Here is a 144,179-nt window from a genome sequence, read left to right on the forward strand (position 1 = left end):
CATCTCACCCGCGTCAGCCCCTTCGGTTGCGAGCACGGTCGTGTCATCCTCAGGAGTCAGCTCTTTCACCAGAGCATCCACATGACCATCCACCCACTTGGCGAGCTTGTCTTGGGTGGCCGCAGGCACGGGGGCTAGCACGGTGTTGAAGTCGAAGTGGGAGTTGAGGTTAGGAGGTTGCTGAAGATGCGCGAGAGCGCACGCCCAAGGAGGCCCCGACTCCTCTCCTCAATGAGCTGGCGGGCTTTTGCGGCCTGATCCTCCATGCGGGTGATGATATCGGTGAAGAAGCAGAGATGGTTGGCATAATCGCTCTCATGCGGGTGGCGAGCGCTCTCATCACAAATGGCACCCAAGGCATTGTTTGCTCTGATGCGCAGACCCTGGAGCATGGGGCCGTGTTCGCGCTCCAGCGTCCGGTGATGGCACTTTTCACTCGAAGCCTTCTCTAGGAGGGAGGCGGTGTCCTCGGCCTGCTTCCGGAGAGAGGATATATCAGCGCGAGTAGAGTCCAGAGCGGATTCAGAAGAAGCCAGGGCCTCCCGGGCAGCTCCCTCGCACTGCTTCACCGCCTGCAGCTCGGTCCTCAGGACGGAGGTCCGGCCCTCAAACTCAACCTTGAGCAGCTTCAGGTCCAGGCGGTGCCCCTCGGCTAGCTTAGCACATTGATAACCCACAAGTATAAGGGATCGCAACAGTTTTCGAGGGTAGAGTATTCAACCAAAATTTATTGATTTGACACAAGGGGAGCCAAAGAATATTCTCAAGTATTAGCAGTTGAGTTGTCAATTCAACTACACCTGGATAACTTAGTATCTGCAGCAAAGTATTTAGTAGAAAAGTAGTATGATAGTAATGGTAACAGTGGCAAAATAAAGATAGCAGTTTTGTAGTAATTGTAACAGTAGCAATGAAAAAGTAAATAAGCGAAGCACAATCTGTGAAAAGCTCGTAGGCATTGGATCAGTGATGGATAATTATGTCGGATGTGATTCCTCATGTAATAGTTATAACATAGGGCGATACAGATCTAGCTCCAGTTCATCAATATAATGTAGGCATGTATTCCAAATATAGTCATACGGGCTTATGGAAAAGAACTAGCATGACATCTTTTGTCCTACCCCCCCTCCCCCCCCCATGGCAGTGGGGTCCTAATGGAAACTAAGGGATATTAAGGCCTCCGTTTAATAGAGAACCGGACCAAAGCATTAGCACTTAGTGAATAAATGAACTCCTCAAACTACGGTCATCACCGAGAAGTATCCCGATTATTGTCACTTCGGGGTTGTCGGATCATAACACATAATGGGTGACTATAGACTTGCAAGATAGGATCAAGAACTCACATATATTCATGAAAACATAATAGATTCAGATCTGAAATCATGGCACTCAGGCCCTAGTGACAAGCATTAAGCATAGCAAAGTCATAGCAACATCAATCTCAGAACATAGTGGATACTAGGGATCAAACCCTAACAAAACTAACTTGATTACATGGTAAATCTCATCCAACCCATCACCGTCCAGCAAGCCTACGATGGAATTACTCACGCACGGCGGTGAGCATCATGAAATTGGTGATGGAGGATGGTTGATGATGACGACGGCGACGAATCCCACTCTCCGGAGCCCCGAACGGACTCCAGATCAGCCCTCCCGAGAGAGATTAGGGCTTGGCGATGGCTCTGTATCGTAAAACGCGATGAAACTTTCTCTCTGGTTTTTTTCTTCGTGAAACGGAATATATAGAGTTGGAGTTGAGGTCGGTGGAGCATCAGGGGGCCCACGAGACACGGGGCGCGCCCAAGGGGAGGGGGCGCGCCCCACCCTCGTGGAAAGGGTGTGGGCCCCCTGCCTTGATTCTTTCGTGAGTATTTTTTATATTTTCCAAAAGTTATCTCCGTGGATTTTCAGGTCAATTCGAGAACTTTTGTTTTCTGCACAATAAACAACACCATGGCAGTTCTGCTGAAAACAGCGTGAGTCCGGGTTAGTTTCATTCAAATCATGCAAGATAGAGTCCAAAACAAGGGCAAACGTGTTTGAAAAAGTAGATACGTTGTAGATGTATCAACTCCCCCAAGCTTAAACCTTTGCTTGTCCTCAAGCAATTCAGTTGATAAACTGAAAGTGATAAAGAAAAACTTCTACAAACTCTGTTTGCTCTTGTTGTTGTAAATATGTAAAGCCAGCATTCAAGTTTTCAGCAAAGATTATGAACTAACCATATTCACAATAACACTTAGGTCTCGTGTTTACTCATATCAATGGCATAATCAACTAGCGAGCAATAATAATAAATCTCGGATGACAACACTTTCTCGAAATAATCATAATATGATATAACAAGACGGTATCTCGCTAGCCCTTTCTGAGACCGCAAAACATAAATGCAGAGCACCTTTAAAGGTCAAGGACTGACTAAACATTGCAATTCATGGTAAAAGAGATCTAGTCAAGTCATAACCAATATAAACTAATAGTAATGCATGCAAATGACAGTGTGCTCTTCAGCGGGTGCTTTTTAATAAGAGGGTGATGACTCAACATAAAAGTAAATAGATAGGCCCTTCGCAGAGGGAAGCAGGGATTTGTAGAGGTGCCAGAGCTTGATTTTAAAATAGAGATGAATAACATTTTGAGCGGTATACTTTCACTGTCAACATACAACTATGAGATCTTGATATCTTCCATGATAGACACATTATAGGCGGTTCCCAAACAGAATGGTAAAGTTTATACTCCCCTGTTGACACACGAACACGTCACGTGTACCCTCGACGCCGGGGGTGGTGCACCGCAGCTCACGTCGAAGGAGACCCGACCGACAGCGCGATACGCAAGACAGTCGGCGGGCGCTTTTGTAGACCCGAAGCCCCACTTGCCCGGGAGGGACCCCGTCAGGGCTCGCGGCGGCTATGGGCTGCCCTAGGTCGATTCGCTCGCCCCTAGAGCCTCGTGGATCGCTGTCCTCCAATGCGAAGAACGAACGAAGGACGAGAAAGAAAGATACAAGGGCAGGGGATAAAGATAGATGAACACAAAAGTGTAATAGATTGATTGGTTCGATTGGTGTTGTTCAATCGGCCGTCACCCCCAACATATATAAGAGGCGGCTGGACTTCCCGTACAAGTAAAGGATTCATCTAGGCTTTGCTTACAAGAAAAATTACATCAATTCACGTCCTAGAGTCCTAGTTCTATTCCAACTCTGATTCAGTCTGAATCTGGCCCAAACTCTGTCTTCCTTCTTGCACGGGCCGCCGAGCTTGCATATGATCTCCGATCAAGATGGCCCAAATATCAAACTTGTGCGCCTCGATGATACGAACAACTCTCATGTTGATTACTTTTTCAAATAAGGCCATCTTGAATACTCTTCAAGATCATCTTTACCTTCCAGTCGGACTCGGTCTTGAAGTAGACTGGATTATCCGAGTCTCATAGTGAACTTGTAGGCCATATACTATCTTTGATGATGATGACTCCAAAACCAAAGTTTACCGTCTTGATGATACGCACAACTTCCGTGTTGATCACTTTTCCATCCGAGGTCATCTGGATTACCTTTCGGGCACATCTTCAGTTTCACTCGGATCCGAGCTCATCCACTCGGATATTAGAGTTTTTCGTCCGACTGGACCTTTTCACTCGGATGTTAGAGTCTTTCACTCGGAAGACAATCTTTCACTCGGATGACTATAATTTCACTCGGAAGACAATCTTTTACTCGATCGATAAGTTTTCACTCGACCTTTTACTCGATCGGTAGGTTTTCACTCGGAATATCTTTACCTGGAGGACAATTTCACTCGGATGACCATATTTCCACTCGGATGACTATATTTTCACTCGGAAAGGCAATCTCTTACTCGATCGGCAAGTTTTAATTCCGACGGTAATATCTTTACTCAGATGATAATAAGTTCACTCGGATGTCAAACTTTCACTCGACCGGTAAGTTTTACCTTGAAAAGTAAGCTTTCACTCGATCGGTAAGGTTTTACTCGAAAGGTAAGCTTTCACTCGACCGGTAAGTTTTCACTCGGATGTCAAACTTTCACTCGACCGGTAAGTTTTCCCTTAAAAAGTAAGCCTTCACTCGACCCGTAAGGTTTTACTCGAAAGGTAAGCTTTCACTCGACCGGTAAGTTTTCACTTGGACGTGAAACTTTCACTCGATCGGTAAGTTTTCCCTTGAAAAGTAAGCTTTCACTCGACCGGTAAGGTTTCACTCGAAAGGTAAGCTTACACTCGACCGGTAAGTTTTCACTCGGATGATAAGCTTTTCACTCGACCGAAAACATAGCCTGATCTTGATTTGTCTCCCCAGGTCTCATACGACCTCGGATTGAGAAGAATTATATATGAAAATCGATCGGCTTGACGAGACGAAACTTTCTCGTGTTGAAGGTTTTTCAATTCAAGGCCGTCTTGAAGACCGAATTGCTCACGCATTGCATCAGACACTCATCATGTGTCTGGTGTCAAGCGTAATATTTTGGTCTCTGGCCTGTCCAGACCGTATTGACTATAACTTTTGCATATGAACTCGGATTGAGATGATTTATATATGAAAATCGATCGCTTCGACGAGACGAAGACAACTCCTTCAGAGCACTCCTTCATCTGAGGCCATATTGAGGGCGTAATCGGCCAAAAAGCACTCAGAACATTAAATTTTGTCACTCGGAGTACAGCTTCGGGCCACTGAGATGAGGTCGGATGTCGATGACTTAAAAATCAAAGTTGTTCCACTCGGCGGCCTGAAATTTTCATGCTTAAAACTCTTTCACTTGAGGCCATCTTACTTGCCTTTTGTTCCTTGCCAAAATCCGGTGTCAACATCCCCCACCACCAACAAGCATCAATCCATGGCTTGCCCGAAACAACGGGTGCCTCCAACTAGCAACAATCTTGGGGGAGTTTTGTTTAATTATTTTGATTTGATTTGAGCAAGGGACTGGGCATCCCGGTGACCAGCCATTTTCTCGTGAATGAGGAGTGGAGTCCACTCCTCTTGAGAATAACCCACCTAACATGGAAGATACAGATAGCCCCAGTTGATACATGAGCTGTTCGAGCATACAAAATAGAATTTCATTTGAAGGTTTGGAGTTTGGCACATACAAATTTACTTGGAACGGCAGGTAGATACCGCATATCGGAAGGTATGGTGGACTCATATGGAATAGCTTTGGGGTTTATGGAGTTTGGATGCACAAGCAGTATTCCCGCTTAGTACAGGTGAAGGCTAGCAAAAGACTAGGAAGCGACCAACTAAGAGAGCGATAACAGTCATGAACATGCATTAAAATTAATCAACACCGAGTGCAAGCATGAGCAGGATATAATCCACCATGAACATAAATATCATGAAGGCTATGTTGATTTTGTTTCAACTACATGCATGAACATGTGCCAAGTCAAGTCACTCAAATCATTCAATGGAGGGTACCACCCTATCATACCACATCATAACCATTTTAATATCATGTTGGCACGCAAGGTAAACCATTATAAACTCATAGCTAATTAAGCATGGCATAAGCAACTATAATCTCTAATTGTCATTGCAAACATGTTTATTCATAATAGGCTGAATCAGGAACGATGAACAAATCATATTTACAAAAACAAGAGAGGTCGAGTTCATACCAGCTTCTCTTATCTCAATCAGTTTGTCATATATCGTCATTATTGCCTTTCACTTGCACGACCGAATGGTGTGTACAATAATAAAAGTGCACGTGCATTGGACTAAGCTGGAATCCGCAAGCACTCAATTCAAGGGAGAAGACAAGGTAATATGGGATCTTGATTAAATCTACAATCATGCATATGAGAGCCACTAGACATTTTCATTATGGTCTTCTCCTCTCAACCCCCAAAGAAAAGAAAAGAAATATAACTATTTACACGGGAAAGCTCCCAACAAGCAAAAGAAGAACGAGAAATCTTTTTCGGTTTTCTTTTAGTTACTACTACAAGCATGGGAACTAAACTAAATTTTTTTGGTTTTTCTTAAGGTTTATCAAACACACGAAGAAAGCTAGAAAAAGAAATTAAACTAGCATGGATAGTACAATGAAAAAGTATGAGCACCGACAACTAGAACGAGTGTGTGAACATGAATGTAATGTCAGTGAGAAATACGTACTCCCCCAAGCTTAGGCTTTTGGACTAAGTTGGTCTATGGCCACGGGTAGCCTGACTGATATCCAAAGTTGTAACTGGGGTCGTACTGAGATGCAGCAGCCATTGCCTCCTGAGCTGCAGCATGGCAACGAGCTGCCTCTATCCTCCTCTCGTACTCATTTGCCTCCTCCCTGGTGATAACATATCTTCCTTTTGCCTGATAATCAAAAAGGGCAGGAGCAGGGAGAGTAATATGGACAGTGCAACGTACGTCAAAGATTAGTCGATACTGGAGGAATTGTTCATTCCTCTCAAGAAAATGACGAGTAACCATGGCATTATAATCTAAATAAGCGGGAGGCAACTCCCTATCATTTTCATGCGGCGGTATACCAAGATAATTAGCCACACGGGTCGCATAAATCCCTCCAAACAACTCTCCAACTAAACCATTATTATGCAACCTACGTGCAACAATTGCCCCCAAGTTGTATTCCTTATCACCTAATACATCACTCTTGAGAACACAAAGATCACGAACACACATGTGACATGCTTCATCTTTACCGTTAATGCATCTACCAATGAAGAGAGCAAAATAATGTATAGCAGGAAAGTGAATGCTCCCTATGGCAGCTTGTGCTATCTCTCTAGATTCTCCCACAGTAATACTAGCAAGAAAGTCTTTATATTCAGATTTACGGGGTTCATTAACACTGCCCCACTGCGGAAGTTTACAAGCAGTAGTGAAATCTTCTAGGTCCATGGTATATGATTTATCATAAATATCAAACATGACAGTTGGAGAATTACGCGAAGATGTAAATTTAAACCTTCTCATGAATGAATCAGTCAAATAGTAGTACTGATGACACTTATCTTGCATGAAGTCCTCAAGATTGACATTACGCACATATGCATCAAATTCTCCTTGATGCCTGCTTTAATCATAAACTCCTCTGATGGCCATTCACAAGGCCGCACATCAGCTTCCCTCGGTGGTTTGTCATGCTGCTCACGTATTGCGAGCCTGGCTCCTTTCTTCCTTGAAGAACCACCTTGGTACATTTTCCTAGACATATTTCTTCCTCTGAAAAATTTCTGAAAATTTTAGTAACTCAAAATAAAAGTGAATCAAACTCAACAAAATTGATAGCAACTACTCCCACAAGTGCCTAGGGGCTATATCATGCATTAGAATTACTTGGGACCATATAAATTTGACATCCAAGCTCAAGAAAAAGGTCACCTAGGCAGCAAAAACTTGCAATGAATAAAGCACTAGAACAAAAACTAATTGGACCATTGGAGGAGTCGCATACCAAGGAACAATCTCCCAAAGCAGTTTTGTGAATGGAGCTTTGAGCAAGGAGATCGAAAATTGCAACAAAATGAGCTAGAATTCATGCTTGAGCTGGATGGTGATTTTCTTGGGAGGAAGAAGAAGTGTGTGGGTGCAGGAATAAGTGGAGGGGGGCCACCATGGGCCCACGAGGCAGGGGGTGCGCCCTATAGGGGTGGGCGCGCCCTCGACCCTCGTGGCCAGGTGCCAGCTCCCCCTGCTGTGTTCTCAGTGCCAGATATTCTCAAATATTCCAGAAAAAATCATATTAAATTTGCAGGGCATTTGGAGAACTTTTATTTTCGGGGTATTTTTTATTGCATGGATAATTCAGAAAACAGACAGAAAATACTATTTTTACTTTATTTAAACTAAATAACAGAAAGTAAAAGGAGGGTACAGAAGGTTGTGCCTTCTAACTTCATCCATCTCATGATCATCAAAAGGAATCCACTAACAAGGTTGATCAAGTCTTGTTAACAAACTCATTCCGAATAACATGGAACCGGAGAAATTTCGAATAACACTAGGTTACCTCAACGGGGATATGCACATCCCCAATAATAAGAATATCATACTTCTTTTTGACAGTAGGAAGAGGAAATTCAAAACCTCCAATAATGATAGCTGGAATTTTTCCAATAGAATTGATGCTATGAACTTGAGGTTGTTTCCTCGGAAAGTATACCGTATGCTCATTACCATTAACATGAAAAGTGACATTGCCTTTCTTGCAATCAATAACAGCCCCTGCAGTATTCAGAAAGGGTCTACCGAGGATAATTGACATACTGTCGTCCTCGAGAATATCAAGAATAACGAAGTCCGTTAAGATAGTGACGTTTGCAACCACAACAGGCACATCCTCACAAATACCGACAGGTATAGCAGTTGATTTATCATCCATTTGCAAAGATATTTCAGTAGGTGTCAACTTACTCAATTCAAGTCTACGATATAAAGAGAGAGGCATAACACTAACACCGGCTCCAAGATCACATAAAGCAGTTTTAACATAGTTTCTTTTAATGGAGCATGGTATAGTGGGTACTCCCGGATCTCCAAATTTCTTAGGTATTCCACCTTTAAAAGTGTAATTAGCAAGCATGGTGGAAATTTTAGCTTCTGGTATCTTTCTTTTATTTTTAATAATATCTTTCATATATTTAGCATAAGGATTCACTTTAAGCATATCAGTTAAGCGCATACGTAAGAAGATAGGTCTAATCATTTCAGCAAAGCGCTCAAAATCCTCATCATCCTTTTTCTTGGATGGCTTAGGAGGAAAAGGCATGGGTTTCTGAACCCATGGTTCTCTTTTTCTTTACCGTGCTTCCTAGCAACAAAATCTCTCTTATCATAGCGTTGATTCTTTGATTGTGGGTTATCAAGATCAACAACAGGTTCAATCTCTACATCATTATTATTGCTAGGTTGAGCATAAACATGAACATCATCATTAACATTATCACTGGGTTCATGTTCGTCACCAGATTGTGTTTCAGCATCAGAAATAGAAATATCATTGGGATTCTCATGTGTGTCTACAACAGGTTCACTAGAAGCATGCAAAGTCCTATCATTTTTCTTTTTCTTCTTTTTAGAAGGACTAGGTGCATCTAAATTATTTCTCTAAGAATCTTGCTCAACTTTCTTAGGGTGGCCTTCAGGATACAAAGGTTCCTGAGTCATTTTACTAGTTCTAGTAGCCACTCTAACAGCAAAATCATGTTTATTATGTTATTCATCGAGCAAATCACTTTGCGCTTTAAGTACTTGTTCTGCTTGAGTGGTAACCATAGAAGCATATTTACTAATGAGTTTAAGTTCACCTTTAACTCTAGCCATATAATCACTCAAGCGTCCAATCATGTAAGAATTACTCTTTAATTCTCTACCAACGTAAGCATTAAAATTTTCTTGTCTAGCCATAAAATCATCAAATTCATCCAAGCATTGGCTAGGAAACATAGTAGACGGGATTTCAACTTTATCATATCTATAGAGAGAATTTACCTTTACTACCTGTGTCGGGTTATCAAGACCATGTGTTTCTTCAATAGGTGGTACATTAAGACCATGTATTTCTTCAACATGAGGTAAATTCTTAACATCTTTAGCTTTAATACCTTTTTCTTTCATAGATTTCTTTGCCTCTTGCATATCTTCAGGACTGAGAAATAGAACACCTCTTTTCTTCGGAGTTGGTTTAGGAGTTGGCTCAATTGGCTCGGGAATTGGCTCAGGAAGAGTCCAATTATTTTCATTAGTCAACATATTATTCAATAGTAGTTTAGCTGATCAACTGCTCTTTCCCTGAAAACACAACCAACACAACTATCCAAGTGGTCCTTGGAAGCATCAGTTAGTCCATTATAAAAGATATCAAGTATTTCATTTTTCTCAAGAGGATGATCAGGCAAAGCATTAAGTAACCGGAGAAGCCTCCCCCAAGCTTGTGGGAGACTCTCTTCTTCAATTTGCACAAAATTATATATTGCCCTCAAAGCAGCTTGTTTCTTATGAGCAAGGAAATATTTAGCAGAGAAGTAATAGATCATATCCTGGGGACTACACACACAACCAGGATCAAGAGAATTAAACAAAGTTTTAGTATCACCCTTTAATGAGAATGGAAATATCTTAAGGATATAATAGTAGCATCATTAGTGAACAGGATGGCTATATCATCCAATTTAGTAAGATGTGCCACAACAGTTTCAGATTCATAGCCATAAAAAGGATCAGATTCTACCAAAGTAATTATCTCAGGATCGACAGAGAACTCATAATCCTTATCAGTAACAAAGATAGGTGAAGTAGCAAAAGTAGGGTCATATTTCATTCTAGCATTCAGAAATTTCTATTTCAGTTTAGCTAATAACTTCTTAAGATCAGATCTATCATTGCAAGCAAGAATATCTCTAGTAGTTTCTTCATCCATAACATAACCCTCTGGAACAAAAGGCAATTCATACTTAGGGGGAGAACCTTCATCATCACTATCTTCTATGATTCCATTTTCAATAATTTCATTCTCTCTAACCCCAGCAAGTTGTTCATCAAGAAATTCACCTAATGGCACAGTAGTATCAAGCATAGAAGTAGTTTCATCATAAGTATCATGTATAGTACAAGTGGCATCATCAATAACATGCGACATATCAGAATTAATAGCAGAAGCAGGTTTAGGTGTCGCAAGCTTACTCATAACAGAAGGAGAATCTAGTGCAGAGCTAGATAGCAGTTCCTTACCTCCCCTCGTAGTTGAGGGATAAATCTTAGTTCTTTCATCTTTCAAGTTCCTAATAGTGATCCGCAGATATAAATCCCAAGTGACTCAAAGAATAGAGCTATGCTGCCCGACAACGGTGCCAAAAATAGTCTTGATAACCCAGAAGTATAGGGGATCACGACAGTTTTCGAGGGTAAAGTATTCAACCCAAATTTATTGATTCGACACAAGGGAGCCAAAGAATATTCTCAAGTATTAGCAGTTGAGTTGTCAATTCAACCACACTTGGATAACTTAGTATCTGCAGCAAAGTATTTAGTAGCAAAGTAGTATGGAAGTAACGGTAACAGTAGCAAAACTAATAGTAGCAGTTTTGTAGTAATTGTAACAGTAGCAACGGTAAAGTAAATAAGCAAAGCACAATATGTGAAAAGCTCATAGGCATTGGATCAGTGATGGATAATTATGTCGGATGCGATTCCTCATGTAATAGTTATAACATAGGGTGACACAGAACTAGCTCCAATTCATCAGTGTAATGTAGGCATGTATTCCGGATATAGTCATACGTGCTTATGGAAAAGAACTTGCATGGCATATTTTGTCCTACCCTCTGATACGTCTCCAACGTATCTATAATTTTTGATTGTTCCATGCTATTATATTACCCGTTTTGGATGTTTATGGGCTTTACTTTACACTTTTATATCATTTTTGGGACTAACCTACTAATCGGAGGCCTAGCCCGAATTGCTGTTTTTTTGCCTATTTCAGTGTTTCGAAGAAAAGGAATATCAAACGGAGTCCAAACAGAATGAAACCTTTGGGAGCGATCTTTTTGGAACAAACGCAATCCATGGGACTTGGAGTGGACGTCAAGCAACAAACGAGGCGGACACGAGGGTGCCCGGCGTGCCCCTTGGGGGTGGGCGTCCCCCCACCCTCGTGGGCCCCTTGAGCGTCAACCGACCTACTTCTTCCTCCTATATATATCCACGTACCCCGAAAACATCCGGGAGCACCACGAAAAACTATTTCCACCGCTGCAACCTTCTGTATCCGCGAGATCCCATCTTGGAGCCTTCGCCGGTGCTCCACCGGAGGGGGAATCGACCATGGAGGGCCTCTACATCATCTCCAAGGCCTCTCTGATGAGTTGTGAGTAGTTTACCACAGACCTTCGGGACCATATTTATTAGCTAGATGGCTTCTTCTCTCTCTTTGAATCTCTATACCAAGTTATCCTGGATCTTCTTGGAGATCTATTCGATGTAACTCTTTTTGCGGTGTGTTTGTCAATATCCAATGAATTGTGGGTTTATGATCAAGTTTATCCATGAGAAATATTTGAATCTCCTCTGAATTCTTTTATGTGTGATTAAGTTATCTTTGCAAGTCTCTTCGGATTATAAGTTCGGTTTGGCCCACTAGATCGATCTTTCTTGCAATGGGAGAAGTGCTTAGCTTTGGGTTCAATCTGGTGGTGTCCTTTCCTAGTGACAGCAGGGGCAACAAGGCACGTATTGTATTGTTTCCATCAAGGATAAAAAGATGGGGTTTATATCATATTGCATGAGTTTATCCCTCTACATCATGTCATCTTTCTTAGTGCGTTACTCTGTTCTTCATGAACTTAATACTCTAGATGCAGGAAGGAGTCGGTCGATGTGTGGAGTAATAGTAGTAGATGCAGAATCATTTCGATCTACTTGTCACAGACGTGATGCCTATATACATGATCATGCCTAGATAATCTCATAACTATGCGCTTTTCTATCAATTGCTCGACAATAATTTGTTCGCCCACCGTAATACTTATGCCATCTTGAGAGAAGCCACTAGTGAAACCTATGACCCCCGGGTCTATCTTTTATCATATAAGTTTTTCAACTATCTTTTATTTGCATCTTTTACTTTCCAATCTATATCCTAAAAATACCAAAACTATTTATCTTATCATATTATCTCTATCAGATCTCACTTTCGCAAGTGGCCGTGAAGGGATTGACAACCCCTTTATTGCGTTGGTTGCGAGGTTCTTGTTTGTTTGTGTAGGTGCGTGGGACTTTTGAGGAGCCTCCTATTGGATTGATACCTTGGTTCTCAAAAACTGAGGGAAATACTTACTCTACTTTGCCGCATCACCCTTTCCTCTTCAAGGAAAACCAACGCAGTGCTCAAGAGGTAGCACCCTCCTGTGGCAGCGGGGTCCTAATGGAAACTAAGGGATATTAAGGCCTCCTTTTAATAGAGTACCGGACCAAAGCATTAACACATAGTGAATACATGAACTCATCAAATTACGTTCATCCCTGAGAAGTATCCCGATTATTGTCACTTGCAAGATAGGATCAAGAACTCACATATATTCATGAAAACATAATAGATTCCAATCTGAAATCATGGCACTCGGGGCCTAGTGACAAGCATTAAGCATAGCAAAGTCATAGCAACATCAATCTCAGAACATAGTGGATACTAGGGATCACACCCTAAAAAAACTAACTCGATTACATGGTAAATCTCATCCAACCCATCACCGTCCAGCAAGCCTATGATGGAATTACTCACGCACGGCAGTGAGCATCATGAAATTGGTGATGGAGGATGGTTGATGATGACGACGGCGACGAATCCCCCTCTCCGGAGCCCTGAACGGCCTCCAGACCAGCCCTCCCGAGAGAGATTAGGGCTTGGCGGTGGCTCCGTATCATAAAACACGATGAAACTTTCTCTCTGTTTTTTTTTCTCCGTGAAAGCAAATATATGGAGTTGGAGTTGAGGTCGGAGGACGTCCAGGGGGCCCACGAGGCAGGGGGGCGCGCCCCCACCCTCGTGGACAGGGTGTGGGCCCCTTGATGTTGATTCTTTCACCAGTATTTTTTATTAATTTTGAAAAGTTGCTCCGTGGATTTTCAGGTCGTTCCGAGAACTTTTATTTCTGCACAAAAATAACACCATGGCAGTTTTGCTGAAAACAACGTCAGTCCGGGTTAGTTCCATTCAAATCATGCAAGTTAGAGTCCAAAACAAGGGCAAAAGTGTTTGGAAAAGTAGATACGACGGAGAGGTGTCAATCTGATCTTAAGAATTATTAGCTAAGCTGAAACAAAAGTCTCTGAATTCTAGAATGAAATACGACCCTGCTTTTTCTACTTCACCTATCTGTGTTACTGATAAGGGTTATGATTTCTCTGTCGATCTTGAGGTAATTACTTTGGTTGAATCTGATCCTTTTTATGGCTATGAATCTGAAACTGTTGTGTCACATCTTACTAAGTTAAATGATATAGCCACCCTATTTGCTAATGATGAGAAAACTCGTTACTACTATATCCTTAAATTATTAAAGGGTGATGGTAAAACATTTAACTCTCTTGATCCTGGTTGTGTGCGTAGTCCCCAGGATATGATTTATTACTTATCTGCTAAATGTTTCCCCGCTCATAAGAAACAAGCTGCCCTAAGGGAAATATATAATTTTGTGAAAATCGAAGAAGAGAGTCACCCACAAGCTTGGGGGAGGCTTCTCCGATTACTTAATGCTTTGCATGATCATCCTCTCAAGAAAAATGAAATACTTGATATCTTTTATAATGGACTAACCGATGCTTCCAGAGACCACCTGGAAAATTGTGCTGGTTGTGTTTTCAGGGAAATAACTATTGATCAAGCTGAATTGCTATTGAATAATATGTTGACTAATGAAAACAATTCGACACTTCCTGAACCAACTCCTAAGACAACTCTGAAGAAAAGGGGTATTCTATTTCTTAGTCCTGAAGATATGCAAGAGGCAAAGAAATCTATGAAAGAAAAATGTATCAAAGCTGAAGATGTTAAGAATTTACCTCCTGTTGAAGATATGCATGTCCTTAATTTACCACCTATTGAAGAAATACATGGTCTTGATAACCCGACACAGGTAGTAAAGGTAAATTCTCTCTATAGATATGATAAAGCTGAAATCCCATCTACTAAGTATGCTAGCCAATGCTTGGATGAGTTTGATGACTTTATGGCTAAACAAGAAAACTTCAATGCTTATGTTGGTAGACAATTGAAACGTAATGCTTATATGATTGAACACTTGAGTGATTATATGTCTAGAGTTAAAGGTGAACTTAAACTTATTAGTAAACATGCTTCTATGGTTACCACTGAGGTAGAACAAGAACTTAAAGCTCAAAATGATTTTCTCAATGAATTAAATGATAATGATGTTAGAGTTATGACCAGAGGGGGTAACCACCTGGCCTCGAGGGTCTAGGGCGCGCCCACCCCTAGGCGCGCCCCCTGCCTCGTGGGCCCCTGGTGCCCCCCCTCCACTTATTCCAGCACCCACACACTCCTTCTTCCTCCCAAAAAAATCACCAACCAGCTCAAGCACGAGTTCTAGCTCATCTTGCTGCCATTTTCGATCTCCTATGGTCAAAGCTTCATTCACGAAACTATTTTGGGGGATTATTATTCGGTATGTGACTTCTCCAATGGTCCAATTAGTTTTTGTTCTAGTGCTTTATTCATTGAAAATTTTTGTTCCTTAGGTGACCCTATTCTTGAACTTGCATGTCAAATTTATTTGGTCCCAAGTAGTTCTAATGCATGATATAGTCTCTAGGCTCTTGTGAGAGTAGTTGCTATCAATTTTGTTGAGTTTGGTTCACATTTATTATGAGTTACTAAAATGTTTAGAAATTTTTCTGAGGAAGAAATATGTTTAGGAAAATGTACCAAGGTGGTTCTTCAAGGAAGCAAGGACCCAGGCCCGCAATACGTGAGCCGGACGATGAAACACCGAGGGAAGCTCAAGTGCGGCCTTGTGAATGGCCGTTAGAGGAGTTTATGGTCCAAGCAGGAATTAAGGAGGAATTTGACGCATATGTGCATAATGCGAAACTGGAGGGCTTCATGCTAGATAAGTGCCTTCAGTACTACCACTTAACTAATTCCTTTGTGAGAAGGTTCAAATTTACATGTTCACGCAATTCTCACACTGTTTTATTTGATCTTTATGATAAATCATATACCATGGACCTAGAAGATTTTAATACTGCTTGTAAACTCCCGCAGTGGGGCAATGTTAGTGAACCTCATAAATGAATATAAAGACTTTCTTGCTAGTTGATGTCTACTACGCAACCTTCTACTTGTAGACATTGTTGGGCCTCCAAGTGTAGAGGTTTGTAGGACAGTAGCAAATTTCCCTCAAGTGGATGACCTAAGGTTTATCAATCCGTGGGAGGCATAGGATGAAGATGGTCTCTCTCGAGCAACCTTGCAACCAAATAACAAAGAGTCTCTTGTGTCCCCAACACACCCAATACAATGGTGAATTGTATAGGTGCACTAGTTCGGCGAAGAGATGGTGATACAAGTGCAATATGGATGGTAGATATGAGTATTTGCAATCTGAAATTATAAAAACAGCAAGGTAGCAAGCAATAAAAGTGAGCGAAAACAGTATTGCAATGCTTCGAAACAAGGCCTAAGGTTCATACTTTCACTAGTGCAAGTTCTCTCAACAATAATAACATAATTGGATCCTATAACTATCCCTCAACATGCAACAAAGAGTCACTCCAAAGTCACTAATAGCAGAGAACAAACGAAGAGATTATTGTAGGGTACAAAACCACCTCAAAGTTATCCTTTCTGATCGATCTATTCAAGAGTCCGTGGTAAAATAACACGAAGCTATCCTTTCCGTTTGATCTATCCTAGAGTTCGTACTAGAATAACACCTTAAGACACAAATCAACCGAAACCCTAATGTCACCTAGATACTCCAATGTCACCTCAAGTATCCGTGGGCATGATTATACAATATGCATCACACAATCTCAGATTCATCTATTCAACCAACACAAAGTACTTAAAAGAGTGCCCCAAAGTTTCTACCAAAGAGTCAAGACGAAAACGTGTGCCAACCCCTATGAATAAGTTCACAAGGCCACTGAACCCGCAAGTTGATCACCAAAACGTACATCAAGTAGATCACGTGAATACCCCATTGTCACCACAGATAAGCAGATGCAAGAGATACATCAAGTGTTCTCAAATCCTTAAAGACTCAATCTGATAAGATAACTTGAAAGGGAAAACTCAATCCACTACAAGAGAGTAGAGGGGGAGAAACATCATAAGATCCAACTATAATAGTAAAGCTCGCGATACATCAAGATCGTGCCGAATCAAGAACACGAGAGAGAGAGAGATCAAACACATAGCTACTGGTACATACCCTCAGCCCCAAGGGTGAACTAGTCCCTCCTCGTCATGGTGAGCGCCGGGATGATGAAGATGGCCACCGGTGATGGATTCCCCCTCCGGCAGGGTGCCGGAACGGGCTCCTGAGAGGTTTTTGGTGGCTACAGAGGCTTGTAGCGGCGGAACTCCCGATCTAGGTTATTTTCTAGGGGTTTCAGTATTTATAGGACTTTTTGGTGTAGGTCTCACATCAGGGGGGTCTTCGGGGTGGGAACGCCCCCCACCCGTGTGAGCAGCCCAGGACTCTGCTGGCCCAACTCTTTCACTCCAAGGGCTTCTTTTGGTCCACAAAAAATCATCAAAAATTGGCACGTCAATTGGACTCCGTTTGGTATTCCTTTTCTGTAAAACTGGAAAACAAGGAGAAAACAGAAACTGGCACTGGGTTCTAGGTTGATAGGTTAGTCCCAAAAATCATAGAAAATAGCATATAAATGCATATAAAACATCCTAGATGGATAATATAATAGCATGGAACAATCAAAAATTATAGATACATTGGAGACGTATCACTAGTGTCACTATGGGGAAATCTAGAGAAATAACACAAGCTACCATAGGGAGCATTCATTTTCCTGCTATACATTATTTTGCTCTCTTTATAGGTAGATGCATAAATGGCAAGGACGAGGCATGTCACATGTGTGTTCCAGATCTTAGTGTTCTCAAGAGTGCTGTGCTAGGAGATAAACAATATAACTTGGGGGCCATTGTTGCACGTAGGTTGCATAATAATAGTTTAAATGGATACTTGTTTGGTGGGATTTATGCAACCCATGTGGCTCATTTTCTTGAGATACCCATACATGAAAATGATATGGAGTTGCCTCCTACTTATCTAGATTATAGTGCCATGGTTAGCCATCAGTTTCTTGAGAGGAATGAACAGTTCCTCTAGTACCGACTAATCTTTGACAGATGGCGTACTGTCCATGTTGCTCTCCCTGCTCCCACTTTCTTTGACTTTCACACAAAAAGTAGATACTTTATAACCAGGGAGGAGGCAAACGAGTATGAGAGGAGGACGGAGGCCGCCCATCTCCAAGCTGTAGCTCGTCAGGTAGTAGCTGTTGCATCTCAGTACAACCCCGACTACGACTTTGGATATTCGCCAGGCCAGCAGTGGCCGTAGACCAACTTAGGCCAAAAGCCTAAGCTTGGGGGAATACGTATTTTTCACCAACATTACATTCATGTTCTCACACTCACTCTAGTTGTCGGTGCTCATACTTTTTCATTTTAAGATCCATGCTAGTTTATTTTCTTTTTTTTCTCTCGCTTTCTTCTTGTGTGTTTGAATAACCTTAAGAAAACAAAAAAAAATTAGTTATAGCTTTTAGCTAGTTTACTTTCCATGCTTGTAGTAGTAGGAATTAAAAGAAAACTCAAAAAGAGTTCTCGTTCTTCTTTTGCTTGTTGGGAACTTTCCCGTGTAAACAGTTTTATTTCTTTTCTTTTCTTTGAGGGTCGAGAGGAGAAGACCATGATGAAAATGTTGAGTGGCTCTCATATGCATTATTGTTGATTTAACCAAGAGACCATATTGCCTTGTCTTCTCCCTTGAATTGAATGCTTGCAGATTCCAGCTTAGTCCAATGCACGTGCACTATTATTATTATCCACACCGTTCGGTCGTGCAAGTGAAAGGCAAAAATGATGATATATGATGAAATGATTGAGATGAGAGAAGCTAGTATGAACTCGACCTATCTTGTTTATGTAAATATGATTAGTTCATCGTTCCTGATTCAGCCTATTATGAATGAAACATGTTTGCAATGACAATTAGAGATTATAGTTGTTTATGCCATGCTTAGTTAGCTAGGAGTTTATAATGGTTTACTTTGCGTGCCAACATGCTATTAAAATGGTTGTGATGTGGCATGATAGGGTGGTATCCTCCTTTCAACGATTCAAGTGACTTGACTTGGCACATGTTCACGCATGTAGTTGAAACTAAATCAACATATCCTCCATGATATTTATGTTCATGGTGGATTATATCCTACTCATGCTTGCAATCAATGTCTATTAATTTTAATGCATGTTCATGACTGTTGTCGCTCTCTAGTTGGTCGCTTCCCAGTCTTTTTCTAGCCTTCACTTGTACTAAGCGGGAATACTGCTTGTGCATCCGCTTCCATAAACCCCAAAGTTATTCCATATGAGTCCACCATACCTTCCTATATGCGGTATCTACCTGCCATTCCAAGTAAATTTGTATGTGCCAAACTCTAAACCTTCAAATGAAATTCTGTTTTGTATGCTCGAATAGCTCATGTATCAACTAGGGCTATCTATATATTCCATGCTAGGTGGGTTATTCTCACGAGGAGTGAACTTCGCTCCTCACTCACGAGAAAATGGCCGGTAACCGGGATGCCCGGTCCCATGCTCAACTCAAAATAATTGCAAACAAAACTCCCCCAGGATTGTTGTTAGTTGGAGGCACCCATTGTTTCGGGCAAGCCATGGATTGATGCTTGTTGGTGGTGGGGGAGTATAAACTTTACCATTCTGTTTGGGAACCCCCTATAATGTGTGTAGCATGGAAGATATCGAGATCTCTCGGTTGTTATGTTGACAATGAAAGTATACCACTCAAAATATTATTTTTCTCTATTTCAAACTCGAGCTCTAGCACCTCTAGAAATCCCCGCTTGCCTCTGTGAAGGGCCTGTCTATTTAGTTTTATGTTGAGTCATCACCCTCTTATTAAAAGCACCAGTTGGAGAGCACCGCTGTCATTTGCATCCATTACTATTAATTTATATTGAGTATGACTGGATCTCTTTTACCATGAATTACAATGTCTAGTCAGTCCTTGATCTTCAGGGGTGCTCTGCATTCATGTTTTGCGGTCTCAGAAAGGGCTAGCGAGATACCATCTTGTTATGTCTTATTATGTTTGCTTTGAGAAAGTGTTGTCATCCGAGATTTATTATTATTGCTCGCTAGTTGATTATGCTATTGATATGAGTAAACATGAGACCTAAGTGTTATTGTGAATATGGTTAGTTCATAATCTTTGCTGAAAAATTGAATGCTGGCTTTACATATTTACAACAACAAGAGCAACTAGAGTTTGTAAAAGTTTTTCTTTATCACTTTCAGTCTGTCAACTTAATTGCTTGAGGACAAGCAAAGGTTTAAGCTTGGGGGAGTTGATACGTATCCATCGTATCTACTTTTCCAAACACTTTTTCCCTTGTTTTGGACTCTAACTTGCATGATTTGAATGGAACTAACCCAGACTGACGTTGTTTTCAGCGGAATTGCCATGGTGTTATTTTTGTTCAGAAATAAAAGTTCTCGGAATGACCTAAAACTCCACGGAGAATATTTTTGGAATTAATAAAAAATACTAGCGAAAGAATCAAGGCCAGGGGGCACACACCTTGTCCATGAGGGTGGGGGGCGCGCCCTACCCCCTGGGCGTGCCACCCTACCTCGTGGGCCCCTGGTGCTCCACCGAGCTCAACTCCAACTATATATATTCACGTTCGGGGAGAAAAAAATCAGAGAGAAGGATTCATCGCGTTTTACGATATGGAGCCACCGCCAACCCTAATCTCTCTCGGGAGGGCTAATCTGGAGTCCATTCGGGGCTCCGGAGAGGGGAATCCGTCACCTCGTCATCATCAACCATCCTCCATCACCAATTTCATGATGCTCACCGCCGTGCGTGAGTAATTGCATCGTAGGCTTGCTGGACGGTGATGGGTTGGATGAGATTTACCATGTAATCGAGTTAGTTTTGTTAGGGTTTGATCCCTAGTATCCATTATGTTCTAAGATTGATGTTGCTATGACTTTGCTATGATTAATGCTTGTCACTAGGGCCCGAGTGCCATGATTTCAGATCTGAACCTATTATGTTTTCATGAATATATGTGAGTTCTTGATCCTATCTTGCAAGTCAATAGTCACCTACTATGTGTTATGATCTGGTAACCCAGAAGTGACAATAATCGAGACCACTCCCGGTGATGACCGTAGTTTGAGGAGTTCATGTATTCACTAAGTGTTAATGCTTTGGTCCGGTACTCTATTAAAAGGAGGCCTTAATATCCCTTAGTTTCCAATAGGACCCCGCTGCCACGGGAGGGTAGGACAAAAAATGTCATGCAAGTTCTTTTCCATTAGCATGTATGACTATATTTGGAATACATGCCTACATTACATTGATGAACTGGAGCTAGTTCTGTGTCACCCTATGTTATAACTGTTGCATGAGGAATCGCATCCGACATAATTATCCATCACTGATCCAATGCCTACGAACTTTTCACATATTGCTCTTTGCTTAGTTACTTTACCGTTGCCACTATTACAATTACTACAAAACTGCTACTGTTACTTTTGCTACCGTTACCGTTACTTCCATACTACTTTGCTGCAGATATTAAGTTATCCAGGTGTGGTTGAATTGACAACTCAACTGCTAATACTTGACAATATTCTTTGGCTCCCCTTGTGTCGAATCAATAAATTTGGGTTGAATACTCTACCCTCGAAAACTGTTGCGATCCCCTATACTTGTGGGTTATCACACACTTAGGTGGAGAAGAATTGAATATCTCCCAGGTTGCAAGGCCGCAGAACCACTCCAAAAATAAAACTAGGGCAAAAACCAAATGAATCAAAGGAAAAAAGAAAAGGGCAAAAAACGAGGGTGTTACAAAATTCATGAATCTGAAAATTGTGATGAAGTGTTAAAAGAAGAAATTTATAAAGTGGTTCATGATTGCTCATTGAATGAAAAGCATGATTGCGATGATGTTATTATAAATTCTATTAATGTCAACTGTGCTAATAATATGCAAAACCTCAAGCTTGGCGATGCTAATTTTGCTACGTCCACTACTTATTGCAATGATCATCATTGGGGTGATTCTTCTTATGATCTTGAAAATTTATGTAAGCCTCATGATGAATATGACATTGATAATAATGTTTGCAATTATATTGAAAGTGGGTTTGGAAGAGTGTCAACTTTAGCTAAAAATAATCTCACATATTTGGTGAGTGTTCAATCTTACAAATTTTTTGATAAATGTGGGTTTGGAGAGGTCATGACTTTAATTGATGTTAATCCCACTGTCTTGGAAGATTATAAGACTTTTATGCATGTGGATCATGAAGAGAAAATTTTATATGATAGTTATATTGTTGAATTTGAATATGATCCTACATGTAATAATTATGAGAGAGGAAAATATGGTCATAGAAATTTTCATGTTACAACATTACCTCTCTTCATGTTGAAATTGCTATTGTTTCTTCCTCCTTCCTTGCATATGCTAGATATTTCTTATCTTGACAATTTGTTTGTTTACAAAATGCCTATTCATAGGAAGTATGTTAGAATTAAATGTCTTTTTCACATGTGTTATGATTCTCTCTTTGTGTTACAGTTATTATCTTCATGTGAGCATCAATAAAATCTCAAGCCTATCATGATGGCAATAAAGAAAGAGCTTGTTGGGAGGCAACCCAATGAATAAAATAAATTTTTCACTTTTTGTGTCTGTTGTTTTGTGTTTGTACAATTATGATACTGTTATAATTGTGTTTTTTATGTTTTAATTAGTGTTTGTGGCAAGTAAAGCCTTTAGGATCATGTTGTGTGATAGTTGATTTGATCCTGTTGAAAAACAGAAACTTTTACACCCAGTTCTGGAATTAAAAAAATTCACAGAAACATGCTTTTGCTTTGAGTTTTTTTACACGTGATTGATAGACAAATTGCGCATGTTTTCCTATTTTTTTAGAATATTTGGAGTTACAGAAGTATGGTCAAAGTTCAGATTACTACAAACTATTCTGTTTTTGACAGATTCTATTTTTTTTACATTGTGTGCTTATTTTCATGAATCTATGGATTGTATCAGGGGAGTATAAGCCATGGTAAAGTTAGAATATAGTAGGTATAATGCAATAATAAAATATGAATGTGTTTGCAACAATACTTAAAGTGGTGATTTGCTTTATTGTACTAAGGGATCTCACAAAGGTTTTTGTTAAGTTTTGTGTGATTGAATTTTTCAAGTTTTGGGTGAGATCATGATGGATGAAGGAATAAGGAGTGAAAATAGCCTAAGCTTGGGGATGCCCATGGCACCCAAAGGTAATATTCAAGGAGAACCAATCAACTAAGCTTTGGGATGCCCCGGAAGGCATCCCCTCTTTCTTCTAATGATCATCGGTAATTTTACTTGGATCCATATTTTTATTCATCACATATCATGAGTTTGGCTTGGAGCGTCTTGTATTATATGAGTCTTTGCTTGTTTTGCTTTTTGGTTTGTCACAATAATCCTTGTTGGACACACCTATTTGAGAGAGCCATAATGATCCTATGATTTGTTAGAATTGCTCTATGTGCTTCACTTAAATGTTTTGAGCTATGGAATTGCTCTAGTACTTCATTTATACCTTTTTTAGCATGGTGATGCCTTAATTTTGAAGAAATACTCTCATTCTTCACTTAGATCAATTCAAGAGTTAGTAATTTTTTTGAAGAAATCCTCTCATGCTTCACTTATATTATTTTGAGAGATGAGAAAAAATATTTATGTTCTTGTTCTTCACTTAAATTTGTTTGAGAGCTTGTTATTATTAATGGTAATATATGAAATTAGTCCCAAAGTGATAGATATTCAAGGGGGATATAATAAAAACTTTCATGAAGACCATTGGATATTATAAACTTGATTCCTTGTAATAGTTTTGAGATATGGAGATAGTAATATGTGAGTCATGTTGGTGAGTAATTATGCTCTAGTAAGAATATTGGTGTTAAGTTTGTGATTCCCTATGCAAGCATGAAAGTCAATAGTTATGCAAAAAGTTACATCCTACTTGTGGTGCATTATTCAATGTTAGTTATGTTTAATGCTTGTTTATGATCGTTTTTGTTTTTTGGTTGGTTGCTTCTCAATCTATTTGCTAGCCCTTCCTTGTACTAAGCGAGAATACTGCTTGTGCATCCAAAATACTTAAACCAAGTTGTGCAAATGAGTCCACCATATCTACGTATATGTGGTATTCCCAAGCCGTTCCAAGTAAATTTGTATGTGCCAACTCTAATTTTCAAAATGAATTTCCTTTTTGTGAGCCCGTACCGCTTATGAAGCGGCAGGGGGTGGCCAATATTTTCCATGCTAGATATATTATTCTCAAGATGAGTTTTCATTCACTTGTCATTCCACGAAAGTGTGGCAGGTAATAGGGATGCCCAGTCCGGAAATGAAAAATAATAATGTTTATGTGGTAAAATGATAAATTCCTTGGAAAGTGTTGGTATGGAAGGCACGCGTGGATACGGCTAGCCATGGATTGTGAATGAATGGTGGAAAAAGGAATAAACTTTATTTTATGTTTGGGAACCCCCTATGATTTATCTAGCATGGAAAATATTGGAAATTCTCATTCGTTTTTGTTGAAGGGAAAAGCATGCCACTAAAAATATTTTATCTCTCAATTTAAGCTTTGAGCTCTAGCACCTCTACAAATCTCTGCTTCCCTCTGCGAAGGGCCTATCCGTTTACTTCATGAATTTGTTTTTATTGAGCCTCCATCCTCTCTTACAAAAAGCACGAACTAGGGAATACTATGATCATACTTGTGCATTGGATATAGCTAATATTTGAGTGTGTTTCATGAATGGATCAATGATTGAGCATAATGGGCTAGGGATAGCTTTCTTTAGTGTTGATATTTTGAAAGACATGGTTGCTTGTTGATATGCTTGAGTATTGATGTCCTCATGTCAATTATAGACTATTGCTTTGAGTCATATAATGTCCAAATGTCCATGCTACAAAAGAAAATAATATGTGATGAAAATGTTAGGCAGCATTCCACATCAAAAATTCTATTTTTATCATTTACCTACTCGAGGACGAGCAGGAATTAAGCTTGGGGATGCTGATACGTCTCCAACTTATATATAATTTTTTATTGTTCCATGCTGTTATATTATCATTGTTGGATATTTTATATTCATTTACTAGCAACTTTATATCATTTTTGGGACTAACCAATTTACATAGTGCCAAGTGCCAGTTGTTGGTTTTTGCTTGTTTTTTACTTCGCAGAAAATCAAAACCAAACGAAGTCCAAATGCCACAAAACATTTTGGAGAATTTTTTCTGCCCAGAAGACACCAAGGAGGCTCAAGAAGTGCACCAGAGGGGCCCTGTGGGGCCACTAGGCACCAGGACACGTCAGGGCCCCCGAGCGCGCCCTGGTGGGTAGTGGGGCCCACAGGCACCCCATCCCCAAAACCCTAGGGGAGTCAACGAAACACAGTTCCAGCCCTCGCAAGTTCTAGAACCACAAGATCCAATCTAGAGGCCTTCTTCGGCACTCTGCCGGAGGGGGCAATGATCACGGAGGGGTTCTTCATCATCACCCTTGCCCCTTCGATGATGCATGAGTAGTTTAACACAGACCTACGGGTCTGTAGGTAGTAGCTAGATGGCTTCTTCTCTCTTTTTGATCTTCAATACAAGGTTCTCCTCGATGTTCTTGGAGATCTATTTGATGTAATGACTTTTTGCGGTGTGTTTGTTGGGATCAATGAATTGCGAGTTTATGATCAGATCTATCCATGAAATTATTCGAGTCTTTGCTGAACTCTTTTATGCATGATTGTTATAGCCTCGTATTTCTTTTGCGAAAGTTTAGTTTGGTTTGGCCAACTAGATTGATTTTTCTTGCAATGGGAAGAGGTGCTTTGTGATGGGTTCGATCTTGCGGTGCTCAATCTCAGTGACAGAAGGAGACATGACACGCGTGTATCATTGCCATTAAGGATAAAAGATAGGGTCTATTCCTACATTCATAGATCTTGTCTACATCATGTCAATGTTCTTATTGCATTACTCTGTTTTTCCATGAACTTAATACACTAGATGCATGCTGGATAGTGGTCAATGTGTGGAGTAATAGTAGAGATGTAGGCAGGAGTCAGTCTACTAATCTTGGACGTGATGCCTATATACATGATCATTGCCTTGGATGTCATCATAATTATTTTCTCTTCTGTCAATTTCCCAACAGTAATTTGTTTACCCACCGTATGCTAAATCTACAGCCCCCGGGTCTATTTCCTATCATATTAAAACCAAAAAATACCTTGCTACACCTTTTCTTTATTTTTATTTTCTGTTTTTGCTAGATCTATTTATCAAATCTCATACAACTCAATATATCTCAATACCGAGGAGGCATTGACAACCCCTCTTACGCGTTGGGTTGCAAGTATTTTTTTATTTGTGTGCAGGTGTTGTTTACATAGTGTTGCTTGGTTATCCTACTGGATTGATAACCTTGGTTTCATAACTGAGGGAAATACTTACCGTTGCTGTGTTGCATCACCTCTCCTCTTCGAGGAGTTACCAACGCAGATACAAGCAATTAGAGTCAGTCTACTTGTCACGGACGTGATGCCTATATACATAATCATTGCCATGAATGCATCATAACTATGCACTTTTCTATCAATTGCCCAACAATAATTTGTTTACCAACCATATGCTATTGTTTCGAGAGAGATGCCTCTTGTGAAAACTATGGCCCCCGGGTCTACTTTAATCATATTTATTAAAAAAATACCTTGCTGCAATTTATTTACTTTTATTGTGTTTTTCAATTTACCTATGTACATATACAAGATTTGATCCTTGCAAGTAACGAGTTCAAGGGGATTGACAACCCTCTTGCCTGCATTGGTTGCAAGTATTTGCTTTTGTGTGTGCAGGTGTTGTTCACTAGGATTTGCGTGGTTTGATAAACCTTGGTTCTCATTGAGGTAAATACTTATCTCTACTGTACTACTGCTTCACCCTTCCTCTTCAGGGAAAATCCCAACGTAGCTCACAAGTAGCAGCGATTCAGTGGAAAACTCATATGCACGTGTGGAATGATAAATGGCAAATAATAGGTTCCTAGTCTCACCTTTAAGACTAGATCAAGTGTTGTTGGTGATCATGTTCTCTGGATCTTATGATCTTGTTGAGTGTAACGTTAGTCCTAAAACAACACTGAGAGTATGACGTTAGAAGAATGATCATATTGAATCGCCCCAAACTTGTTTGTTATACTTTGAGATAATATCATCTGAGATCAATTGTTATAACATAGAGTGTTAGCATGTGGTTTTAGTTCCCCAGACCATGATAGTATCATAGTCACATCCTACTGTACGGTGGACTTTGGGGTTTTTCAAACACCATATGTAACACGGTGATCATAACGACAACTTACGGGTTCATTAGAAAGTTTGACAAGGGACTAGATAGCTCGAGAGTGGGGTTTGCTGCTCTGAGAATGGAGAGATATTCTTAGTGATCTCTTGGTGTGATGGAATCCATCATTGTCTGGCCAGACATAGGTGTCCATGTCACACGGATGCCAAAACACTTCAACCAGAAAGAAGAACAAAACCCGTTACGACAAGAATGATATAGTGAACATGTGCATGACTAAATAGGATAACGGCACACCTCGTGCTTTTTAAAGTATCGCGAAGCAAAGGGAACATCACATGATAACCAAAGGTTCACTCGAGTATCATTCGTGTATTCATAGGGATCGATATGGATGTCCATGGTTCCGCTATCGGTCATTGAACGAAGGAGTTTCGTTCATGTCTATGATTTACCAAACCTATAGGGTCACAAGCTTAAGATAATCACATTCTGGTGAGAATTAGTGGGATGAGATTATAGAGGATTTATTTGTGGAAATGTTTCATTAATATTCGGAATAGTTTCGAGAGGAATCAGATGGGTTTCGGGGTCAACCGGAAGCGTTTCAGGTTTATCGGACAATATCGTGTATTACCGATAAATAATATATAGGTGAAAAATGTTTCCGAAGATGTTAAATTAATAATAAAAGGCTCTAGTAATTTTTATAAGACTTTTGTATTTAATTTAATATCAACGGGCCTTAAAAAGCCAAGTAGTGGAGGGAGAATTGAGCCACCAAGGCCCATGTAGGGGAGGTGACTTGGGGTAGGAATCCTCCTCCCCCTAGGGTCGGCGCAAGGAGGGAGGATCCTCCTCCTTGTGTGGCGCCTCCTCCCTCCTAACCTATATACACTAGAGGTTTTGGTGGTATTTGACATACAAGTTTTGGAGCCTCCTCTAGTTCATCTAGTTCTAGTTCTAGTTGATCTAATTAGAGCTAGACCTAGTTCCTCTAATCCTCATAATTAGAAGCCAGGTGTGGTTCTAATATCTCCCCTATAATTCTCAGGCGATGATTAGATCTGGATGGCCAAGCGCTGCCGAATCATGAAGACCGTACGCTTGCAATCAAGTATAGGGGTCGTGCTTTCAGTCTTCCGTTCGAGGGATCATTCGAGAGCGATTTGCAGGATTGTCATCAATGGTTCGAGGGACTCCAAGTATGATCTATACTGACTCGTCTACTTTCGCTGCACTCCGGAGTCGGTAACGATCGTGATCCAAAACCGTTTATGCATCTTCATATTGTTCATGGCTGATCATAGGGTGATTTTTTGTTTGCAACTACATTTCCCAATAGTGGCATCATGAGCGGTTATATGAGTAGATTTAGCTTTTGATCTAGATCACATGTGGATGTGATTGTTTGATATTCTTGCTATGCTTCCCTTGAGTGTTGCTTTGGTTCAGTTCATTGACGGCATGATGTCGCTTGTACAAGGTTCTCACAATCAATCGGCTCTGGCTGTCAATGATCTGCTAATAGTTCCTTGGGTTTCATCATAGTCAAGAATAGTGAATCGTCACATACACAAGAGGGCGGTGAAGATGAACGATCTTCTAGGGGGTCATGCATAATAGACAAAGTTTAGTGTGGGGATAGATAGGTTTAATTAAGTCTCTTCCCTCACACGCCCCGAAAGTTAATCTAGCAACAAGAACTATCGCCTTATTGGTGTGCTTCGGTAGCTAGTGTTATCCGAAAACCCTAGAAGCCATGTAATTAAAATTTTCCAAACCGATTAGAGGACGTCTAACTTCGTTTTGCAGGATTGCATATGATATGGTATAGCCTTCATCATGGTAATGGGTTTGTGTATGAGATGGTTATATGTTGTAATGTTAAGTAGCCTGCGCTCATGATATATCTCCATCGTATCTACTTTTCCTAACGCTTTTGCTCTTGTTTTGGACTCTAATTTGCATGATTTGGATGAAAAACCCAGACCGACGATGTTTTCAGCAGAACTACCATGGTGTTGTTTTTGTACAGAAATAAAAGTTCTCGGAATTGGATGAAATTTTTTGGAGAATTATTTCAGAATAAATAAAAAATACTGGAACCAAGGCCCACCAGAGGGGGTTCCCTGGATGCCCACAAGACACCAGGGCGCGCCACCCCCCTCTGGCGCACCATGGTGGGTGGTGGGGCGCGTGGGGCTACGCCGACCCTAATCCCGACGATATATCTGTATTTGGTTGTTAGGTTGGTTGCAGTGAGCATTTTTTCAGTTATCGAGCATATGCCGTGTTTATATGTATTTGGTTCTTAGGTTGGTTGCAGTGAGCATTTGTCTAGTTATCGAGCAGATGTCTTGTTTATCTATATTTGGTTGTTTGGTTGGTTGCAGTGAGCATTTGTCCAGTTTTCAAGCAGATGCCTTGTTTATCTGTATTTGCTTGTTAGGTTGGTTGAAGTGAGCATTTGTCCAGTTTTCAAGCATATGCCCTGTTTATCTATATTTGCTTGTTAGGTTGGTTGCAGTGAGACTCTGTCCAGTTTTCAATGGCTATATTTGGTTGTTATACTAATCATTTATGCCCTTGTTTATTTCAGTCATCCACAATGTGATGTTCATTATGGGTCGGAACGGTGCTGCTCGACTGCATCAATACCAGTTTGAACGGCTATATTTGGTTCTAGTTATGCCTGGTGTAGTTAACACATGCCCTTTATTTCAGTTTTACACATTTATTCAGTGTGATGTTTAAGCATTACCTACGTTCTATTCATTTTCAACAGTTTGAATTGCAATATTTGATGGTTGTTAAGCCTATTGTCGATAACATTGCCTTCCATTTTATATTTGCTTTAACAGCATGCTGAAACCAACACATTCAAGCTATCACTTGGGGATGATGTTGTTTACCTTTGCTATATTTGTTCGATGTTAAGGTTGCTGTACTTATCATGCCTTTCTACTACTTATGCAGGACAACAATGGGAGTGGCCACCATTTTCCGCCGAGGTTAGTTTCATCCCTCAGTTTGTAATCCCCCTATTGTTCCATAATGTAGTGCATATAGATCCAGGTCCGGACACTTGTTAGCTTGTAATATTGACTTGTTGCTTGTAGGTACATATGCCCTTGGCAAGGATCCACGCATCGACCCTTTTTGTGTATGGGGCAATGAGATATTCATGAACAAGCATCAAGTGAGGAAACTGATAAGGATTATTAGCAAAAAGATATGAATGGTGGAAAGCAAATTATTTGTTCATGCTCTATCCAACACAACAGTGAGTTGTAGGATGGTAACTACAAACTCTGTAGCCTTCTCTTTTTACTGCCCATAATGAGTTGTTCGACAACAATGTCTGAATCTTTTTTGTTCGCAGTGGTTCCCGAAGTAGTTCACTCAAGATTACCTCGTAAAGTACATGATTGGTGGACACGCAATGAAGGTTAAAGTATTTCATGTAGACTACAATGAGCATTGAGAAGTCGTAATGAAAACAGTGAAGGATGGATAGAGAGCCATCACAAGGGGTTGGCCTAGAGTCGTGTGCGCATTATGCATGGAGGAGCGCACAATATGGGCATTCCGCTTCACCTTCTCCAGCAACCAGAATGTATTTCGCCTCTCACTTTACAGTCTTTATTCCAACTGTGGTTCATCATTCTTTACTTGGTGCTTCTGTAGTTCTTCAGTATATGTACCTGTGCATCGAATTATGCATTCATTGTTGAACCTATATTTGTAATAAACATGGTTGGATATGAAATAAGTGATTGCCTACTTTCAAATTCAAAACATGTGATTTTTAAATTATGGATTAATTAGGGATTGCACTCCGCATGATTTGCAAAAGCAAAATGTCTGCGATAGACGTGGAGATCAGACACGTTTCTAGGATCCAGTACATGTGCGATCAATCTCCATTACGCACACGATCAACCAAGAAAAAATGTGTGCGATTAACAACAACATCGCACACAGTTCTTTCTTATTAAATGTTTGCGATAGTCACCTTATCACACACGCTTCAAAAATATGGAATGTTTGTGATGTTGTGTGCATCGCAAACATTTGGTCATAGAAGAACGCATGCGATAGGTCAATCATCCGACACGGGAGGACAGATGAATCGTGTGGGATGTATTCAAGCTTCACATACATGTTTATAGTGACAACTGTGCGCGCTCTTACATCGAATTGCACATAGTCGAGGAAAAAAGTAAATGTGTGTGATTGTCTACTTCTACAATCGTGAACCATTTGTGATGGGTCGCGCATCATAACCATAGCACCACAGAAACCGACTGCAACGGCAATGCGAGCACAAACGAGTAGGGAGTATTGTATATGCATCAGTTCCCTATCCCTGATGGTTTCTAGGGTTGTGTGGGAAGGACCACCCTATCGCAGTCACTCACTTGGCGACGGTTCCGAACACCGTCGCGGAAAGGGGTTAAAAACCGTTTGTGTAGCACCTTGTTGTACCAGTGCGTAAAGATTAAGTGAAGTATGTTATCTCTACATTAAGTGCATATTAAGTTTGTGCCCATATGGTTCCTATAGCATGTTATTTTGATGCTTGCAATATGCCTAATTGTTGTTCTGGGTTGATTGTTATTTAAACTTGTCTTGTGTGTATGTGTTGATCTGTTGCTCTGTTTTGATCATGTCCTATATGAAACTTTCTTAGATTTGCATGTACTTTCATAATGTCTTATTGCACCCATGCCTTGGAGTGTTTGTGATTGTGTTTTGCTTGTATTTGCATCAATGCCATGTTAAACTTGTTTAGCTCATATCTTCTAGACTGTAGCTCCGAATTAAATGATCTACATATTTAACTTGACTAGAAAAATGTGTAGATCATCATGTACATTGGTTTTAACATTTGCCTAACATAATAATAAATCAGATAATAAATTTGAAGCATAGGGATTAGCACTATCCGAGGTTCGTTTAAACATAATACAGGTGGGCTAGTGCTGATGGTGTTGGTCCAAAACAGAGTCGTGTGCGGCTTCCCCCGGGGCAACTCGGGTCTTAGTTGTCGTACTTGCGCTCATCCAGTCGTGCCCTGAGAACGAGATACGCGGCTCTTATCGGGATTGTCGGCACATCTAGCAGTTTTGCTGGTTTAGTTTTTACCTTTGACGAGAGGCAGGGCCATCGGAATTCCTTATCGTAAGCATCGTGTTCTTCAAGGTGTGAGGATGTTCCATCAGATGCACGTGGTAATTTATAGTGGACCACTTGGAGCACCCCTGCAGGGTTAAATCTTTTCAGAAGCCGTGCCCGTGGTTATGTGCCGACTTGGAAATTTATAATATCCGGTTGTAGAGAACTTGACACCAGATCAGAATTAAAATACACCAACCGCGTGTGTAACCGTGATCGTCTCTTTTCGAGCAAGTTCGGGAAGAGAACACGATGGTGTTATGTTTGAATCCTAAGTAGTTCAGGATCACTTATTGATCATTACTAGTTTGCGACCGTTATGCGTAGTTACTCTTCTTACTCTTGTACTCGTAGGTTAGCCACCATACAATACTTAGTGGATGCTGCAACCTCACCACTTAACCATTCCATACCCATTAAGCTTTGCTAGTCTTGATACCCATGGTAATGGGATTGCTGATTCCTCGTGGCTCATAGATTACTACAACAATAGTTGCAGGTATAGGTAATGTGATGACCTGACGTGAGAGCGATGCTTGCTTGTTTTGGAGCTCTTCTTCTTTTTCGTCGATCTTGGGATAGGTTCTTGGTCGGCACCCTGGGCTAGCAGGGTTGATGTCGTTCTATTTTTTTCATTTGATTTCATATGTAGTCGGATGCTGCTCTTTTGTATGTTGTTTGATGTGTTCATGTGGCATCTGTATGCCTTTGTACGTATCCCCAAGTGTGTTGTATATGGTATGATGTAATGATATCCACCTTGCAAAGCGTATTCAATATGCGGCTCTATCCTTGGTGGGACCTTTGAGTTCCTCTCGGATAGGATCGCATATTGGGCATGACAGACCGTAGGCGGAGAAGAGCGGTGCTGCCGATGCATACGGGATTGTTCCACTCAATCCAGTAACGCAGATGAAGGAGGCGACGACAGGGAGTCTATTGGACATCTTCTAAGCCGACGAGGCGCACAGTGGCCGCGACAACGACGACAACCATGGTGAGCATCGCTCGAGTGACCTCCAAATCAAGAACAGATGATGGGGAAGAAAGAACTGATGGCTAGGGTTTGGAGGGGCATCACGAGGGTGATCTTATCCAACCCCCAGGTGCACCAGATGGTCGACAGCTGCACCATCCACGCGTGGACGGGCTGCCAGAGGCCACGCCATGGTGCTGCCTCCTCCTCTGGCGAGAGAAAGGAGAAACGGTGGCCAGATGGGCTGGGCCTAGAACAGGGGAAGTTAGAGGCCACGTGCACAGGAGTTTTTCCCCATTTCTTTTTATTTCTTTGTTTTTATTTAATCCTTCTCTATTTTCTAATTAAAGTAGCTACTAAATGGTTTTTGTTAGATGTGATACTTTGCACATAAATCAAGCTCAACATTGTGGTGTTGCACAAAAGTTTTAGAGCATTTGAATTTTTTTAGATATTTTTAATAATTGAAAAGGTCAAATATTTTGCTGCTAAGCCACTTAATTAATTTCGAGGGGCATTTTGGGAATTCAAATGAGGTTAGTTTGAACATGATAATTACTTATGGATTTTATGGGACATTACCAACATTTTTGTTTTACTATTTGAAGGAATAATAATTTCACTTGCAATTTAATTTTGAATTTGAATTTGAGTTTTTTAAACAAGTGGTAACTTGCATAGTAATCACGATGACATGGCCACCATTAGGGGGAGATTACTGTAGCAAGATTCTCAGGGTATTATAGTTCACATACTCAACTATCATTTAGTCTTCTATGCTTGCTGACACTCACTATATATATATATATATGTATATATATATATAGACACACACACACACATATATATATATATACATACATACATACATACATACATATATATATATATATATATATATATATATATATATATATATATATATATATATAAGATAGGGGCTTATGTTTCACCTCCCAACTCATTTATCTCGAGGGTAATGTTAACAATAATAACTCATGATCACCCATATCTAACTGGATATATATGCCTAGATCTTTCCCCACCACCTGTTGCTTACAAAAAAGCAAAAGAAAAAGGAATAGTGAGAACACTATTGACCCTTGCATGAAAAGTAAATACATAAACGTAAAAGACAGGCCCTTCGTAGAGGGAAGCAGAGGTTGTCATGCGCCTTTTGTTTTTGGATGTGCAAGCTCTTAATGCAAAGGAAAGTCACTTTATATTACCCCTTGTGTTAGCAACCTTTATTATGCAGCCCGTCGCTTTTATTTCTTTACCATCACAAGATCGTACAAAGCTTATTTTCCCTTAAAATAAAAGATCATACATATTTAGAAGCAATTTTTATATCTTTATGCATTGATGACAACTTACTTAAAGGATCTTATTCAATTGATAGGTAGATGTGGTGGACTCTCATGACATGAAACTTGGTTTAAGGATTTTTGGATGCACAAGTAGTATCTCTACTTGGTGCATATTTTTGGCTAGCAAAGATATTGACCAAGCACCACATGTTGGAGGATCTATAACTTCTATGTGAATATAAGAAAACGTTACTCATTATGTTGCCATCCTTGTCCAAAATCAACAATTTGACATAAAATACTTAATGGGGAATCACAATCATAAAGGATGTCCAAGATAGTATATTCATATGTGAATTGTCTCTTCCCTTATTAATTCTTTCACGAATTGCATCATTGACTAATGCTATGTTTGTTAACTTCCAATAAATTTTACCACTTATACTTTTATTCATGTGAAGTTGTTACTTTCCATGACATTAGCATATGATATTTTCATTATTTTCATTTCTAAGATTGAAACATAAAAGTAAAGAAGCAAAACTCAAACAACTTTTTATTATATAACTCTCTCGATTACATATATAGTAGATCATGGAACTAGCACTCAAAAATAGATCATACTAAACTTTTTTCCAGCTAAATCACGAAATGGCTAAGGGTCAAACTAAAATAGGTGAATATAATAAAAGTGATGGTGATATGATACTGGGGAACCTCCCCCAAGCTTGGCACAATCCAAGAGGAGTGCCCATACTGGTGTACTCAAGTTTCTTTCTTCGGTGATGATGGTGGTGATGAAGTAGTGGGCTTGTCCTTTAGATTTAGAAAATACTCCAGTTTATGATTGATGCTTTGAAGGGGAATGTTTTTCTCTTCCAACAAAATAACTTCACGAATGAGAGATGTATTCTGAGTGCAAATTGTTTCAAAGACCCTTGGGGTTTCAACTCCAGATGGGGAGAGATGATCATAGAAGCGTTCAAGGACATCGCCCTTCTATGTGGTCTCCTCCATGGGAATGGCTTGCCCTCCCTCTTGGGCATGGATTCCCACAACTTCTTCGACCTTGTCCTCCTTGCTAGTGTCCTCCTCTCCTGACGGCCACTCCTAATAAACCTCGATGTAGGGGAATTTCCTCGGCGATGGTTGCACAATTCGGTGCATGGTACAGAGCCTTTGGGGAGGCATGAGGATCTTGATGTGTCAGAAAAATAGCATGAAGCAAGAACAGAGGAGATTTCTGCGATACGATGGTCAACACGTTCGGGAGTATATATAAAGAATTTTTATCTTGAAAAACAAGTCTTCTAGAAGAAAACGGAGTTGGGAAGTGATAACCCACAAGTGTAGGGGATCGCAACAGCTTTCGAGGGTAAAGTATTCAACCCAAATTTATTGATTCGACACAAGGGGAGCCAAAGAATATTATTGAGTATTAGTAGTTGAGTTGTCAATTCAACCACACCTGGATAACTTAGTATCTGCAGCAAAGTATTTAGTAGCAAAGTAGTATGATAATAAAGGTAATGGTAGCAAAAGTAATGTTTTTGGGTTTTGTAGTGATTGTAACAATAGCAACGGAAAAGTAAATAAGCGAAGCACAAGATGTGAAAAGCTCGTAGGCAATGGATCAGTGATGGATAATTATGTCGGATGCGATTCCTCATGTAATAGCTATAACATAGGGTACCTTCAAAAAAAGCTATAACATAGGGTGACACAGAACTAGCTCCAATTCATCAATGTAATGTAGGCATGTATTCCGTAAATAGTCATACATGCTTATGGAAAAGAACTTGCATGAAATCTTTTGTCCTGCCCTCCCATGGCAGCGGGGTCCTAGCGGAAACTAAGGGATATTAAGGCCTCCTTTTAATAGAGAACCGGAACAAAGCATTAGCACATAGTGAATACATGAACTCCTCAAACTATGGTCATCACCGAGAAGTATCCCGATTATTGTCAGTTCGGGGTTGTCGGATCATAACACATAATAGGTGACTATAGACTTGCAAGATAGGATGAAGAACACACATATATTCATGAAAACATAATAGGTTCAGATCTTAAATCATGGCACTCAGGCCCTAGTGACAAGCATTAAGCATAGCAAAGTCATAGCAACATCAATCTCAGAACATAGTGGATACTAGGGATCAAACCCTAACAAAACTAACTTGATTAAATGGTAAATCTCATCCAACCCATCACCATCCAGCAAGCCTATGATGGAATTACTCACGCACGGCGGTGAGCATCATGAAATTGGTGATGGAGGATGGTTGATGATGACGACGGCGACGAATCCCCCTCTCCGGAGCCCCGAACGGACTCCAGATCAGCCCTCCCGAGAGAGATTAGGGCTTGGCGGCGCCTCCGTATCGTAAAACGTGATGAAACTTTCTCTCTGATTTTTCTCTCTGCGAGACGGAATATATGGAGTTGGAGTTGAGGTCGGCGGAGCCTCAGGGGGCCCACGAGACAGGGGGGCGCCCAGGGGGGAGGGCGTGCCCTCACCCTCGGGGACTGGGTGTGGGCCCCCTGGTCTTGATTCTTTCTCCAGTAATTTTTATATTTTCCAAAAAGTGCATTCGTGAATTTTCAGGACATTTCGAGAACTTTTGTTTTCTACACATAAAACAACATCATGGCAGTTCTGCTGAAAACAGCGTCAGTCCGGGTTAGTTTCATTCAAATCATGCAAGTTAGAGCCCAAAACAGGGGCAAAAGTGTTTGGAAAAGTGGATACGTTGGAGACATATCAACTCCCCCAAGCTTAAACCTTTGCTTGTCCTCAAGCAATTCAGTTGATAAATTGAAAGTGATAAAGAAAAACTTTTACAAACTCTGTTTTCTCTTGTTGTTGTAAACATGCAAAGCCAGCATTCAGGTTTCAGCAAATATTATGAACTAACCATACTCACAATAACACTTAGGTCTCACAATTACTCATATCAATAGCATAATCAGCTAGCGAGCCATAATAATAGAACTCGGATGACAACACTTTCTCAAAACAATCATAACATGATATAACAAAATGGTATCTCGCAAGCCCTTTCTGAGAGCGCAAAACATAAATGTAGAGCACCTTTAAAGATCATGGACTAACTAAACATTGTAATTCATGGTAAAAGAGATCCAGTCAAGTCATACCCAATATAAACTAATAAAAATGAATGCAAATGACAGTGTGCTCTCCAGCGGGTGCTTTTTAATAAGAAGGGTGATGACTCAACATAAAAGTAAATAGATAGGCCCTTCGCAGAGGGAAACAGGGATTCATAGAGGTGCCAGAGCTCGGTTTTAAAATAGAGAGGAATAACATTTTGAGCGGCATACTTTCGCTGTCAACGCAACAACTATGAGATGGTTGTATCTTCCATACTACATGCATTATAGGCAGTTCCCAAAAAGAATGGTAAAGGTTTATACTCCCCAACCACCAACAAGCATCAATCCATGGCTTGCTCGAAACAACGAGTGCCTCCAACTAACAACAGCCCTGGGGGAGTTTTGTTTAATTATTTTGATTTGCTTTGATCTTTTTGGATCATGGGAATGGGCATCCCGGTTACCGGCCCTTTCTCGTGAATGAGGGGCGGAGTCCACTCTTGAGAATAACCCACCTAGCATGGAAGATATAGGCAGCCCTAGTTGAAACATGAGCTGGTCGAGCATACAAAACAGAATTTCATTTAAAGGTTTAGAGTTTGGCACATACAAATTTACTTGGAACGGCAGGTAGATACCGCATATAGGAAGGTATGGTGGACTCATATGGAACAACTTTGGGGTTTAAGGAGTTTGGATGCACAAGCAGTATTCCCGCTTAGTACAGGTGAAGGCTAGCAGAAGACTGGCAAGCGATCAACTGAGAGAGCGACAACAGTCATAAACATGCATTAAAATTAATTCACACCAAGTACAAACATGAGTAGGATATAATCCACCATGAACATAAATATCATGAAGGCTATGTTGATTTGTTTCAACTACATGCGTGAACATGTGCCAAGTCGAGTCACTCAATTCATTCAAAGGAGGATACCATCCCATCATAACACATCATAATCATTCTAATAGCATGTTGGCATGCAAGGTAAACCATTATAACTCATAGCTAATCAAGCATGGCACAAGCAACTATAATCTATAAATGTCATTGCAAATATGTTTACCTCATAATAAGCAGAATCAGGAACGATGAACTCATCATATTTACAAAAACAAGAGAGGTCGAGTTCATACCAGCTTTTCTTATCCCGGTAAGTCCATCATATATCGTCATTATTGCCTTTCACTTGCACAACCGAACGATGTGTATAATAATAATAGTGCACGTGCATTGGACTAAGCTGGAATCTGCAAGCATTCAACTCAAAAGAGAAGACAAGATAATATGGGCTCTAAGTTAAATAAACAATCATGCATATGAGAGCCACTAAGCATTTTCAATATGGTCTTCTCGACCCCCAAAGGAAAGAAAACAAAATAAAACTATTTACACGGGAAAGCTCCCAACAAGTAAAAGAAGAATGAGAAATCTTTTTGGGTTTTCATTTTAATTCTACTACAAGCATGGAAATTAAACTAACTAATTTTTTTGGTTTTTCTTAAGGTTTATCAAACACACACGAAGAAAGCGAAAAAGAAAATTAAACTAACATGGATAATACAATGAAAGAGTATGAGCACCGACGACTAGTGTGTGAATATGAATGTAAAGTCGGTGAGAAATACGTACTCCCCCAAGCTTAGGCTTTTGGCCTAAGTTGGTCTAATACCAAGGACCGCCTGGCTGATATCCGTAGTTGTAGCTGGGATCGTACTGAGATGCAGTAGCAACCGCCTCCTAAGCTACGACATGTTGGCGAGCTGCCGCCGCTCTCCCCTCATGTTCAGCTGCTTCAACCCTGTTAACAACATATCTTCCTTTTGCCTGATAATCAAAAAGGAGAGGAGCAGGAAGAGTAACATGGACGACGTTGCGTCTGTTATAGATTAGTCGATAATGGAGGAATTGTTCATTCCTCCTAAGAAAATGATGATTGACCATAGTGTCATAATCTAAATAAGCAGGAGGTATGATCACATCCCCCTCTCGTGGGGCTATACCAAGATAATTAACCACATGGGTTGCATACATTCCTCCAAATAAATCTCCAGCTCTACCATTATTCTGCAACCTACGTGCAACTATTGCCCCCAAGTTATAACCTTTATAACCTAACACAACACTCTTGAGGACATAGAGATCAGGGACACACATATGACATGCTTCATCTTTACCGTTAATGCATCTACCAATGAAGAGAGCAAAATCATGTATAGTAGGAAAATGAATGCTCCCTATGGTAGCTTGTGCTATGTCCCTAGATTCTCCCACGGTAATACTAACAAGGAAGTCTCTAAATTCATATTTGTGAGGATCATTAATATTACCCCACTACGGAAGTTTGCAAGCAGTTGTAAAATCCTCTAAGTCCATGGTATAAGATGTATCATAAATATCAAATAGGACACTAGGAGAATTACGCGTACAGTTATATTTAAACCTCCGCACAAAGGAATCAGTCAATTGATAGTACTGAGGACACTTATCTTGAAGTCCTCCAGCTCAGCATTACGCACATACGCGTCAAATTCCTCCTTAAAGCCTGCTATGACCATAAAATCATCGGATGGCCACTCACAAGCTCGTACATCAGCGTCACTCGGTAATTCAACATCTTGCTCATGTATAGCAATCCTGGGTCCTTTCTTTATCGAGGAACCACCTTGGTACATTCTCCTAGACATAATTCTTTTCTGAAAAAATTCTAAAATTTTAGTAACTTCAAAATAAAAGTGAATAAAACTAAACAAGATTGGTAGCAACTGCCCTACAAGTGCCTAGAGCCTATATCATGCATTAGAATTGCTTGGGACCTCATAAATTTAACATGCAAGCTCAAGAATATGGTCACCTATGCAGCAAAAAATTGCAATGAATAAAGCACTAGAACGAAAACTAATTGGACCAATGGATGAGTCACATACCAAGCAACAATCTCCCAAAGCAGTTTCGTGAATAGAGCTTTGAGCAAGGAAATCGAAAATCGCAGCAAAATGAGCTAGAACTTGTGCTTGAGCTGGATGGGGATTTTTTTAGGTAGAATATGGAGTGTGTGGGTGCTGGCATAAGTGGAGGGGGGCCACCAGGGGCCCACGAGACAGGGGGGCATGCCCAGGGTAGGTGGGTGCACCCTCCACTTTCGTGGCCTGGTGCTTGCCCCTCCTGCAGTGATTTCAGTGCCTAAAATCCTCAAATATTCCATAAAAAGTCATACTAAATTTGCAGGGCATTTGGAGCACTTTTATTTTTGGGATATTTTTTAATGCACGGATAATTCAGAAAATAGACAGATAATACTATTTTTGCTTTATTTATTCTAAATAACAGAAAGTAAAAAGAGGGTACAGAAGGTTTTGCCTTCTAGTTCCATCCATCTCATGATCATCAAAATGAATCCACTAACAAGGTTGATCAAGTCTTGTTAACAAACTCATTCCAAATAACACGGAACCGAAGAAATTTCGAATAACACTAAGTTACCTCAACGGGGATATGAACATACCCAACAATAAGAATATCATACTTTTTCTTGACAGTAGGAAGAGGAAATTCAAAACATCCAATAATGATAGTTGGAACTTTTCCAATAGAATTGATGCAATGAACTTGAGATTGTTTCCTTGGAAAGTGTACCGTATGCTCATTACCATTAACATGAAAAGTGACATTCCCTTTGTTGCAATCAATAATAGCCCCTGCAGTATTCAAAAAAGGTCTACTAAGGATAATCGACATACTATCGTCCTCGAGATTATCAAGAATAACAAAGTCCGTTAAGATGGTGACATTTGCAACCACAACAGGCACATCCTCACAAATACCAACATGTATAGCAGTTGATTTATTGGCCATTTGCAAAGATATTTCAGTAGGTGTCAACTTATTCAATTCAAGTCTATGATATAAAGAGAGAGGCATAACACTAACACCGGCTCCAAGATCACATAGAGAAGTTCTAACATAATTTCTTTTAATGGAGCATGGTATAGTTGGTACCCCAGGGTCTCCAAATTTCTTTGGTATTCCACCCTTAAAAGTGTAATTAGCAAGCATGGTGGAAATTTTAGCTTCCGGTATCTTTCTTTTATTTGTGATGATATCCTTCATATATTTAGCATAAGGATTTACTTGGAGCATATCAGTTAAGCGCATACGTAAGAAAATAGGTCTAATCATTTCAGCAAAGCGCTCAAAATCCTCATCATCCTTTGTCTTGGATGGTTTAGGAGGAAAGGGCATGGGTTTCTGAACCCATTGTCGGGGATATACCCCGCGGCGTAACCCGGCCGGAAGTATAACCCGGCCGGACTGGACGACTCACTGGTAACCCACCCGGAGCTTGGCGATTCATGGGTAACCCGCCCGATCTTGGCAGTTCATTAGTAACCCGACGGGCGGGTCAAATGGATGACGAGGCCCAAGGCCCAGAAGGTCGGTTCACGTTTAATGGTGGGCTGGTTTATGAGGAAAGCGTAAGGACTATTCTCCTACAAAGGAAGCAAGACTAGGACTCCACTTGTAATAGAGTAATCCTAATCCAACTAGGACTAGTCATGTAAACCGCCCCTTTAACATATATAAGGAGGGGCAGGGCTCCCCAAAGAGGGACAAGCAACAAGAAATAATCTCTAGGGCTAGACACAATTAGGAGAGCCGGTTTACGCCGACTCCCCCATGAGCATAATGAGACCTAGCCTCAAACAACATGTAGGGCTATTACCGGATGATGTTTCCCGGGGCCCGAAGCTGTCTAAATCCTTGTCTTGTGTTGCGTCTCTTGGTTCCGCTCAACCCCTCTCAAGCTACCACATAGATGCGTTGGCCTCATGATTAAGTCCTCACACTAAGGACATCTGACGTGTTAATTCCATGATAGTTGGCGCCCACCGTGGGGCTCGCGCACGGTGGTGTTAAGTTCTTTGAGGGATTTCTTCCAGGGATCGAGAAGTTCCTGATTTTTCAGATGAAGAAGAGCCGGGTTGAAAAGATCTGTGTCAATTTCAAAGTTTATAATCTATGAGGTCTGAGGAAATTAAAATCTGTATGCACCGTCGCATGCAAGCAGATGATCCATCGTGGCCGGATCACTTTTTCCTTCGTCACTGCGAAACAGCCAAGTGCAAAGGGGGTTTTCATCTGCACATATCAAAGTCATCAAAATACGGTTGCTTTGTTTGATTCGCTGAGTCCCCGCCGCTACATATAAGAGTCGCCGAGACCGATAAGCGAACAGTTGTCCGAAGATTTCCTTTTTCCGTCGAGATTGAAGCGAATCGGCTGCACCGAACACTTACGTATTTTGGTGTCTTCTGACTACTGCTACTCCCGAGGATAAGGTGACAAAAACAAACACATCAGCAGGAGTTGTCGGCATCAATCAGAAGATAAGGTGTTGAAAGGAAAGAGCACCAGGAGTTGATCCCGTGAAAGGAAAGGACAAGTTTTTGGCTTTGGTGCGTCGCACTGCTGCTCCACGCTCGAGTCAAAAGCTCTAAGTCCCGAAGCAGTTTCTGCTACTAGTCCACGTGAGTATACAAAAGTAAAATGGGCAAAGGTAAAGCAGTTTTTTAATACACGAAGACTGAAGACTTCAGCTAGCATTCGGATGTATGAAGAAAGATCAAATCAGTTTTTTTAATATCCCTTTACTATACGACGGAGCAACATCTCAAAGGCGCAAGTCTCTACGGCTCCACCACCGGCCGCCATCGTTGCTTCCGCGGCTGCTGCCAGCGTCTTGACGCCCGTTTCTGTGCGTCGCGGCCTCCCGAGCTGCTAAGTCGCCGGCTTCGCCTCGAGCCGCTGGTTGCCGTCGTCGCCTCCAAGTGACCTCGCCTCGCTCCGCTTCCACCGAGGCCGAAGCTCTGCATTCACCTTTGAGCTAGCCCGCCGTGGCGAGTCGCCAGGTCGCTTCCACTGGGCCTCAACTCAAGTTGCCAAGCTGCCCCTACAGTGAAATTGCCTTGGCTGCTTTCACCGCTTCCGATGAGCACTGACGAGCACTAATGAGCATCTCCCGCTGCTCCCTCCGTTGGTGTTGCTACTGCCTTGGGCGTCACTAGTTCCGTGTCGTGCCGAGCTATTGAGGGACGCCCAAGTTCAATGCATTGCTTGAGGGTCGTGGCTTACTTAAAAACTAGATGGATGCATGGTGATTTGTTTGGATGTGAAGGCCATCATTTGATCAAATTGCTATGCAGTCACTTTGTCCAAAAGACACATCAACATCATCATGCACCAGCATCCGCGCCCGCTTATTGTTGAACAGGGTGTGCAAGCCGCCGCCCCTGCGGTCTGATCTACCTTAACACGCTGGTGCCGTGCTCGCTCTTATGAACCGCCTGACGGACGCGCACAAACCACCGCCCACGCTGTTCGGTTTACATCCGCCCGCACTTGTGGCCGATTCTCCCGTCCGCACCGGCTTACAAATGCTGCGGCCAGCTTGTCTGTGGTTGATTTTTCACCATGGTGATCATCAACTCCACGACAGATAAATTCCGGCTTAACATATCAGGTGATATCTATCTAAGTCTATTTTTGACACATTGTTTTTTGTCAAAAGAACAATTACTTTGGACCGTATATTTTGATACGCAGGACAATTGCAGTTTATACCATGGGTACGGAGCACGTACTTGCAACATTGCGCCCGGTGTTCGTCCGTGCCTCATTTCCCGGTACATGGACGCGCAAGCTGCCACCCTTGCGGCCCGGACTACTTCAACTCATCGAAACCGTCCCTGTGATTGACTCGCCCGTCCGCCCTCGCTGCCGGTTCACGTGTCCGCGCCAGCTTACAACGCTGTGGCCAACTCGTTGTCCGCGCCAGCTTACAAACGTCGCGACCGACTCACCCGTCCGCATCGGTTTACCATGCTGTGGCCGGTTCACCTGTGAGTGACTTCAACTTCACCTAGCAATCATCAATTTCATGGCGGATTATTTCCGGCCTAGCACATCAGGACAATTGTTCACTACATCAAAATGACGTGGTTAACTCGCCCATCCGTGCTGGTTTACAAGACCGCAGCCGGTTCATCTGTTTGATCCACCTCTGATGTTGAGGTCATCTTTTCCGGCTATGAAATTTAGTAGAGGGGATTTCAACTTTATCATATCTATAGAGAGAATTTACCTTTACTACCTATGTCGGGTTATCAAGACAATGTGGTTCTTCGACAGGCAATATATTAAGACCATGTATTTCTTCAATAGGTGGTAAATTCTTAACATCTTCAGCTTTAATACCTTTTTTATTTCATTGATTTATTTGCCTCTTGCATATCTTCAGGACTGAGAAATAAAACACCTCTCTCTTCGGAGTGGGTTTAGGAATAGGCTCAGGAGTTGGCTCAATTGGTTCAGGAATTGCCTCAGGAATTGGCTCAGGAAGAGTCCAATTATTTTCATTAGTCAACATATTATTCAATAGTAATTTGGCTTCGTCGACTGTTCTTTCCCTGAAAACACAACCAGCACAACTATCCAAGTAGTCCTTGGAAGCATTAGTTAGTCCATTATAAAAGATATCAAGTATTTCATTTTTTGTTAAGAGGATGATCAGGCAAAGCATTAAGTAATCAGAGAAGCCTCCCCCAAGCTTGTGGGAGACTCTCTTCTTTGATTTGCACAAAATTATATATTTCCCGCAAGGCAGCTTGTTTCTTATGAGCAGGGAAATATTTAGCAGAGAAGTAATAAATCATATCATGGGGACTACGCACACAACCAGGAGCAAGAGAATTATACCAAGTCTTAGCATCACCCTTCAATGAGAACGGAAATATCTTAAGGATATAATAGTAGCAAGATTTATCATCATGAGTAAATAGGGTGGCTATATCATTCAACTTGGTAAGATGTGCCACAACAGTTTCAGATTCAAGGCCATAAAAAGGATCAGATAACTAAAGTACTAATCTCAGGATCAACAGAGAATTCATAATCCTTATCAGTAACACAGATAGGTGAGGTAGCAAAAGCAGGGTCAGGTTTCATCCTAGAATTAAGAGACTGTTGCTTCCATTTAGCTAATAATCTTTTAAGATCATATCTATCATTGCAAGCAAAGATAGCTCTAGCAGCTTCTTCATTCATAACATAACCCTCAGGAACAACAGGCAATTCATAATCATTGGGAGAACTTTCATCATCACTATCATCAATAATAACATCCTCAATAATTTCATTCTCTCTAGACCTAGCAAGTTGTTCATCAAGAAATTCACCTAATGGCAAAGTAGTATCACGCACAGAAGTAGTTTCATCATAAGTATCATGCATAGCAGAAGTGGCATCATCAATAACATGCGACATATCAGAGTTCATAGCAGTAACAGGTTTAGGTGTCGCAAGCTTACTCAAAACAAAAGGAGAATCTAGTGCAGAGCTAGATGGCAGTTGCTTACCTCCCCTCGTGGTTGAGGGGAAAATCTTGGTTTTTGCATCTTTCAAGTTCTTCATAGTGATCAACAGATATTAATACCAAGTGACTCAGAGAATAGAGCTATGCTCCCCGACAACGGCACCAGAAATTAGTCTTGATAACCCACAAGTGTAGGGGATCGCAACAGCTTTCGAGGGTGAAGTATTCAAACCAAATTTATTGATTCGACACAAGGGGAGACAAAGAATATTATTGAGTATTAGCAGTTGAGTTGTCAATTCAATCACACCTGGATAACTTAGTATCTGTAGCAAAGTATTTAGTGACAAAGTAGTATGATAATAAAGGTAACGGTAGCAAAAGTAATGTTTTTGGGTTTTGTAGTGATTGTAACAATAGCAACGGAAAAGTAAATAAGCGAAGCACAAGATGTGAAAAGCTCATAGGCAATGGATCAGGGATGGATAATTATGTCGGATGCGATTCCTCATGTAATAGTTATAACATAGGGTGACACAGAACTAGCTCCAGTTCATCAATGTAATGTAGGCATGTATTCCGAATATAGTCATACGTGCTTATGGAAAAGAAACTTGCATGACATCTTTTGTCCTACCCCCTGATACGTCTCCAATGTATCTATAATTTTTGATTGTTCTATGCTATTATATTATCTATTTTGAATGATTATGGGCTTTATTTTACACTTTTATATTACTTTTGGGACTAACCTATTAACCGGAGGCCCAACCCATATTGTTGTTTTATTGCCTGTTTCAGCATTTCGAAGAAAAGGAATATCAAACGGAGTCCAAATGACGTGCCAATTTTGAGAATTTTTTATGGACCAAAAGAAGACCACGGAGCATCGGAGTTGGGCAGAAGAGCTCCGGGCTGCCCACGAGATAGGGGGGCGCGCCCCTAGGGGGGCGCCCCCCTGTCTCGTGGACGGCCAGGAGACCCCCCTGACATGAAACCAACGCCAATAATCCCTATAAATACTGAAACTTTCGGGAATTAACCTAGATCGGGAGTTCCGCCGCTGCAAGCCTCTGTAGCCACCAAAAACCTCTTGGGAGCCCTTCCCGGCACCCTGTCGGAGGGGGGATCCTTCACCGGTGGCCATCTTCATCATCCCGGCGCTCTCCATGACGAGGAGGGAGTAGTTCACCCTCGGGGCTGAGGGTATGTACCAGTAGCTATGTGTTTGATCTCTCTCTGTCGTGTTCTCTCTCATGTTCCCTCTATGGCACGATCTTGATGTATCCCGAGCTTTGCTATTGTAGTTCGATCTTATGATGTTTCTCCCCTCTACTCTCTTGTGATGAATTGAGTTTTCCCCTTTGAAGTTATCTTATCTGATTGAGTCTTTTATGAGAACACTTGATGTATGTCTTGCCGTGCTTATCTGTGGTGACAATGTGATATCATGTGCCTCCTGATGTATGTTTTGGTGACCAACTTGCGGGTTCCGCCCATGAACCTATGCATAGGGGTTGGCACACGTTCTTGACTCTCCGGTAGAAACTTTGGGGCACTCTTTGAAGTACTTTGTGTTGGTTGGATGAATCTGAGATTGTGTGATGCATATCGTATAATCATGCCCACGAATACTTGAGGTGACAATGGAGTATCTAGGTGACATTAGGGTTTTGGTTGATTTGTGTCTTAAGGTGTTATTCTGGTACGAACTCTTGAATAGATTGATCCGAAAGAATAACTTTGAGGTGGTTTCGTACCCTACCATAATCTCTATGTTTGTTCTCCGCTATTAGTTGCTTTGGAGTGACTCTTTGTTGCATGTTGAGGGCTTTTCATATGATCTATCTATGTTATTATTGTTGAGAGAACTTGCACTAGTGAAAGTATGAACCCTAGGCCTTGTTTCCTATCATTGCAATACCGTTTACGCTCACTTTTACCACTTGTTACCTTGCTGTTTTTATAATTTCAGATTACAAAAACTTATATCTACCATCTATATTGCACTTGTATCACCATCTCTTCGCCGAACTAGTGCACCTATACAATTTACCATTGAATTGGGTGTGTTGGGGACACAAGAGACTCTTTGTTATTTGGTTGCAGGTTTGTTTGAGAGAGACCATCTTCATCCTACACCTCCTATGGATTGATAAACCTTAGGTCATCCACTTGAGGGAAATTTGCTACTGTCCTACAAACCTATGCACTTGCAGGCCCAACAACGTCTACAAGAAGAAGGTTGTGTAGTAGACATCACCCCCCCATGGCAACGGGGTCCTAATGGAAACTAAGGGATATTAAGGCCTCCTTTTAATAAAGAACTGGACCAAAGCATTAGCACTTAGTGAATACATGAACTCCTCAAACTATGGTCATCACCGAGAAGTATCCCGATTGTTGTCACTTCGGGGTTGTCGGATCATAACACATAATAGGTGACTATAGACTTGAAATATAGGATCAATAAATCACATATATTCATGAAAACATAATAGGTTCTGATCTGAAATCATGGCACTCAGCCCCTAGTGACAAGCATTAAGCATAGCAAAGTCATAGCAACATCAATCTCAGAACATAGTGGATACTAGGTCAAACCCTAACAAAACTAACTTGATTACGTGGTAAATCTCATCCACCCATAACCGTCCAGCAAGCCTACGATGGAATTACTCATGCACGGTGGTAAGCATCATGAAATTGGTGATGGAGGATGGTTGATGACGACGACGGCGACGAACCCCCCTCTCTGGAGCCCCGAACGGACTCCAGATCAGCCCTCCCGAGAGAGATTAGGGCTTGGCGGCGGCTCCATATCGTAAAACGCGATGAAACTTTCTCTCTGATTTTTTTCTTTGCGAGATGAAATATATGGAGTTGGAGTTGAGGTCGGCGGAGCCTCATGGGGCCCACGAGACAGGGGGGCGCGCCCAGGGGGAGGGCGTGCCCCCCACCCTCGTGGACAGGGTGTGGGCCCTCTGGTCTTGATTCTTTCTCCAGTATTTTTTATATTTTCCAAGAAGTGCCTCCGTGGATTTTCAGGACATTCTGAGAACTTTTGTTTTCTACACATAAAACAACATCATGTCAGTTCTGCTAAAAACAGCGTCAGTCCAGGTTAGTTTCATTCAAATCATGCAAGTTAGAGTCCAAAACAAGGGAAAAAGTGTTTGGAAAAGTAGATACATTGGAGACATATCAGGAAGGCACGCGAGGAGCCCACGAGCCACCAGGGCACACCCTGGTGCCTCGTGTGCACCTCGTGGGTCCCCTCAACTATTTCTTATTTTAGTATTTTTTCTAATATTCAAACTCACAGAAATTATTTTTATGGAATTTTTGGAGTCGGTTTACTTACCGTATCACATAACTATTCCTTTTAGGGGTTCTGGAGTATTCTGGAAGGTCTCTCTTATGTGTTACTCCGGTGTCATAGTTTGAATAATGTTAGTTTTAACATTAATAGGTGTACCTGAGATATAATGCTTAATTCTTTGTCCATTAACCACCCTCGGATTAGTGCCTTCAGAGTTACTGATTGGAACGATAAACTTCTTCGATGATATAAGGTCCTTCCCATTTGGAGAGTAGTTTTCATGCAAGGAATCTAAAATGAGAGTTGTACAATAGAATATACTCACCCACTTTGAATTCCCGTTTTTGAATTCTTTTATCATGCCATCTTTTAACTTTTTCTTTAAACAGTTTGGCATTTTCATTTGCTTGGGTTCTCCACTCATCTAACAAGCTAATATCAAATAACCTCTTCTCACCGGCAAGCTTGGAATCATAATGAAGTTCTTTAATTGCCCAATATTCTTTATGTTCTAGCTGAAGAGGTAAATGACATTCTTTTCCATAGACCATTTTATAAGTGGACATACACATAGGATTTTTATAAGCGGTTCTATAAGCCCATAATGCATCTTTAAGTTGCTTAGACCAATTCTTTCTAGATCTATTAATGGTCTTTTGCAAAATTAACTTTATTTCTCTATTGCTCAATTCAACTTGACCACTGGATTGAGGATGATAGGGAGATGCAATTCTATGTTTAACATCACATTTAGCAAGCAATTTATGGAAAGCACCATGAATAAAATGTGAACCACCGTCAGTCATTAAATATCTAGGGACTTCAAACCTTGGGAAAATAACTTCTTTAAGCATTTTAATAAAGTGTTATGATCAGCACTACTAGTTTGAATAGCTTCTACTCACTTAGTAATGTAATCAACAACGACTAGAATATGTGTATACCCATTAGAGGAAGGAAAATGTCCCATATAATCAAATCCCCAAACATCAAATGGTTCAATAACAAGTGAATAATTCATAGGCATTTCCTGATGCCTACTAATATCACCAATCCTTTCACATTCATCACAAGATAAGACAAACTTACGTGCACCCTTGAAGAGAGTAGACCAATAAAAACTGGATTGTAATACCTTATGTGCAGTTCTGTCTCTAGCATGGTGTCCCCCGTAAGCCTCAGAATGAACGTACTTACGATTTGTTCCTATTCATGCTCAGGTATACAATGCCTAATAATACTACATGCAAACACAACTGCTAAAAATTCTTTCTCAGTAGTAGCATAATTTCTTTGAGCACTACCTAGAGTTTTACTAGCATAATGGATAAAATTTATTTTTTATCAACTCTTTGTCCTAGAACAACACCAACAACATAATCACTAGCATCACACATAATTTCAAATTGTAAGTTCCAATGAGGTGGTTGAACAATAGGTGCAGAGGCCAAGGCTTTCTTAAGTGTTTCAAAGGCTTCTACACAATCATCATCAAAAATAAATGGAACATCTTTTCTCAAGAGATTAGTAAGAGGCCTAGAAATTTTAGAGAAGTCTTTAATGAATCTCCTATAGAAACTAACATGACCAAGGAAACTACTTATACCTTTAATATCTTTAGGACATGGCATTTTCTCAATTGCATCAACTTTAGCTTTGTCTACTTCAATACCTCGTTCAGAAATTTTATGCCCCAAGACAATACCTTCATTCACCATAAAGTGGCACTTCTCCCAATTCAAGACAAGATTAGTTTGTTCACATCTCTGCAAAACTCGATCAAGGTTGCTCAAGCAATCATCAAAAGAAGTCCCGTAAACGAAAAAATCATCCATGAAAACCTCAAGAATCTTTTCATAAAATTAGAGAATATAGTAGTCATACATCTTTTGAAAGGTACTAGGTGCATTGCATAAACCAAAAGGCATACATCATAAGCATAAGTTCCAAAGGGGCAAGTAAAAGTAGTTTTCTTTTGATCTTCTTGTGACACAGGTATTTGAGAGAAACTAGAATATCCATCAAGAAAACAAAAGTGTGTGTGTGGTTAGATAGTCCTTCTAACATTTGATCTATAAAAGGCAAGGGGTAATGATCTTTTCTAGTAGCTTTGTTTAATTTCCTAAAATCAATTACCATCCTATAGCCAGTTACAATTCTTTGTGGAATGAGTTCATTTTTATCATTAGAAACAATAGTTATACCTCCTGTGTTAGGGACACAATGAACATGACTTACCCATCTACTATCAGCTATGGGATATATTATACCTCCTTTAGAAGCTTTAATATTATAGTACTTACCACATCCTTCGTCTTAGGATTTAACCATGGCTAATGATCAACAATCGGCTTAGCGTCGGGCTCCATATTAATCTTGTGCTAACATAGAGTGGGACTAATGCCCTTAAGATCATCAAGAGTATATCCAATAGTGGCATAGTGCTTCCTCGGAGTTTTTAGTAATCTCTTTTCTTCATGCTCTGAAAGGTTAGCACTAATAATAACATGATATATCCTCTTTTCATCGAGATAAGCATATTTCAATGTATCAGGCAATTGTTTCAATTCAAACACGGGATCACCTTTAGGTGGAGGACCTCCAAGAGTTTCAACAAGAAAATTGTGTTTAAGGATAGCTGGTTGATCGAAGAACATATTATCTATTTTATTTCTTTCATTCTTGTGCATATCATTTTCATGGTCTAACAAATATTGTTCTAACAGATCAGTAGGAGGTACATCAATAGAAGCAAGACCAATAATTTCATCCTTACTAGGAAATTCTTTATCATGAGGTTGTCTACAGAACTTAGAGAAAATAAACTCATGGGATACATCGCCAAAGTTAAAACTAACAGTTTCTTTATTGCAATCAATCTTAGCATTAACTGTATTCAAGAAAGGTCTACCAAATATAATGGGACAACAATCATCTTTTGGAGAACCAAGAACTAGAAAATCAGTAGGTTATTTTATTTTTCTACATAAGACTTCAACATCTCTATCAATCCCAAGTGGTGAAATAGTATCTCTATTCGCAAGTTTAATAGTAACATCAATGTCTTCTATCTCAATAGGCGTGATATCCTTCATAATCTCTTGATATAAAGTAAATGGGATAGCACTCACACTGGCACCCAAATCACATAAGCCATGGAAACAATGATCTCCTATTTTGATAGAGACAACACGCATGCCAACAACAGCTTTATTCTTGTCTTTAGTATCAGGCTTAGCAATTCTAGTAGCTTCATCATAGAAGTAAATAACATGCCCATCAACATTGTTGACCAAGAGATCTTTAACAATAAAAACATTAGGTTTAACTTTAATTTATTCATAGGGTCTATGTGTTGTAATATTAGTTTTGTTAACCACGGTTGAAAACTTAGTATGTTCCTTAATCCTAACAGGAAAAGGTGGTTTCTCAATATAAGCAGTAGGCACAAGATCAACATTGTAAATAATAATTTCAGCTTTAGTGGGTTCCTCAATATTTTGTTTAATAGGGGGATTATATTTGAACCACTTCTCCTTAGGGAGATCAACATGAGTAGCAAATGATTCACAGAAGGAAGCTACTATCTCAGAGTCAAGTCCATATTTAGTGCTAAACTTATGAAAAGCATCGGTATCCATAAAATATTTAACATGATCAAACTTAGGTATTATACCTGACTCTTTACCTTTGTCAAGTTCCCAATCTTCAGAGTTGCGTTTAATTCTTTCATAAGACCCCATCTAAATTTGATAGTTTTCTTCATAAAGGAACCAGTAGAAGAAGAATCGAGCATGGTTTGATCATTATGAGAAAGTCGAGCATAAAAGTTCTGTAAGATAATTTCTCTTGAGAGCTCGTGATTGGGCCATGTGTACATCATGTACTTAAGCCTCCCCAAAGCTTGAGTGATGATTTATCCTTCACGAGGCCAAAAATTATATATATAATTTCGATCACGATGAACCAAATGCATAGGATAAAACTTTTGATAAAATCCAATTTCAATCGGTTCCAATTCCACGTTCCAATATCATCGCATAGCCTATACCATGTCAACGCCTTTCCCCCAAATATAAAGGGAAAACCTTCTTCTTAACTCCATCTTCGGATAAACCTGCAAGCTTAAATAACCCACAAACTTCATCCACATAGATTAGGTGCATATTGGGATGTATTGTTCCATCTCCTACATAAGGATTAGCTAGAAGTTTCTCTATCATACCCAAAGGAATCTCATAATAAATATTTTCAGTAGGTGTAGTAGGTTGAGGAGAAAATCTTTGTGCTTCTGTTCGAGGTGAAGATACTCGAACAAACCCCTAAAAGGATTGTTCTCCATAGTAAAAAGTGAGAGTAAGTTTCAGCACATAGTATAAATGTTTCCTTACCAATTCCACTCACCAAAGGCGCTTCACTTCCCAGCAATAGCGCCAAAAAAGATTCTTGATGCCCACATGTATAGGGGATCAATCATAGTTCTTTCGATAAGTAAGAGTGTCGAACCCAATGAGGAGCAGAAGGAAATGACAAGCGGTTTTCAGCAAGATATTTTCTGCAAGCACTAAAATTATTGGTAACAGGTAGTTTGATATCAAGATAATTTGTAACGAGCAACAAGTAACAATTGTAAGAAGGGTTCAACAAGGTATCCCAATCCTTTTTGTAGCAAAGGACAGGCCAGAACGGTCTCTTATAACAAGCAAAGCATTCTAGAGGACACACGGAAATTTCATCTAGTCACTTCCATCATGTTTGTTTGATTCGTGTTCGTTACTTTGATAATTTGATATGTGGATGGACTGGTGCTTGGGTGTTTTTCTTACTTGATCAAGCCTGCCAGTTATGATTAACCCCTCTCACAAGCGTCCGTCGTCCGCTACTACGAAAGAAGAATTAAGATAAATCCAACCATAGCATGAAACATATGGATCCTAATCACCCCCTTACAGAATAGCGCATAAACTAGGGTTTAAGCTTTTGTCACTCTAGCAACCCATCATCTAATTACTACTCCACAATGCCTTCCCTTAGGCCCCAAAGATGGTGAAGTGTCATGTAGTCTACGTTCACATGACACCACCAAAGGAAGCAACAACATACATATCATCAAAATATCAAATGAATACCAAATTCACATGATTATACATGACAAGACTTCTCCCATGTCCTCAAGAACAAAGGTAACTTCATATTAATGTTCAAGATTAGAGGGGTATGGATTGCATTAAGGATCTGAACATTTAACCTTTCACCAAATAAACTAACTAGCATCAACTACAAGATATAATCAACACTACTAGCAACCCACAGGTACCAATATGAGGTTTTGATACAAAGATTGAATACAAGAGATGAACTAGGGCTTGAAATGATATGGTGTTGGTGAAGATGTTGATGAAGATTGGTCCTCCCATGATGAGAGGGTTTTTGGTGATGACGATGGCTTCAATTTCCCCCTCCCGGAGGGAAGTATCCCCGATGGAATCGCTCCGCCAGAGAGCAAAAGTGCTCCTGCGCAGGTTCTGCCTCGAGATTGCGGTGTTCCGCCCCGAAAGTTCTGCACTTATTTTTCAAGAGAAAATGGGCTTATATAGCAGAAGATGGAAACCGAAGGCTGGCCATGGGCCCCACAAGCCACCAAGGCGCACCCGGGGGGTGGGCGTGCCCTGGTGCCCTCTGGTATTTCTTTTCACCAATAATTTTTATTTATTCAAAAAATACTCTCCATGAAATTTCAGCTCGGTATCTCTAGCATGGCTCTTTTAGGTCCAGAATTCCAGCTGCCAACAATCTCCCTCTTCATATAAATCTTGCAAGTTAAGAGAGAAAAGACATTAGAATGGCACCACAAAGTATTATATTGATCAAAAACATTATAAATAAAAGTAGGAAAACATGATGCAAAATGGATATATCATAGTACTTTGCTTTGAGGGCTAATAAACTTTTGCAATAATTATGTGAGTTCTTAAAAGCACAAGTGCTCCCAGGGTGCTTTTGGTAATTGTCAACATATCTCTTGTTGGACTAATGATTTTATCTAGTACATTTCAGACAAGTTTAACAGTAGCGTGGCAAGGACAAGAGGACGTGGAACCCCTTCAAAATGCTAAGGACAAATATTTGCAAAAAATCAAGACTCTTCATTTTATTTTAAGTGATCCAAGATCACATTGAGTCCGTAGGAAAGCCAACACTATTAAAAGGGGATAAGGTGTTACTTAATGGCTTGCTTGCTCCAATGCTTAGTGATATTGCTCCAAATCCCTCAACCACTTTCTCCATCCAAATATGTCCAAAACCTATAGTCGAACTCGGCCCCACTGATTCTTTCTATCTGGCGCCATCGAGTTCATATGACATGGCCACTGCCAGAAACCCTAACAGTTCGGTCACACCGATACGGATCTCGGTCTCACAGAGATGGCCTTGCAAACTCTCTATTGTGTGTTGTAGTTATTTCGGTATCACCGAAATGTGCAATCGGTCTCACTGAGTTTGCTTGACAAACTCTCTGTTTGCTCTTTGCTAAATTGGGTCTCACCGAGTTTATGCGATCGACGCCACCGAGATGATTTTTTGCCCTTGGCCCTAGCACATCGATCTCATCGAGTTGTTCCAATTGGTCCCACCGAGATTCCTAACGTTCACATTTTGAACTAATCGGTCTCACTGAGTTTAGCTATTCGGTCTCACTGAGTTGGGTCAAATGTTGTAACGGTTGGATTTTGTCTGGAGGCTATATATACCCCTCCACCCCCTTCTCCATAGGTGACAGAGCCATCAGAATGTGCCTACACTTCCACTATTCATTTCTGAGAGAGAACCACCTACTCATGTGTTGAGATCAAGACATTCCATTCCTACCACAAGAATCTTGATTTCTAGCCTTCCCCAAGTTGCTTTCCACTCAAATCATCTTTCGACCATAGCCAAATCCATGAGAGAGAGTTGAGTGTTGGGGAGACTATCATTTGAAGCACAAGAGCAAGGAGTTCATCATCAACAAACCATCTATTACCTTTTGGAGAGTGGTGTCTCCTAGATTGGTTTGGTGTCGCTTGGGAGCCTCCGACATGTTGTGGAGTTGAACCAAGAAGTTTGTAAGGGCAAGGAGATCACCTACTTCGTGAAGATCTACCCGAGTGAGGCAAGTCCTTCATGGGCGATGGCCATGGTGGGATAGACAAGGTTGCTTCTTCATGGACCCTTAGTGGGTGGAGCCCTACATGGACTCACGCAGTCACTACCCTTCGTGGGTTGATGTTTACATCAACATGGACGTACGAGAGCACCACCTATCAGACCCACGCCAAAAATCTCCGTGTCTCCATTGCATTTGCAAACTCCAATCCCATCCCTTTACTTTCTTGCAACTTGCATGCTTTACTCTTTCCGCTGCATATACTCTTGGCATGCTTGCTTGAAATGTATTGTGAATGCCTTAACTTGAGATAAAACTCAACCTTAACTTGAAGAAATTAAAATTTGCCAACTTTGTTTGTTAAGGGTCTAATCACCCCCCCTCTAGACCCCTCTTCTCAATCCTTTCAATTGATATCAGAGCTTCGGTCTCCATTGCTTTGGTTTAATCGCTATTGGAGGAAGATGGATGAGTCTATGTTAGGGAGAATTAGACGGAGAGTGCCTAATCTTGATGAGGAGTTTTATGCTTCTTGGAAAAATGAAATGTTTGTGATTTTCAATGGATATGATTTGAACAAGTACATTACTAGCCCTTATGTGCCTCCTATTGATCCTCTGCATCCAACCCCCGATGAGTATCTTGACATGGTTTGCAATCTTAGAACTATTGACCTTATCATTAGAGGATTCTCTAGAAATTTTCTTGTATGCTTGCCTACCTTTGAATGTGCTTATACTATACGGAAACATCTTGAGGAGTGCTTTCCAAATTATTCCTTGAAAAATCTTGATGAGATTCTTTAGAAGTCTATTGCTTTTCAAAATATGAACCCTGGTGATCCTAAGTTGGATGAATCTCTATTTGAGCTCCTTGACCTTTTTCGTGCCAAAGGAAATGTTGGAGTCATTAATAGCATCATTTCAAAAACTATTAGAATTCATAAACATGCACATTGTCATGGTCATAAATCTAATGAATCACTTTCTCTAGGTGATGATCATTTACATGATGATGTTGAGCATGGATATTATGATGAAGATGAAGATAGTGACTTCGACCTTGAGGAGTCGATGAGACATTTGGGTCACATGGCTAATCTTCGTGACTAATATGGCTGGAAGAAAAAGTGGATTCTTGATAGTGGGTGTACTGATCACATGACCAGAGATAAAGACATGTTTCGTGAGCTTGCTAAGAATGACGATCTGCGTGAGTATGTCACTTTTGAAGATAACTCCAAGGGTAAGGTACTTAGCCTTGGTGAGGTGGCCATTTCTGATGATAGCTCTATCCAAAATGCCATGCTCGTTGAGTCTCTTGGTTACAATCTATTTTCTGTATCTAGACTATCCGATTTTGGTTTCAGTGTCCTATTTACTGAAGTAGATTGCCAATTGTTTCAAAGAGATAATCATAATATGGTCTTTACCAGTATTCATAGAGGTGATCTATACATTGTTGACTTTACTAAGAGAGCCACTCACACTTGTTTCATTGCTAAATCATCTAATGGATGCTTATGGCATAGACGATTAGGCCATGTTGGCATGCGAAATCTTGATAAGCTTATTAAAGGTGATCATATCCTTGGTGTTAAAGATGTTATATTTGACAAGCATAGACTTTGCAGCGCTTGTCAAGCAGGAAAACAAGTTGGAGGAAGTCATCCCATGAAGAACATCATGACCACGAGAAGACCACTTTAGCTACTTCACATGGATCTTTTCGGTCCCAATGCTTATAAGAGCCTTGGTGGTAACTCATTCAGTTTGGTCATTGTTGATGATTTTTCAAGATTTACATGGGTGTTCTTTCTTGATGACAAATCGCGGGTCGAAAAGATCTTCAAGAACTTCGCCAAGAAGGCCCAAAACCAATTTGAAGTGAAGATCAAGAAGGTTCAAAGTGACAATGGAACGGAGTTCAAGAACACAAATGTGGATACCTTTCTTGACGAAGAGGGGATTTCACATGAGTTCTCGGCTACGTACATGCCCCAACAAAATGGAGTTGTTGATAGGAAGAACCGGACACTTATCAAGATGGCGAGAACAATGCTTGACGAATGCAAGACACGAAGACACTTTTGGGCGGAAGCGGTTGAGATAGCTTGTCATGCCACAAATCGACTATATCTTCACAAGCTTGTTGGCAAGACGGCATACGAGATACTCACCGAGAACAAACCCCAAGTTGGATACTTTTTGAGTATTCGGCTCCAAGTGTTACATTCTTAATAAGCATCCCCGTTCGAAATTTGCACCTAAATCTCATGAGGGTTTCCTACTCGGTTATGGCTCAAACTCTCACACTTACCATGTCTACAAAAACTTCACCCGGAAGGTTGAAGAGACAGTAGATGTGAAGTTTGATGAATCTAATGGCTCGCAAGTAGAGCAATTGCCAATTGATGTAGGAGGCAAAGATCCATCGGAAGCAATTCAAGACTTGTCTATTGGCAAGATTTGACCAACGGAGGTGAAGGAGAGTACTTCGTCCATACAAGTGGAAGCCTCAACTTCACATCAAGGTGAACTACAATTGACTTGGAGGCATCCACAAGTGGAACTCGTCAAGACAAAGGAAATGAGGAAGTACAACAAGATGATCCACCTCGACCTCCTTCTCCACCTTGACAAGAGAACAACAATGCCAACAACAATGAAGAAGAAGAGATGATGAGGATCAGGATGTTCCACCTCAACCCAAGCAAAAGCTTCCACGAGTTAGAGCAAGAATCTCAAGAGATCATCCCGTCGAACAAATCTTTGATGATATCTAAACCGGGAGAATTACTTTCTCTAAAACTCGTTTAGCTAACTTTTGTGAACATTACTCATTCATTTCTAGCATTGAACCTATGAAGGTTGAAGAATCCCTTGAGGATCCGGATTGGATAAACGCTATGCATGAAGAGCTACACAACTTCGAGAGGAATCAAGTATGGACATTGGTAGAAAATCCGACAATGAGCATAATATCATTGTAACCAAATGGGTGTTTCAGAATAGATGAGGAGGCACAAGTTGTACACAACAAGGCTTGTATCGTCGCTCAAGGCAACACTCAGATCGAAGGTATGGACTATGGTGAGACATATGCCCCCATTGCTAGACGTGAGTCCATTCACATCTTACTTGCTTATGCCAATCATCATGATATCACTTTATATCAAATGGACACTAAAAGTGCTTTTCTAAATGGTGAAATTGAGGAGGAAGTTTATGCTAAACAACCTCCCGGCTTTGTTAATCCCAAGAAACCCGATCATGTCTACAAACTCCACAAAGCTCTTTATGGTCCTAAACAAGCTCCTAGAGCATGGTATAAATGCTTGACTAAATTTCTCATTGAAAAAGGCTTTGAAATTTGGAAAATTGATTCTACACTTTTTACTAAACGGGTTGATGGTGAATTATTTGTCTGCCAAATTCATGTGGATGATATCATATTGGGTTCTACTAACCCTCATTTTAGTGAAAAGTTTGGAAGGCTAATGTCAAAGAAGTTTGAGATGTCTATGATAAGCGAACTCAAATTTTTCCTTGGATTGCAAATAAAGCAAACTAAGGAGGGTAATTTTGTCTCACAAACAAAGTACACCAATGATATTTTCAAGAAGTTCAACATGCAAGAAAGCACAGGTATGAGAACCCCCATGCCCACTAGTGGACATCTTGACTTGACGATGGATGGCAAACCGGTTGACCAAAAGGTTTACCGCTCTATGATTGGTTCATTGTTATATATATATATATATATATATATATATATATATATATATGTGCCTGCTACCTCTTGAGCACTGTGTTGGATTTCCCCGAAGAGGAGAGGATGATGCAGCAAAGTAGCGTAAGTATTTCCCTCGGTTTTTTAGAACCAAGGTATCAATCCAGTAGGAGACCACGCAAGTCCCTCGTACCTACACAAACGATAGCTACTCGCAACCAACGCGATTAGGGGTTGTCAATCCCTTCACGGTCAGTTACGAGGGTGAGATCTGATAGAGATGATAAATAATATTTTTGGTATTTTTGATATAGAGATGCAAAGCAAAAAGTAAAAAGCAAAGTAAAAACAAAGCAAATAATAAAGTGATGGAGATTGATATGATGAGAATAGACCCGGGGGCCATAGATTTCACTAGTGGCTTCTCTCAAGAGCATAGATATTCTACGGTGGGTGAACAAATTACTGTTGAGAAATTGACAGAATTGAGCATAATTATGAGTATATCTAGGTATGATCATGTATATAGGCATCACGTCCGAGACAAGTAGATCGAAACGATTCTGCATCTACTACTATTACTCCACTCATCGACCGCTATCCAGCATGCATCTAGAGTATTAAGTTAAAAACAGAGTAACGCCTTAAGCAAGATGACATGTCGTAGAGGGATAAATTCATGCAATATGATAAAAACCCCATCTTGTTATCCTCAATGGCAACAATACAATACGTGCCTTGCAACCCTTTCTGTCACTGGGTAAGGACACCGCAATATCGAACCCAAAGCTAAGCACTTCTCCCATTGCAAGAACTACCAATCTAGTTGGCCAAACCAAACGGATAATTCGAAGAGACTTGCAAAGATAACTCAATCATACATAAAAGAATTCAGAGAATATTCAAATATTATTCATAGATAAGCTGGATCATAAACCCACAATTCATCAGTCTCAACAAACACACCGCAAAAATAAGATTACATCGAATAGATCTCCACAAGAGAGGGGGGAACATTGTATTGAGATCCATAAAGAGAGAAGAAGCCATCTAGCTACTAGCTATGGACCCGAAGGTCTGAAGTAAACTACTCACACATCATCGGAGAGGCTATGGTGTTGATATAGAAGCCCTCCGTGGTAGATGCCCCCTCCGGTGGAGCTCCGGAACAGGCCCCAAGATGGGATCTCATGGATACAGAAAGTTGCGGTGGTGGAATTAGGTTTTTGGCTCCGTGTTTGATCTGTCGGGGGTACGTAGGTATATATAGGAGGAAGGAGTACGTCGATGGAGCAACAGGGGGCCCACGAGGTACGGGGGGCGTGCCCTAGGGGGGGGCGCCCCTCACCCTTGTGACCGCCTCTGTTGTTCCTTAGAACAGGGTCCAAGTCTATTGGATCATGTTCGGTGAGAAAATCACGTTCCCGAAGGTTTTATTCCATTTGGACTCCGTTTGATATTCCGTTTCTTCGAAACACTGAAATAGGCAAAAAAACAGCAATTCTGGGTTGGGCGTCCGGTTAATAGGTTAGTCCCAAAAATAATATAAAAGTGGAAAACAAAGCCCAATATAGTCCAAAACAGTAGATAAAGTAGCATGGAGCAATCAAAAATTATAGATACGTTGGAGACGTATCAAGCATCCCCAAGCTTAATTCTTGCTCGTCCTCGAGTAGGTAAATGATAAAAAAGAATATTTGATGCGGAGTGATACTTTGGCATAATTTCAATGTAAATCTTCTTAATTGTGGCATGAATATTCAGGTCCGAAAGATTCAAGACAAAAGTTCATGTTGACATAAAAGTAATAATACTTCAAGTATACTAATCAAAGCAATCATGTCTTCTCAAAATAGCATGGCTAAATAAAGTTATCCCTACAAAATCATATAGTCTGGCTGTTGCTCTATCTTCATCACACAAAGTATTAATCATGCACAACCCCGATGACAAGCCAAGCAATTGTTTCATACTTTAGTAATCTCAAACTTTTTCAACTTTCATGCAATACATGAGCTTGAGCCATGGACATAGCATTATAGGTGGAATAGAATGGTGGTTCTGGAGAAGACAAAAAAAAGGAGAAGATAGTCTCACATAAACTAGGCGTATCAACGGGCTATGGAGATGCCCATCAATAGATATCAATGTGAGTGAGTAGGGATTGCCATGCAACGGATGCACTAGAGCTATAAGTATATGAAAGCTCAACAAAAGAAACTAAGTGGGTGTGCATCCAACTTGCTTGCTCACGAAGACCTAGGGCACTTTTGAGGAAGCCCATCATTGGAATATACAGGCCAAGTTCTTATAATGAAAAATTCCCACTAGTATATGAAAGTGACAACATATGAGACTCTCTATCATGAAGATCATGGTGCTACTTTGAAGCACAAGTGTGGTAAAAGGATAGTAGCATTGTCCTTTCTCTCTTTTTCTCTCATTTTTTTTTATTTGGGCCTTTTCTCTTTTTTTATGGCCTCTTTTTTTTATATTTTTTTCATCCGGAGTCTCATCCCGACTTATGGGGGAATCATAGTCTCCATCATCCTTTCCTCACTGTGACAATGCTCTAATAATGATGATCATCACACTTTTATTTTTCTTACAACTCAACAATTACAACTCGATACTTAGAACAAAATATGACTCTATATGAATGCCTCCGGTGGTGTACCGGGATATGCAATGAATCAAGAGCGACATGTATGAAAATTGTGAAGGTGGCCTTGCCACAAATACAATGTCAACTACATGTTCATGCAAAAAGTAATATGACAATGATGGAGCGTGTCATAATAAACGGAACGGTGGATAGTTGCATGGCAATATATCTCGGAATGGCTATGGAAATGCCATAATAGGTAGGTATGGTGGCTGTTTTGAGGAAGGTATATGGTGGGTGTATGATACCGGCGAAAAGTGCGCGGTATTAGAAAGGCTAGCAAAGGCGGAAAGGTGAGAGTGCGTATAATCCATGGACTCAACATTAATCAAAAGAACTCATGCACTTGTTGCAAAAATTTAGAAGTCATCAAAAACCAAAGCACTACGCGCATGCTCCTAGGGGGATAGGTTGGTAGGAAAAGACCATCGCTCGTCCCCGACCGCCACTCATAAGGAAGACAATCAATAAATAAAATTGTGCTCCAACTTCATCACAAAGCGGTTCACCATACGTGCATGCTACGGGAATCACAAACTTCAACACAAGCATTCTTTAAATTCATAATCACCCAACTAGCATCACTTTGATATTATCACCTCCATATCTCAAAACAATTATCAAGCATCAAACTTATCTTAGTATTCAACGCACTCAAAAGAAAGTTTCACATATCTTGAATACCAAGTATATTATCATTAAGCAAATTACCATGCTATTAACGACTCTCAAAATAATCTAAGTGAAGCATGAGAGATCAATAGTTTCTTTAAAACAAATCCACCACCGTGCTCTAAAAGATCTAAGTGAAGTACTAGAGCAAAAATTATCACGCTCAAAATATATAAGTGAAGCACTAGAGCAAAACTATCAAGCTCAAAAGATATAAGTGAAGCACATAGAGTATTCTAGCAAATTCCAAATCATGTATGGCTCTCTCAAAAGGTGTGTACAGCAAGGATGATTGTGGTAAACTAACAAGCAAAGACGCAAATAATACAAGACGCTCCAAGCAAAACACATATCATGTGGTGAATAAAAATATAGCTCCAAGTAAATTACCGATGGAAGTGGACGAAAGAGGGGATGCCTTCCGGGGCATCCCCAAGCTTTGACTTTTTGGTGTCCTTGGATTATCTTGGGGGTGCCATGGGCATCCCCAAGCTTAGGCTCTTGCCACTCCTTGTTCCATAATCCATCAAAAGAATTCACCCAAAACTTGAAAACTTCACAACACAAAACTCAATAGGAATCTCGTGAGCTCCGTTAGAGAAATAGAACAAAAGACTACTTCAAGGTACTGTAATGAACTCATTCTTTATTTATATTGGTGTTAAAACTACTGTATTCCAACTTCTCCATGGATTATAAACTATTTTACTATTCATAGATTCATCAAAATAAGCAAACAACACACGCAAAACCGAATATGTCAAAAACAGAACAGTCTGTAGCAATCTGTAACTAACACAAACTTCTGGAACTCTTAAAATTCTACCAAAATAGGAAATACTGGTCAATTTGTATAATGATCAGAAGAAAAAAGAATCAATGCAAAATCACGTTTATGTGATTTATTGAATTTTTTCTCGTGAGCGCAAAGTTTCTGTTTTTCAGCAGAATCAAATCAACTATCATCGTAGGTTATCCTATAGATTATACTTGGCACAAACACTAATTAAAACATAAAACCACATCTAACCAGAGGCTAGATGGATTATTTATTCCTAAACAGAAGCAAAAACAAAAAATAAAAAATAAAATTGGGTTGCCTCCCAACAAGCGCTATCGTTTAACGCCCCTAGCTAGGCATAAAAGCAAGGATAGATTTAGGTTTTGCCATCTTTGGTAGGCAATCCATAAGTGGCTCTCATGATAGATTCATATGGTAATTTTATTTTCTTTCTAGGGAAGTGTTACATGCCCTTTCTTAAGGGAAATTGGAATCTAATATTCCCTTCCTTCATATCAATAATCGCACCAATCGTTCTAAGGAAAGGTCTACCAAGAATAATAGGACATGAAGGATTGCAATCTATATCAAGAACAATAAAATCCACGTTCACATAATTCCTATTTGCAACAGTAAGAACATCATTAATTCTTCCCATAGGCTTTTTAATAGTGGAATCCGCAAGATGCAAGTTTAGAGAGCAATCATCAAAGTCACGGAAATCTAGCAAATTACATAAAGTTTTGGGAATAGTAGAGACACTAGCACCCAAATCACACAAAGCATGAAACTCATAATCTTTAATTTTAATTTTAATAGTAGGTTCCCACTCATCATAGAGTTTTCTAGGGATAGAGACTTTCAACTCAAGTTTTTCTTCATAAGATTGCATCAAGGCATCAACAATATGTTCGGTAAAGGCCTTATTTTGACTATAAGCATGAGGAGAATCTAGCATGGATTGCAACAAGGAAATACAACCAATCAAAGAGCAATTTTCATAATTAAATTCCTTGAGATCCAAAATAGTGGGTTTAGCAACATCTAGGTTTTTATTTCTTTCAATCCCACTTTCATCAATTTCATCATCAAGATCTAGAAACTCCGAATTCTTAGAACGCCTTCTAGGTAAGGGAAGATCATATTCAGTTTCATCAAGATTCATATTGCAAAACAAAGATTTAATGGGGGATACATCAATAACTTTTAGATCTTCATCTTGATTTTCATAGGAATTGGAAGAACACGCTTTAATAAAGGCATCTTTGGAAGCACGCATCCTAGCGGTTCTTTCCTTGCACTCATCAATGGAAATTCTCATAGCTTTGAGAGACTCATTGATATCATGCTTAGGAGGAATAGATCTAAGCTTTAAAGAATCAATTTCAAGAGAAATTCTATCAACGTTCCTAGCCAAATCATCAACTTTAAGCAATTTCTCTTCAAGCAAAGCATTGAAATTCTTTTGTGAATTCATAAACTCTTTAACACTACTCTCAAATTCAGAGGGTATCTTATTAAAATTTCCATAAGAGTTGTAGTAGGAATTTCCATAATTATTAGAAGGATTACTAGGATAAGGCCTAGGATTAAAATTCCCTCTATACACGTTATTTCCAAAACTATTCCTACCAACAAAACTCACATCAGTAGATTCATTATTATTCTCAATCAAAGTGGACAAAGGCATATCATTGGGATCAAGAGAAGTATTTTTAGTAGCAAACATCTTCATAAGTTCATCCATTTTTTCACTCAAAACATTGATTTCTTCTATAGCATGCACTTTTTTACTAGAAGATCTTTCGGTGTGCCATTGAGAATAATTAGCCATAATATTATCAAGCAATTTTGTAGCATATCCTAACGTAATTTCCATAAACGTGCCTCCCGCGGCCGAATCTAAAAGATTTCTAGAAGCAAAATTCAATCCGGCATAAAAATTTTTGTATGATCATCCATAAGTTCAAACCATGAGTAGGGCAATTGCAAAGCATCAATTTCATTCTTTCCCAAGATTGGGCAACATGCTCATGATCAAGTTGTTTAAAATTCATAATATCGTTCCTAAGAGTGATGATCTTAGCGGGAGGAAAATACTTAGAGATAAAAGCATCTTTGCACTTGTTCCAAGAATCAATACTATTTTTAGGCAAAGACGAAAACCAAACTTTAGCACGATCTCTAAGTGAAAACGGAAATAACTTCAATTTGACAATATTGTTATCCGTATCTTTCTTCTTTTGCATATCACACAAATCAACAAAATTGTTTAGATGAGTAGCGGCATCTTCACTAGGAAGGCCGGCGAATTGATCTTTCATAACAAGATTCAGCAAAGCGGTATTGATTTCACAAGACTCATCATTATTAAGAGGAGCAATCGGAGTACTAAGGAAATCATTATTATTGGTATTCGAGAAGTCACACAATTTGGTATTATCTTGCGCCATGGCAACAAGTAATCCAACACACAAGCAAACAGAAAGGCAACGGGAAAAGGCAAAAGGGAAAGAGAGGAGGAGATTGGGAAAGAGAGGGCGAATAAAACGGCAAGGGTGAAGTGGGGGAGAGGAAAACGAGAGGCAAATAATGTAATGCGAGAGATAGGGATTGTGATGGGTACTTGGTATGGTTGACTTGCTTGCGTGAGCCTCCCCGGCAACGGCGCCAGAAATTCTTCTTGCTACCTCTTGAGCACTGCGTTGGATTTCCCCGAAGAGGAGAGGATGATGCAGCAAAGTAGCGTAAGTATTTCCCTCAGTTTTTGAGAACCAAGGTATCAATCCAGTAGGAGACCACACACAAGTCCCTCGTACCTACACAAAACGATAGCTACTCGCAACCAACGCGATTAGGGGTTGTCAATCCCTTCACGGTCACTTACGAGGGTGAGATCTGATAGAGATGATAAATAATATTTTTGGTATTTTTGATATAGAGATGCAAAGTGAAAAGTAAAAAGCAAAGTAGAAACAAAGCAAATAATAAAGTGATGGAGATTGATATGATGAGAATAGACCCGGGGGCCATAGGTTTCACTAGTGGCTTCTCTCAAGAGCATAGATATTCTACGGTGGGTGAACAAATTACTGTTGAGCAATTGACAGAATTGAGCATAATTATGAGCATATCTAGGTATGATCATGTATATAGGCATCACGTCCGAGACAAGTAGATCGAAACGATTCTGCATCTACTACTATTACTCCACTCATCGACCGCTATCCAGCATGCATCTAGAGTATTAAGTTAAAAACAGAGTAACGCCTTAAGCAAGATGACATGATGTAGAGGGATAAATTCATGCAATATGATAAAAAAACATCTTGTTATCCTCAATGGCAACAATACAATACGTGCCTTGCAACCCTTTCTGTCACTGGGTAAGGACACCGCAAGATCGAACCCAAAGCTAAGCACTTCTCCCATTGCAAGAACTACCAATCTAGTTGGCCAAACCAAACGGATAATTCGAAGAGACTTGCAAAGATAACTCAATCATACATAAAAGAATTTAGAGAAGATTCAAATATTATTCATAGCTAAGCTGGATCATAAACCCACAATTCATCGGTCTCAACAAACACACCGCAAAAAGAAGATTACATCGAATAGATCGCCACAAGAGAGGGGGAGAACATTGTATTGAGATCCAAAAAGAGAGAAGAATCCATCTAGCTACTAGCTATGGACCCGAAGGTCTGAAGTAATCTACTCACACTTCCTCGGAGAGGCTATGGTGTTGATGTAGAAACCCTCCGTGGTAGATGCCCCCTCCGACGGAGCTCCGGAACAGGCCCCAAGATGGGCTCTCGTGGATACAGACAGTTGCGGCGGTGGAATTAGGTTTTTGGCTCCGTATTTGATGTATCGGGGGTACGTAGGTATATATTGGAGGAAGGAGTACGCCGGTGGAGCAATAGGGGGGCCACGAGGTAGGTGAGCGCGCCCTAGGGGGGGCGCCCCCCACCCTTGTGACCGCCGCTGTTGTTCCTTGGAGCAGGGTCCAACTCTCCTGGATCATGTTCGATGAGAAAATCACGTTCCCGAAGGTTTTATTCCATTTGGACTCCATTTGATATTCCGTTTCTTCGAAACACTGAAATAGGCAAAAAAACAGCAATTCTGGGCTGGGCCTCCGGTTAATAGGTTAGTCCCAAAAATAATATAAAAGTGGAAAATAAAGCCCAATATAGTCCAAAATAGTAGATAAAGTAGCATGGAGCAATCAAAAATTATAGATAGGTTGGAGACGTATTAGTGCCTCTCGTCCCGATATTATGCTAAGTGTGTGTATGTGTGCATGATATCAAGCGACCCTAAAGAATGTCATCTTAAGGCCGTGAAAAGGATAGTGAGATATTTAATCCATACACCAAACTTTGGCATTCGGTATCCTAAGAGGTCATCTTTTGATCTTGTTGGCTACTCCGACTCAGACTATGCTGGTGACAAGGTTGATAGAAAGTGCACTTTGGGTACTTGTCAATTTCTTGGTAGATCCCTTGTGTCTTGGTCCTCCAAGAAACAAAACTCGGTATCCTTAGCCATCGTCGAAGAGGAATACATTGCCGCCGGATTATGTTGTGCTCAATTACATTGGATGACCCAAACTCTTAAAGGTTATGGGGTACATGTGAAACATGTTCCATTTTTTTGTGACAATGAGAGTTCTATTAAGATTTCTCATAATCACATGCAACATTCTCGAACTAAGTATATTGAAGTTCGTCATCATTTTACTCGTGACCATGTTGCAAAAGGAGACATCAATCTTAAGCATGTTCGTATTGATAAGCAATTTGCAGATATATTCACTAAACCACTTATGAAAAAGTATTTTGCCATTTGAGAGGTGAATTAAATATCACTGACGCCTCAAATTTGGAGTAGAGATTCCTTTGGATACATGCAAGGCATGAGCCTTGGTGACTAATCCTTCATATTTTTCTTATGATGATGATCATTTGTCTTGGATATATATATTTGCACCCTTGCATGTTATCTAACCCATGTAGGTACTTGGATGAGCCTAAATCTATGAGATTGCAAGTCACTCACATTTTGAGCAATTTCGACATCACTAAGTTCCTATGGTTTGGTTGTTGAAATCGAGGAAGCATGAACTCACTCAACATATCCTTTGACTATTTCAATTGATATCAAGTTTCATGATTGTCAACTTGGATACACAAGTACTTTTCCTTGCAAAACTAACCCATGTAGGAAGATGAACTTCAACTACAAAGTATGCTCCCAATTACATCAACCCTGGGCATCCGATACAAGTTCAACTACATGATCAAGATCTATACCACAACCCAAGGTATGTCATTCCACCTTAGAGAAGTTTTACTCCAAGTCATGAAGTAAAGCAACTCAACAAGGTGTAAATACATCAAAATGCTTAAATGGAAATGGTAACCCCATTTTGAGCTTAAATGATGAGTATGACGTATGATCAAGTGATCTCACTTGACTCCTAAGTCAATATACTCTAACATAGGTGACCTTGTCGCCGACCATTTCTAGATGAAGTTCTCTAGTGTTCTTGTACCCTTTGCATTTCCTTTGCATGTTTTCTTGCTAGAGTGTTTCCCTTCTAAAACCAAAAACAACTTCATCTAGATCTCTTTTTGTTTCTCTCTGTTTTTACTTGTCATTGTTCTGAGTATCTTCTATTAATTCATTGCAAATTCTTATGACAATTCCTTGAAAATCTTTATGAGATTTCATTTGCCAAGTGAGCTGAGATGACAAGATTTTCCTCTGCGTTGAACTCGGACTCACCGATCCAAGCCTATCGGCTAGACCGAAATACAAGGATTTCTTGTACACAGTTCATCGATACAACCGACATGGACTGACTCAGTCTAACCGATAAGTACCCTCAGTGGCTCTGCTATTTTAGAGTTACCGATGGAAACAGATCGGTTTCACCGATTTCACTGCTGAGAAAACATTTTGCCATTTTATGTTGACCATTTTCTTCAGCTCCACTCAATGATTCTTATCCTCTACTAGCATCCTAATCTACATGCTGCTTTGTAGTGTCTCTCAAGGACCACACCTACTTGGCTCATATTCTTGAAGTATCCCTTCTTGGAAATTGATGTCAAAGGGGGAGAGAGAGCACATCAAAGCTTATCAAATCAACAAGATCACTCATAGCTCTTCTAAAAGATGCATATCAACAAGAGGAGAGATGTCACATGTCTTCAAGAGGGGAAAGACATGTTAGTATGATTGATTTTAGTTTGACCAATTTTCTCTTCTTTGCTATGTTTTTGCCCTGATTTTGTCTCACCCTACCTTGTCCCATTATCCAATGATAGATTTAGGGGGAGAAAGAGCCTTGGTTAACTTAAGGGGAGAAAAATCTGGAACTTATTGCAAATCTTTAAATCTTTGGGGACATGTCTATATCTAAATGAAGTACTCATTACATGTCATCCTAGTCTTGGTATTCTTGTGGATCTTGAAATTATTTTGTTTGGAGTATTCTTGTGTTATCTAACCTTGTTTTCTCAAGTCTACTCCTTCAAAAGTCAGCTCAAAACCACAAGGTAAGTATGTGCATCACACTCATGTGCATGATGATCTCTTGTTGTTGCACATACTGTTTACAAGAGGGATTCATAAACATGAAGGTACATCTCTCAACCATATCATTTGCTCTGATGCATATAGCCAAGATACATGTAACACATTCTTTACTCTGTCATGCTATGCACTCACATGTTCTCCCATCTTATCTTTATATGACTGCATACATGTAGGGTGAGCTTATGTTTGTTACATGTCTTTCCAAAGCTTCATTTGCTATCCTTTATATCATCTACTTAAAGCTTTGATGTATGTTGTCATCAATTACCAAAAAGGGGGAGATTGAGAGCACAAGTGCTCCCTGGGTGATTTTGGTAATTAATGTCAACATATCTCTTGTTGGACTAGTGATTTTATCTAGTATATTTTAGAAAAGTTCAACAATGGCGTGCTAAGGACAAGAGGACGTGGAACCCATTCAAAATGCTAAGGACAAATATTGGCAAAATCTCAAGACTCTTCATTTTATTTTAAGTGATCCAAGATCACATTGAGTCAATAGGAAAGCCAATACTATTAAAAGGGGATGAGGTGTTGCTTAATGTCTTGCTTGCTCAAATGCTTAGTGATATTGTTCCAAAGCCCTCAACCACTTTCTCCATCCAAATATGTCCAAGACCTAAAGTCAAACTCGGCCCCACCGATTCTTTCTATCCGACGCCACCGAGTTCATATGACATAGCCACTGCCAGAAACCCTAATAGTTCGATCACACCGATACGAATCTCGGTCTCACCGAGATGGCATTGCAAACTCTCTATTGTCTGTTGTAGTTATTTCGGTCTCACCTAAATGTGCAATCGGTCTCACTGAGTTTTCTTGACAGACTCTCTGTTTGCTCTTTGCTAAATTCGGTCTCATCGAGTTTATGCGATCAGCGCCACCGAGATGATGTTTTGCCCTTAGCCCTAGAACATCAGTCTCACCGAGTTGTTCCAGTTGGTCCCACCGAGATTCCTAACATTCACATTTTGAACTAATCGGTCTCACTGAGTTTAGCTATTCGGTCTCACTGAGTTAGGTCAAATGTGTGTAACGGTTGGATTTTGTGTGGAGGCTATATATACCCCTCCACCCCCTTCTCCATAGGTGAGAGAGCCATAAGAATGTGCCTACACTTCCACTACTCATTTTCTGAGAAAGAACCACCTACTCATGTGTTGAGATCAAGACATTCCATTCCTACCACAAGAATCTTGATTTCTAGCCTTCCCCAAGTTGCTTTCCACTCAAACCATCTTTACACCATAGCAAAATCTCAGAGAGAGAGAGAGAGAGAGTTGAGTGTTAGGGAGACTATCATTCGAAGCACAAGAGCAAGGAGTTCATCATCAAGACACCATCTATTACCTTTTGGAGAGGGGTGTCTCCTAGATTGGTTAGGTGTCGCTTGGGAGCCTACGACATGTTGTGGAGTTGAACCAAGAAGTTTGCAAGGGCAAGGAGATCGCCTACTTCATGAAGATCTACCCAAGTGAGGCAAGTCCTTTGTGGTGATGGCCATGGTGGGATAGACAAGGTTGCTTCTTTGTGGACCCTTCGTGGGTGGAGCCCTCCGTGGGCTCGCGGAGCCATTACCCTTCGTGGCTTGAAGTCTCCATCACCGTGGACGTACGATAGCACCACCTATCGTAACCATGCCGAAAATCTCTGTGCCTCCATTGCATTTGCAAACTCCAATCCCATCCCTTTACTTTCTTGCAACTTGCATGCTTTACTCTTTCCGCTGCATATACTCTTACCATGCTTGCTTCAAATGTATTGTGAATGACTTAACTTGAGATAAAGCTCAACCTTAACTTGAAGAAATTAAAGTCTGCCAACTTTGCTTGTTAAGGGTTTAATCACCCCCCCTCTAGACCCCTCTTCTCGATCCTTTCAGTCCTTTATGACTAATGTGAGTCCATGGATTATATGCACTCTCACCTTTCCGCAATTTTCTAGCCTCTTCGGTACCGTGCATTGCCCTTTCTCACCTCGAGATGTGGTGCAAACTTCGCCGGTGCATCCAAACCCCGTGATATGATACTCTCTATCACACATAAGCCTCCTTATATCTTCCTCAGAATAGCCACCATACCTACCTATTATGGCATTTCCATAGCCATTCCGAGATATATTGCCATGCAACTTCCACCGTTCCATTTTTATGGCACACATCATCATTGTCATATTGCTTTGCATGATCATATAGCTGACACAGCATTTCTAGCTCAGCCGTCGTTCATCATTTTTATACATGTTACGCTAGATCATTGCACATCCTGGTACACCACCAGAGGCATTCATATAGAGTCATATTTTGTTCTAGCATCGAGTTGTAATTTTGAGTTGTAAGTAAATAGAAGTGTGATGATCATCATTTCATTATTAGAGCATTGTCCCAAGTGAGGAAAGGATGATGGAGAGTATGATTCCCCCACAAGTCAGGATGAGGAACCGGACGATAAAAAAGAGGCCAAGAAGAGCCCAACAAAAAGAGAAAAAAATGAGAGAAAAAGAGAGAAGGGGCAATGTTACTATCCTTTCCACACTTGTGCTTTAAAGTAGCACCATGTTTTTCATATAGAGAGTCTCCAATGCTTTCATGTTCATATAACTAGTGGGAATTTTTTTTATTATAGAACTTGGCTTGTATACTCCAATGATGGGCTTCCTCAAATGCCCGAGGTCATCATGAGCTAGAAAGTTGGATGCACACCCACTTAGGTTTCTTTTTGAGCTTTTCATACACTTATAGCTCTTAGTGCATCTGTTGCATGGCAATCCCTACTCCTTGCATTGACATCAATTTATGGGCATCTCCATAGCCCGTTGATTAGCCTCGTCGATGTGAGACTTTCTCCTTTTTTGTCTTCTCCATATTATCTCTATCACCATACTCCATTCCACCCATAGTTCTATATCCATGGCTTACGCTCATGTATTGCGTGAGGGTTGAAAAAGCTGAAGCGCGTTAAAAAGCATGAACCAATTGCTCGGCTTGTCATTGGGTTGTGCATGATAAATACTTTGTGTTAAGAATATGGAGCATGACAAGGCTATATGATTTTGTAGGAATAACTTTCTTTGCCATTGATATTTTCAAAGGCATGATTGTTTGTTGGTATGCCTGAGTATTGATGTTTTTATGTCAAATTATAGAATATTGCTTTGAATCATACAGATCTTAATATTCATGCCACAAAAGAGAGATTACATGATGAATATGATAGGTAACATTCCACATCAAAATTTTTGTTTTTATCATCTACCTACTTGAGGATGAATATGATAGGTAACATTCCACATCCAACATATGCATAACTTTTTTATTTTTCCATGCTATTATAGTATCAATTTTGGATGTTTATTATCCAATTATATATCCTTTTTTGGGACTAACCTATTAACCTAGTGCCCAGTGCCAGTTGCTATTTTTTGGCTTGTTTTGGCTTTTCAGGAAATCAATATCAAAAAGAGTCCAAACGGAGAAAAAACTTAGGATTAATTTTTTTCTGGACCAAAAGGGACCCTAGAAGGTTCGAGAGAAGACCTGACGAGCCACGAGGGAGCAACATGCTCGGGAGGCCGCGCCTCCCAGGCTCGTGGGCCCCTCATGGCACCTCTTGACCTAATTCCGCCTCTATAAATTCTCAAATATTCCACATACATCAGAGAGCCATCCAAAAATACTTTTCTGCCGCCGCAAGTTTCTGTTCTCGCGAGAACCCATCTGGAGACCTTTTTTGGTACTCTGACGGAGGGGGGAATCGATCATGGAGGGCCTCTACATCAACCTTGCTGCCCCTCTGATGATGTGTGAGTAGTTTACCACAGACCTACGGGTCCATAGCTAGTAGCTAGATGACTCCCTCTCTCCCTCTCTCTCTCTCTCTCTCTCTCTCTCTCTCTCTCTCTCTCTCTCTCTCTCTAATCTTCAATACAATGTTCTCCTCAGTGTTCTTGGAGAACTATTCGATGTAATCCTTTTTTGCGGCGTGTTTGTTGGGATCCGATGAATTATGAGTTTATGATCAGATTATCCATGAATATTATTTGAGTCTTCTCTGAACTCTTTTATGCATGATTGTTACAACTTTGTATTTCTTTCTCATCTATTCGTTTGGTTTGGCCAACTAGATTGATCTATACATGCTGGGTGAAAACCCTGTCTGGCTTCGGTCAGACCAATGGAGGTGGCGCCTGCGGACGTCTTTATCTTCCTGAAGTCTCCGGTGTGGTTGCTCCTTGGCCTTCGTCTTCTCCGGATGAAAACCATGATCTTTGGATTGAACAGTTTCAACTCTCAACTTCACCTTTTCACGGTATCTTCACCGGGAAGGGCTCTGGCGGCTCCGTAGTGTTGCTTCCTGTCATTTTGCAGTCTACTTCGAGTCACTCGGTGTGTTGTTGGTGTAGCCCATTGGCACCTATGTATCTGGCCTTGGATGCGTGTGGGTTTTGGGGTGTTGTCTTGCGTTTGGGTCGGTTCGAATGTTGCTTGTTGCTTTATATGTAAAGCGGGGCAAAAGTCTTTTTCGGTGAAGCTCACTTGCACCATTCCAGTTCATTTCATTTGAATGACTAGTTAGAAGTTTAAACGTTGTAAAACAATTCATTCATGTACATATGGGTATCACATATGTATTAGTAATTTTTTGTGACAAAATATGATATTTTGCATTTTTCAAAAAAAAATAGTACGAAATGAGTGGCTAAATGAGACATGTTTTGTGCACCGAACTTGTTCCTTTTCCACATGGCACAAGGATGCATCTTTGGACCAAATTTTGCAAGAAACTAAAATACTCCAATAGTATGCATCTCATCTTTTTTCAAGAGGTTTGACAATGTAAATTTAATTTTATTAGGATAGGATAGGAGCACATCCTACATTCTGAGTTCATGCGGAGTCACCGTGACTTGACTAAACCCTTGTATGGCTACCTGGACGCCGATAAGTGCCACACGTGTGGGTGTTAGGGAGTCTGTCCACACATTTTGTGTGGGCGAACTGCTGAAGCCCACAAACCGGCCCCTCCCGTGTGGTAAAACAGCCGTGTGGGCGACCGGGTGAATGCCCACACACCAGCCCAGTCCTATGTGGCACTAAAAACATGCCAAGATTAATGCGCTCACAAACGGATGCGGATCCATGCGTGTGGGCGAGATGCAAGCGCCCACATGTGTGGGCGTTAGTGTTTCTTTTGAAAAATTCTGTATGGAAAAATCAAAAGAAATATGACCAAGAGTGAGAGTGGTTCAAAGCTGACTGTGAGCTGCCTAATTGGAATTTCGCCTAAACCAGACCATGGCTCTCTGTGCTTACTGGTGGAAACAAATTAAACAAACCAGTCCGAGGTTCTTTACTGTCATGCCGGCGATCGTTCTTACACACATCATGCGTTACCTACCACCCTGCATATCCACACATAACACATGCCTACTGGCTGCTGTATTTTTCTCTTCCGAAAAGAAGGATATCACATCGGTCTCTGTATCAATTGGTGCACACTGCTGGCTTCTGTGTCATGTTAACAACTCAGGGATACAGTACAACACACGGGGCGTACACTATCGCATACTAGGAGTCACTGAGTTCCACAGCACTTTATTGATGTTTTCACATGCGCACAGATGGCATCGCAGTCGCAGCTCGCTTTTCTTGAAACCAGAAGCTGCAGCTAGCTTCAGTTTGCAGTGACGGCCATCTTCATCCCGAGCCCGCAGTGGCTGCTGAGGCTGCAGATGAAGTAGTTCGTCCCGGGGACGAGCGGGACGTGGTCGCTCCCCGAGGTGTAGGTGTGCGTCGCGCCGGAGCCCCGGCAGCTGTTGTAGCCGCCGGCGTCCACCGCCACCACGTTGTGCACGGCCGGGTTGTAGCTGAACACTGCCCCGTAGATCAGAGACACGCACCACATGAGACGAGGTAATAATACGGAGCAACGGGGAGGGGCAATCGACTTGGTCACTCACCGAGGACGTCCCCTGCGCGGAAGCTCTTGCCGATGGGCCAGCTGCCGGAGGCGAACGACCAGTCGACGTTGTAGGTGGCGGCGCCGGCGGTGTCGGCGCCGAGGAGGAGGCACAGCACTAGCAAGCCGAGGGCGAAGCCCTGCGCCGCACTGCCTCTTCCCTGAGCCATAGCCATCACCCTCCTGCTGCTTCTCTGCGTCTCTCTGTGTGGTGTGTGGGGGACAGGTTGAGTGAGGGAGCAGAGTGACTGTAGTTATAGTTCCGTTGGGTTTTGCTGTGCACGAGAGCGTAGGGCGGCATTTATAGAGGCGGAAATGGCAAAGCCGGCTACCTGGATCTAATCACAAGTCCATAGACGGCAGAACATTACTGTAGTTATACCAAAATGGAGTAGTAGTTGTACCGAATGGCGTGGGTGGTAGCGCACGCCGTCCATGGATCCACAAAAGCTGGGAAATGCTAACTGAGCTTAGGTATAGCTTTTTGGACATGCATCTTGTCCTGCTGCATGTGTAAAGAAAGATTACATTCTCAGCCAATTCCTTCTCTTGGGATAATGATGCTCCCTCTAATCGGTATTACTTGTTACTCAAACGGATGTATGTAGCACTGAAATACATCTAGATACATTTATTTTTATTTGAGCGACAAAATAATATGCTTCGAAGAGAGTAAAAAAAATCGTAGAAAAATCTCAATCCACTAAGATTTATCCTAATTTTGTTCTAGCAATGCACACACCAATGACTCCTTTCCTTCTCAAAACACAACAAACCCTATTGAAACGCCTTAAATGAAGAGCTAAATTTTGTGGAATGTTCCATTACCTCATTTAACTTCAAATTCTTCTTTGTTGCAGGGCATCTAACTTTTTTTTGGAGGAATGTGACATTTAACTTCAAATTCAAGTGTGTAGGCTATAGGGATAACAATAAGCCAAACTTTCTAACAAAATTGAGAAGTCAGTTTTGATTTCAAGAAAGGAGAGGGACGAGTGGACGTGGAACGCCAAGGCATGCGACATCGCCCCACCTGTAAACTCATACTGTCAGATCTCATGTATGGCGGCTTCAGAATTAGTGTTTCGCCAGAGGTGTTTTATGCGCTTTGTTGTGTCGCTTCTGCGGATGAACTGCGACATCTTCATGCATATACGCTCGGACGACCTATCTCACTCAACTGTAGCCATGGACAGTAGATTCGGCGCCCTAGCCTTTTTACGACGAACTTACTCTAGAAAATGGGGAATAGATTTTTTCCATATAAAATATGCTCGATTCGACCTTGGAACTTCAATGATGCAACCAAAGTTATGTACTTACATTTTCCTTTTTGCGGGGGAACGGCCGCCAGATTTCACCAACTAGACCCACGATGTCAGCGACCCTGAAGGCCCTGAAGCGGATCCAACCCACGGTGCACGGCCCAAGCGTGCACGCGTGGCCAACAGGCGGTTGCTGGGCCCGGAGTGGGTGACAGCGGCCCAGGCCCGCACAGCTACTACTTAACCCTCAACCTCCAGCAGCTCCACGCATCCAGTGGATCACCGAACGAAACGGCGGCGGCTACTTTCCCCTTCCCTCGAACCCTAGCTCCTGTATCGCCATTCTTGTAACCAAATCACGCCTGTATTCGAGAGATAGTGCTATTAATCCATACACTCTGAGAGAGATCCTATCATCTGGTACCAGAGACCATACTCCACCCTCTCCGCTTCGTTCTGGCGCGTCTCGTCGAGACCAGAAGCCTGCATCAAGCCCGGGCGCATCTCGAAGCCATGGATCCGAGTGTTTCTTCGTTCCTCACCAAGCTGGAGGCCAAGATCGAAGCCTCCATGGACGCGCAAACCAAGGCCCAGCAGGCAACATCCGCCAAGATCGACGAGGTACTCAAGTGGCGGCCCGATCTGGAGCGTCGGGTGGCGGATCTGAGCGATGTGGTGGCGGCGCTCCAACTCGCTCAGCCCGCGGCGCCCAAGGAAGGCGAGGAACCACCCACGACGCAAGATCGACAGCAACAACCGCCTGCGACGCACGGTGTTCACATCGGACCCGTGTCTGGCGCGGCGACCCTTCCACGAGGGCCCAATGGCCACGGCGTCTTCAACCTAACACGGGGGTCGTCGGCAGTGTCGTTCCAGACGCCGCCGCCGCTCCCGACAAGCGGTCAGTCCGATTCTCTCTTGTCTCCGTCTATGATCTCCCCGTTTGCTCATGCGAGCCAGATGCTCGCTGGATTGGGCCAAGCACACCCGTCTATTTCATTCCGCAGTTCACGGGTGAGAACCCGAATCTCTGGAAAACCCTGTGCGAGCAGTATTTTTCCATGTTCGGCATTCACACCGCGTTTTGGGTCCCGATGGCGGCGCTCAATTTTTCTAGAACTACGTTAGTTTGGCTGCAGACGATCCAGAAGCGCCTGTCGGAGTTTGATTGGGAAGCATTTACATCTTTGTGTGCACCCGTTTTGGGCGAGATCGCCATCAGATGTTGATTCACCAGTTCTATACTGTGCGACAGACTGCTTCAATAGCTGATTATATCGAGAAATTTGAGATGATTATTAATCATTTGAGTTCATATTCTGATTCTATACATCCTTACTATTTTTTTACTCGTTTCGTGGAGGGATTGAGGACGGACATCCGGGCAGTGGTACTGGTCCAGAGGCCTCCCGATCTGGACACGGCGTGCTCTTTGGCGCTCTTGCAAGAGGAGGTGCTGGGCGGCAATTTCGGCTCCCTGCCCAGACCGCCTGAAGCAGCAGCCAAAGCAGCGGTCCCGTTGCCCCTGTCGCCACCTCCAAGCCGCCCCGTAACCACCGCGGGGGTGACTGATCGACGCGGCACAGACGTTGCACGCATTGAATCTACCAAGCTCAAGGCGATGCGGGATTATCGTCGCGCCTGCGGCCTGTGTTTCAATCATGGCGAGAAGTGGGGGCACGAGCACGTCTGCCCCACTTCAGTCCAACTGCACGTAGTCGATGAACTCCTGGACATCTTCGACATTGACAACACCATCGACATGCAGCTGCCTCCACCTGAAGACACAGTCATGGCCATATCCCTCTCAGCCGTGTCCGGAGGGGTGTCTGCCAAAGCGTTCCAATTGCGTGCATGGATCCAAGGCCGTGAAGTTCTCATGTTGGTGGACTCCAGCATCACTAATGTAACGCCCCGGTTTCGATGCGCCAGGTGTCCGCCAGATATTCGCCGTAGTTGCCATGTCATTTGCTTGAGTGTTGCATTTTATCATGTCATCATGTGCATCGCATTGCATACATGTTTGTCTCATGCATCCGAGCATTTTCCCCGTTGTCCGTTTTGCAATCCGGCACTCCGATGTCCTCCGGCGTTCCCCTTTTGTCTCCTGTTGTGAGTGGGTATTAAACTTTTTCGGAATGGCCCGAGGTTTGCCAAGCGGCCTTGGTATAGCATCGGTAGACCGCCTGTCAAGTTTCGTGCCATTTGGAGGTCGTTTGGTACTCCAACGATTAACCGCGTAGCCCGAAGCCCCTTTTGTCTTGCAGCCCAACACCCCCTCCAAAGTGGCCCAAAACCCAGCAAACCCCCCTCCATGCTCTCGGTCGTTCGATCACGATCGCGTGGCCGAAAACCGCTTCTCATTTGGACTCTCCTAACTCCCTCTAGCTATAAATATGCCCTCCCCTTCCATTTTTCGCGGATGAAACCCTAGAAACTCCCCCTCCGCGCAGCCGGACATGTCCCGCGCCCAATCCGAAGCTGTCGCGTGTCCTCCGCTGCCGTCCTCGCCTTCCTCTCTCTTCCTCTCTCTCTCCCCCTTGCTAACTGCCATGTCGGCCTCGTCCTTCGCAGGAGCTCGCCGGCGCCCGCCTCGGATCTCGTCGCCGGAGCCCGGCTACCTCGCCTGAGGCCAGATCTGGCGTCCCCGCGCCCAAGCCCTTCCATTCCCGCCGGTCTCCCCCGGATCTGGCGAACGTCCCTGTTGCCGCCGACCACGACCTCCTCGCCGGCGTCGTGCTCCGCCTCCTGCTTGAGACCGTGCGCCCGAGCACGTTGACCGCGTGGGCCACGTGGGCCCCGCAAGCCGCTCCAGCCCTGGCAAGCGTTGCCTCTCCCCCAGCCCAGTCGGCCCCTTCCCATGACCTGGGCCGAAGCCCAGTGGTGTGCCACCTCAATCCCGCGCCCTATGCGTCGTTTAGCATCATAGCGCTCACTCTTTTTTTCCTAAAAATTGCCAAGTCCCTGATTTGTTGCATATTTTCATGATATGTTCATCGCATCACATCTCCATGCATACTGCTCCGTTTTGTGCATGTAATATGTCAAATTGTTCGTCTCAACGAGTACTTCATTTCATTCCATTGCGTCATGTTCATTTGAGCTCATCGTGATGCCTGAATCATCGTTGCAAGAGTGCTTCATAATCTTGGCTGCTGTCTGTTAACAGAACATGCTCTTTTGTCATTTTTGCCATGATTGATGTGTGCATCCTATGAGGTTGATGTCTACATGTGTTTTGATCTATGCTATGTCTTCTTTACAGAGCTGCTTACCATGTATTTTTGTGATCAATATGGTGACTAGCACAAGTATGCAAACTAGGCATCGTGATGTTATTGATTTTAGTCCCTGTTCCGTTGTTATTTTGATGCCATGTAAACTTGATGCTACAGAGAGATCCATGCATATTTTGAGATATTTCAGTAAGGGTGTTTTGGACATATGGTTATGCTCTATCCATTCATGCCCCTGTTTGCAATTATGGAGTAGTCTAGCATGTCATTTCGTGCTCTACTTTTGCTACAAAATGTTTCCTGGCAGATTGTTTACATGTTATTCAATTTTGCCAAGGTTATTGTGTTGATGCTGGAACGCGTCACACGAAGACGTCGATGTGTACCCGCGGCGCCGAGGGAGATGCTCCGCAACTCACATCGCGGGAGGCCGACTTCCAGTGCGATACGCAAGACAGCAAGCCGGCGCTTTTGGGACCAGACGCCCCGCTCGCCCGGGAGGGACCCCGTCAGGGCTCGCGGCGACGATTGGCTGCTCGAGGTCGGCCTTACCGCCCGTAGATCCTCGTGGATTCGCAACCTCCAATCTTGAAGAACGACGAAGAACGAGAAGAAAGATACAAGAGGAGAGATAAAAGTAGATGAACACGAAAAAGTATTAGATGTGTTTGTTCGATTGGTGTTGTTCAATCGGCTGTCACCCCTTAGGTATATAAGAGGCGGCTGGACTTCCCGTGCAAGGAAAAGGCTTGGATTCACGTCCAAAACCCTAGTCAAATTCGGATTGGTTTTGTCCGAACTTTCCAAAACTGTTCGGTTTAAACTGGCTGCATCTTGCGGGTCTTTTTTGTGATGGTAAATGGTCTCGGATGGAAACGTGCCCAAAAGAAGTCTTGACCATTTCGACGATACGAACAACTTTTATGTTGAATGTTTCTTGATCAGAGGTCATATTGAGGGTCAAATCGGTCACGCAAAATAGGCTATCCATCGCGCTACCCATCAGACAGGGTGTCTGGTGGGGCGCGCCAGTTTTTGCCTCCTGACAGGGCTGTATTCCGATGGCTCTAACTTTTGCATACGAACTCGGATTGAAACGATTTTTATATCAAAATCGATCGTTTTGACGAGACGAAGAAAATCCGTGTAAATAATGTTTCCATTTGAGGTCGTCTTGGGGGCTTAATCAGCCAAACTGCACTCTGAATATAAGATCTTAGTACTTTGAGCATAGTTTCGGCCTTCGAGATGAAATCGGACTGCGATGACCCAAACTTCAAAGATGTTCATATCGACAATACAGAACTCTTTCATGAAGATCACTTCTCCATTTGAGGCCATCTTAAATAAGTTATTGACCGTGCCAAAATCTGGTGTCAACACATGCCCCCCTGTTTTTCGGCAAAGTTTGTGTGCCGAAAAATAACTTCCGCATAGCTTGTTCTAAGGACGATGTCAACACTCCATCGGCCATTTTTCATGTTCTTAGGACGACAAGTATATATCGATCATTGCTTGTTTGAACCTCTTGATGCAAACTTGGGTGAAAACTTCTCAGCTTCTATAACAATTCGGTGATAAGGTTCCATAGATCAAAACCATCCTCCGAACCATATTGTATAATCAAGAATGAACTTCCTCCAATCCTTACTTCGCCTTCATAAAAGTTTCATTAGTGGCCGAAGTGGTGGGCTTCGATTCAGCCTTACCTATGTTGACAAGACCTAGCATCGGCTATTGATAGAAATGCAATACACCATGGTTAACATAGTAGATGGATGCTTGTTGGTGCCAACTCTTTCGAATTGTCATGCCTAGATATATGAACAATTTCAAAGCAACCTAGGTAAATCTTGCATCTAGACATACCCAAAGATAAACTATAAGTGACTCATCAAAACATTGATAACCCTTGGATATTTGTTGCATTACTTATAACGAATCACTGAAAGCCTCAATCTGTATAGCACCTATAGCAACCAAAAGCTCCAAATCGAATAAATTTCATATTCGGCTTTGATTATTGTGTAAAAATATTTTAAGTGGCATAAGGCTTGTTTTGGTCTCCAATTGAACTAATGACGATGTTAGGATACTACACCGGCCATGCTTTGACATATTCTTAGGGCAATAGATAAATATCAGCCATTAACATGAGGTCCATGTAGAATTCATCCACCAAAGTATGTATAGCTGAAATAAACAAATAAAATAGGAATAAAATATTTCAGCCCCTTTGTATTAGCAACAATGTAACTAACCAAATGTATGGTAATTTGGTAATACTCTCTCATGATATAGAAAATTATGTTGCATCCATGGATCAAAATAAATCAATGGAGGGTAATTGATCATACCTAGGGATGAATTCCATGGCAAAGACATCAACGACATGGTTGAAGAAAATGGATGATGTGCTAATCGAAGATTTTGATGTTGTGATGCGCACCTTCGGCTTAATTGTTTGTTGCTTTCATTATTTTCCTTCTTCACTTTTATTGTACTTGTTGCAACAGAAGCATGCACATCATTTTTGTGTTGATTGATCTTCTTGGGAACCCATGCCATGTTCTTCTTTTTCAGCTCTTGTGCACTAAGATTTTGTAATTTTTTATTTTGCCAATATGATAAACTGAGTGGGCATCTCGGCTGTGATTTTGTTTCAACCAATGGCAACTCTTTTTGGGCCTTGTGCACCCTCAACTTCTTTTTTCTTTAGATTTGGCACTCTGATTTTTATGAGTTGATTGCTTCACTTCTTTGCCTTTTGTATCCAATGTCAACACTTTAATTGGCTCTTTGTTATTTGAGATCAAATCTGAAGCAGCACACTTACGACCATCTCTTTTCACGCGGTAAACTTGCTTTACCACATCTTTCTTCTTTCTTGAGCTCTGGACCGATTCCTTATGATAGAAACGGTCTTTGACGCGTGATTGTTCAAATGTTGATCTCCTTGGAGCTCCATAGTATTGGTGAGATGGTCTAGAATAAGATGGAGAATGTACCCTTGTATCATACCTGTCCCATGATGAATACGTATCTATATGAGCATAGGGAGGTATCCACGGCATTGGCATCGGTGGCCCAAAATAAGGATATGAATATGTTGCATTAAAATTATCACTTTGCCAATACCGATCCTCATATTTGCGCCTTGGGGGTGATCTTGGTTTCTTTGCATGATTTGGTCGATAAGCATTCTTCTCTTCACTCTTCTTTTGATATTTATCCAATAGTTCAGCAAAGGTGATTTTTGATCTCTTACACTTGCACTTATTCCGGCCTTTGTTTTCTTTTGGTTTGCTTTCATCGATCATTAGATTTGCTTGCTGCCCCCCAGTCCTTGGCGTCTCCATTGTAGCTTCGATGGAACTCCCGCCCTCAAGATTATGCTCGTTATGCTCTTCAACAACTTCTTTACTTGAAAGCTTGATCCCATCACCTACAGCTTTTACATTCTTTATAAATGGATCGGCTTGAAGCAGCCGATGTAAAAACATTTTGCCATCGGGACCAATCGGAATAGACTAGTCATCTCTTGGTGTTTCAACAAACTTCAATCGTCCTTTTTCAATGGCCGATTTAACTACTTGACGAAACATGTTGCAATCCTCAAAATTATGCTTGGACGAATCATGCAACTTACAATACATTCGTCCTTGGATTGATGGCTTAACATGGTGATCAAGAATTGTAATGTAATTATTTTTCAGCAACAAATCAAATATTTTATCACACATGCTTGAATTGATAGTATACTTCTTGTTTCCTAGCCGATCTTGCTGTTTGAACGCCTTTGGAGATAAGCAAACGAATGGTTCAGATTTGGAATCTCCCCATTCGGCTATGCATTGTGTTTTCCACTCTATCTCCGATGTCTTTGGATAAGATATTGTATTAGCATCGGTTTTCTCAATAGAATTTAATCTTGGCTTTAAATTTCTGAAACGAAGATATTTAGAACATACATGTCTCAGTTGAGACCAAGTGCAAGCCAAGTATGAAATAAGCAAAGCTACCCAACTAGATATGAACTTTAGATAAAGCAACGAGGAAAGCTTTGGCTGTAACAATAAGTCATTATCGGTCTTTATAAATGGCGCAATGGTTTGACCGATATGTTCCACAACAATTTTATTGATAACAAGTAAATTACCCTTCTTCATTGGTCTTTCAAAATTACTTATGAGAATATTTCTTATAGATGCATGAATCATGAAGTTGCGACCAAATCTAAAAATAGGTAAATTACTCGCTATGCATACCTCTTCAAATATGTTGGGAGAACATGATGGTGGTGCCATTTGAAGAACATCTTGCTCCATCTTTGGATGGCTCCCCAACACCTTGTCATCATCTTTTTCTTGAATCCGTGCATCATTGCTTTGAAGATTTTTGTCGGCCGAACTTTGTTCGGCTACTTGTTCTTGTCCTTGAAGTTTGTCAATTTCTACGGCATGGAACTCATAGGGCAGGAAGTAGGTTCCATTAACTTCAGAAAAATCAAGCACCGTTGTTTTCCTATTCTTGCCATGCCCTTTCTCAATAATGCTTGCCTCGTTGGATTTGATGGATTCAGAATATATACTACTTGATTCGGATTTTTCAACCGAAGCACTTTCATGTTTTGAATCATCCTTCTTTTCATTGATACTACCAATTGGCAATGCTTCTTTTATCTAAGCCAATTCATTTTCTATTTGTTTCTGACGGCAAGCGGCAAAATTATCTTTAAGCTTTTTCTCAATTTCAGCCCACTCCGGATATGATTGCCCCCCAATGCTTTTAGATTCTTTCGGCAATGACACACGGGTGTTGCCGAAATTTTGCAATTGTGTGGGGTGTATAATATGATATAGTACTAGGTGAAGGCATATGCATTGTTGTAAGACCATCCTTTTGCTCGCCAATTTTATCAATTGGCAAAGATTCATCTTCTTGCAAAACTCTAGCTTTTATTGCGGCATAATCAGGAAATAGCCCCTTTTCATGTTGTTCAAGGCAAAGAGTACTAATTCTCTTATTTTGGGCTAAACTCTTCAATGCAGCCACCACTACCTCATCTTCTACAATGTTGGGCACAACCGCTCCTATAAAATTTACATTCATTCGGCTATAACCAGGAAGGTGTGAAGCCGAATTATGAGCATCTACAGTTGTGTAAGGTGCCGAAGAATTAGTAACATGAGGTGTAGCATATGACGGTTGAGAGTAACTGGCCGAATAGCCACTAGTAGCATGGCCAATTCTCTCATTCATCGGCATGGTTGGATTACTATATTGCACATTAGCTGCCGATGAATAAAAGGGTGAAACACTTTCTTGTATGGCATTGGAAATTCTAACTTGGGGTGTTTCAAATTGATTAATCGAACTCATCATGTTGCTCATCGACATATGAATTTGCTGGGTTGCCGATGCGTGTGAGTTGGGATACATATGGTGCATGTTACTAATATCATAAGAAGTTGAAGTATATAAATTACTTTGAATTGGTTCTTGCACGTAGTTACTTGCATGATTGAAAAAACTAGAGTTGGCCGATAGAGTATACTCATTGAACGATCTAGTAACACCATATGAATTATTTGCATCTACATAAAGGGATTGGGTATTCACATTACCTTTGTAGACTGCAAACCCTAGATGACGATATCTTTATAGCAAGAACGGGCCGGAGACCGTTTGAAGCTTCGTCCCCAGCGGAGTCGCCAAAAAGTGTGTTGACGTTGAAACGCGTCACACGAACACGTCGATGTGTACCCGCGGCACCGAGGGAGATGCTCCGCAACTCACACCGCGGGAGGCTGACTTCCAGCGCGATACGCAAGATAGCAAGCCGGCGCTTTTGGGACCAGACGCCCCGCTCGCCCGGGAGGGACCCCGTCAGGGCTCGCGGCGACGATTGGCTGCTCGAGGTCGGCCTTACCGCCCCTAGAGCCTCGTGGATTTGTAGCCTCCAATCTTGAAGAACGACGAAGAACGAGAAGAAAGATACAAGGGGAGAGATAAAAGTAGATGAACACGAAAAAGTATTAGATGTGTTTGTTCGATTGGTGTTGTTCAATCGGCCGTCACCCCTTAGGTATATAAGAGGCGGCTGGACTTCCCGTGCAAGGAAAAGGCTTGGATTCACGTCCAAAACCCCAGTCAAATTCGGATTGGTTTTGTCCGAACTTTCCAAAACTGTTCGGTTTAAACTGGCTGCATCTTGCGGGTCTTTTTTGTGGTGGTAAACGATCTTGGATGGAAACAAGCCCAGAAGCAGTCTTGACCGTTTCGACGATACGGACAACTTTTATGTTGAACGTTTTTTGATCAGAGGTCATCTTGAGGGTCAAATCGGTCGCGCAAAACAGGCTATCCCTCGCGCTACCCATCACACAGGTTGTCTGGTGGGGCGCGCCAGTTTTTGCCTCCTGACAGGGCTGTATTCCGATGGCTCTAACTTTTGCATACGAACTCGGATTGGAACGATTTTTATATCAAAATCGATCGTTTCAACGAGACGAAGACAATCCGTGTAAATAATGTTTCCATTTGAGGTTGTCTTGGGGGCTTAATCAGCCTAATTGTACTCTGAATATAAGATCTTAGTACTTTGAGCATAGTTTCGGCCTTCGAGATGAAATCGGACTGCGATGACCCAAACTTCAAAGATGTTCATATCGACAATACGGAACTCTTTCATGAAGATCACTTCTCCATTTGAGGCCATCTTAAATAAGTTATTGACCGTGCAAAAATCTGATGTCAACATGTTGTAGTTGATCCTTGCATGCTATGAACTTGTTCTTGCCTTGGTTTGTTTCACAAACATGTCTTATTGATTATGCTATGCTTATCTTGTCATGCAATGCTTTGTGATGAGTGAATTGAGCTTGTTAAGTAGGGTACTTGCTGTTACTGTTTTGCTAGGCTGAATCTGTTATTTCGTGATGCTATGTAAACCTGCTGCTACAAGTCATTCTATACATAATCTGGAGATGTTCATTAAATATGTTTTGTTCTACATGTCATGCTCTATCCATCCATGCCCCTGGTTGCATTTATGGCCTGCTGTAGCTTATTGTAATCTTGCTCCAAAGTTGCTATATAATGTTGCTGTCAGCCTGTGAACATTAAGTTCAGTTGTTATCATGATTGTTGTTAGTGATACATGCACCCTATGAACTTGCTCTTGCCATGCTTAGCTTCATAAACATGCCTTCTTACTGTTGGTTGCCTTGCCATGCCATGTTTTGCTCTGTAGTGAGTTGCACAAGCTCATCTACATGCCTTCGTATCGTTGTTCCTGCCATGTTTGAATCTGTAATATAACTTGCTATGTTTACGTGGGTGCCATCATATTTTCTGATCCTTTTTGGCTCATGGTCACTAAGGGACTTTTGATATATACAATTATTAGATTCATGCCATGCCTTTGTTTGTCATGATAAGTTCCTGTAACATGTTGTTTGATAGCTCTAAACATTGCAACCCGATGTTATTTTCTGCAAAGTCTGAACTGTTATTATTTGCAATCTTACCATGTGTGTTTGAGCATGTTCTAGTGATTTCTGGAGATAGCTCAGTGTTCTGTTTTGTTATGATTTACCTGTACATCATGCCCATGCCTTTTGTTTTCTTGTTGAGGTCCTGTAGCATGTTGTTTTGGTGCTTGCAAGATGCCTAGTTGCTGTTTTGGACAGATTGTTGTTATGACGTATAGTGTGTGTGTGTTGAACCGTTGCTCCGTTTTGAGTGTGCTCTATATGAAACTTGCTTAGAATTGCATGTAGTTTCATATTATCATGTTGCATCCTTATTTTGAGGTGTTTGATTGATGTTTGATTGCATTTTGCATCAATGCCATGTTTAACTTGTTTTGCTCGTATTTTCTAGGCCGTAGCTCCGAATTAAATGAACTTTATATGTAACTTGACTAGAATCTTGTGTAGATCATCCTTGTGAATCTTAACTTGCTGTTTAACAACTTGAATATAAGGTTTATTCAGATCTGGACCAATTTCGAAATATGCATATGAGTTGTTATATGTTGTTCCCGGCCTCATTTAAACTTGCCTTGATGTGTTGCTCTTGTTTGCATCATCTCTTGCCATGAGTAGCCTCATCTAGATTTGTCATGCATCATGTCTTGTTCATGTGTGGTGTGTTTACCATGTTGCGTGCTTCTTCTCGATAGTTCCCGTTTCGTTGCGTTCGTGAGGATTCGTTCGTCTACGCTTGGCTCGTCTTCGTGGTTCCATCTTCTTCATGGACTCGTTCTTCTTCCTTGCGGGATTTCAGGCAAGATGACCGCTACCCTGGATCTCACTACTATCATTGCTATGCTAGTTGCTTCGTTCTATCGCTATACTGCGTTACCTATATTTTGCTCATCAAGCCTCCCAAATTGCCATGAACCTCTAACCTTTGACACCCTTCCTAGCAAACCATTGCTTGGCTATGTTACCGCTTTGCTCAGCCCTCTTATAGCGTTGCTAGTTGCAGGTGAAGTTGAAGATTGCTCCATGGTGGACAGGATTTTGTTGGGATATCACAATATCTCTTATATTATTAATGCATCTATATATTTGGTAAAGGGTTGAAGGTTCGGCCTTATGCCTGGTGTTTTGTTCCACTCTTGCCACCCTAGTTTCCGTCATATCGATATTATGTTCCCGGATTTTGCGTTCCTTACGCGGTTGGGTGATTTATGGGACCCCCTTAACAGTTCGCTTTGAATAAAACTCCTCCAGCAAGGCCCAACATTGGTTTTACCATTTGCCTCACCACCACCTACCTTTTCCCTTGGGAGTCGCCCTCTCGAGGGTCATCTTTATTTTAGCCCCCGGGCCAATGCTTGTCTAAGTATTGGTCCAAACCGAGCAATGTCCGGCGCCCCCTGGGCAACCAGGGTCTATGCCAACCCGTCGTCTTGCTCATCCGGTGTGCCCTGAGAACGAGATATGTGCAGCTCCTATCGGGATTTGTCGGCACAGCGGGAGGCTTTGCTGGTCTTGTTTTACCATTGTCGAAATGTCTTGTAAACCGGGATTCCGAGTCTGATCGGGTCTTCCTGGGAGAAGGTATATCCTTCGTTGATCGCGAGAGCTTATCATGGGCTAAGTTGGGACACCCCTGCAGGGTATAAACTTTCGAAAGCCGTGCCTGCGGTGATAGGCAGATGGGAATTTGTTAATGTCCGGCTGTAGATAACTTGACACTAGATCCGAATTAAAACACATCAACCACGTGTGTAGCCGTGATGGTCTCTTTTCGGCAGAGTCCGGGAAGTGAACACGGTTTTTGGGTTATGCTTGACGTAAGTAGGAGTTCAGGATCACTTCTTGATCATTACTAGTTGACGACCGTTTCTTTCGCTCTCTTCTCGCTCTTATTTGCGTATGTTAGCCACCATATCATGCTTAGTCGCTGCTGCAACCTCACCACTTTACCCCTTCCATTCCCTTTAAGCTTTGCTAGTCTTGATACCCATGGTAATGGGATTGCTGAGTCCTCGTGGCTCATAGATTACTACAATAACAGTTGCAGGTACAGGTTATGCGATGATCATGACGCGAGAGCAATGTTTGCTTGCGTTGAGTTCTTCTTCTGCTTCTTCTTCGATCAGGGATAGGTTCCAGGTCGGCAGCCTGGGCTAGCAGGGTGGATGTCGTTTGAGTTTCTGTTTGTGTTTCATCCGTAGTCGGATGATGTTCTTGTGTATTGTGATGTTGTATTCGTGTGGCATTGTATGCCTCTTGTATGTATCCCCATCTATTATATAATGTTGATGTAATGATATCCACCTTGCAAAAGAGTTTCAATATGCGGGTCTATCCTTGGTGGGACCTTCGAGTTCCTTTTGGATAGGGTCGCATATTGGGCGTGACAAGTTGGTATCAGAGCCTCGACCGACCTTAGGAGCCCCCTTGATTGATCGTGTAGTTTGGCCGTTGTTGAGTCTAGAGTAAAACTGATTTCGGAGTCTAGTTATATGGGAGAGTAGGAATTCTTTTTACTCCTCTGCCCCTTCGTCGCTCTGGTAAGGAATCTTGACGTAGGTGTTTTGAATTACTCCTCTTCCCTTTCAAATTTTCTTTAGGATCACGCAGTTGTTTTTCCGATCGTTGTTCCTCACCTCTTTTCACCCGGTGCATTTCTCGTCAAGTCGACTCGAGCCTCTTCATCTTTGCAAGTTCAATCCTCAGTTGTCCTTGTTTTTTCCCACTCGCCCACCCCTTTTCTTCTTGGAACCGGAGTCCGTAATCGAGTATCCATCCTACTCGTGTGAAGTCTTTGTTTTCTTTCCTCAATTTTTTTCAACCAGTGTTTTCTCTTCAAGTTATTCGTCGATTTCCCCTTCCAAGATGATTTTGTTTTCCTGCCCTCCAACCCTTTTCTTCCCGGAGTCTGTCTCTCTCTCAGCCATCTATCTCATTCGTGCGGAACCTCTTCAGTCTTTCGTAAATCATTTCAACCTGTGAATTCTCGTCTCTGTGGACATTCTTCATCTCTTTTCCGGTGGATTCAATTCTAATTTTCGGTAGTGATTATATTATTTTCCTCGGCTCAAGTATTTTCCCTGCTCGTTCTCCTCTCGCCAGTTTATCCTTCCGGAGTGCTCAAGACATCTCAGGAGATTCGTCTGTGTTCGAATTAATTCGAGGTTATCACCTCATTCAAATATTTCAATTGTTCCAGTGTATCATCTATATGTTCAACATCCCTTTCCAACGGTGTTTCTCTTTTCAGTGGGCCCTAACCCACAGGTCTTTTCCCATGTTCTTACCTGACTCTTCTAATTCTCCCAGAGTTTTTCTCAATTCTTTTCAAGTTTGACGTAAGTATGATTTCATCAGTCACATGCCTTCTCCAAGATCGATTTCAAATCATTTCATTGTTGGCTCAACCTCTTCGCTTTTCATTCTCCCGGAGTATCTCAGTAATTTTTGTGGTGTTTCTCGTCGTCATTTGAAGACCGAAGAAGAGTCTTTCCTCTAAATCTTGCCCGTTCTCTCGAAGATTCATGGTTCTAGCTTCATATTATCCTCTCGAGTTATTCCATTTGTCAGATATTCTTTTCTTACCCATCCAGAGTATTTCAGGAGTTCATTTCTTTTTGTTTCACTGGAGGCCATCATTCCAGTTATCGTTCTCTATTTATCCCGGTGCTTCGTTCAAGTATTCTTTATCAGTTCATGATCTCTTTGTCCTTTTGCATCTAAATCCCCTCTTGCTTATTGGTTATTCTAATTCTTCCCGGTGATTCATTCTCTTTCATCAGTCATTCCAAATTCTTACGGTGGTTCATTTAGATTCTTTTTCCTTTGTTATTGTATCAATCCATTCCTTCTTTCAATCCTATCGGTGGTTCATGAAGACCTTCTCAAGTTTGCGATATGTCACTTCTCAATCCTTTTCAATAAGAAAAAGTAGTATGCAAAAATCCATTGTTTGTCATCAATTTAATTTGATGAAGGATAAGCATACAATAAATCTTATTCTTATTTCATCAAAGTGAGTAATTCCTTCCTTTAGAGTGTGTTCGTGAGGAATAAATTCTAGTTCCAAGTGTTTTCATCTTTTCTTATCCGGAGTTCATTTTCCTCGGCTATTTCGTCGGAACCTCCATCTAAATCACCGCAAGGTTTTAATATATTTCTTTTCAAGCTTCTATTTGATGTCATCATCCTTTTATTACTGGAGTTCTTCATGGTGGTTCTTCATGATTTAATTCATTCTTTCAAGAGTTCATCAAGATTTTGTTGGTGGAGTTCAAGTATCTTTTCTTCTCATCTCAAAGTGCAATTAAGTCTCCGTATTATTTTCAAGTAGAGTTTTGCATTTCTTCATTCTTCTAAGCTTTCCAATCATTTCCGTTTTTGGCCGGTTATCACCTTATGTTCTTGAGATGTTACCTATAAGTCCACAACAAGCTTATTTTTTTCGTTGTTGAATTTTCTCAACACTCCATTCAATGTTTTCTTCTAAGGTTGCTTTCTATTTCATTCGTGGCACAAGTTGTCATTTTCTTCTCCGTTCTTTTCATTCAACTCTTTTAATTCTTTCCGGAGGTTTTGTGTCATGTCTTCATCAAGTATCATTCCATCCTCTTAAGTTCATGTTCTTTTCCTTCCATTTTCAGCCGGAGTGCTGCCTAATTCTTTCGTGCTTATTCGTTTTTTATCTCGTTCTAACCAGAGTGGTTTCATAGTCTATCTGATTTCGTGAGCTTTCGATTCTCGCCATTCTCGTCGTTCCTCTCTTCTTCTCGAGTGCTCTCGACTCTTTGCTTCTTCTCTTGAGTTCTTGTTTCACCTCATCCTTTTTTCCCTTCCGTCTTGGTCCTAAGATCTCGGGACGAGATCTCTTGTTAGTGGAGGAGTGTTGTAACGCCCCGGTTTTGATGCGCCAGGTGTCCGCCAGATATTCGCCATAGTTGCCATGTCATTTGATTGAGTGTTGCATTTTACATGTCATCATGTGCATTGCATTGCATACATGTTCGTCTCATGTATCCGAGCATTTTCCAATTGTCTGTTTTGCAATCCAGCACTCCGATGTCCTCCGGCGTTCCCCTTTTGTCTCCTGTTGTGAGTGGGTATTAAACTTTCTCGGAATGGCCCGAGGTTTGCCAAGCGGCCTTGATATAGCACCGGTAGACCGCCTGTCAAGTTTCGTGCCATTTGGAGGTCGTTTGGTACTCCAACGATTAACCGCGTAGCCCGAAGCCCCTTTTGTCTTGCAGCCCAACACCCCCTCCAAAGTGGCCCAAAACCTAGCAAACCCCCCTCCATGCTCTCGGTCGTTCGATCACAATCGCGTGGCCGAAAACCGCTCCTCATTTGGACTCTCCTAGCTCCCTCTAGCTATAAATATGCCCTCCCCTTCCATTTTTCGCGGATGAAACCCTAGCAACTCCCCCTCCGCGCAGCCGGACATGTCCGCCGATGGCCGAACACGTCCAGCCGCCGTCCCGCGCCCAATCCGAAGCTGTCGTGTGTCCTCCGCCGCCGTCCTCGCGCGCCGGCCCGAGCCCATCCGGGGCCCGCGCGGGCCTAGATCTGCCACCGCCCGGCCCGTCGGCGCCCCGCCGCCGCGGCCCCGCGCCGGCGCGCCCGTCCGCCTCCCGTACGCGTCCCGCCAGGCTCCCTGTCGCCCCGCCGCCCGGTCCACCCCCGCAGGCCAGTGCCGCCCTCGCCTTCCTCTCTCTTCCTCTCTCTCTCCCCCTCGCTAACTACCATGTCGGCCTCGTCCTTCGCAGGAGCTCGCCGGCGCCCGCCTCGGATCTCGTCGCCGGAGCCCGACTACCTCGCTTGAGGCTAGATCTGGCATCCCCGCGCCCAAGCCCTTCCATTCTCGCCGGTCTCCCCCGGATCCGGCGAACCTCCCTGTTGCCGCCGACCACGGCCTCCTCGCCGGCGTCGTGGTCCGCCTCCTGCTCGGGACCGTGCGCCCGAGCGTGTTGACCGCGTGGGCCACGTGGGCCCCACAAGCCGCTCCAGCCATGGCCCGCGTCGCCTCTCCCCCAGCCCAGCCGGCCCCTTCCCGTGACCTGGGCCGAAGCCCAGTGGTGAGCCGCCTCAATCCCGCGCCCTGTGCGTCGTTTAGCATCATAGCGCCCACTCTGTTTTTCCTAAAAACTAGATGACTCGTTGCGCCAATGGCACAAAGGCCGAGAGGGAGCCAAGTATTGTGAGAATATTTAGACACTCAAGTCGAAAATTTCAAGAGCAAATTTCAGAGAAAATATAAAGCAACACTCCCGCATCCTCTGCTTGGAAGACGCCTTTTCTCACCGGATCTAACATAGATAAATGATTCTTCATGAGCAAATTTCAGAGAAAATATAAAGCATGGAAGGCTTTAAGTTGTACTATTGAGACCATACCACCATATCTTCTTTTAGTTTCTTTGGAAATCTAAAGGTCTAAGAGGACGGTACATGTGAGAAGCTGTGAATCCACAACAAAAAACTAAACTAACTTCCAACAAACATTTCAAGTTTGGAAGCCAGAAAGAAGCAGCCCAGATCTCTCGTTGTAGTGCAGGTTCAAGAAAATGGGCCGAATGACCATCACAGCAACATGTAGAAGCAGCAAAAATATAGGCTTGGTGTGTAACTGATCATGAAAGATAGTTTGATCAGTTTCTCCATTGTTGGCTTATACTGAGCAAGAACATCAGCCTGCAGAGAAGAAAAATGGAGGACTGCTTTATTCTGCGGTACATCCACAATACTACAGCAAATAAAGTAGTTAAATGTGTGCTAAGATGTAAGACCTTTTAGATCACTATTTTAGTGATGTAAAAAGTAAGCGGTGATCTAAAAGCTCTTGTATTAGTTTGAAGTGGGAGTACTTAATAAGACTGTAAGCCAGTACATCAAAGTAATGTCGGCTTCCCATTGATTTGATCAAACCAATATGACAAAGGGAAGGTGAAACTTCAGAAGACCATATAAATTGAAAGCGATGTCTTAATTTGAAACTCTGAAATGAAGTAATAAACATTAAGTCTGAATGTTGTCACTAAAAAAGCATAAAAAAGGAAGACCAGCCAGCAGTGCATCATAATTAGTGGTTCATCATGGGCAAACCAGGCAGCAGTAGCCTAATAACTTAGACGGAAAAAATGCAAGAAGTCAAAGCACAAGGTGGGAAATAGGACCGAGCATTGACAGGTAACCAAATAATGAAGGAATATCCCCAGAGGATGCAAGAAGTGAGAGAGGAGCACCTAGCAGAGGTTTGTGGACTACCTCTTTATGCCACACCATATCCACATCCCTAGCGCTTGACGTACTTGCTGCTATTGCCATCTCTACCTTATTTCCTCCATTGCCGGTTCGTGGACTACCTCTTCAGGACACGCCGAATACATATCCTCTCCTTCACCAGCTGGTAGTCTCGCCCTTCAATCATGCCACTAACAAATAAAAAGAGAAAACTATGATCAAGATGACAAGTCTTACGACTGTATGTGAGGAAAGCAAATAATTCATGCTTGTCAATACCATAGTGTACAATTCTAGCAGAAAGCACATCATCGTTCTGGAAGAAAATAGGTGGAAGCATAAGAAAGCAATTAAACAATCTCTCCAGAGGCACTCACATGGTAAAATCCAAAACATCGAAAGCAATATATTATTTTTGCGAAATGTACAGGATTCAAGAAACTGAGTACCATCAAAAGTAGTCTGCTATCCATATCCAGAACTCCAATTCTTACATACTCGCTAAAAGTTTTATTGGTTGAGATCATTTTTGGATCACCCACCAGCAAGTATGCATGGTTCATATGTGAAGAGAAACTGACAATTACAACCAATAACCAATTAGCCAACACATGAAAAACTATCCTAAACCACTATGACTACTATTCACCAATACCATAGATGATAGCACTATGCTATAAGTTTCTTCATGATTCACCATATAAAAAGATTATACCTCTTCTACATAGCAGCACAAGACGTTCACGCAAGGAAGGAAAAGAGTAAGTTTAATTTCTTTTCACCTAATTCTTATCAATGGAGATGGAAAGTGCTCTAGTCTATTTTTAATGTTTTATCTTGTCCACCTATTTGTAGATAGGCCTTTTTGTAACATGACAACCTGAAATTTTAAAAAGAGACATGAAACTTTTATTATATGATTGAAAGAACAAAAGTAAGTAAATATTTGCTACAAGTACCTGACAGGAACAAGTGCAGCCTCAGTCTTTTTCAGAAGGCTAGTACATATTACAAACCAGGAAACGATTGTTGAAATATGTGCTATGATGCAGTTTCTGAAACACGGTTTCATGGTTGGCCATGATAAGTGTCAAATGTTTTCTCCTTTTTATTCGGGGTCCATTAGGGTCATAGCTGATGGTACCTTATAAACAGAATTTTCAGAACAGATTGCAGCTTGTATAAGATAGACAGGTTTAGTTAGTATCATATTTAATCGAAAAGCAAAATAATCATTTAACTATTTACATGTCTAGATCCAAGGTTTGAGAAATCAATAAAGTGCCCTCCCTAGAAATCACAGTGGAAGCAAGTAAATAACCCAAGCTTGGTGTCGCACCACAATAAAGAGGATCATAAAGGAAAAAAATAGAGGATCATACAGAATAATCAGGAATCTGTACACACAGCTTACTACAGTTTACTCATGCTTCAGAATCAATCAACATGCTTGATGTCGCACCACAATAAGTAGCACATGGATATTCTAACTCACATGACAACCTATATAATGTCGTCTTGCCTTGCATTTGCCCACTCATTGCATCGACCACCAAGGTAACATAAAAAAGCATGCCAACCAAGATAAACCAAATCATGGACTTGGACAGGAAAATCAAAGAGAGGGAAAACCTATGGATGGGTTAGATAGCAAGTCGCCGGCGAGGGCGCCCAGGTCTAGCCGACAACACCCGGCCCCACACACAGTTCGAAAGCACTCTACCACATAATCAGATGGCATGAAAGTACCAACAACGACCAACCAAACCAAATAATCCACATGAATGGTTGTGAATGAAGGCAGAATCATATGCATCTCACAACTAACAAATTTAACTGATAATTCAAGATACTAAAGATCTGCTCTACATTTTCGACAGTGAAAATAGTAAAGATCTCGAATGCAATAAAACAACAAGGAAGCAAACAAGTTGCACATGATTTAAATTACGTCGTGTAACTTCTAAAGTTTTCCCCTTATATGACAACCTTCTTCCCAGCAAGAGTCATTACAGTATTTAGATATCTTGTATAAAAAGATCAAGAACTAAAGACTACATTCGGCAAGACATCCTCTCTACAAAAGGAAATTCCCAGAGCAAACATTAGCCGATTCAGTGCATATCTCCAAGGCTCGTGTAAGGAAATTGTCAAAAAGGAGTGAACCGGATTGGAAGGAGCTGCAATACCTAAGGATGGGTTGGAAATTGCGAGGTTTACAAGGACGCCTATCGAAGCAAGTTTCTTCGGTCATAAGCTTTTATTTTACTTCGTCATGAAGCTGTGAAAAAAGCCATCTCGGTATGAGCTTTCGAGCTTTAAACTAACCATTTTCATGAATAAATTAGTTGCTTCAGTTCTGTTGGGCTGTATCATATAACAAAGAACAGAACAAAATAGAAGTTTCTCTACCAATGTTGTAATTGTCTTGAGTAAATGGAAGTTAAGATAAATGAGAATCCTTGAGGCAAACACAAATTAAAAAATCAGCCACCGCAATCCTCAATGTCCGTTGTTCCTCTCTCTATGGCCAGGCATTAAAACCAAAACAGCCTAACCAGCCCACATTAAAGCAAAAAATGGAAAACACGACATCCTCTATTGTAGAATTAAGAAAAAATATGCTCTCCGGGGATAGATTGGTTCACCTTGAGGTACAGAATAATTCGAACTCCTACAAAACATTACATTGTTTGCTTTAGTATATGACCCGTTCAATCTGAAAAGTATTCAAAATTTTCATCCAAATCCTTGCAATTCTTCCTACTGTGTTGAGCTTGTAATAGTGATATTAGTATAAGAATTTTATTCTCTTTCTCTAGCTAGAAATCTCCAATCTGAAGTTTCAAGACACTGATCAAAGTATATTATGTCAGAAAAGAAACTCATTCCACTATGAATATAATTATTTGGCTCACACTTGTGAATCAAGCAAGGAAGGAAGCTAACCTGATGGTGTTGGTGTGCGGCTCAGGCCAGTGTGCTCGACTTGCCGCTGCGTGTTGTTGGCTTCGCGCCACAAGACTCACCATGTCCTGACCAGTGCAACACATATAAGATCACCCTCATAACCCAAGAGAAGTAGGGAAGTATGTAACTAACAAAAAAACAGATGTAGCAAGTGCAAGGTAGGCTTAGTGGTGCTTAGAGCTTACTTCAACTTTATCCCAAAGGATGTACACCGGTCATCTTCCTCGCTGGTCCCCGACATTGCCGCATGCCACCCTTCGAGAAGACAGTAGAGGGATGATTCTTCAACTGAAGATGAAGAAATGAAGGAAGAGCAAAAATTTACCTGAGCATTGGACCGGCGCCATTCATGGATGGAGCTTGGAGGAACCCTCTTCTCCACTTCTCTCGATCCACTGCCGCTATTACTGCCTCGCACCATGCATCCGAGCCTAGATAAGAAAGAATGGCCCTCAACACCTGAACAACACACGGGGCGCAAAATTGGGCATACAGAAAAAGGTGCATCAATCAAATATCTGTAGAGATGCATAGCAGGAAATGCACATACAACTTCACGGTTTTTTATGGATGAAAATACCAACATCTAGACCTAAACATCACCCAAGATTATACATTTCAAAATATAGAGCAGAGAGGCTATCAAGAGTTGTATTCTAAATCTCTTGACATCACAACTCGTGCAAGAAAAATGGACAAAATAAGACACTGCAAGCAAATGTGCACCAAATTATGAGCAAAGAAACTGACAATTAGAGCAGATTACTCCGCTTGCCCTTCTCACCGGCCTTCTCCTTCCCCCTGACATCGGCCTCCTCCCCCTCCCCTGTAGCTCCTTCCCCGTGTCATCGGCCTCAATTGCATGAAGAAAGTATTATGGCAGTGGAAATAAGAAGAAGATAGTCTTCTTCTGGGATCTGCAATAATACTCCCTTTGGAAGAACTGCAAGATACAAGGCATACATACTCAGATGAGAGAGCAGATCTGCAGGCTAAGCATTTCTTGTAAGGTGAACTGAAGTGACGCATGAATGTACCTCGAGGAAGACGACCTCAGAATGAACCCGTCGCTACCCTTCGCCTCCGACAAACACCGCATCAACAGATTGATTGGAATATCAATTCCTAAAAGGCATGATCATACAAAAGGGATTTATCAGCAGACGTATACTGATTCCAATGATGGGCTTCTATATGAAACCAAATTTTAAATATACTGAACTCTTTTGCATCAGATTAAAATTAGCAAAAAAATGATGGTAAATCTAATATCATATCCAAATACAACTTTGTGCTCAGCAACACCTACAATCTAATGCAGCTAATCCATCAAAGAACATATATACATTACCTACAATCGAACGCAGCTGATCCATCGAAGAATAATGTATATAGAGGAAAGGCTAATCTAACACAAAGTCTAAAAGGTAAACTAAACCTGTATCCAGTTGATAGAAAAGAAAAACAATCTACAACTTAGTGTGTAAATTATGAAAAAAATACAGGGAATGATGGGGGCAGAAGGTTGCAACCGGCCTGGAGATGGACACCATGCCACCACTAAAACTCAGTGTAGGAATCAAGTGCAACCCAAACACTATGTGCATAATTAGAAGAAAAAAAAGGAAGTATGAGCCCAGTTCACCATGGGAAGATGAGGAAAGGAGGAAGAAAGAGCTCACCGATGTGTTGCATCTCTCCTCCATGAACTGGCAACCGTCCTTGACCTCTCCCCCTCTGCACGCAACCACCAAGGTGGGGACCCTGCTGCCCTCACTGCAGCAACCGCTCCTTCTTGACCTGCGACCGATCTGGAATCATGGCGTGCGGCGACCCCCGAAAATGGAGAGGGAGGGTGGAGGCCATGGCAAAGGCAAGGACGCCGGGAAGGGGCAGGGAAAAGAGGGACGCGAGAGAGGCGGCAGGGGGCGAGGCACGACCTCCGTCGCGCCACCATGACCACGGCCTCCTCCTCCTCACGCATCTGCCCCTGCCACCATGACTCTCTCCGTACCTGGATCTCAAGGAGGATGCATCTAGAGAGGGACACCGGCTGGGGGGGGGCGACCGGCGAGGCTTTGGCCCTGGTCGGAGAGGGAAGCAGGGACGACGTCGAGGGAAGAGGAGAGGAGGAGACGTGCGGGAAGAGGAAGGGCGGCGTGGGGGAGAGGAGGCGACTGAGGGGGAGGCTACTGGGACGGGAGGCGTCAGTGAGGGTTTCTCCATGGCAGCATTTTCTATTTATACCCCTACACATAAAAAGACTAAAATGCCCTTGGCGGGGCACAAAATTTACAAGTGGTGGCACGAAGCGATTTAAAGGCGACGTGGCTGGCTTCGTTGTGCCTAGGAGTTCTTCAGGGTTTATATGTTCAATTGCCAAGTCCCCGATTTGTTGCTTATTTTCATGCTATGTTCATCGCATCACATCTCCATGCATACTGCTCTGTTTCGTGTGTGTAATATGTCAAATTGTTCGTCTCAACGAGTACTTCATTTCATTCCATTGCATCATGTTCATTTGAGCTCATCGTGATGCCTGAATCATCGTTGCAAGAGTGCTTCATAATGTTGGCTGCTGTCTGTTAACAGAACATGCTCTTTTGTCATTTTTGCCATGATTGATGTGTGCATCCTATGAGGTTGATGTCTACATGTGTTTTGATCTATGCTATGTCTTCTTTATAGAGCTTCTTACCATGTATTTTTGTGATCAATGTGGTGACTAGCACAAGTATGCAAACTAGGCATCGTGATGTTACTGATTTTAGTCCCTGTTCCGCTATTATTTTGATGCCATGTAAACTTGATGCTACAGAGAGATCCATGCATATTTTGAGATACTTCAGTAAGGGTGTTTTGGACATATGGTTATTCTCTATCCATTCATGCCCCTGTTTGCAATTATGGAGTAGTCTAGCATGTCATTTCGTGCTCTACTTTTGCTACAAAATGTTTCCTGGCAGATTGTTTACATGTTATTCAATTTTGCCAAGGTTGTTGTAGTTGATCCTTGCATGCTATGAACTTGTTCTTGCCTTGGTTTGTTTCACAAACATGTCTTCTTGCTGATGCTATGCTTATCTTGTCATGCAATGCTTTGTGATGAGTGAATCAAGCTTGTTAGTAGGGTACTTGCTATTACTGTTTTGCTAGGCTGAATCTGTTATTTCGTGATGCTATGTAAACCTGCTGCTACAAGTCATTCTATACATAATCTGGAGATGTTCACTAAACATGTTTTGTTCTACACGTCATGATCTATCCATCCATGCCCCTGGTTGCATTTATGGGCTGCTGTAGCTTATTGTAATCTTGATCCAAAGTTGCTATATAATGTTGTTGTCAGCTTGTTAACATTAAGTTCAGTTGTTATCATGATTGTTGTTAGTGATACCTGCACCCTATGAACTTTCTCTTGCCATTCTTAGCTTCATACACATGCGTTCTTACTGTTGGTTGCCTTGCCATGCCATGTTTTGCTCTGTAGTGAGTTGCACAAGCTCATCTACATGCCTTCGTATTGTTGTTCTTGCCATGTTTGAATCTGTAATATAACTTGCTATGTTTACGTGGGTGCCATCATATTTTCTGATCCTTTTTGGCTCATGGTCAGTAAGGGACTTTTGATATATGCAATTATTAGATTCATGTGATGCCTTTGTTTGCCATGATAAGTTCCTGTAACATGTTGTTTGATAGCTCTAAACATTGCAACCCGATGTTATTTTCTGCAAAGTCTGAACTGTTATTATTTGCAATCTTACCATGTGTGTTTGAGCATGTTCTAGTGATTTCTGGAGATAGCTCAGTGTTCATGTTTTGTTATGCTTTACCTGTACATCATGCCCATGACTTTTGTTTTCTTGTTGAGGTCCTGTAGCATGTTGTTTTGGTGCTTGCAAGATGCCTAGTTGCTGTTTTGGACAGATTGTTGTTATGACTTGTATAGTGTGTGTGTGTGTTGAACCGTTGCTCCGTTTTGAGTGTGCTCTATATGAAACTTGCTTAGAATTGCATGTAGTTTCATATTATCATGTTGCATCCTTGTTTTGAGGTGTTTGATTGATGGTTGATTGCATTTTGCATCAATGCCATGTTTAACTTGTTTTGCTCATATCTTCTAGGTCGTAGCTCCGAATTAAATGAACTTTATATGTAACTTGACTAGAATCTCGTGTAGATCATCCTTGTGCATCTTAACTTGCTGTTTAACAACTTGAATATAAGTTTTATTCAGATCTGGACCAATTTCGAAATATGCATATGAGGACTTACCGGAATTGTTATATGTTGTTCCCGGCCTCATTTAAACTTGCCTTGATGTGTTGCTCTTTTTTGCATCATCTCTTGCCATGAGTAGCCTCATCTAGATTTGTCATGCACCATGCTTGTTGTGCATCATGTCTTGTTCATGTGTGGTGTGTTTACCATGTTGTGTGCTTCTTCTCGATAGTTCCCGTTTCGTTGCGTTCGTGAGGATTCGTTCGTCTACACTTGGCTCATCTTCGTGGCTCCATCTTCTTCATGGACTCGTTCTTCTTCCTTGCGGGATTTCAGGCAAGATGACCGCTACCCTGGATCTCACTACTATCATTGCTATGCTAGTTGCTTCGTTCTATCGCTATGTTGCGTTACCTATATTTTGCTCATCAAGCCTCCCAAATTACCATGAACCTCTAACCTTTGACACCCTTCCTAGCAAACCATTGCTTGGCTATGTTACCGCTTTGCTCAGCCCTCTTATAGCATTGCTAGTTGCAGGTGAAGTTGAAGATTGCTCCATGGTGGACAGGATTTTGTTGGGATATCACAATATCTCTTATATTATTAATGCATCTATATATTTGGTAAAGGGTGGAAGGCTCGACCTTATGCCTGGTGTTTTGTTCCACTCTTGCCGCCCTAGTTTCTGTCATATCGATATTATGTTCCCGGATTTTGTGTTCCTTACGTGGTTGGGTGATTTATGGGTCCCCCTTGACAGTTCGCTTTGAATAAAACTCCTCCAGCAAGGCCCAACATTGGTTTTACCATTTGCCTCACCACCACCTACCTTTTCCCTTGGGAGTCGCCCTCTCGAGGGTCATCTTTATTTTAGCCCCCGGGCCAATGCTTGTCTAAGTGTTGGTCCAGACGAGCGATGTCCGGTGCCCCCTGGGCAACCAGGGTCTATGCCAACCCGTCGTCTTGCTCATCCGGTGTGCCCTGAGAACGAGATATGTGCAGCTTCTATCGGGATTTGTCGGCACAGCGGGAGGCTTTGCTGGTCTTGTTTTACCATTGTTGAAATGTCTTGTAAACCGGTATTCCGAGTCTGATCGGGTCTTCCTGGGAGAAGGTATATCCTTCGTTGATCGCGAGAGCTTATCATGGGCTAAGTTGGGACACCCCTGCAGGGTATAAACTTTCGAAAGCCACGCCTGCGGTGATAGGCAGATGGGAATTTGTTAATGTCCGGTTGTAGATAACTTGACACCAGATCCGAATTAGAACGCATCAACCACGTGTGTAGCCGTGATGGTCTCTTTTCGGCAGAGTCCGGGAAGTGAACACGGTTTTTGGGTTATGCTTGACGTAAGTAGGAGTTCAGGATCACTTCTTGATCATTACTAGTTGACGACTGTTTCTTTTGCTCTCTTCTCGCTCTTATTTGCGTATGTTAGCCACCATATCATGCTTAGTCGCTGCTTCAACCTCACCACTTTACCCCTTCCATTCCCTTTAAGCTTTGCTAGTCTTGATACCCATGGTAATGGGGTTGCTGAGTCCTCGTGGCTCACAGATTACTACAACAACAGTTGCAGGTACAGGTTATGCGATGATCATGACGCGAGAGCGATGCTTGCTTGCGTTGAGTTCTTCTTCTGCTTCTTCTTCGATCAGGGATAGGTTCCAGGTCGGCAGCCTGGGCTAGCAGGGTGGATGTCGTTTGAGTTTCTGTTTGTGTTTCATCCGTAGTCGGATGATGTTCTTATGGATTGTGATGTTGTATTTGTGTGGCATTGTATGCCTCTTGTATGTATCCCCATCTATTATGTAATGTTGATGTAATGATATCCACCTTGCAAAAGTGTTTCAATATGCGGGTCTATCCTTGGTGGGACCTTCGAGTTCCTTTTGGATAGGGTCGCATATTGGGCGTGACAACTAACTCATTCGTTGATCAGGAGCTAGCCGCGAGTTTGTCTGGCACGCACCCTCTTCCGCGCGCCTATCGTGTTCGCGTAGCGGACGGGGGAGAACTGTTGTGCTTTGCGGTAGTGCCAGCCTACGAATGGTACACTCAGGTACACAATTTCACCACAGATCTGAAGGTCCTCGCTCTAGGCACATATGACACAATCCTTGGAATGGACTGGCTGGAAGCCCATAGTCCCATGACGGTTGACTGGCGCGCCAAGTACCTGGAGTTTCAATCTCCTCGGGGCAAGGTCAATCTGTAGGGTCATGAAGCAGAATCTTCAACCTGTCTGCTGATCAACGCAGTTCAACTCCAGAGCTGATGCAAGAACAAAGCAGTCAGTCATATAGTGCATCTGTGTCCCATATCTGTAGAGCAAACGGAAGGGCAACATATTCCTGAGTGTCTGCAACCCATTCTGGATGATTTCGTCGATGTGTTTGGGGAACCAGAAGGGTTGCCACCCAAACGCTCGTGTGATCACAAGATAACACTTCTACCAGGAGCTCAGCCCTTCAGTATAAGAGCATACATGCACAAACCAGAGCAAAAAGACGAGATAGAGTGGCAAGTTGTAGAACTCTTGAAATCAGGTGTGATCCAAGCCAGCAACAACCCATTCTCTTCTCATGTGATCTTGGTCAAGAAAAAGGACGGCACATGGAGGATGTGTGTCGATTACAGACAACTCAACGCTCTTACGTGTGTGGCAAAGTTTCCGGTTCCTATAATCGAAGAATTGTTGGATGAACTGCAAGGAGCTCAGTGGTTCTCCAAGTTAGACCCGCGAGCAGGGTATCACCAGATACAGATCGCTGAAGGTGACAAATTCAAGACAGCATTCCAGACCCATTTCGGGCAATCTGAATTCAAAGTGTTGTCATTTGGCCTGGCAGGGGGCCCAGCCACATTCAATGGAGCAGTTTATACCACTCTGAAACCAGTCAATAGGAAATGTGTCTTGATGTTCTTCGATGACATCCTCATTTTTAGCCACACGCTAGAGGAGCACAAGGAACATCTTCAGTGGGTCTTGGCCCTATTGCGCAGAGATTAATGGAAAGTCAAATTGAGAAAATGTGCATTCGGTTAACAACAACTGACATACATGGGACACGTCATCAGTTCGGAAGGGGTAGCTACAGAACCAAGCAAGGTCAAACGTGTGTCAGAATGGCCAACACCTGTGAATGTCAAGGAGGTCCGAGGTTTCCTGGAACTTGCCGGCTACTACAGGCGCTTTATCCGACATTTTGGAATGATCGCAAGGCCCCTGTTCAATCTGCTCAAGAAAGGGACACCTTTTGTCTAGACTTCCATCACAGAACAAGTGTTCCAGGCCTTGAAGGAACAACTGATCACAGCTCTAGTCCTAGCCTTGCCAGATTTCTCTCAACAATTCGTCATTGAGACTGACGCCAGCGACAAGGGGGTGGGGGCAGTACTTCAGCAGTGAGGTCATCCTATAGCGTTCATGAGCAAGGCTCTCTGTCCGAGGTACCAGGGGCTTTCTGCTTACGAGAAGGAGTATTTAGCAATCCTGGTGGCAGTGGACCAATGGAGACCTTACTAGCAGCACGCTGAATTCCTGATCCTCACTGACCAACGCAGTCTAGTGCACTTACAGGAGCAGTGGCTGACCATGCCCTGGCAGCAAAAGGCCTTCACGAAGCTTTTGGGACTGCGATACTGCATCAAATATAAGAAAGGGTCAGACAATTCTGCTGCTGATGCCCTCTCACGCACGCAAGGCCACATGAGATGCTAGTCACTATTACTTCTTGTCAGCCGGCTTGGTTGGAGGATGTTGTCAGCAGCTACAATGCCAATCCCCACGCGCAGAAGCTGATCGAATAATTAGCCATCCATCCTGATCCCAAAGAAAGATTCAGTCTGCACCAAGGCATCCTACGTTCCCGAGACCGCATTTGGCTTGGAGGATCAACTACTCTACAACAACGCATCATCTCAGCATTCCACGACAGTGCTCTTGGGGGCCACTCAGGGTTCCCGGTGACGTACAAGCGCGTGCGCCGGCTGTTTGCGTGGCCCAAGATGAAAGCCCATGTCAAACAGTAAGTTGCCTGCTGTCCAACGTGCCAACAGGCCAAACCAGACTGTGCGGCTTCCCTAGGTCTGCTCACACCCTTGCCAATTCCATCACAACCATGGAAGCTCATCATAATGGACTTTATTGATGGCCTACCTCAGTCGGGCAAGTACAACTATTTGCTGGTTTTGGTGGATAAGCGGACTCATTTTGCTCATTTTTTGCCCCTGGCGCACCCGTACACTGCTGCCAAAGTAGCCCAGCTCTACATGTCGCAGATTTACAAGCTCCATGGCTTCCCAGGTGCCATTGTCTCTGACCGCGATCCGGTGTTCACCAGCCACTTTTGGCGAGAACTGTTTTGGTACACAGGCACTGAATTGAGGATGAGTACTGCTAATCACCCGCAAACTGATGGGCAAACCGAGCGAGTCAACCAGTGCCTGGAGACCTTTCTTCGCTGCTTTACGCACACATGCCCAAGGCGCTGGACTTTCTAGGTTCCTCTTGCACAATTCTGGTACAACACATCCTTGCACTCTACTATTGGGATGTCGCCATTCAAGGCACTATACGGTCATGAGCTGATGCACTGGGGCTTCACAGCAGAGACAACAGTATCAGTTCCATCCCTCCAGGCGTGGCTAGAGGAGCGTCGCGTGGTTCAAGATCTCATCCAACAACACCTTCATAGAGCTCGGCAGTGTATGAAAGACCAGACTGACAAGAAGCGTTCGGTCCGGACATTTCAAGTGGGCGACCAAGTATACTTGAAGCTGCAACCGTACATCCAGACATCGTTTGCCCCCCGCGCCAACCACAAGTTGTCGTTTAAGTTCTTTGGACCGTTCCCAATCATTCGCAAGATCAATGATGTGGCCTACGAACTCCAACTGCCGGCTTCTTCCACGGTGCACCCAGTTTTCCATGTATCGCAACTCCGCCAAGCCCTTCTACCAGGTACTGCTGTTACTCCCGTGCTTCCTGTTTGCACTGACGAGTTGGCGGTGCCTATGGAGATTCTGCAAACAAGATGGCGCAAGAGAAGCGGGACAATGGTCAAGCAAGTCCAGGTTCGCTGGTCCAATCCTTCAACCATGGGTGTCACCTGGGAGGATAAAGAAGCACTTCGCGCTCGCTTTCCTCTGGCAGCAGCTTGGGGGCAAGCCGCTGGTCAAGGAGGGGAGGATGTCAGCGACCCTGAAGGCCCTGAACCGGATCCAACACACGGTGCATGGCCCAAGCGTGCACGCGTGGCCAACAGGCGGCTGCTGGGCCCGGAGTGGGTGACAGCGGCCCAGGCCCGCACAGCTACTACTTAACCCTCAGCCTCCGGCAGCTCCACGCATCCAGTGGATCACCGAACAAAACAGCGGTGGCTACTTTCCCCTTCCCTCGAACCCTAGCTCCTGTATCGTTATTCTTGTAACCAAATCACGCCTGTATTCAAGAGATAGTGCTGTTAATCCATACACTCTGAGAGAGATCCTATCACACGAGCACCCATCATCTAGACGAGCACGCATATAAAGTTGTAAACCAAAGCCCCCTGCCCTAAAAAAGGCTTTAGGTGTACTTATCCAGGCTTGTGCCCGTGCTAAAGACAAAGAGAACGGAAGTAACCCGACATTATTGCGTCCCAAATGGAACGATGAACCAAGAGCCCGTGATTGCTTCATGCAGTGACTGCCTGACTGGAACATGCCGAAGTTTCAGAGAATGGACGCCTAGTTTAGTTTCAGAGAATGGATGCCTCCCTATTTCATGTGCTTTTAGGCTGTTCGTTTCTGATCTATTTGCAGCGTGCACATGTGCCTTCTCTGCTGGATTCTTTAGCCACCTTTGGTGCTCAATCTTGTTTCTTCCTGGGTTCAGAATAGAGACTGCTGTCCTTGGACCTTGGTTAGTATCGATGGTGACAGACAGGGACAGCTCATGCTTAAGTTGTGCTGCTAGCTATGGCTCCAAAAGAAGCCAGAGAAGCAGATTTAACCTCGATCAGTATTGGTGTGTAAGACAATAGGCTTTGGGGGGAACCGGCACAACCCTCTAGGGGTGGCCTATCACATATATATATAATGAGGTGGTATACAATGTTACAATATACATATGTAAATACAGTCTAACACCCTCCCTCAATCTTAGCCACTTTCTAATGAATCTAGAAGGGTAAGATTGCGCCTGCAAGTCTCAAACTGTGGCAAAGGCAATGGCTTGGTGAAGATGTCAGCAAGTTGATCCTTGGAAGAAATAAACTTGATCTGTAGTTGCTTCTGAGAGACACGTTCACGCACAAAGTGATAGTCAACTTCAATGTGTTTCGTTCGGGCATGGAATACCGGATTTGCAGAAAGGTATGTAGCACCGATGTTATCACACCAAAGAACAGGAGGCTGTGATTGGGGTATACTTAACTCCTGAAGCAAGGACTGTACCCAGATGATCTCTGATGTGGCATTGGCCACAGCCTTATACTCAGCCTCAGTACTGCTACGCGAGACAGTAGCCTGTTTCCGAGCACTCCAGGCAATCAGGTTAGAGCCAAAGAAGACAGCATAACCCCCCGTGGATCGCCTGTCATCCGGATTGCCAGCCCAGTCTGCATCAGAATATGCTGAAAGACAACCAGAGTCAGACGGCCGAATATGCAAACCATGAGCCACCGTGAAACGAATATAGCGCAAAATCCGCTTAACAGCAGACCAATGAGTGTCACGGGGTGACTGCAGATACTGGCAGACTCGGTTAACAGCATAGGAAATGTCTGGTCGCGTGATCGTCAAGTACTGGAGCCCACCAACAATACTCCTGTACTCTGTCGCATCAGAAGAAGAAAGAAGCACACCATCAACAGCATTGAGCTTATCAGTGGTAGACATGGGTGTAGTCGTCGGTTTGCACTTAAGCATCCCAGCTCGCTGCAACAAATCCAGAGAGTACTTCTTCTGCGTCATAACAAGGCCAGCAGCACGAGAAGTAACCTCCACACCAAGAAAGTAATGAAGCTTCCCAAGGTCCTTGACCGCAAAATCAGCACCAAGTGAGCGAACAAGCGCAGTAGCAGCCGACTGAGAGGAGCTGACCAAAATGATATCATCTACATAGACCAACAAGTACATAGTAACCTCAGGCCTTTGAAGAAGAAACAATGAGGAGTCAGCAGTTGATGATGCAAAACCATGAGCACGAAGAGCCATTGCAAGACGAGCATGCCAAGCACGAGGAGCCTGCTTCAGACCATAAATTGCCTTGGACAGACGACAGAGATGATCAGGGCGATCCGGATCAGAGAAACCCGGAGGCTGGCGCATGTAAACCTCCTCCGCCAAGACACCATGAAGAAAAGCATTTTGAACATCAAGCTGACGAAGAAACCAACCTCGAGTAACAGCCAGAGAGAGAAGAAGTCTGATGGTAGTAGGCTTGACCACTGGACTGAAGGTGTCTTCATAGTCAAGTCCAAAACGCTGTCGAAAACCACGAGCAACCAGACGAGCCTTATAGCGCTCAATGGACCCATCAGAATGCCTCTTCACTTTGAAAACCCATTTGGAATCAATGACATTTACCCGTGATTGTGGAGGAACAAGAGTCCATGTCTGATTGCGAAGAAGCGCTTGATACTCCTGCTCCATGGCCTCTCTCCAATGAGGAATGCGCATAGCAGCTTGATACGTGCGTGGCTCAGAGGATGGATCTGCGAGAGCAGCAGACATGCACGCCGCTAACCAAGCAACTGTGCCATCGTGACGTTGCTTAGGCTGAAAAATGCCACTCCGACTGCGCGTATGTGGACGTAGAGCAGCAGCAGGAGCCGGCGGAGGCGAAGGTGACGGAGACGTGACGGTCGCCGGAGATGCAGGAATCACCTCAGGCGAGCTCGGGACAGACGACTCCGGGCTGCATGGCGAAGACTGGCCCGACGACAGGGGCTCAGAGGCCATGGGCGAACCGAGAGTGGGCGAGGCCAGCTCCGGTGACACCGGCCCAGACGGCCTTGGCGAGGCGAGAGCAGGCGAGGCCGGCCCTGGTGAGAAGGGCCCAGACACCCTGGGCGAGGCAGGGGCGGGCGAGGCCAGGCCTGGTGATGACTGCCCCGACGCCCTGGGCGAGACGGGGACCGAGGAGGCCGGCCCAGTCGGCGGGGTTGCAGGGCGCGACGATGGCGAAGGCAGCCCAGAAGCCAGAGGCGACCGGGCCAGGACGTCGATCGGCCGTGCATGAGCACGGAAACCGAGGCCATGCAGGGGCGCCATGTGCTCCTCATGCACAACAGAAGGTGCCGAGGATGAAGGCGATGGCGACGAAGAGGAAGATGGCACTTCCAGAATCTCCAAACGAGCCCCACGACCAGTGCCTGCACCATGGTTAGGCAACAATAGAGGAGAATATGCAACATCATCAAATTGGTCAGAAGCAACAGAGGATGAATGCATGACAGGTGGCTCGGTAGTGGACACAGGGAGTTTGGCAAAGGGAAAAACATGCTCATCAAACACAACATCCCGAGAGATGTAGACACGATTAGTGGGCACATGAAGACATTTGTATCCTTTATGAAGAGAGCTATAACCAAGAAAAACACACTTCTTGGAACGAAACTCGAGCTTACGCTTGTTATATGGACGGAGATGGGGCCAGCAAGCACACCCAAACACCTTGAGAAAGGTGTAGTCCGGTTGTTCATTAAGGAGAACTTCAATGGGAGTCTTCATATTCAAAACACGAGTGGGAGTACGATTGATGAGAAAACATGCAGTGGTGAAAGCATCACTCCAAAAACGAAACGGAACAGATGCATGGGCCAAAAGAGTCAGACCAGCTTCAACAATGTGACGATGCTTACGTTCTACTGAACCATTCTGCTGATGTGTATGTGGACATGCTAAACGGTGAGTGATCCCAAGCGACTGAAAGAAGGAGTTGAGGTTGCGATACTCGCCACCCCAGTCCGACTGAACATGAACAATTTTGTGCTTGAGAAGGCGTTCAACATGTTTTTGGAACTGAACAAAAATGTCAAACACATCAGATTTACGTTTGATAAGATAAAGCCAGGTAAAGCGGCTGTAAGCATCAACAAAACTGATATAGTAATTATGACCACTAACAGAAGTCTGAGCAGGACCCCATACATCTGAAAACACAAGTTCTAAAGGATGTTTCACCTCACGACTGGACTCCGAAAAAGGAAGTTGATGACTCTTCCCCTGCTGACAAGCATCACACACTGCTACATCTTTATTACTAGACACACTAGGAAGCTCATGACGACGCAAAACATGCCGGACAATAGGTGTGGCCGGGTGACCAAGACGAGCATGCCACTGTGACGGAGATACCCGAACTCCACTGAAGACGCGAGCGACGCCAGGATGCTCCAGACGATAGAGACCTTGGCAGAGCCGCCCACTAAGAAGAATGTCCCTCGTGCCCCGATCCTTAATAAAAAGATCAAAAGGATGAAATTCACAAAGCACATTATTATCACGAGTGAGTTTAGGAACTGAAAGAAGATTACGTGTCACAGATGGAACTCGAAGAACATTGCGAAGTTGAAGACTCCTATTGGCATGTCTAGTGAGAAGTGATGCTTGACCAATATGAGAGATGTGCATACCTGCTCCATTGGCGGTGTGGATCTTGTCGGAGCCATGGTAGGGTTCACGAGTGTGAAGCTTCCCCATCTCACTGGTCAGGTGCTCTGTCGCCCCAGAGTCCATGTACCAGTGGGGATCAATGGAGTAGGACTGAGTGTGTCCCTGTGGCTTCTGCGGCGGCGGACGATCAGCCATGGCGACCTGACGAGCAAAGTTGCGTGTATCCTTCCCGTCATTGCCGAGACCAAGAAAACCCCGCTGGAAGCGCTTGTGACACTTCGAGGCCCAGTGCCCATCGCGACCACAAAGCTGGCACACACGTGGACCGCCAGCCCCTGGTAGCGTCGCAGTAGGAGGAGGGGCCGAGGCGGGTGGTGGTGACTGCCCCGAAGGAGCCCTGGATGAAGCAGAGGAGCGACCACCCTTGGTGGCGGCGTTTGCCGAGAGGGCGCCGTTGCCCCTGGATCGGCGCGTCTCGACTCGTTGCTCAGTAAGCAGGAGGCGTGAAAAGACCTCGTGTGCTGGCATGGGCGTGGAGTTGCCCCTCTCATTGATGATCTCGACTAGGGCGTCATACTCCTCATCAAGACCATTGACAATAAACGAGTTGAACTCGGAGTCGGTGAGGGGCTGTCCAATGGAGGCCAGCGTGTCGGCGAGACTCTTGACTTTGTTGTAGAACTCAGTGGCGGTGGAGTCAAGCTTCTGACACTCCCCAAGTTGGCGACGGAGCCCAGATACACGAGCCTGCGACTGTGCCGCAAACGAGCGCTCAAGAATAGTCCATGCCTCGTGGGACGTCTTGGCGAAGACAACAAGCCCAGCAACGGCCGGAGAGAGCGACCCCTGGATGGAGGAGAGGTTCGCCTGATCCTGCCCTGTCCAGACACGGTGAGCCGGATTATAGACCGGACCGTGCACGCTGTCAACCAGCGCAGGAGGGCAAGGGAGAGAGCCGTCGACATAGCCAAGCAGATAGTGACTCCCAAGAAGCGGAAGAACCTGCGCGCGCCAGAAGATGTAATTGTCCGACGACAACTTGATGGTGATGAGATGGCCGAAGTGAAACGGCGGCGGCGGCTGCGATCCCATCGAGGAGACTGGCTGAGGTGAGACCACCGTGGAGACAGTCAGAGGGGCAGCCGGCGCGGTGACAGAGGGCGCGATGGCCGCGGTTGACGCCGCGAAGCCTGCCAGCGCGACGTCCTCCGCCACCAGCGGCGCAGTGGCCGAGGGCGCGACAGCCGCGGTTGACGGGGCGGCGGCGGTGTGGGCCACAAGCGCCTGCCCAGGCGAAGTAGCAGCCGGCGGGAGCGCGAAGAGGGAGCCGACGCTCCGTGTCCCGATCGGCGCCTGAAGGGAGGCGGCATCCAGCGACCTCGAGAGAAGTGCCGCGAGGGAGGCCGGCAGAAAACCGGTGGCGGTGGAGCCGGACGCAGCGGCGGACGTCATAGCAGTCGGGCGACGGCGACGGCGGGCGCGGCGCGGCGGCGGTGGCGGCGGCGGCGGCGGCAGTGGCGGCGGCGGCGGCGGCGGTTTAGGGTTTTTAGGCGGAAGCGGACGTAACCTAGCGTGATACCATGTAAGACAATAGGCTTTGGGGGGAACCGGCACAACCCTCTAGGGGTGGCCTATCACATATATATATATATAATGAGGTGGTATACAATGTTACAATATACATATGTAAATACAGTCTAACATGGTGTAACGTTGCATTGAAGTGACGAGTGCTTCGGGTAAGGTTGTTTTTCTTCTGTGAAGCTCCATTATTATTTTTCCCTTTCTTCTCAGGAACAGAGAAGGTATCTTATTAAATGGACAACTGAACGTACATTGAGTAAACAGAGAAGCAGAGAAGGATCCATGGCTTATAAGCTCAGTATAATGGGGGAGGACCGTTTCTGATTATATCGTGCGTCGTATATGCAAAGATCATACGCAAAGCAATTCTTTAATCTGTTTGTAAGTCTTCCTATCACCACCTGATTTTCTGAGTTAAATGCACGAAACCATCACATTCGTGTCACGATTAACAGAGAACCACCACTTTACGAGCAATTTTTTGAGCACGTTATGATGTGCCTGGTCCCTTGCGATCCGACAACGGTGGCAGCGCGCAATTAACGGTTGTTAACGGTTTCGTCCGAACTTCGAAACGACTGGGCCGGCCCAACCCGAGCACTCCCTCTGTCACTCCCCTCCCTCGCTGTCCTCTCTCTTGCGTGCATGGCGGCGATGGAGGTTTTTTTGCTGTGGCTGTGGAAGAGGGAAGTTGGATGGAGAGCCTGGTGGTTATCTGTGCCAAGGGAGAGTGAATGAATATAGTGTGGAACTGGAGTTTTCTGGAAGGAGAAACCGATTGAATGGCAGTTAATTTCTCGAACGACCGCCTTGTTTTCTTTTTTTATTGAAAGAATCGAGCGACTGCTTGGATGGGTTTTGAATTGAGCAAACCGAATGCGTCGGCCCAGTTGACGAACAAGCCCAGTAAACGGAAACGAGCAAACGCGTCGGTCCAACCCGGCAGCTTCGTCCCGCACGCTGAAAGAAAATGACGGTGTTAACAGCCGTTAACGTCGCGCTGTCACCGCAGCCCGCTGGCTCAGGATCAGCCACGTCAAAACGGTATCTTTTCTTACTCCATGTTTTTTTTTGCCACTGTTAGACTTTTGGTTCGGCGTGAAATGTCAGAAATTATAAAGTACTAATAGTTTTTCGCTATTTGTGACAATAATGTGGTGGTTCATTGCATTTAACTCTGATTTTCTTCGTAGATGAATCGTCCGATCACCTTTGGTAGTTGTCCCACACCCGGACAACAATCCACTTTGGCAAAGAAGGAAACTTGATGTCCCAAAATATGCGGCCGTCGCACAGATCATGTCCTTTATGTCCTGTCATTGCCAATTATCCGAATGCAAATCAATCACAAGGAAATAAGAACCCAACACATATCTCACAGTTTATTTCCAGAAGATTACAATCACGTTGATGAAACATGGGAGATCCGGATGATGATAGCCAAAGTGTTTACATGCGATGACCATACCCAAAATGTAGAGAGGGTATATGCCTACACGTGCAAGTGTAAAAAAGTCTACACTAGACGGTGCTATGATGGTATACTGATGGATCGTACAAATAGTTCAACAATATAACATCAAACGCATAAATCATAATGCTCTTTGTCGGCCATTCCATGTCCATCACTCCTCAGTGAGATCCTTCTAAAGATCATCATATGTTTCAGCACGTCGAATGGCATGATAGAAGGCAACAAAACAGGCAACCCTTTCAGCCCTCCGCCGCACTCGCACGGGATGTCCCAAAAACTCATTGTCGGTGTCAAAACCGGCGGATCTCGGGTAGGGGGTCCCGAACTGTGCGTCTAGGCGGATGGTAACAGGAGACAAGGGACACGATGTTTTTACCCAGGTTCGGGCCCTCTCGATGGAGGTAAAACCCTACTCCTGCTTGATTAATATTGATGATATGGGTAGTACAAGAGTTGATCTACCTCGAGATCAGAGAGGCAAAACCCTAGAAGCTAGCCTATGGTATGATTGTTGTTCGTCCTACAGACTAAAACTCTCTGGTTTATATAGACACCGGAGAGGGCTAGGGTTACACAGAGTCGGTTACAATGGGAGGAGATCTTCATATCATATCGCCAAGCTTGCCTTCCACGCCATGGAAAGTCCTATCCGGACACGGGACAAAGTCTTCAATCTTGTATCTTCATAGTCCGGGAGTCCGGCCAAAGGTCAGAGTCCGGCCATCCGGACACCCCCTAATTCAGGACTCCCTCAGTAGCCCCTGAACCAGGCTTCAATGACGACGTGTCCGGCGCGCAAATTGTCTTCGACATTGCAAGGCGGGTTCCTCCTCCGAATACATCATAGAAGATGTTGAACACAAGGATAGTGTCTGGCTCTGCAAAATAAGTTCCACATACCACCGTAGAGAGAATAATAGCTGTACCAATCTAATCTACTGACGTATCCCGCAGCGTGATATCACGCCACTGCCAAGTCCTTATTTGAATCATTTTACTGTTCCACCTCAGTGCGTTTAGCGAGGCAGTTTCCTTGGCATGCCTTGTCAAAGCAGAGATCGTGTCCCCTTATTCCAGGATTCTCATCAATACGGGCGTGGTTAACCCAACCGCGCCATTAACCACGACGCTTGGGACATAAGCGAGTTTTATTAGGCTGGTGGGGGCTTGTAGTTTTGGCCGCCCATATAAGGGGATAAGGATCTACCCTTTCCATTTACGCCTTCTTCCTCCCTTGCTTATCCATCCCTGCGCACTCGAGCTCCAGCACCCAAGTCCGCACTTCCTACCTCAACCTTCTCCAATCATGTCCAGAGCGGGAGGTAGATGGATGGCCTCCTCCGTCACGGAGGGACAAATCAAAAAGTTGAGGAAGGCCGGATACTTGTCTGACGACATCGCGCACCAGTTTTCAGATGAGGGGCAACTCATCCCCACTCCTAGGACCCATGAGAGGGTTGTATTTCTCCTCCATTTCCTCCGCGTACTGGGCTTTCCTCTTCACCCGTTCGTCCGAGGGCTCATGTTCTACTATGGCCTAGACTTCCACGATCTGGCCCCGAACTTCATCCTCAACATCTCGGCGTTCATCGTCGTGTGCGAGGCCTTCCTCTGCATCCAGCCCCACTTCAGCTTATGGCTGGAGACTTTTAATGTCAAGCCGAAGGTTGTGGGCAGCCGCCAAGCGGAGTGCGGAGGTGCCATGGTGGGCCGGATGGCCAACGTCCTATGGCTCGAGGGCTCCTTCATGGAGACAATAAAGGGGTGGCAATCTGGGTGGTTCTACATCACCGAGCCGCGCGATCCCAAATGGGCGGCGGCCCCTGAATTCTGATCTAGCTTCCCCACACGGCTCACTTCCTGGAAAGAGACAGGCCTAACATGGGGGGATTCGGAAGAGCTGACCGGACTTCAAACCTACGTCCAAAAGCTGGTGAACAAGAATCTCAAACTTGTCAACGTAGTCCAGGTCATGCTCATCCGTCAGATCCTCCCATGCCAACAACGGGCCTTCAAATTGTGGGAGTTTGATCTAGCACAGCACCAAACTTTGAGCAAGCTTTTCGACACTACGTACGAAGATGCCTGGAAGGTGCTGTTTAAGGGCGTCGAGGCACCCGCATCCGCTACCGAAGATCGCGGATTCAGCTCGCGGCGTCAGGCCAGCGAGGTAAGCTATTCTACCCTTTACGGGACTCTTGTCTTTCATAGTCTGACTCTATGTGGGATCTAACCTCCTTTTCCTTTGACAGGACTGGCTGAAGATGTCCGGGCAGGTGAACTGTCTGGCTCCCTTACCAGAATACCCAGCGGACGCCCAATTGACAGGGCTGCTGGTTCCGGCACCTCACGTGGTGCCGGAGAAGAAGGCCAAGAAGAAGGCCACGGGGACTCGAAAGAGTTCCCGGCGCCTGGTGGTGTCGGATTCATCGCCTGAAAACCTCGAAGCACCCTCCGCCTCTGAGGACGAGGGGGAGGAAGAAGAATAAGCCTCTCCCCCTCCAACGGGGGGAGGAAAGAAAACGAAGGCCGCCCCAACTAGGGAGGCCAGAGGGCCCAAGAAGGGGAGGACCCTTCTACCGAACTACGCCTCCGATGCCGAAGACGGTGGGGAGGAATGGCCATCCAGGGTCAAGCCCCTGGCAAAATCGTAAGTATCCGGACACCCGAATAACTTATGGCGCTCCTCTATTATATGGTACCTTTTGACGCCGAATTCAATTATGCAGTCCGCCCAGGGCTCAGCTCGGCAATTCGTCGAGCGGTTCCCTGAATTCGTCGGACGTGAATAGCGCTTCACTTCTGACGGCCTCCTCCCCTCTCCCTGCGCACGATGCCGAGGTGGAGTCCCAAAAGGGACTCAACCAGGAGGAGGTGGTCCTGGAGGCGCCGCAAGGCGACCTCCCGGACTCCAGTCCCAAAGGGGGTAAAGCCCCGGAGGGATCTAAGTCCGGCCCTGGGCCGGACACTGCTCCGGAACCGTCAACGGTTCCAGAGTTGGACAGGCGGCGCCTTCGTAAGAAGGGCAAGCCTGCGACGCCGGCGACCTCCGTCCACCCGGGGGCGCCAGACAACTTGCTGGAGGTGCTTAACGGCGCCTCCATCAACGAAGAACACCGCACTGTTATGAGTGCGGTGATTCAGAAGGTTCAGTCCGCCAAGAGCGGGCTGACAGAAGCCTGTACAAGTCTGTTAACAGGCTTTGAGGTATGTATTCGAAACATATAAAAATGTTACCGCATAGACAGTAGCCCATGATGCTCAGTTTGGTGTTCGGAAAGAAAAGCCGAGCTGAGGATCTAAAAGATATACGCAGGAGTCTAACATAAATATGTCAATATGGGAATGCAGGCTGCGCTGCTGACCTCTACCGCACTGACTGCAGAGGTCAATGCATTGAAGGAGAGCCTCGAGCGGTCCGAGAACGAGCTCGGCCGTGCCAAGAAGCAGCTCGAGGACAAGGAGGGTATGTAATACCGCATGTAAATGTATATAGAAATACTTGGTTGCAAATAATGACAGGACCAACGTAAATGTTGCAGGGGCCACGGCCGAGGTGGCGACCCTGAAGGAAGCGGTGTCCAAGGCCGAAAACAGTGCGGCCTTGAGCGCACCGAGCAAGAGAAGCAGGAGGCGCGGGTGGCGGAGGTGCAGCAAGATCTCCAGGCTCTCGTGGAGAAACACGAGACTTTGGAGCGTGACTCGAAGGCTCGAGAGTCCGAGCTCGCCTTGGCTCTTGAGAGTGCCTAAACCGCTAAGGCCGAAGCCCAGAAGGCCCTCCAGGAGATCGAGGCAATGAAGAAGATAGTGGTGGGTAAGGCATTCTTTATGCAAAGCAAGAATATAAAAGTAAATTATCTATTACTTACCCGAATCCGGAGCTCTCCAGGAGTGTTCACCGATCTGCCCCATAGTGTGTCTGATGCTGCCGCATTCTACCGAGCCGAGGAGGGAAGCTCGACGGAAAAGGTGTTCTAGTCTCAATATGCTGAGCCCGGACATCTGGTGCCCCTGAGCGACCAGCTGAAGCAGCTGGTCGAACTCCACAAGGTGGCCGAACAGGCCATGAAGGGCCTCATAGTTCGGCTGTGGCCTAGAGAAGCCATGCCTGGGAGTTACTTCGGTCTGGTGCGGCGGCTGGTGGACGCTTGTCCGTGCATTGAGGTCATCAAGCGCTCCGTCTGTATCGAAGGTGCCCGTCGGGCCCTTTCCCGTGCTAAAGTGCACCGGGGCAAGCTGGACGCTGAGAAGCTTTTGACGGACGCGCCACCGCCGGGCAAGGAGTATCGCACACCCAAGATGTATTATAAGGGCGTCCTGAAGGGTGCCTGCCTTATAGTGGGTGAATGCTCCAAAGATGTAATTTTTGAGTAGACTCGCACCTGTTATCCTATACGCTGAAAATTTTGTTCATATGCGTTAAGAAACGCTTGTTAATTTAAAATATTACCTTCTGTGCGGCCGTTTATCAAATCTGAGAGATGCAAGTCGTCGGCTTCTACCCCCATGCCATGAGTGCTGGGGTGTTCGGGATAAACCTGAGTGCACTTGTTCCCATTCTTGGGTCCATCTAGGGAGGTGCTCAGCACAACGAACCAGGCCATCGGACTTATAATGCTTTATCACTCTCACTTAGCCATAGAATTCTATAATTTTAAATTTCGGCGAAGCCCCTAGTATTCGGAAGACCGAGTTCGGGGCGCTATCCACGCCTAGGACGGATAAGTCCGGCTCCTCGCTCTAAGCGGCATAAGTCTTTAAGGACTCGAAAAACCTCGCGAACAGCGGCCGGTCTCTCGCACTATCATGACGGTCAGTTTTAGCTTTCTCTACTGAGGTGTTAACCCAGCTCAACTGGGGCACAATCGCAGTAGTTCTCCAAGCGCTACCTTAGTCAACATTGCGGAACGTAAGGTACCAAAACATGGGAGCCAGGCAAACCCAACTATTGACCCAAGACATGATTCAAAGCCGATGCATATAGTGCTATAAGTTCGGGGTGCCGCACTCATGAGAGTGTTCGGTCTTCTCACACCATGTTATGGGGTGCTTAAGCCCCTAGTGTATTGGCCGTACCAAAGTGTACGTTTGCATAATGTCATGACTGAACATATTTGTATAAAAAGTAGATGAATACAATAATAGATAAGAGCTATGTATTGTTTATTAAAAAAGGGCTGCTATGAAAGCAGAACGATACGAATAGTGCGATAAGCAAGAGATGGGATTATTTGACATGTCCCCCTCCAGGGGCAAGCTGCAGGACTTTTAAGTAAAACAGGTATTTAGCTCGTTATAGAGACCACCTGGATATTTGATGCGGCCTGTTCTCTCCCAGGCTGTTGCATCGTGTGTTCGGCGAGTGTATTGCCGGACAGGCCTTCCGAATAGTTGGGTCCTGAAAGTATATAAAAAAAGGAACAGCAGAATAGGGAACCCCTGAGTGCGGTTGAGCCGCATTCTGGGCGTGTCGTGGTTGTGCCCCTCCCCTTATGCCCATGGTATTTCCAAAGCGTAATTATGTACATGTGGTACCGATATCACCATCTGGCGAGGGCTGGGTTTGGGGCCGCACTGCTATGCTTGCTCGGAACGTGCCAGCCGGCTTTGTTGTAGGTTACTTCAGGCTCGCTTGACGTTGTCCGGATGTTTAACTCCTAGATTGGAGAATTGCCTTGAGAGGCTACTCTGTACTTCCGCCGCTAGGGCCGCTGTGTGCTCCTCCGTTCGGAGAGAGTGTTCGGTGTTTCCATTTACCGTGATGACTCCGCGAGGGCCTGGAATCTTGAGCTTGAGATATGCATAGTGCGGCACCGCATTGAATTTTGCAAATGCGGTTCGTCCGAGGAGGGCGTGATAGCCACTGCGGAATGGGACTATGTCGAAGATTAACTCTTCGCTTTGGAAATTATCCGGGGATCCGAAGACCACTTCGAGTGTAACCGATCCTGTACAGCTGGCTTCTACACCTGGTATGACGCCTTTAAAGGTTGTCTTTGTGGGTTTAATCCTTGATGGATCTATACCCATTTTTCGCACTGTATCCTGATAAAGCAGGTTCAGGCTGCCGCCGCCGTCCATTAGGACTCTAGTGAGGTGAAATCCGTCGATGATTGGGTCTAGGACCAATGCGGCGAATCCACTGTGACGAATGCTAGTGGGGTGGTCCCTTCGATCAAAAGTGATCGGGCAGGAGGACCATGGGTTGAACTTTGGGGAGACTGGCTCTAACGCATATACGTCCTTTAGAGCACGTTTCCGCTCCCTTTTGGGGATATGGGTTGCGTATATCATGTTCACCATCCGCTCCCTTTTATGGATATGGGTTGCGGGGGGAAGCCCTTCTGTCCTCTGTTGTTCGGCGTCGGGGCTCCTCCTCGTCATCGCTATGCAGCCCCTTGTCTCTGGTTTCGGCACTTAACTTGCCTTCCTGCTTGAACACCCAACAATCCCTGTTGGTGTGGTTGGCTGGTTGTTCGGGGGTGTCGTGTATCTGACACGAGCGATCGAGTATCCGGTCTAAACTGGATGGGCCCGGAGGGTTTCTTTTGAATGGCTTCTTCCGCTGACCGGATTTAGAGCCTCTGAATCCGACATTGACTGCCATATCCTCAATATTGTCGCCGTTAATGCGGCGCTTGTGCTTGTTGCGACATGACTTGCCATTATTGTCCTTGGTATCCGAATTGCCAGGGCTCTTGGTTATGTTATTGCTACGAGCTAGCCAGCTATCTTCTCCCGCACAAAAGTGGGTCATGAGTGTCGTGAGGGCTGCCATAGATTTCGGCTTTTCCTGTCCTAGGTGCCGGGCAAGCCATTCGTCTCGGATGTTGTGCCTGAAGGCTGCAAGGGCCTCAGCGTCCGGACAGCCGACTATTTGATTTTTCTTGGTTAGGAACCGTGTCCAGAATTGTCTGGCCGATTCCTCTGGCTGCTGGATTATGTGGCTTAGGTCATCGGCGTCTGGTGGTTGCACATAAGTGCCCTAGAAGTTGTCAAGGAATGCGGATTCTAGGTCCTCCCAGCAACTAATTGACTTTGCTGGCAGGCTATTAAGCCAATGCCGAGCTGGTCCTTTAAGCTTGAGCGGGAGGTATTTGATGGCGTGTAGATCATCACCACGGGCCATGTGGATATGAAGGAGATAATCCTCGATCCATACTGCGGGATCAGTTGTGCCATCATATGATTCAATGTTTATGGGTTTAAAACCCTCGGGGATTTGATGATCCATTACTTCGTCTGTGAAGCATAGTGGGTGTGCGGAGCCCCTGTACTGGGCTATAACGCGATGTAGCTCAGATGAGCTTTGTCTGTTGTATCCGTCCTGGCCGTATTTATCATATCCGGCGTGACAGTTATCGTCACGTGATGTGGGGCGCCCACGCGATCCGTAGATCGATCTTGTTTGCCTTACCTTATCCTCCAATATGTCTCGCAGGTCTGTTGCGTTTCCCCGTGCTCTGGTATTCTTAGAGCGGCGCCGGGGTGCGGCTTGGATTGAGGGCCAAAGGGCCTCTCTGTCGTGGCCGCGGGGTGGCCGATCGGGCGCATCGTACGCTGGTGATGTAGGTTTAGTTGCTTCCTCCTCTAGTTGGGGTAGCAGCCCGCGCTTTGGGTAACTCTTGGAGGGGCATTCGAGTTTATATTCCTCAGCCGCCAGGACTTCAGTCCATCTGTCGGCTAGCAAGTCTTGGTCAGCTCTAAGCTGCTGCTGTTTTTTCTTGAGGCTACTCGCCGTGGCCATAAGCCTGCGTTTGAAACGCTCTTGTTTGACGAGATCCTCTGGCACGACGAATTCGTTGTCGTCGAGGCTTGTCTCATCTTCGGAGGGAGGAATATAATTGTCGTCCTCGACCTCTCTGTCTGCCGCTCTCTCATGAGGGCTGGCTCCTTCGTCCTCCTGCGCAGAATCCTGCTGGAGGGGGTTGTCTTCGGCACTGTACGGGGTATTGTTGTCTCCGGTGCCGGATTCGCCGTTCTTGCTTTGGCGTAATTTAGAGCGGCGCCGCTGACGTCGGCGCTTGGGTTGCTTCTTGGAGGGGTCGTCCTCCGCTTTTTCATCGCCATCCCCTGCTTTGGGGGTGTCCACCATGTATATGTCATATGACGAGGTGGCCTTCCAGTGCCCTATAGGTGCTGGTTCTTGGTCGTCTCTTTCATCAGCGTCCATACCGTCGATGTCTTCGGAGTCGAAGTCGAGCATGTCGGTTAGATCATCGACAGTGGATACAAAGTGGGTGGTGGGTGGGTTTCGAATTTCTTCGTCGTCCGCATCCAAACCCTGCTGACCATAGTCCGGCCAGGGCTCTCCTAACAAAGAGAGAGACTTTAGTGAATTCAGGATATCGCCAAAGGGCGAGTGCTGAAAGACGTTTGCGGCGGTGAACTCCATGATCGGAGCCCAATCGGATTCGATCGGAAGGGGTGCAGAAGATTCGGAGTCCGGAACGGAGCCCGGCACCTTGGAGTCACGGGCCTTGCAAAGGACTAGGCTGGTATTCGGCTCTATCGCCATAGAGATTGCGGCTCCTGGGGCGGCGTCCAACCGACCGTCCCCAACTGGCGCAGTCGGCTCCGAGCTAATGGTCGGAGTGGACACCTGAGCGGCGCTCGGGGCGTTGTCCGGCGGCAGAGCTAGATCATGCCCATCGTGACAGTGCGGCTTTCTCGGCTGTGGCTCGAACCCGTCGAAGATCAAGTCCCCGCGGATGTCGGCCATGTAGTTTAGGCTTCCAAATCTGACATGATGGCCAGGGGCGTAGCTTTCGATCTTCTCCAGATGGCCAAGCGAATTGGCCCGCAGTGCGAAGCCGCCGAATACGAAGATCTGTCCGGGGAGAGAAGTCTCACCCTGGACCGCGTCGTGGTTGACAATCGAAGAAGCCATCGGGCCTAAGGGTGACGACACAGAGGAACTCTCAATGAAAGCACCAATGTCGGTGTCAAAACCGGCGGATCTCGGGTAGGGGGTCCCGAACTGTGCGTCTAGGCGGATGGTAACAGGAGACAAGGGACACGATGTTTTTACCCAGGTTCGGGCCCTCTCGATGGAGGTAAAACCCTACTCCTGCTTGATTAATATTGATGGTATGGGTAGTACAAGAGTTGATCTACCTCGAGATCAGAGAGGCAAAACCCTAGAAGCTAGCCTATGGTATGATTGTTGTTCGTCCTACGGACTAAAACTCTCCGGTTTATATAGACACCGGAGAGGGCTAGGGTTACTCCGAGTCGGTTACAATGGGAGGAGATCTTCATATCATATCGCCAAGCTTGCCTTCCACGCCAAGGAAAGTCCTATCCGGACATGGGACGAAGTCTTCAATCTTGTAGAGTCCGGCCAAAGGTCATAGTCCGGCCATCCGGACACCCCCTAATCCAGGACTCCCTCACTCATAGTCAGAGTAGTCTAAAACTTGGCCACACTCATTCTCGATGATCATGTTGTGCATGATCACACAAGCATGCATGATGTACCAAAACATCTTTTGATCCCAAAATCTAGTCGGTCCTCTCACAATAGCAAGTTGGGCTATCGCCTGAGCATTATGGAAATCAAGATTTTTCTTACCTTCTGGTTTTTTCAACGGCTTCATAAATGTTTGCCACTTTGGGTAGATGTCATCCGCAAGATAGTAGCCATAGTTGTATGTACGATCATTTTCTACAAACTGCACCGGTCGCAGTTCACCATTTGCAATCTTATTCATCAGTGGTGACCGGTTGACAACGTTGATGACATTCAAAGATCCAGGCATTCCAAAAAAATCATGCCAAATCCAAGTCTCTTGATAGGCCACCGCTTCAAGGATTATAGTGGAACCCTTTTTTTGGCCGTGGTATTGCCCATGCCATGCCTTAGGACAATTCTTCCAACTCCAATGTATGCAATCTATTGAGCCAAGCATACCTGGGAAGCCGCAAGCTTTGTTCATATCCAATAGCCTTGCGGCACCTTCAGCATTGGAAGATCTCAAATACTCCTGGCCAAACACTTGCACAATTCCGACTGCGAAGCGCTTAAGCACATGATGGCTTGACTCTCACTCATGGCCAAGTGAACATCAACTAGATTAGCGGGGATATCGTCTGCCAACATACGCAAAGCGGTTGTCACCTTCTGAAAGGTGCTATGCCCGAGCTCTCCGACGGCATTCCTCCTTTGCTGAAAAAACCAGTCATGGCCCGCTAGTTTCTCTACAATGCGTCTGAACAACTCGGTGCTCATCCTAAACCGGCGCCAGAAGTACGACTCGGGGTACACGGGATTATCCGCAAAAAAGTGTTGGGGAACGTAGCAATAATTCAAAATTTTCTACGCATCACCAAGATCAATCTATGGAGAGACTAGCAACGAGAGAGGGGGGAGTGCATCTTCATACCCTTAAAGATCGTGATGCGAAAGCGTTACAAGAACACAGATGAGGGAGTCGTACTCGCGGCGATTCAAATCGCGGAAGATCCGATCTAATGCTGAATGGACGGCGCCTCCACGTTCAACACACGTACAGCCCGGGGACGTCTCCTCCTTCTTGATCCAGCAAGGGGAGAGGAGAAGTTGAGGGAGAGCTCCGGCAGCACGACGGCGTGGCGGTGGAGCTTGCAGTTCTCCGGCAGGGCTTCGCCAAGCACTACTGAGGAGGAGGTGGAGTTGGAGAGGGGGAGGGTTGCGCCAGGGGCAAGGGGTTAAGCTCCCATGCGCCTCCCCACTATATATAGGGGTGGAGGGGGCCAGATTCTTGACCTCCAAGTCCATTGGGGCATTGGCAAAGGTGGGAGGAAAGAAATCCCATCATTTCCTTCCCCACCGGTTGTTATCCCCCCTTTTTAGGGATCTTGATCTTATCCCTTCGGGATATGATCTTATTCCTTCTAAGGGGGGATCTTGGTGCGCCTTGACCAGGGGTCTGGGGCCTTGCCCCCACTACCCCCGTTCATGTGGATCCCCCATGCAGGTGGGCCCCACTCCGAAACCTTCTAGAACCTTCCCAGTACAATACCGAAAAATCCCGAACATTTTCCGGTGGCCAAAATAGGAATTCCCATATATAAATTTTTACCTCCGGACCATTCCGGAACTCCTCGTGACGTCCGTGACATTCGGTAACTGCACACTAATTCCCATAACAACTCTAGCGTCAGCGAACCTTAAGTGTGTAGACCCTACGGGTTCGGGAATCATGCAGACATGACCGAGACAGCTCTCTGGTCAATAACCAACAGCGGGATCTGGATACCCATGTTGGCTCCCACATGTTCCATGATGATCTCATCAGATGAACCACGATGTCAAGGATTCAAGCAATCCTGTATACAATTCCCTTTGTCAATCGGTACGTTGCTTGCCCGAGATTCGATTGTCGGTATCCCATACCTCGTTCAATCTCATTACCGGCAAGTGACTTTACTCGTTCCCTAATGCATGATACCGTGACTAACTACTTAGTCACATTGAGCTCATTATGATGATGCAATACCGAGTGGGCCCAAAGATACCTCTCCGTCACACGGAGTGACAAATCCCAGTCTCGATTCGTGCCAACCCAACAGACACTTGCGGAGATACCCGTAGTGCACCTTTATAGCCACCCAGTTACGTTGTGATGTTTGGCACATCCAAAGCATTTCTACGGTATCCGGGAGTTACACAATCTCATGGTCTAAGGAAATGATACTTAACATTAGAAAAGCTTTTAGCAAACGAACTACACGATCTTGTGCTATGCTTAGGATTGGGTCTTGTCCATCACATAATTCTCCTAATGATGTGATCCTGTTATCAATGACATCCAATGTCCATGGTCAGGAAACCATAACCATCTATTGATCAACGAGCTAGTCAACTAGAGGCTCACTAGGGACATGTTGTGGTCTATGTATTCACACATGTATTACGGTTTCCAGTTAATACAATTATAGCATGAACAATAGACAATTAACATGAACAAGGAAATATAATAATAACCATTTTATTATTTCCTCTAGGGCATATTTCCAACAGTCTCCCACTTGCACTAGAGTCAATAATCTAGTTCACATCACTATGTTATTGTAATGAATCCAACACCCATTGGGTTTGATCATATCTCGCTTCTGAGAGAGGTTATTAGTCAACGGGTCTGAATCTTTCAGATCCGTGTGTGCTTTACAAATCTTTATGTCATCTCCTAGATGCAGCTACCACGCGCTATTTGGAACTATTCCAAATAATTGCTCTACTATACGAATCCATTCTACTACTCAGAGTCATCCAGATTAGTGTCAAAGTTTGCATCGGCGTAACCCTTTACGACGAACTCTTTTACCACCTCCATAATCGAGAAAATTCCTTAGTCCACTAGTTACTAAGGATAACCTTGACCACTGTCCTATGATCCATTCCTGGATCACACTTGTACCCCTTGACTGACTCATGGCAAGGCACACTTTAGGTGCGGTACACAGCATAGCATATTGTGGAGCCTACATCTAAAGCATAGTGGACGACCTTCGTCCTTTCTCTCTCTTCTGCTGTGGTCAGGTCTTGAGTCTTACTCAATACTTACACCTTATAACACAACCAAGAACTCCTTCTTTTCTGATCTATTTTGAACTCCTTCAAAATCTTGTCATGGTGCGTACTCATTTGAAAGTACTATCAGGCGATTTTGATCTATCATTATAGATCTTGATGCTCAATGTTCAAGTAGCTTAATCCAGGTTTTCCATTGAAAAATACTTTTCAAATAACCCTATATGCTTTCTAGAAATTCTACATCATTTCCGATCAACAATATGTCAACAACATATACTCATCAGAAATGCTATAGTGCTCCCACTCACTTCTTTGTAAATACAAGTTTCTCATAAACTTTGTATAAACCCAAAATCTTTTATCATCTCATCAAAGCGTATATTCCAACTCCGAGATGCTTACTCCAGTCCTTAAAGGATTGCTGGAGCTTTGCATACTTGTTACCATCTTTTAGGATTGACAAAAAGTTTCTGGTTGTATCACATACAACCTTTCCTCAAGAAAATCATTGAGGAAACAATGTTTTGACATCCTATCTGCAAGATTTCATAAATAATGCAGGAACTGCTAATATAATTTCAACATACTCTTAGCATCGCTACGAGTGAGAAAGTCTCATCGTAGTCAACTCCTTGAACTTGTCGGAAAACATCTTAGCGACAAGTCGAGCTTCCTTAATGGTGACACTTACCATCGTTGTCCATCTTCCCTTTTAAAATCCATCTATAACTAACAGCCTTATGACCATCAAGTAGTTCTTCCAAAGTATACACTTTGTTTTATACATGGATCCTCTCTCGGATTTTATGGCCTCGAGCCATTTTCGGAATCCGGGCCCACCATCGCTTCTCCACAGCTCGTAGGTTCATTGTTGTCTAGCAACATGACCTCCAAGACAGGATTACCATACCACTCCGAAGCAGTACGCGTCCTTGTCGACCTACGAGGTTTGGTAGTGACTTGATCTGAAGTTTCATGATCACTATCATCAGCTTCCACTTCAATTGGAGTAGGCGCCACATGAACAACTTCCTGTGCCCTGCTACAGATTGGTTGAAGTGATGGTTCAATAACCTCATCAAGTCTCCACCATCCTCCCACTCAATTCTTTCAAGAGAAACTTTTCCTCGAGAAAGGACCCATTTCTAGAAACATTCACTTTTGCTTCTGGATCTGAAATAGGAGGTATACCCAACTGTTTTGGGTGTCCTATGAAGATGCATTTATCCGCTTTGGGTTTGAGCTTATCAGGCTAAAACTTCTCCACATAAGCTTCGCAGCCCCAAACTTTTTAGAAATGACATCTTAGGTTTCTCTAAACCATAGTTCATACGATGTCATCTCAACGGAATTATGTGGTGCCCTATTTGAAGTGAATGCGGTTGTCTCTAATGCCTAACCCATAAACGATAGTGGTAATTCGATGAGAGACATCATGGTATGCACCATATCCAATAGGGTGCAGCTATGATGTTCACACACACCATCACACTATGGTGTTCCAGGCGGTATTAGTTGTGAAACAATTTCCACAATGTCTTAATTGTATACCAAACTCATAACTCAGATACTCATCTCTATGATCATATCATAGACATTTTATCCTCTTGTCACGATGATCTTCAACTTCACTATGAAATTACTTGAACCTTTCAATAATTCAGACTTGTGTTTCATCAAGTAAATATACTCAGCATCTACTCAAATCATCTGTGAAGTAAGAACATAACGATATCCACTACGTGCCTCGGCACTCATTGGACTGCACACATCAAAATGTATTACTTCCAACAAGTTGCTTTCTTGTTCCATCTTACTGAAAACGAGGCTTTTCAGTCATCTTGCCCATGTGGTATGATTTGCATGTCTCAAGTGATTCAAAAATCAAGTGAGTCCAAATGATCCATCTGCATGGAGTTTCTTCATGCGTACACACTAATAAACATGGTTTGCATGTCTCAAACTTTTCAAAAAAACGAGTGAGTCCAAAAGATCCATCAACATGGAGCTTCTTCATGCGTTTTATACCAATATGACTCAAATGGCAGTGCCACAAGTAGGTGGTACTATCATTACTATCTTATATCTTTTGGCATGAACATGTGTATCACTACGATCGAGATTCAATAAACCATTCATTTTAGGTGCAAGACCATTGAAGGTATTATTCAAATAAACAGAGTAACCATTATTCTCCTTAAAATGAACAACCGTATTGCGATAAACATAATCCAATCATGTCTATGCTCAACGCAAACACCAAATAACAATTATTTAGGTTTAACACCAATCTCGATGGTAGAGGGAGTATGCGATGCTTGATCACATCAACCTTGGAAACACTTCCAATACATATCGTCATCTCACCTTTAGCTAGTCTCCGTTTATTCCGCAGCCTTTTATTTCGAGTTACTAACACTTAGCAACCGAACCAGTATCTAATACCCTAGTGCTACTAGGAGTACTAGTAAAGTACACATTAATATAATGTATATCCAATATACTTCTGTTGACCTTGCCAGCCTTCTCATCTACTAAGTATCTAGGGTAGTTCTGCTTCAGTGACCATTCCTCTCATTACAGAAGCACTTAGTCTCTGGTTTGGGTTCAAACTTTGGGTTTCTTCACTAGAGAAGCAACTGATTTGCCGTTCCATGAATCCCTTCTTGCCCTTGCCCTTCTTGAAACTAGTGATTTCACTAACCATCAACAATTGATGCTCCTTCTTGATTTCTACTTTCGTGGTGTCAAACATCGCGAATAGCTCAAGGATCATCATATATATCCCTGATATGTTATAGTTCATCACGAAGCTCTAGTAGCTTGGTGACAATGACTTTGGAGAACCATCACTATTTCTTAAGGAAGATTAACTCCCACTCGATTCAAGTGATTGTAGTACTCGGACAATCTAAGCACATGCTCAACGATTGATCTTTTCTCCCTTAGTTTGTAGGCTTAAGAAACTCGTCAGAGGTCTCATACCTCTTGACATGGGCACGAGCCTGAAATCCCAATTTCAGCCCTTTGAACATCTCATATGTTCCGCGACGTTTCAAAATCGTCTTCGGCGCCTCAATTCTAAACCGTTTAACATTACTGAACTATCACGTAGTCATCAAAACGTGTATGTCAGATGTTCGCAACATGCACAGACGATGTTCGAGGTTCAGCACACCGAGCGGTGCCTTAAGGACATAAGCCTTCTGCGTAACAATGAGGACAATCCTCAGTTTACGGACCTAGTCCACAAAATTTCTACTATCAACTTTCAACTAAATTTTCTCTCAGAACATATCTAAAATAGTAGAACTAAAGCGCAAGTTACGACATAATTTGCAAAGACCTTTTGACTATGTTCATAATAATTAAGTTCATCTAATTTAATGAACTCGCACTCAGATGGACATCCCTCTAGTCATCTAAGTGATACATGATCCGAGTCAACTAGGTCGTGTCCGATTATCACGTGAGACAGACTAGTCATCATCGGTGAACATCTTCATGTTGATCGTATCTGCTATGCGACTCATGTTCGACCTTTCGGTCTCTTGTTTTCCGAGGCCATGTCTGTACATGCTAGGCTCATCAAGTCAGCCTAAGTGTTTTTGCTTGTGTAAATCTGGCTTACACCCATTGTATTCGAATGTTAGAATCTATAACACCCGATGATCACGTGGTGCTTCGAAACAACGAACCTTCGCAACGGTGCACAGTTAAGGGGAACACTTTCTTTAAATTTTATGAGGGATCATCTTATTTATGCTACCATCGTTCTAAGAAAATAAGATGCAAAAACATGATAAACATCTCATGCAATCAAATAGTGACATGATATGGCCAATATCATTTTGCTCCTTTTGATCTCCATCTTCGGGGCGCCATGATCATCATCGTCACCGGCATGACACCATGATCTCCATCATCATGATCTCCATCATCGTGTCTTCATGAATTTGTCTCGCCAACTATTACTTCTACTAATATGGCTAACAGTTTAGCAATAAAGTAAAGTAATTACATGGCATTATTCAATGACACGCAGGTCATACAATAAATTAAGACAACTCCTATGGCTCCTGCCGGTTGTCATACTCATCGACATGCAAGTCGTGATTCCTATTACAAGAACATGATCAATCTCATACATCACATATATTTCATTCATCACATCCTTTGGCCATATCACATCACACGGCATATGCTGCAAAAACAAGTTAGACGCCCTCTAATTGTTGTTGCAAGTTTTTATGTGTCTGCTATAGGTTTCTAGCAAGAATGTTTCTTACCTACGCCAAAACCACAACGTGATATGCCAATTGCTATTTACCCTTCATAAGGACCCTTTTCATCGAATCGGATCCGACTAAAGTGGGAGAGACAGACATCCGCTAGCCACCTTATGCAACTAGTACATGTCAGTCGGTGGAACCTGTCTCACGTAAGCGTACGTGTAAGGTCGGTCCGGGCCGCTTCATCCCACCATGCCGCCGAACCAAGATAATACTAGTAGTGGCAAGTAAATTTACAAAATCGACATCCACAACAACTTGTGTTCTACTCGTGCATAGAAACTACGCATAGACCTAGCTCATGATGCCACTGTTGAGGAACGTAGCAATAATTCAAAATTTTCTATGCATCACCAAGATCAATCTATGGAGAGACTAGCAACGAGAGAGAGAGAGGGGAGTTCATCTTCATACCCTTGAAGATCGCGATGCGGAAGCGTTACAAGAACGTGGATGAGGGAGTCGTACTCGCAGTGATTCAAATCGCGGAAGATCCGACATACGCCGAACGGACGACGCCTCCGCGTTCAACACACGTACAGTCCGGAGATGTCTCCTCCTTCTTGTTCCAGCAAAGGGAGAGGATAACTTGTGGGAGAGCTCCGGCAGCACGATGGCGTGGTGGTGGAGATTGCGGTTCTCCGGCAGGGCTTCGCCAATCACTACTGAGGAGGAGGTGGAGTTGGAGAGGGAGAGGGCTGCGCCAGGGGCAAGGGGTTAAGCTCCCATGAGCCTCCCCACTATATATAGGGGTGGAGGGGGCTGGTTTCTTGCCCTCCAAGTCCATTGGGGCGTTGGCAAAGGTGGGAGGAAAGAAATCCCATCATTTCCTTCCCCACCGGTTGTTATCCCCCCTTTTTAGGGATCTTGATCTTATCCCTTCGGGATATGATCTTATTCCTTCTAAGGGGGGATCTTGGTGCGCCTTGACCAGGGGTATGGGGCCTTGCCCCCACTACCCACGTTCATGTGGGTCCCCCATGCAGGTAGGCCCCACTCCGGAACCTTCTAGAACCTTCCCAGTACAATACTGAAAAATCCCGAACATTTTCCGGTGGCCAAAATAGGACTTCCCATATATAAATCTTTACCTCCGGAGCATTCCGGAACTCCTCGTGACGTTCGGGATCTCATCCGGGACTCCAAACAACATTCAGTAACTGCACACTAATTCCCATAACAACTCTAGCGTCACCGAACCTTAAGTGTGTAGAACCTACGGGTTCGGGAATCATGTAGACATGACCGAGACAGCTCTCTGGTCAATAATCAACAGCGGGATCTGGATACCCATGTTGGCTCCCACATGTTCCATGATGATCTCATCAGATGAACCACAATGTTAAGGATTCAAGCAATCCCGTATACAATTCCCTTTGTCAATCGGTACGTTGCTTGCCCGAGATTCGATCGTCGGTATCCCAATACCTCGTTCAATCTCGTTACCGGCAAGTCACTTTACTCGTTCCCTAATGGATGATACCGTGACTAACTACTTAGTCACATTGAGCTCATTATGATGAAGCATTACCGAGTGGGCCCAAAGATACCTCTCCGTCACACGGAGTGACAAATCCCAGTCTCGATTCGTGCCAATCCAACAGACACTTTCGGAGATACCCGTAGTGCACCTTTATAGCCACCCAGTTACTTTGTGACGTTTGGCACACCCAAAGAATTTCTATGGTATCCGGGAGTTGCACAATCTCATGGTCTAAGGAAATGATACTTGACATTAGAAAATCTTTTAGCAAACGAACTACACGATCTTGTGCTATGCTTAGGATTGGGTCTTGTCCATCACATCATTCTCCTAATGATGTGATCCTGTTATCAATGACATCCAATGTCCATGGTCAGGAAACCATAACCATCTATTGATCAACGAGCTAGTCAACTAGAGGCTCACTAGGGACATGTTGTGGTCTATGTATTCACACATGTATTACGGTTTCCAGTTAATACAATTATAGCATGAACAATAGACAATTATCATGATCAAGGAAATATAATAATAACCATTTTATTATTGCCTCTAGGGCATATTTCCAACAAATAGTGCCTGAACAATCTGTTGTGGGCTTCGATCATATCCCTCAAAATGTTCTGCCGACCCATAACTGAACCACCGTGCTTTGGTTTTTTATTGATGTGCATAGCTAGGATCATTGCAAGATCCTCCTCCTCTTCCATATCAAATTCTTCTTAGGAAGAATCATATGACGAACTCATGTACAATGTTCAATTTAAACTAGGCTATAAAAACTACAAACAACATGCACCAAATTCATGTAAAAAATGTGAAGTTGAAGCAATACATACCTTGCGGGTGTTTTGTTGATCACCTTGCGGACACTCAGCGGCAGTGGGCGGCTGGACGCTGTTCGTCAGAGGACTGCCGCGTGCGAGGGACGACGGTGACTAGAGGGAGACGGAGGAAGCAGCAGTGGTGCGGGGATAGGCTGGGTAAGCGCCGAAAAGGTCACCAGAAGAAATGGGGTGACGTGGGGGCGGCGGCACCAGCGGTTGGATGGGGTAGGTGGAGTTGCAAGTGGGCGCTCGAGTGTCCAGCGTGCGGGAGCGGGCGCAGCAAATAAACAGCGCGCGATGAACTAGTTATGCTACGCGCGCGGTTTTTGCGCCTCCGCTGGAGCGCCCGAACCGGTAGCGCGCGCAAAAAGCACTAATTTTTAAGCGCGGCGGTTATATAGCGTGTCTGTCGGAGATGCTCCAAGGGCAGCTTATTTCATGCAAGGATGTGCTTGAAAAGGAACTATGCGCACTATATCTGGAGGCCATAAGCTTGTTAAGGAACGACGAACCTGATAGATCAAGAAATTCTTCCTTGATTCCTTGATAGAGTGCAGTTACAGGGAGAGATGTTGAGCAACACACATAGCTATAAAAACTTTTTATTACAGGCAGGCAACCATACACTGCTCCCTTCATTTTTAAATATAAGCCCTTTTAAATATTTCAATAAGGATTACATATGAATGTATATAGACATATTTTAAAGTGTAAACTCACTGCTTCGTAAATAGTCCATATTGGAATCTTTAATTTAAAAGGTTTTATATTTTGGAACAGAAAGAGTAATATAGATGCACATATATCACACAATTGGCCATGGCTGCGAGGGGAGGAATGCGCACGGTGCACCCCGGCTTGCTTGCAAGGAACCCAGGCACCGCACAGCGACGAGAAACCCTAGGGGACGGAGGTGCAGCAGTTCGATCATCACGATCGTTTGAGTTCGTGCATGAGTCAACATCGGTGTTCGAGTTGGGATCTGATTTAGCGTGGGCCTCATACCCAGCTAACCCCGGCCCACTCGAAATCGTCTCGCACTGGGCCGAATACCCAGTTTCATGCGAGCCCGCACGCGTATTGCCCACTTCTAGCCTCTCAATGCCCAATATGCAATTCAAACGTGTGATCCATGCCTCGCTGGACTGGCTGGCCGCTGCTTCTTTCTTTCAACCACTTTCCAAGAACCTTCCGTGAAGAAATCAGACAAAGTTAGTTTCGGGAGACTAACCTTAGGTAGAAGACCCTGCCAAGGTCGGATTACCGCCGCTACCATCCACCAATGAACAAAGCGCGGCCATCTCCACCTTGTCCGCCTACTTTAGGCCCAACCTCACCAGATCATCGGGTGGAATCACCGCATCCACGAGCAGCACCACATCCTCTTCGGGTTACTCGACCTTGAATGCTTCGCAAATCATGTCAGATGGTGTTGGTGACGCCGCCTCTGGCGCGCCGACGGCCGAGTCGCCGTCGTCCTCCTCATCCCCGCCTTCATCGTCGACTGACAGAGCCCAGAACCGGCCTCCAAAGCGTTGCTCCCCATCGGCGAGGGAAGCATTGGGGATGACCTGAGTCGCCCCCCAACTCGCCTCACCCATCCGAGCTTTAGCCTTCTGGTTCGTCGGCGGCGGGCGTGGATACGCTTGGCAGAGTGACGGGACGACGGATCTTCCGTTCTACGGCCCTCCGGGATGTTTCATTGAGGGGGCATCTGGCCCGGATTACTGGCAGAGAGGTGGTTACCGAGGTTATCGTGGTGGCCGCGGAGGCAGGAACTGCCATCGTCAGCCTCCACCGCCTACCGCTACCGTTTCCGATGTCGCAGAGCCGATGAGTTCTTCGGAGGTGGTTGCATCTGTGCAGACGTGTCACATCCCTAGTTCTGGCCTGTCCTATGCCTGCTTCCATCTGAGCATCATGTTTAAATTTTTGAAACCTGAACTGAGGAATTTAGAAGCCTCAAAACCCTAAATAAAAGAAGGGCAAAAACCCTAAAATCTCATCCATTGTTCCAAAATTCTCTTCTTAGATGTTTAATATTTTTGGCAAGGGTTTTGATCCAAACCAAAAATAATGAACATTTTAAAAGGATTTATTTTGGCACTTTGAATTTAAATCAATACTATTTTGAATTTGAACTTATATCCAAATATTACTGAATATATGTTCAAATAACTGAAACATTTTTATGTGCTTTGGTATAATTCCATTGTGCTAAATAAAATGTTCAGGGGAATTTTGTCACTGTCTTTGAATTTGTTTTATTTCAAAACAGTGGCAAAAGATTAAATAAAAACAAAACAGAAGAAAAATATGAAACAGAACAGAACTTACCTGGCCCAGCTCCTCCAGCGGCCCAGCCCAGCCCATCTACCTCGTCGCTCGTCGTCTTCCTCTGCCAGTAGGCAGAGGCGAGGCGTGGCGCGCGCCCGAGAGCCCCGGCCACCTCCTGCTTCGCGCTGGAGGCCGCCCTTCGTCCTAATCCATGCCACGGAGCACCACGCAGCCCTGGCTCTCTCTCACTCTCTCCCTCGCCTCATCCTCTCCTCTGCTCTCTCTCCCTCTCTGCCCGAGCGGAGCTCGTCGCGACCGATGCCGTTCGCCGCGGCCACAGCCACCCCCTCGCTCCCTCTCCACACCCCTGAGCTCCGTCCCGACCACATGGAGCTGCACACCGACGCACGCGACCAAAGGAGGCCCCAGTCGACCGGAGCGTCGTCGTCTTCATCTCCGGTGCCCGGAGATCGCCGCCGTAAATTCGCGTCGTCCAGAGCTTCCCCGACCTCGTCGTCGACTCTGCTAGTCCCTACGTGAGCCACTCTTCTTTTCCCCCTAGAATCCCCGTCGTTCCCCTCCCCTAGCTAGCTTCCCCACCTCGGCCGAGAGCTTCTCGCCGCCGGCCATGGCGTGGCCGTGGCCACAGCCACCGCAGCTCGCTCCCGAGCCCACCATCGTGCTCAGCACGATCGCATGAACCCGTAGACACCCACAACGCCTCCTGCCGTGCTCCCTAACACCGACCCCGAGCTCGCCCGAGCTCCGGCCGCCGCCGAGGTCGACGCCGTGCTCAACTCCGGCCACCTCGCGGCCTCCCGCCCGTTCCTTTGGATGTGGAGGAGCAAGAGCTTCTCTCTAGTGCCCTCAGCGCGCCAAACCACCGCTCGTAGCGCCAAACCCGCCACCACCCGAATTCCGGCCGCCGCTCAGGAGCTCGCCGTCGTCGGTACCGGCCATCACCGGCACGGCCACCACCACCGTTCGATGCGCACGAGTCCCAGCTCGCCGTAGAACCCAACCGCACCCTAAACCGTGCCCTGTTGCGCGAACCCGATGCGTTTCCGCCGCTCCGTTGGTCGTCGCCGGTGAAACTCCGGCGGGAGCTGACGTGGCTCCGTCATTAGGAGCTAACCCAGCTGGTTAATCAACCTACAGACACTGACAGTGGGCCCCACCCCTGGTCAAACCCCAGCCAACGCTGGGTTTAACCGGGATTAGCTCCTGTGTCACTGACGTGTGGCCCCCACACGTCAGGTTTGACCTGGGGCGCCCAGTTGACCCTGCTGACGTCACCGTGATGTGGTGCTGACGCCATAATCATTTCTGGATTTAATATTATTCAGGAAATTCCAGAAAATGCCTAAAACTTCTAAAATTCATAGAAATTCAACCGTAACTCCAAATCAAATATTTTATATATGAAAAATTATCAGAAAAATTCAAGGAATCCATCTGTACCATTTTCATGCATGTTAGAACAACTTATAGCTGCTGTATAGCACAAATCAATTAAATGGCATTTGAATAATCACATATGGAGTTTGAATTTGAGTCTTGTATTCAAACCAACTTCATTTAATATGTTGCTAGTTGCATTAGCCCAAAACACATTCATTTTGCCATGCCATGATCATGCATGTCTGAACAAGTTAACCTCACTGAATATGACAAATGATGATTAGGGCAAATTATGAAATAACATTTGGAGTTGGAATTTGTTCTTGTTCGAGTTCCACTTCAATTAACTTAGCTAGATATTGCATTAGGTGAATTCAGTACCTTAACATGACATGTCATTCATGTGAATGTGCATTGCATTAATTGTGTTCTCCCTTGTTTGCCGGTGTTTGTTCCCTCTCAGTTGACGACATACCGACGATGAATTCGATGACACCGATGAAGAACTATATTATCTTCAGAAGTGCCAGGCAAGCAAAACCCCCTTGTTCATTCCGATACAATCCTACTCTCTCGCTCCTGCTCTCTTTTAATGCATTAGGACAACAACGATTCAACTGTTACTTGCTGCGGTAGCTGAACCCCTTTATCCTCTGCATGACCTGTCATTGCCACAGTAAATAGATGAAACCCACTAGCATGAGTAGGAGTTGTTTGAGCCCTGTTGTGCCTACTCATTCTTGCTTGTTTGTCATGCCTGCTACTGCTTAGAGTTGAGTCAGGTCTGATTCATCGGGGATGAATCAGAGGCGTGTGAACATGTCCTACTGTGTGTGAGCTAAGTGTGTGAACACGTTTTGGTAAAGGTAGCGGTGAGAGGCCATGTAGGAGTACATGGTGGGTTGTCTCATTGCAGCCGTCCTCAGGAACTGAGTTCTGTGTTTGTGATCCATGATTCAGCTACTACCATACATTGGGCCCTGAAATATGACCCCGCTCGACTTCTTATTCACCCTCGTCCTCTGTCCAGGAGTTGCAAGTAGTTTCTGGTGTTTGTAGTATGCTGGAGGCCGTGGACAGCGCTGACCGGAGGGGTGGGCTGTGATGCGGTAGGCACGTGGCCGGGTATACCGGGCGCCCGTTTGGTGTCACGGAACCCTGTTCACATCGTTTGGGGCTGTGAGCGAAACTCCGGCCGGATCTCCTCATGGATGGAACCCGAATAGGCGATAAACCTGGACTAGAGACTTGAGTGTTTAGGTAGGTCGTGGTCTACACCCACGTCGGCTTTCGCTTGAAGTCTGCCGAGCACATGTCGTGTGCAGACGCTAAGTGGTGGAAACATGTATGAAGAAGTACACCCCTGCAGGGTTAACATCATCTATTCGAATAGCCGTGTCCACGGTAAAGGACTTCTGGGTTGCTTATATCAGTTCATAGACAAGTGAAAGTGGCTACTCTAAAATACGCAAGATAAGCGTGAATGCTATGGATGGCGCTCTCGTAGGGAGACGGGAGCAGATCCATAGTGGTGTATTGATATGGGGAATATGTGGACTCGTGTGCGCCACCTCAAAAGAGTTACATTGCAGTCGTAGTTCAGGATAGCCACCGAGTCAAAGCTGGCTTGCTGCAGTTAAACCCCACCATCCCCTTTGTTGATAATGATGCATATGTAGTTAGTTCTGATGTAAGTCTTGCTGGGTACATTTGTACTCACGTTTGCCTACTTTATGTTTTTGCAGAGAGACTTCGGTCTCACTACTAGTTTCGCGTGGACTTCGACGTTTAGCTTGTTACCTCAGCTACGATCTTGTGCCCCGGCAGGATCTGGTAGATAGTCAGGCTTCTCAGCCTTTTCCAGTTATAGATGTCTGCACCCAGACATGATAGCTTCCGCTTGTGCTTTGATTTGTATGCTCTGATTGTTGGGTCATGAGACCCATGTTTGTAATATCTCGCTCCTCGGAGCCTATTGAATAAATTACTTGAGTCGTAGAGTCATGTTGTGATGCCATGTTGTAATTGCACATATCGAGCATATTGTGTGTATGTTATTGAAATGCTTGGTATGTGTGGGATCTGACCATCTAGTTGTTTATCTTTAGTAGCCTCTCTTACGGGGAAATGTCTCCTAGTGTTTCCACCGAGCCATGGTAGCTTGCTACTGCTCCGGGACACTTAGGCTGACCGACATGTGTCCTTCTTCGTTCCTGTGTCTGTCCCTTCGGGGAAATGTCACGCGATGGATACCGGAGTCCTGTTAGCCCGCTACAGCCCGGTTCACCGGAGTCCTGCTAGCCCAGTGCTACAGCCTGGATTCACTCGCTGATGACCGACACGTTCGATGCTGGGTCATGGATGCCTGTCCCTGTAAGTCTGTGCCACTTTGGGTTTACGACTAGCCATGTCAGCCCGGGCTCCTTATCATATGGATGCTAGCGACACTGTCATATACGTGTGCCAAAAGGCGCAAACGGTCCCGGGCAAAGGTAAGGCGACACCCGTGGGAATACCGTGCGTGAGGCCGCAAAGTGATATGAGGTGTTACATGCTAGATCGATGTGGCATTGAGTCGGGGTCCTGACAGTGTTGGTATCAGAGCTTGACTGCCTGTAGGATTACCAAGCCAAACTGGTCGAAGTTGAGTCTAGAAATTCTTTAGTTATATAAGGGAATTGATTGTGGATGGAACGTAAGGCTCTTTTTACTCCTTATACCTTATGCCCTTCTAATCCGAGTCATCTTATCTTTCCTACGGGGTTAAGGAACTAGGTATTCTCATCTATCTATCAGGATGACGTGTTACTAATTAGTAGACTTATAAGATTGTTGGATTTAAGCTTGAGTTCAGTTCCTACTACTTCTGTATGTTATCTGTTGATCTCGGAACCTTGCTATTGTGATGTTGAGTGGTTATGCCACCATTTTTGTGAATGTCTCAAATCTTTTTTGAGCATTTACAGCCGTTATGCTGTCCAAGTCATCCCAGGTCTCTAAACAGTCTGATGCATTTGCAAATCCTTTCCTTCCGTCTCCGATGTCCCTTTTGGTCGGAATAAGCACACTGATCGGTAGGTTGAGGTACTTTGTTGCCTCGGCGTAGATGTTGGAGCTATTATTATGACCTTAGGTGTTTAGGAAGTCACCTAGCAATTTAGCAATGCTTTTGTATCCCCAGTGCGATGATTCTGGCCATTATTTTTGAAAGCATCCCGTGATGTTATTAGTTAGTAGGCATTCTATTTCTGGGTTTTGAACCCGAGATTCACTCTACTTACTTCATGTTGATAGTGTTTTCTAGTTCCTTTAGGATATTAGTAACCTTTGCGATAGTCCTCGAGGTCCATGGTATATCGTTCTTCCAAATACCATGAACCATTCTTGGCAGGAGTTCTTTTGAACCAAAAGATGACAACAAGAGTGCTCCCGATGAGTTCTCCATGCTATGTTGTGACTCTGCCAGCTCAACCTTTCTGCATGAATTGTCCGGAAGAAATATGTCGAACTCGTTCGACATGCTAATCCATGCATCCACAACTCAGAAAATCGTATGTTCCTTGAGTTGTCCCTCTTTAGTTGTCTTCTGACCCTCGTCCATCAATTGATAGTCAAGATTATGTGTGCATTCGTTCATCGATGTCTATTACTCTTGTGGTCTGTCAAGCCATTCTATTCCGGAATGACTAGGAGAAACAAACTCCAGTACCTCATCCATATCTAGGATTGGGTTAAAGCAATTGTGCTCCGCAGATCAAAATGCCAGCCCAGCTTTTGATTCTGTTCTACCTTGGAGTATTACCATCTTTTATATCGGGATTATCGTAGGAATTGCACACCATCCTATGAACTCTTGGTACAGTGATACTTCTCGCCATCATTATTCATCCCTCGGTTCCGTGTTGTCGCAACCGGAATGCCGACAAGTGAATCGTGATGTGTGAATTCAATACTCCTAGCAACCTTGTTGCTTGGTAGTAAATGGACAATAATTTCATTCTTAGCGTGTTGGTTTTTGAATCATCATTCTAAGGTTGATCATGCTACCTAGTCCTTTTCCTGGTGCACTCCTTGATCGATGAGTTAGGATTATTCCAAATCCCTCGCTCTTTGATCATATTGTCTTGCCCTGAAAAGCAAGATTGTTCTCGAGCTTAGTAACATATCGGTGGTTTGTGATTTTTCGAATATCTTCTCGGAAGTATTACCAGGTTGTCACCTGACCGCTATGTTGATTTCGTGATCAAGATGGTTTATTGTAAACCACCCTTTCTCCAAGAATCCGTGTTGGATACCCCTGAGCTAGTTGGTTAAGCTAAACGACAACTTGGAGAGTTGGAAGATAAAAGCTTGCCTGACTTAGTTCGTTCCAAAGGGATATTCTTGTGTAGTGTGTGTTGAAAAAAGATGATATCTTCATCGATTGGTCCCTGTGATCAGTTGCTGGACCTATTGTCTTATCAATCCCTTGATTTGAGTGTGGGCTATCGTCAAATCAAATCAGTACCAACGATGCTCATAATGTTGTCCTACTCGTGGTTGATCCCTCGAGCATACACCATTACATCTTTGGTCTGACCAATGCTATCACCGTGTTCACATGATGGTGGAAGTCCAGTGATATGGAAATTCCGATGAGTTGATGTTGAGCCCATCAGTAGCATTTTGTCTCCCCCCCATGAATCATGTTGAACATCAACCTAGTGTTGAAAACTTGTGTAAGCATTTCTTCGTGTTTCGTTCATGAAGCATATGTTTGGATGAAAGTAGTGACTTCCCCTAATTCATGTGCATCTGATGCAAGTTGCCGCCATGAATTCGAGGAAGATTGTTTTGTTTCCTTGGAATCATCCCAAATTAGTCATGCACACGTGCGAAGTATTCTGTGGTCTGGAGACTTGCAACCTTCATTCCATATGTGTCCCGAGAACACCAAGCCACTGATTGATTTGTTCAAGGAGAAGAAGTTCCTTCATAAGAGCTAATCATATGACTTATGCAAGGACTTCGTTATCCACGGTGATGGTTCCCAACCAGAACTCGGTAGTGTTTTATTGTAAGACTACCATGTGGTCATGCTTGTCTGGGACAACGTGTTCACATGTTTGTAGCAGAACCAGCTCATGTTTTGGAGCTTACTATTGTAGTTCATTCCCCGAGAATCTCGCAACGTCATCTCGTCGATTTGTGTTGTAAACTTTCGTTTTTCTTCCTAGATTCGATGAGTCTGGAATATCCTGAC

At 43.6% G+C, this 144,179-nt stretch overlaps 1 protein-coding gene and 2 long non-coding RNA genes across 3 annotated transcripts; all 3 read right to left on the minus strand.

The window, feature by feature from the left end:
- Positions 1-76,532: 76,532 nt before the first annotated feature.
- On the minus strand, positions 76,533-77,358 carry LOC123094983 (chemocyanin). Its single transcript, XM_044516830.1, has 2 exons — positions 77,051-77,358; positions 76,533-76,964 (listed from the first exon to the last, which is right to left on the minus strand). The coding sequence occupies exons 1-2, from the start codon at positions 77,223-77,225 to the stop codon at positions 76,765-76,767; spliced, it is 375 nt and encodes a 124-aa protein (XP_044372765.1). The 5' UTR covers positions 77,226-77,358; the 3' UTR covers positions 76,533-76,764.
- An 18,033-nt stretch (positions 77,359-95,391) lies between these two features.
- LOC123094984 (uncharacterized) lies at positions 95,392-97,781 on the minus strand. Its single transcript, XR_006446067.1, has 4 exons — positions 97,238-97,781; positions 97,061-97,158; positions 96,303-96,469; positions 95,392-95,729 (listed from the first exon to the last, which is right to left on the minus strand). It is a non-coding gene; the product is annotated as an uncharacterized lncRNA (long non-coding RNA).
- A 747-nt stretch (positions 97,782-98,528) lies between these two features.
- On the minus strand, positions 98,529-100,111 carry LOC123094986 (uncharacterized). The gene is made up of 6 exons (XR_006446068.1): positions 100,033-100,111; positions 99,574-99,679; positions 99,434-99,503; positions 99,228-99,313; positions 98,927-98,952; positions 98,529-98,802 (listed from the first exon to the last, which is right to left on the minus strand). It is a non-coding gene; the product is annotated as an uncharacterized lncRNA (long non-coding RNA).
- Between the last annotated feature and the right edge of the window lie 44,068 nt (positions 100,112-144,179).

This window comes from Triticum aestivum, chromosome 4B (assembly GCF_018294505.1).
Source record: "Triticum aestivum cultivar Chinese Spring chromosome 4B, IWGSC CS RefSeq v2.1, whole genome shotgun sequence".
NCBI lineage: Eukaryota > Viridiplantae > Streptophyta > Magnoliopsida > Poales > Poaceae > Triticum > Triticum aestivum.

Coding starts and splice junctions, on each gene's coding strand:
- LOC123094983 (XM_044516830.1), bottom strand. CDS start 77,225: ATGGCTATGGCTCAGGGAAGAGGCAGTGCGGCGCAGGGCTTCGCCCTC. Junction 76,965..77,050: donor CCGCGCAGGGGACGTCCTCG/GTGAGTGACCAA, acceptor TCTACGGGGCAG/TGTTCAGCTACAACCCGGCC.